This window comes from Canis lupus, chromosome 10 (assembly GCF_011100685.1).
Source record: "Canis lupus familiaris isolate Mischka breed German Shepherd chromosome 10, alternate assembly UU_Cfam_GSD_1.0, whole genome shotgun sequence".
NCBI classification, from domain to species: Eukaryota; Metazoa; Chordata; class Mammalia; order Carnivora; family Canidae; genus Canis; species Canis lupus.
The window spans coordinates 33,641,655-33,785,833 of record NC_049231.1 but is presented as its reverse complement, the minus strand read 5'-3'; the positions used below and the strand labels follow the sequence as shown (position 1 = coordinate 33,785,833).

Here is a 144,179-nt window from a genome sequence, read left to right as displayed (position 1 = left end):
TTTTTCTATGTTATTTCCTTAATAATTTCCTTTCTCTCGTCTCCTCTGTTGTATCTTTTTGGACCTCCTTTTAGTAGACCATTGAACCTCCGGGACTGATAGAATTAGTTCATCTTTTCTTTCTTATTTTCTATCTCTTTGACTTTTTATATTCTAGAAGATTCTAGATTCTGGAAGATATCCCCAACTTTAATTTCCAACCCTTCTACTATCTTTTCATTCCAACTATTACAATTTTAATTTCCAAGAGCTCTTTATATCTTATTTCTCTACATGTTATCTTTTATACTAACTTGTTCTTTTGTCATGGATACAAAAATTTCTTGTATTTCTCCGAATGTTTTAGTATAGTGTTTTTTATCTTAAAATTTATTTCTGCTCCCTGAAAATTAGATTGTTCTACTGAGTTCCTCTTGATTCTCAGAGGTCCAAATATCCTTATTTGCCTGTTCTTATTTAAGAATGAATGAAGATTATAATACTGATTAGATACTCACTGCATGCATGAACACAATTTGCCTTCCTGTAGGCTTTATAATATTTAGAGCCAATTTGTGCAATTAATTGAGAGAACTCTCCAAACATCAGGATACATAAGTCATTTCTTGTATGGGTTGGGTTTTCCAAACTCCTTTCTACCCCAACACCTTCACACATGTTTTTCTTTTATTGAAATATTCTCTTCTTCCCTCTGAAAATCTATTCAGTGCTTATGTATACTTCATTTAAGTCAAAGTGTTACTTCATCAGGGAAGCCTTTTCTAAGCCCTTGTAATAAACTCTTACAACATTTTGTAATTCTTGTTACCAGTATTTGTCCCAAATATAATTTGAAATATTATTTTATATAAATATCTATTTAATTCCTTCCCAAGGAGGCTATAAGCTTCCTGGGTGCAAAGCCCTTATCTCTGTTTGTTTTTTTTTAAATATTTTATTTATTTATTCATGAGAGACATACAAAGACAAGCAGAGACACAGGATGAGGGAGAAGTAGTCTCCCTGAGGGTAGCTTGATCCCAGGACCCCAGGATCACATCCTGAGCCAGAGGCAGATGCTCAAACGCTGAGCCACCCAGGCGTCCCACAGCCCTTATCTTTGCTGTTAACTATAGTGTCTCAAGCATCTAGCATTGTACCTGGCACATAATAGCTAGCTAGCAAATATGTGTTGAATAAGCAAATGAACACATAAATAAAAGTACTTTCCCATATCAACGTTCCCACCGTAATGGGGAAGAAAATGCTGGATAGCATAAAATCATCACTTGTCTTGAGACCACCAGAGAGCTAAGATTGCCAAGTTATTTAGTGAACTGCATTCCAAAAAGGGGCAGAGCCTTCTAAGGAGAGACAGGACACACGACCACCTCACTTTTGATGCAACATGGTAGAAAGTGGTAGCCACTGTCCAAGGGAATTAATCAGCTAAGATGTTAACGACTTCTTAAAGGCTAGTGTGGGCTAGCATACGAGTTTGGAGAAGTGAGGTGGCCAGACACAGAGGGAGATGGTGCTTGCTGTCAAGCTTTAGTCCACGGCCTCTGCTGTGGGCTCATAAGAAACATGAGAGGCAGGCCAGAGGCTGGCGAGCTCAGAAGTGGCAGGAGAGGACAGGCACAAAGCCTTGTTGCTTTCCCAGCTCTTTCTCCTCAGAAAGCAAAGCCTCAAGGTACCAAAGGATGAGCAGCAAATGTCTTATCTACAGGCCCAGACATAAATCCATTGCTCTGGGAATGGGTTGGAAGCAAACCCCTCTGCCATTGGGGAAAGAACAGGAAGCCCCGTCTAGTCCAGGAGGGTGAACTGGCAACAAGCTGAAATCTGGGACAACTGGAGGACAGTATATTGACTCTTAGGGCTTCAGTAACTAAGTGCCATAAACTGGGCAGCTTCAGGAACAGAAATATATTCTTTCATAGTTCTGGAAGCCAGAAGTCTGAAGTCAAGGTGCCTGCAGGGTTGGTTCCTTCCGGAGGCTGGGAGAGGGAATCTGTCCCACATCTCTCTCTCTCAGCTTCTGGTGGTTGCAGCAATCCTTGGAGTTCCTTGGCTTTTAGATACATCCCTCCAGCCTCCTCAGCCACAGGGCTTTCTTCCCTCTGCAGGTCTCTATGTCTCTGTATCTCCTTCTTCTTTCCTTATAAAGACACTAGTCATTGATTTTAGGACACCTCCGCCAAATTCAGTGTAGTCCCATCTTAACTAATTATATCTGCAAAGATTCTGTATCTCAATAAGGTCCCATCTGGAGGTTCCAAGTGGACATAAATTGTGGGGGACACTATTTGATCCAGTACAGAGGATTGGAAACTCTTCCTGCCCAAGATCAACCACGGACCTAAGTCGGAGTTTGGCTGCCACAGAATGGAGGCACAGGGATGCTGATAGGCCCTTCTCTCAAGGCCCAGGCATTTACAGCCTGAGAACAGCAAAGGCTGGGCCACGGTGGCAGAGAAATCCCTGCCTCTGCCAGAAGCGCAATACAGTGAAGGAGCAGCTCTGAGAAGGCCCAGGGTGTTATGGACTCAATGTCTGTGTCTCCCCAAAATTCCTATATCAAAGTCCTAAACCTGAGTGTGGCTATATCTGGAGGTGGGGCCTCTAAAGAAGTAGTTAAGGTTAAGTGAGGTCATAAGGGTGGGCTCCTGACCTGATAGGACTTGTTGGTGACCTTACAAGAAGAGACATCAGAGAGCTCTTGCACGCTCTCTTTCCAGCATGTTCACCAAGGAAAGACCACATAAACACACACAGAAAGGTGGCCACCTGAAAGCCAAGGAAGCAGTCTCACCAGATGCCTACCCTACCAGTGGCTTGATCTTGAGCTTCTGGATGCCAGACAGGTGAGAAAACCAATGATATTTAAGCCCCTGTCTATGGTACTGTTACGGTGGCCAGAGCAGACTGACACTCAGCCACTCCAGACATGGGGGTGCAGGCCTGCTGTGAACCAAGGTAGAGAGCAGGGATCAGAGGAAACCATGCAGGCTGGGCCCATGGCCAGCCTCAGGTAGCAGTTCTGCAGGGCAAATCTGAGCCTATGGCAGAGACAGTAGTTATAGCAACAAGAAAACCCAAACCCACTTGAACTCCCTCCTAGGTTGACCCAACCCTTTCACAAGAGGGGAAGAGGTGTGTCCTTTCTGGGTATAAATCCTAAATCCTGGCTGAGTGTTCCCAATGCCCACCAGCTAAATAATAAACCCGAGTGGCTCAGCGGTTTAGCACCGCCTTCAGCCCAGGGCCTGATCCTGGAGACCTGGGATCTAGTCCCGCATCGGGCTCCCTGCATGGAGCCTGCTTCTCCTTCTGCCTGTGCCTGTGCCGATCTCTCTCTCTCTCTCTCTCTCTCTCTCTCTGTCTCTCATGAATAAATAAATAAAATCTTTTTTTTTTTTTTTTTAAAGAACAAACAGAGTAACTTTCTTGGGTGGAGAGGAGCAAGGGGGTGGAGCGCAGGCGAGAAGGCACTTTGAACAGCTACCTCTGCTCGTCAGGGACTCTACTTCACTTTGGGTGAATCTCTCTTTTCCACATCAGGGCCAGCTTTGATGGCTCCCTCCTTAGCTGTCCCTTGAACACACTTTATGAGTCAAAGGAAAACCAGGAACCATTGGACCAAGGGCAACTGGGGATAAAACAGGGCCAAAAACATTTATGCCAGTCCTTTCCCTGGCATTCTTGATATATCTCCAGTTTACTCGAATCTCTTCAGATCCACAGCTTACCATGAACCATTCCACGCAGCCCTGCGTGAATTATGAGTGATTTATGGAGAGTACATAATAATCGCAAGTGCAGGCACTGGCTGGATAGCCGAGGCCTCACATCATGCAAAATTTTCCAAGGAATCCCGACTGCAAACACCCAGTTAGCCCAACAGGAGCTCCTCCTGTTTGCAGCACAGCAGGGAGCATGAGCTTCCTGTCTTGTGATCCCCTTCTCCAGCTCATTCACAAGGAGGCCTGGATTCCAGCTGCAGAGCATTAGCTACTTTTGGGTGGTTAACGTATACCCCCTAGACCTGCTTGGTTCCAAGTGATCCATGTCCCCTACCTGGATCACTCCTAGCTCTTCAGAGGTGATAGGACAGCACAGACTCTAGAGCCACCCCGCACAGGGTTCAAATCCCAGCCCTGCCACCTGACAAGCTTTGCAACTCTGGATAGGTCACTTAACTTCTCTATGGATTAATCCAACAGATTAAAATAGGGAGATAGAGACAGACATGCCTCAATTAGGGCACTGTGTGATACACAGTAAACCCTGTAAACTTTTACTAGCTACCATTACCACCTACACTTAAAACCTCTCCTCTCCTAAGTCCTGGTTCTTTACACCAAAGACTCTGAATCAGACCTCGAGACCTGCTCTACAAAGTGCCCCGAAACTCAGGAGCAGCATTCATTTCCCTTTTCTCCATGCCTCCTCCCCTCTGAGATGCTCTCTGCTGTCTTAAGTCTTCTGCCTCTTCCTCCAAACTGGGAGCTTCTGAAGGCAATTGACTTTAGAGAGCACTCAGTACTGTGCTTGGCAACGATGTCCCTCACCGACACAGGATGGGCAAGTGGGGAAATAGTGTTCATCAGATGCCTAAGAAGTGCTAGGCACTTAGCTCATTCTACTTATTCTGAAACATGTAATAATCATGTAAATTTTGTACTTATTAGAGATTCACTGATTAGCTGGTCTCTATAAGTGGTTTCTTACTGTGTATAACAAACACAGTGTGTAAATGGTTCAGAGTCTGACTGGAGGCAGACCATCCTGGCTCAGAGCCAAGCTCTACGCTGAGTGTGCACTTAGAGAAAGTCACCTACCTCTCTGTGTCTCCATTGCGATGACAATAGGTCAGTAAGGATTATAGAATGTGTATAGTTAATGCACATAAGGAACTCGTAACAATGACTGCAACACGGTGAGTGTTCCATAAATGTTAGCCATGTTGTACTTGGGTGTTTGAAATTTTTAATGAGGTCATCTCTATCCTGCAATAAAATTTTAATGAATAAGATGGATAGCTGACTAAAGTTCATGGGTCAAAAATTTCATAGGTCAGAGAAGAGAAGGAAGTAACAGAATAATCTACTGGTAGGTAGAACATGGGCCTTGGAAGAAAAAAACCAGGTTTCTAGGCCCCATCTTGCCACCTACTTCCTAGAATACTCAACCCAGTCTTTCATGGATTGTACGGGTGACCATAGCTCATACGCTTGGGACAATAGAACTGGGGAGGACACTGATCCGTTGTAAATAGTGTATGTTATTAAACTACATAAGTGACAGGAAATCAGAAAATCTCATTGTACCATGTTTCAAAATATGGATTTTAAATATCTTTAGAGAACTACAACTTCAAATATCATTCCAAGGCATGCCTGACAAGTTAACTGCTCTTCATTATAACAGAGCAAAGCACTGTCCCTAAATTCATGAATAAGACATATTTTTTCTATTATACTTTAATAGTTTGTAGAATGTTTCCCCTGAAAATTTGATCCCCCTTTCCATCTGTATCAGTTATCTATCATCATAATAATGCTGTGTAATACTTTTCTCCAAAACACGGTGGTTTTATTATTGCTTGTGAGTCTATGCATCAGCTGGGTGGTTCTTCTGGTCTTGGCTGGGACCACTCATGCATTTATAGTCAGCTGTGGATCAATTCTGCTGATCTTGGCAGGGCTCTCTCACGTTTGGTGGTTGACTGGCTGGTCTATGATGGCCTTGGCTAGGATGAATGGGCTCTCCTCCATGTGTTTCTCAATTTCCCCAATAGGCTAACTCAGACTTGTTCACATGCCAGTGGATGGTTCAAAAGAGAGAGCAAAAGTGTTTAAGTCCTCTTGAGACCTGGGCTTGGAAGTGGAACTGTGACCCCCTAAGCATTCTATTGGCCAAAGGAAGTTCCATGGACATCCCAGATACAAGGCTCCACATCCTGATGAGAGAAGCTGCAAAGTAACCTTGCAAACCAGGGGCATGGCTACAGGAAGGTTGAGAAATCAAGGCCATATGGAGGCCTTGAGCCTCCATTTTGTGTTCAGTTTTTTAACTTCCTTCTTCGAGTGAGTTTCTCTCTTGGGGCTAATGTGCTATGCAAGATTGATCCAGTCTCCTTAACATCTGTCTCCCTTCCCCATGAAGGAAGGATATGTCTAAGGCTCTCTTAAATAAGAGACAGTTCATTATCTTCAGAGTGAAACACAGAACAAGTGTTTCTATATTTACAAAAGTGAAACAGTCTTCTTGTGGAGCCACCATTCAAAGAACAGAAAGACAGCAATCTGACAGGTCAGGTAAATGTTCTTTGGCGGTGTGGCCATGTGTCTCATGAGTATAGAGAAAGGACAAGAGAGGAAGGTCAGTCTCACAAACTGCACTCACACCCCAGTCCTGTGAAATACCCTTCCTCTGTCCCTCCGTCACTGTCCTTCTCACGTTGCCCAATGAGGCCTGCTCACTTGTCTTCTCCCCCCCATGGTCTTGTCTGCTTAGAAGGCACTGAATGTTTCTTACTCACTGCTATGACCAAGGGCCTAGAAAAGTAGATACTCATGTAACTGAATGAACGGATGAATAAATGAATGAATGAATGAATGAATGAATGAATGACAATTGATTCAGAATCAGAAGAATGAACAGGATTTGGCCATGGAGATGAAAGAAGAGTCTCCCTCTGCCTGTGTCTCTGCCTCTCTCTCTCTCTCTGTGACTATCATAAAATAAATTAAAAAAAAAAAAAAGGGATCCCTGGGTGGCGCAGCGGTTTGGCACCTGCCTTTGGCCCAGGGCACGATCCTGGAGACCTGGGATCGAATCCCACGTCGGGCTCCGGTGCATGGAGCCTGCTTCTCCCTCTGCCTGTGTCTCTGCCTCTCTCTCTCTCTCTGTGACTATCATAAAATAAATTAAAAAAAAAAAAAAAAGAAAGAAGAGCACTTCAGGCAACAGAAAGAGCTTGTATGAAGCCAGAGTTCTGAAAGCACGGGCTATGTTATGAGGGACACACGTTAGGGTGCTTACAGCACAGGGGCCCACGGAGAGGCTGGAAAGGGGGGCCATTTCCTTATTTTAGAGACAAGACCATTATCCTTATTTTAAAGATAAGGAACCTGATGCTCAGAAGAGTAAGAAACTTTCCCAAGGCCACACAGCAATGAAGTGTCAGAACTGTGATGTGAACCCAGGCACCTGGAGCCAGGACTTGTGCTCTAACTCTCATGTTGCCTTATCACCTATCATTCAGTGCACGTACAAACCAAGGCAAAGAATACCAATCTCTTAAACAGTGTCAGGTATCCAGAGAGCTTAGTAGCATGCTTACTGATTTTGTGCTTGTTGTTGTTAGCTATGATATGGGGGTATTAATTTAGGCATTTACTTATATAAATCAAACTTTATATAAATACTTATTTACTTTTTAAAAGATTTATTTTTTTCATTTGAAAGAAAGGAGGAAGGAGAGACAGAGGTAGAAAATCTTTAAACAGACTCCCCACTGAGCGAGGAGCCAGATGTGGGGCTCAATCCCAGGACTCTGAGATCATGACCTGAGTTGAAACCAAGAGTCAGACGCTCAACCAGCTGAGCCACCCAGGTGCCCCCTACATAAATATTTGTATAAACGTCAAGGTTTATATATACATATAAGTTATACATATCACTAATTTATAGGATTATTACGAAGCACCAGCAAGGTAACGTATGCAAGGTATCTAGCATGATGCCTGGAACTCTAGAATGATCCCAAAGTTACTTCTTTTCCATGTCTTAGAATTTCTTCTTCTTCTTCTTAACCTCTGTATTCATTTGGTAGATTACCAACAGTCCCTTCAAGGCAATCTAGGCTTTTTTCTAACATGAGCCTCAAAATCCTTCCAGCCTCTACCCATTTCCCAGTTTCGAAGCCACTACCAGTCTGTGTTTATCACAGTAGCACCCTACTTCTCAATACCAACATCTGTGTTGTTGGCTCAGGCGCTGTAACAAAACACCATTGACTGAGGGTTAGACAGGAGACAGGGATTTTCACACACTTCTGGAGCTAGAAGTCTGCAATCAAGGTGTCCACAGGTTGGTTTCTCCTGAGGCCTCTCCCCTGGGCTTGCAGATGGCCAGCTTCTCCCTCTGTCCTTGCACCGTCTTTCCTCTGTCTCTGTATCCTAATCTCCTCTTCTTATATGGTCACCTTATTGGATTAGGGCCATCCGTATGACCTCATATTAGTGAACTCTTCAAAGGCCTTATCTCCAAATATGTCACATCCTGAGGTCAGGACTTCAATGCATGAATCAGGAGAGACACAATTCAGTACCTAAATCCCTCCTATCAGGATTGTCCAGGAGAGAGATGACCAGATCCTAAAGCAAGAGAATAGAGAGAATTCTTAATAGACACAGAACATTCTTCTAATGACTTCTAGTAGCCCCCAAAACCTCTCTTTCCTAAATGCCTAAACTATTCCACTCAGTAGAGGGGAAAAAAAAAAATCTGAGTCAGACCAGTTCTTTGGCTTTGTGTCTAGAAATGAATGACCCTGGGATTTTTTGAGAGCATTATTCGTTTTTCACTGGTGTTGGCATCATGAGGACAGAAGCTGAAAGAAACATTATGAGTTTGGAACAAAGTGAAAAATGAAACAGAAATGGATAAAAGTAAAAAATAACCTATTTCTACCCCACAAAGCCATCAATGGACTCAAGAACTTCCAGCCTAGGCGTGGCCTGCCCCATCCCAAGAAAGGAAGATCCCGGACACCTCAGCAGAGTGGCAAGTTACAGGGAAGAGGTTCTGGAGCAATCTGTGCATCTGTGCTTAAGGTGGAGACTGATGAAGAAATCTTCTTCTAAAGGACATTTTTTTTCATGGGAAAATAGATTGTGGTCTTGACAGAACTGCCTGTGCCTCAGGAGAAAGTGGCCTTTGCAACCTGAGGACAGCAGGTAGCAAATGGCCGGGAAGAGATGGTGCTCATCCGGTTGTCCTGAGGGAGATCAAGGGTGAAATGGAAGCACTGAGGACAGGCTGAGCAATCTATCCTTCTAAGGAGGCTTCCCCAGTGCCAGTCCAAGGCTGGGTGCTCCAGTGGAGGGTGCAGGGAGACACCCCACTAGTGTGAGCGTTCCATAAGACAGGAGGGGCTGATGAGTAGAATCTAGGGAGAGGGTGGCAAGGTGTCTACCATGTGGACATCAGCTCAGGCACCACTTCACGTGGAGGGAAATCTCCAGCTGCTTTCAAAACATCACTGATGTAGCTGGAAGAACACTAGAATGGGAATCAGAAGCCTGAGGATAGGGTCTTGAACCTTCCCTCTACTACCTGAGTGATTCTAGACACATTTCTTGCTTCTTCTGAGCCCCAGTATCCTCATTTAGGAGATGAGAATGGTTTTTCATAGTGTACCCCCTCACAGGGTTGTAGAATTAAATCAAATGAGGTACATGAAATCTTGTTCAGTTCCAGGATGACAAAGAAACCAGTTGGGCCTTGGAATCAGTCAGACCTGAGCTCAGATGTGGCTTTAGACCTTGGGTGATCCTGGGCTGACTCTTAGGTTCAGTTTCCTCCTTCATTTACTCATTTATTCAATAAATACGTTACAAGCCCCAACTATAGGCCAGGTACCAAATGACTGCAAAAGACCTAGAGTTCTCACCTTCACAGAACTTTCTCATCTGTAGAAAGAAAAAATGAATTCTCTGCCTATGATTCAAATAAGAGTAAGTATTTGTAGAGCTCAACCTACTATAGCTGATTTGGAAATCTCTACAACATTAATTCCACCTTCTTTTGCCCTACAAGAGCATTATCATCATTCATCTGTTGATGAAGGCCTTTTAAGAAAAAAAAAAACTGAATATGATTACCCAAAGAGGCTGGTTTCACAAAATAATAATTGGTTTGAGCATAAACACATCCTGCTGTGGCACACTATATCAACTGATGGATGATCTAGAGGTTTCTTTTAATTGAAGTAAAATTAATCAGAGCAACTAACCTGAGTCCACTCAACATAATGTAATTCTTTTTGGAGATGGAGATGGTATTTTCATTATTGGGCATCTGGAAGCATGTGCCTCAGCATTGAAGCCAAAGATCCATCCTTCCTTTCTGCCTTGCTCTCTTTCTCTTTATTCCTTTCTCAACATACACCCCCAGGCACATAAGCATGTGCACACACATGTACACATGCACACACATGCGGGCACATGTACACACACATGGACACACATGGACACACACACATAATTCCCAGGAGGCCAGTATCCTCTTCAGAAGACAACATGCCATTTTCAGAAATAGTCTTTTTTTTTCTCTTCTAATAAATGTTTACAGGATGAAGAAACAGGTGAATGGATGAGTTAGCTCTTAAGGGCCAAGAACCAGCTCTGAAATATGCTTTTGGAAAGAAACAAAAGCGTAAATAAATATGAGCAATGCTGCATTCTCTAATCTCCATCAGAGTCACAGGGCACAAGGCTTCTGAACTCTCTGAGAAGTCCCTAGAAAGAAACCTTTTTCTTTCTTTTCTGGTGATGTGCTTATTATCATTTAAGCCTGAAGGTTGTTTGTTTTTTTTTTTTTCCTTTTTAGCTTCATTGAGACATAACTGACATATAACATGGTTTAAGTTCACAGTATACTGTTTTGAGAAACCCATCTGACGTTGTTAGTCCAGAGATGTCCAGACTCACTTGACCAAGGGTGGCTCGTTTTCTGTGTGTCGTGAATGTAATTCCACAGAGCCTACTGTGCTGAGAGCAGCGGTCCGGGGAGGACCTTGCTAGCTGGCTAGGTGGGAGCCAAGCTGCGCTCCCTGGACACCAGCGGGCACTTGGCAGTATGCAATGCTGTTGCTTCTGATGATAAAGCTTGCCCTGCCCCTCTCTGCAGCTAATGCAGGCCAGTTCCAGCCGGGCCAGCTCTGAAAACTTGGCTCTATTATAAGGACAAAGGAGGTCTCAGTAAGCTCAGGGCCAGGGATCCAACGGGACCACAGAAAGTACTTGAACCAGGGAGTGGAAGGTCCCAGGATCCTCTCAGTTTCCCATTCCTTCTCTTCTCCTTATATCAACCTCGTTCCTTCTGTTTCTATGCTTCCTCTTGCTCCTCCAGCTCACAGAGCAGATGGAAGCTCTTCATCGCCAAGTCTACAGCCCTACCTCAGCACCAAGGGTTCAGGCCTGCCCCAGCCCGCTCCCTCTGTAGTCATGGGGCTGGGTCACATTTTATAAAGTGGCTGCTGGATTGCTTTCCCCTCAGGAGAGGGACAGAGCTAGAGGCTGCTGGGTAGCTGCTTAACACGCCCACCATACTCTCTCACACACTTTGCCCACCTGTGCTCCTAAATCCCTGGCCATGCGTTAGGATCACTTTGGGATTAGATATTCTCAAAATATTTGTCTGGGATCCCCAGAAGAGATGCCAATACTGTATGTCTAGAAAGGGACACATAAATCTGTATATTGTAAAAGCTCCTCTGATTTTGCCAGCATACTGCTCTAGAAACATCCATGTACTGTTGTGCCTTGGATATTTATACCATCCAGAGTTCTTAATCTTTGTTTCTCATTGTCCTCCCACCTGGGTGCCCCTCTGACATTTCTCAACCAATCGAAATACTTCTCATTTCTTGAGGCCTGGTTTAGATGGACCCAGTCCAGGAAGTTTCTCTGATTCTAACTACCAGTTGAAGTCAGTGCTCATTCCTTTGCTCTTCTACTGTGTTTTGTTGTAATTCATTAGAAATTAATCTTTATCTCCCACTATATTGGAAGCTACAGAAGGCAAAAGGCCAGCTATTTTTAATAATGTCTTTCTGATTGTAAGTAGTACATACTTCTGTAAAATTTAGAAAATTCAGATGACTGGGGGGAAAAAAAGAAAGAAGAAAATCCATCATTCCTCAAATCAGAAATAGCCATAGTTTATGTTTGGATATTTTCTCTTTAGTCTTTTTTCAATGGGTTGTATATGTATTTTTTTTTTCACAATCAGAGTCATATATAATCTTCTACCCTGCTTTTCTTCTGTTGACTTCACATTGAAAATATTTCCTTATGTTGTTGTTTCTTCAAAAGCATTATGCGAATAGCTTGTGTAACATCCTGCTGCAAAATGTACGACTTTATTGACTCATTTCCTAATTGTTGGACATTTGTATTATCTTTTATTTTTGCTCTTAAAAACAGCAAAGTGTGCTAGATACTTTTCATTTGTCTCTGCAGAGCCACTGTTCACCCTGGGCCCATATGGACTTTGTCAAAGGGCTCCTTTGCCTTTGCCTTTGCTTGGACTCAGAATGGGAGGTGCCAAAAAGAGACCAGCAGCTGGGAGGAGGATGGGGATGGGCCATTTGTTCCCCTGATTGGTCCCCCTCCAAGGAATATTTCCCTCCAAGTTCCAGAAAGCCTTCACTCCCTACTTTTTTCTTGGCCATCAGCTGGCATCCATGAATTTCCCTGGCTGGCTCGACAGTCCTGCTCTGTCCCTTGTCATCTGTCTACACGCTGTCCAAACTTTGTAGGTTGCTGTCTTTTTGTTCATTTCGCTCTTTAAATTAAACTGTTTTCCAATCACTCAGTTTGAGTGTGCTGTCTCCTGACAAGATCCTGACAGATACACATGGCAGTTGACATTTTGTATCTAATTCTTTGACTACATTCAATTTTCCTCCTAGAGTTTATAGATAAATTCTTAAAAGTGGATCAAGGAATAGATGAATATTTATGGCACTTAATTTATACTGTCACATTGCTTTCCCCAAATCAATTATGCCAAATTAGGCTCCTCCAAGGAGTGCTTGAGAACACTAAAAATTACCATTTTGAACCTTCACGCTTTAACCTGCATTTCACTGATAACCAGAGAAGATGAATTTTTTTCACATATTTCAGTTCTTCTTTTATGAATGACCAGGCCTAATTTCACCCCCTATCCCTCATTAATATTTATATCTACCTACCTAGAATAACAATCATAAAAATCATAAAAATTTGCAAATAGTATTATTGCTATTGCCAATTTGGGCAACCAGATGAAAGGCTGGACAAGCGAGACCAAAGACAAGCTACAAAAAAGGAAAGAAAAAGACTAGCATCTGTTACATAAGATTGCTTGAGGACCATATGCTTTTTCAGTCTATGGAGTAATAATTGTATTACAAAAATAGTATCTAATGTTATTGAATTCCTATTGTTTGCCAAGTGCTCTGCTGAGTGATTTACATTAGTTAGTCTATCAAACCCTTAGTACACACTCTGATTAGTATGTTCAATAACCACTGAACCATTTCTGGACAAGATTTCCAAAGCTCAACCCCACCCCAAGTTTTATACGCACTAGGAACTCAGTCTTTCTTTCCAAAATAGTTCTTAAGTAATGAAACGTGAGCTCCGTCGTGATACAGCCAGTGGTCGCTGCCGCATCCCTAACCTGTGCTTCCAAAGTTAGGCAAAAATGGAAATGCTGCGATTCTACTAGCCAGACACACTGTTCCTGGATATTCTCGGTTCCCTTTTATAAACACTGGGGGCTTGGACAGTTTGCACAAACATCCGATAACATTTGCAACTTTGCTGCTTAGAGCCAAGTGTTTGAGATTCGTCTGTTGGAGAGAAGAGATTTTTAGAAAACAGCCACGTAGAAGTTACTTTGAACTTATCTGTACAAGTTCTATTTTAGAATGAAGTGAAGAAATTTCCAGGGCAAAATGTGGCCAGTTTCGAGGGCCGGAAGCCAGCCTCTCCTGAGATAAGCCACACCGCCAGGCAGGCCTGTGGCCCCTGTCATTTTGATCGTGTTCTTCCTCTGAGTTCTCCCCTTCTAGACCGACCCCCCACATTTTCCACACCTTGGTATTTTCCATTCTTAGAATATCAGGCTCACTTTCCTTATTTTACACTCCTTTCTTTTTCCGCTTGGAGGGACAGTAGCAAGCATGCTGTCAGTTCTCTCCAGGGTTTGATCTGGCAGGGAAAAAAAGTGGTAGTTTTGCAGAAGAACCAAATGCTATTTCGGAGCTCTGTGGCTTTGTGCAGATTTTTATTTCTGTAAAAGGTTGTGTTTTATGTATTATAGTCTTAAATTTCTGCTCGTTGCAGCGGACAGCCAAACCTCAGTTTTAATTTCATATTACTTTGGCTGGTAACGATTAGTCTGGAGGATGAAACAGCACTCAGAGACAATTCTCCCTCCCATCGCTGCTCATATTGACCCTGTTCATTTTCAGAAAGAGCTAAAATCTTTAAAGTAAAATGAAAGAGAAGGAAGAAAAGAAAGGTCCCAGTGCCCCAGTCCCAGCTGATACCAGCATCAGTCCATGGGTGTGGTCATCCAGATGTCAGCTCCTGCAGATGTGCAACCTTATCCGTCCCAAGGCAGACCCACCTGTGCTGTATAAGGGAATGTGATGTATGTGAGGTCAGGCTGCTCAACTTTAAGTCACATCGTTAAGAAAAGATGCTGTAGCTTCAGCCACTGGGTGTTCTAAAGCCCAGCTCCTCATCCCTATCAGGTCTGCAGATCACTCAGGCTTTGGATTCCCAGAGGAAGGGGAAGAGACCATTTGTCCAAGGAAACGTCTGTAATACATGTTAAGTGGCCCGTGAGAGAGCCCTCTCATTTATTGGCTGAAACATGAAACGGAAAACATGTGCAGCTAGCACAGGGCCCCCACAGACTCTTGCTTCTTCCCAGGAAATGGAGTGATGAAGGATGGAGCAAACACGTGAATTCAGGCAGCCCACATGCCTGGGTGTTTCACAATGCAAAAAGCATCTGTTGGGTGGAAATCCTGGGCATTGGGATTGGAATTTATAGAGACAGATTGACTTCTAGTCTCTAGCTGGGATTCCGTTCCCGTCGCTATGGGAATAGATTTTTCCATGAAGCAAGAAGGAAACATTCCTCATTCAATTATGTGTTTATTGATGTACTTGATGCTCATTTGCCGAATGCCAATGTCTGTGTTAGGGGCGGGATCCCTAAAGATGAGTAAAGCATGGACATTACCTTCAAGGAACTCACTAAAGGGAAGAGAAATATGGTTAAAGGAGAGTTTATACACAGAAAAGTCAGTGTGACTAGGAAAATGTACATGAGGATTCGAGAGGAAACTGAGGGTGTCGCCATCTGTAAACCATAATAGTTACTGCTTTGGGCCATCAAAGATCCAATTTCCCTTCCTCCTGATAACATTAAAAACAAATTTGTATTTGGATATTCATCTCACTCACACCCACTAGCTGCACTCCCAGCCCAAGAGTGGACCCTGATTAGCTGAATCCAACCACCACATCCCATGGCTCTATGAGGAGAATCTGGCTCAGGGCATGTAATCTAATTTAAGTGGGTGTGATTCAGGAAGGAGTATACTGTGGGCTTCTGGGAGAAAAGTCCAACTGCTCTTTTAAGAGAACTTCTGTGGAAGCCAGCCCTCTCTCTGCTGGATGGCCATGGCCTCTAGGAGCTTGTTGTTCATGAGAGTGTAGCTTTGGAATGGAGAAGACCCCACAGAAGGTAGAGAAGAAATGACAGGCAATGAGGTTTAATGCCCAGGCTGCAAATATTATTGAAAGCCGATCCTACCACCTATAGCTTCTCAGTTCAATGCACTGTTAAGTCCCTTTATTATTGTAACCACTATGGGTCAAGTTTTTTGCCCCCAAAGATCAAGAGTGTTTCAAAAAAGGAGTAGGAATTTATGTATGGAAGTAGGAAGTTATGTATGTTAATAACAATAGCCAACAGCTATTGAGAACTTACTCATACGCCAAGTACTCTGCTAAACATTTTATATGTCTGATTTTATTTAATGCCTCACAGTGCTCCTAGGAGACAGATTATTTTTACCCCCATTTTACAGATTCATGAATAAGGTTTAGAAAGATTAAATGACTCACTCAAGGGCAGAAGGAATATCATGAATATTGGTAGGAGGTCAAATCAAATGACAACTGAAACACATCCATTGGATTGAGCAACATCTAAGTGCACTGGAGGCTGTAGGTAAAAGGTTTCAGGCAAATTCTGAGAGAAAGAGCCAAGATGAGGTGGATAAAGGTATGAATAAGAGCTAATGAAATGGAGACATCGGAGTGGATAACATTTTGAACATGAACAACAAATTAGTACCATCACAAATGCCACGTCTACCTGAAAGTATACACGAAGACCATGTTTCCATCCCAAATATTTGTATTCCTGGCTAAGAGATGTAAGGTCTGAGTCACAGATGGCAAATATATGGTGTGAGTGCCATTACATCTCTCATGCAAGTCCCTGGCAGGCGTCATTAATCTATTAGAGCATTCCTTCCCACTGAGTCCAGATATAGCCTCTGAGTCTTTGTCAGTGATGTTTCTTTCAGTTGCCACAACTGAATTAACTGGTTGGCATGTAAGCTAAAATCTACCTATGATCTGAAGTCATTCCAACCAGAAAATAAGCTGAGATTCCTCCTCCTGTTGCATGTTTTTTTTTTAAAGTTTTATTTATTTATTCATGAAAGAGAGAGGCAGAGAGACAGAGACACAGGCAGAGGGAGAAGCAGTCTCCCTGGAGGGAGCCCAATGCAGGACTTGATCCCAGGACCCTAGGATCATGACCTGAGCCACTCAGGTGTCCTCTGTTACATGCTTTTAAGAGATACCTAGTCACTTGCTCTTGCTCTTCTCCTTCCCTGTCTCTAAATGAGAACCAGTTTTTAAATCCAACAATAGACCAAAACTCTCACGAAACAAGTAGGCAAAGAGCATAAGAGGGACTGGCCTAGCACTTGCCTCTTGGAAGCTATATAAACTACAAGAAAAGCAGGTAGGGCAGACAGGAGAGGAACTGCGGTAAGTTTTGCGAAACAGAACCAATCATGAAGAAAAAAAGATGAAAAGTATAGATAAGAGAATATGTGAGAAAAAACACAGTTAAGAAGGCCAAGGCATGTTTAATTGAAGTCCCACCAGGGGAAAAGGAATGGAACAAGACAGATGCGATATTTGGAGAACTTGCGGCTGAGAACTTTCCAAAATGATGAAATATCAATATACAGATTCAAGAAGCTCAAACAAATTCAATGTATGAGTCAAAAAAAGAAATCTAGACACATCATAATAAAAGGTCAGAAATACAATTGGAAAAAAAAAAGATTACCTCCAAAGAATCAACAGTTAGACGAGCAGCCAACTCCTTGATAGCAACGATGAAAACCAGAGCACAGTGGGTGATGATAACCTCAAAGGAACTGGATAAGCTCAACTGGAACTGAAAGAAAATAATGGTCAGCCAAGAATTCTCAACATTGCAAGATCATCCATAAAGCCATTTCACACCTAAACTGAGAGTTTGAACCAACAAACTTGCATTACTAAAAATACTCTAAAATGTATTATTCAGACAGGGGAATGATGATCCCATAAGGAAAGTTACAGATGCAGGAAATTGAAGAGCCACAAAAGTAATAAAAATGTGAGTAAATCTAAGTGAATATTTACATTCATGACTAAGTGAATACAAAGGAAAAATAATAACATCTCATGAGATTTAAAATATATTTTTAGAGGGATCCCTGGGTGGCGCAGCGGTTTGGCGCCTGCCTTTGGCCCAGGGCGCGATCCTGGAGACCCGGGATCGAATCCCACATCGGGCTCCCTGTGCATGGAGCCTGCTTCTCCCTCTGCCTGTGTCTCTGCGCCTCTCTCTCTGTGACTATCATAAATAAATAAAAATTAAAAAAAAAAAAAAATAAAATAAAATATATTTTTAGAGATAATTAAAGAACAGTAGCATATAGGTTGAGAAGAAGTAAATGGAGTTAAAGAATCTAAATTCTTTGCATTGTTTAGAAGAAAGGTGACATATAGATTAAGGGGTAGTTTTTAGTCATTAAGGACACAACTTGCACGAAGAAAAAAATATCATTGAAAAGGCAAAGGTTATTTGTGAAGTTATTAGTTGTGGTTGACTCTGAATTGTAGGGTTATATGCAGTTGTTTGGGGTTTTGCTTCTTTATAATGTTTTGTAGTTTCCAATTTTCTACAACAAGTGCATAATACTTTAATAAGCAGAAAGCAATAAAATATTGAAAATACAAAGTGCCATCTACTGTGTAAGAAAATAACATAATTCTATCACCTACTAAGGACATAGTAAAAGACTTCCCCACTCTAAGAGGCATGTTAGGCTTCATGACTAACGAGCTTGTTCCATGCTAAAATTCCAATGTGGTGGAACAGGGAACCCGTTCCACCATTCAAATTCCACTTTGAGGAGTAAGAACATTGGCATACATGATTAGTAGACGAGATCAGACGATTTCACCTCCCATCTGAAAGCGGAACCTGCACTCTGATGCTTTTCACATTCTTTCCCAACTTGATGCGGCCATGAGGACCAGAAGCTTCAATTCTGCAAGTGTCCCAACCTGAGGACGGAGGGCCCAGGAAGCCAGACCCAGAACCATCCATCACTGGAAGTGGGGGCTCAATTCCTACATTGGGGGCTGGAAGTGACCACTGCTGAGGGGCAGTTGTGGGGCCAAGATGGCTGTGGGGAGCACTTGCATTTAGCTCCCGTGTTTTAAACATGGCAGAAACCTATACATTATTCTGATGTTCCAGACTGTTCCTGTGGTGTTCACCACCAGGTTTCTTGGCAGAAATCAGCCATCTTATCTTATGCCATGACATAAGTTGTATTGAGCAGGATCTTGTCAACCAAACCAGGAACTTTGGACAAGATTACTCTAAGAGCACATGACAATGAGCTCCTTGCAATGAAGACTGTGATAAAGATTTGTGTGACAGATGTGCCTCATATGAGATCTGGGGCATAGCCAACTACTGTGGCAACAGCCCTGCCAGCAACATAGTTATGGGACAGGAGAGAGCCGTGGCCTCAGGCATGCACATCCCACGTCCGCCATATGTTCTGCCATGGAAAAATAATGGAAATGCATGGATAACTGAATATCAACCTCATGGGATGCCTGACTCCAGAAGACTCTTGCTTCTTCCTGCTACCAGTGGGCTCTTCATTTTCCACACAATCTCAGATAAACTGACTTTCAAAAGGAGAAGGAGGAGATGAAGTGCTCCAGCTTGGGGACTTGTAGTTTGCTTCTTTCCCACTGGATCCACCTGGAAAGATGTGTGGCATTAAGGTTAACCTCCCCCCATACCTCATCGCTCCCAGATATCTTGGATATCTGGCCCCACAGTCAATGCTCTGTGTGATCTTGGGGAAATTCACATAGGCCAGTGCCTTAGTTTCTGACTATGTAAGGGAATAGGAAGTAGGACAGGGCTGTAAGTGATAACGCCTCTGAAGAATGTCGGGGAACTCCCTAACACTTTGCATAGCTCTGAGATACTCAATGTGAGCAGGGGTCAAACTCCACCAAAGGTCAGTCAAATGGACATTTGGCAAGTGACCTGGGGTGGAAGGGGTGGGAAGCAGAGTGGTGGCCTAAACTTTCCACACTTTCCGCAAAGATGGATGGGAGCAGATGTGGCTCTGGCTCCCAGAAAAGGAGCCCCATCTAGTGTACTCACATCCTGAGGATTTGCCCAGCCTGTTCAGCAGAGGCCATTGGAGCTTTGGTGTGATGTTAAGAGCCAAATCCTAAGTACCTTGAGCCTTCTCCAATTCTACAGTACTGGGAAAACATCTTGTATTGCTGACCATGGGATGGCCTTCTACCCAAGAGGGATAGGCTCTGCTGTTCCCAGCTTCTTTCCATGTGGATGTGGGCGTGATGTACTCCTTTAACAGCTCAGGCACCACAGATTCTGCTGTCCTCCGATGTTTAGTCAGAAGGGACCTTCAAGGTCATCCAGTGATGCTTGACCTCCTGTCCATCATCCTCAACAAATGGCCATGAGCTTTCTGTTTTAACACCTCCAGTAACAGGAAACTCACTCCCTAAATTGGCAGCCTGATTGCATATTTTGGGGGATTTGGGGGTTTTATTTTTCATGTCTCATGAGACTTTTTCCTTGTAATAAACTGAAACTTATCTTCTTATAGCTCTTTTCTTTCTGGTCTTGGGTAGAATGACCATATTATTTATTGTCCAAACCCAGATTTATGTTTGAGACTAAATAGAAGCACTGTTAATAATTATATCAGGACAATAGAGGTAAATTGGAACTCTCTTGGCAAAACAAAACTTAAGACTGTCCCAGTCTTAAGTTTACCCTAGGGTTTCCCCTTCCTTAAGAGTCACTCATATTTAAAAACACTTGAATTAATTCTGATCTTTTCTCCTCTAGAATGAGTAAAGGAGACTGATTTCTTTAGTGGAAAGATCATTGGGCTGAGAATAAGAAATAGCTATGACTTTTGGGGGCTACAATGAGAACGACTAGTTGTCTTGTAAGAACCAATGTTATGTCCTTATATCCCAGAAAAGAAAGCAATTTGTAACATTCTGAAATGTGAAAGGCCTGTCAGAAGGACATGAGATCAGCCACATGAATTGTGAAACATAAATTGTGGTTTTATTTGTTCTGCAGAAGTCTTAAAAAATTGCAAATTTGTCATGAGGCACTATAGCGTGGCAGCGGTGGATGCCAAATTCTGTCTGCAACTTGGGGCTGAGCTGGCTTCATCAGTATCTGGTGGGAAATGTATTATAAATCAGATTCCTGGGTCTCATCTCAGAATCTCCACAGGGGCCTGTAGCATTTGCATTCAGAAAAGCTCTGGAAGCAATTCTAATGATGAACCAAGTTTGAGACCCACCCGCAAAATGGTCAAGAGCACCAACTTTGGTTCCATACGTTCATTTACTCCACAAATATTTATCGAATACCTACTATATGTCAGACACATATAGTAAAACAGCAGTAGAAAAACAAAACAGCAGTAGACAAAAAAATAAACAAAGCATAGAAGTCAAACAGATTTGTGGTCAAGGGCTAGTCTGATATTACTATGTGACTCGACTTTCCAATGCCTCAGTTTCCACCTCTTTGAAATAATGATATTATCTACCCCATAGGGTTGCCATATTTAAATAAGGTAAGATGTGTAAAGTGCTTAGCCCAGTGGTCTACAGGGAGCACTGGTCTACAGGGAGCACTCCATAAATGTTAGCTGTGAAGACCACACCATATTGAGGGTGACACAATGATGTCAAGGATAATGATGATAAAGCCAGAAAAGGAAAACAAAGAAAGTTGATTAATTTCATCCCATGGTGATATGGAGAGACTGGCATCATGTCAGAGTTTTTGGTGGATCATGTAGCTACTTCTTATATGATGACTTTGGGTAGCCTTTCTTTATATCCTTTGGATCTCAAGTACAAAATGCAGGACATATTTATGATGATAAAGATTCATACATTTAAGACATGTCTTATAAGCCCCAATTCACTTAAACATGCCTGTAGAACCAGTGTCCAGGGTCTGGCTTCCTTTTGGACCATTCTAGTGGCTGATGTTCATCTTGACATGAGGCCCCAGGCTTAAACATATCACTCCAGGCATGATCTGAACTCAAAAATGTACAATAAAAAAAAAAAAAAAAAAAAAAAAAAAAAAAAAAAAAAAAAAAACAAAAATGTACAATAAGAGAAATAACAGGGAGATAAAAATGGAGCTGAGTTATCACTGCCGTCATTCTGGTTCTTGTATGTAGGTAAGCTTCAGATTGGACTCATGTCTCTAATAATTGAGGTAAGTAGTGGCTCAGGAAGAAGATGCATGGGGGTGGGGTACAGAATAAGACCACCAGGGAGTGAAGCAGGGCCATGGAGGCAGAGGAGGCTGAGAAGCTGCCTATTTTTGCAAGCAACAGCTTTCACTCCTCCAAGGAGGTCAGCAGAGATTGTAATGAGAACATCTTGGCCAAATCCATGATTCACTGTCCAAAACTGGGTTGGGCCCCTCTCACTGGGAGAATTTCACAGTTTTTCACATTATTCCCAAACCCCACTCCTCTGTTTAAGGGTGTCACTCAGGGTTTATTACAGAAAGGGTCCAAAGGCCTCCATTCATATATCCTAGGGGGCCAGAGGCTTGGGAAGAGTAGCAGTGGTGATGGGGGCAGCCGGGAGCAGGGATAAAGGGCAGTTCTGGGAGAGATTAGTAGAAAAGCTCCTACGAGGGAAAGCTCAGCCCTCTCTGTTCACACAACCTTGGTTCAGAGCCCTGAAGAGAAGCAAACACTGAAATGCAATGAAAGAATAAGAAGTTGGAAGAAATGCAGCTGCTAAAAGGCCACTGGCTGGCCACGGTACTGCCACACACAGCTGCACAATCTGGGCATTGCATAATTCCAGACAGTGCCATTCACACAGATCAGGGATGGGTGACATTTTCTGCCAAAATAATAAATAATTTGGCCTTGTGAGCCATTTAACCTCTGTCACAACTATTCAGCTTTGCTGTTACAGTTAAGGTAGTTTGATAAAATACAGGACATCATGCATGTTTATGGGAAAGTAGCCATAGACAAAACAGAAATGAATGGCATGGCTGTGCTCCAGCGAAACTTTCTTTATAAAAAGCAAGCAGTGGGGCAACTTTGATGATGATGTGAGTGGTAGCCCCTGGGATTTTGTAATGCAGCAGTCTTTGCCCACAGCAGTACCAACAACATAGCCCAGTTTTCAAATGGCATGGCAAAGCAGAGAGGCAGCTTTTAAACATGCCTGACTATAACCCCCACCGTAAGATCCACATTTCATACCACAATTGAGCTTCATAAAGCCACACTTAACCTCACTTAGGGTGATAGGCTCTAAGGTAGTGTATATTCTATTACATTCTATTTAATATTTTAAAAAATTGGCAGCAACCAATACAAGGAATTTCACAGTCTTTGGGTGGGCCCCAACTCCTAGGTTGCTAGACTTGGAGCCAAAAGATATGTGTTTCAGTCTCAGATCTAACTCTTACCAGCAGTTTGTCCTTAGGAGAACCTCACTTCAGAATTTGTATCTGCAAATGGGTATTATAATTACTTCAGAGTAACTTTATAGGAGAAACATGAAATAATTCAGTTCCTTGGGGTGGTGTAGTGACTACTGGTGGTTCCTGGGGTAGTTTTAAGTAGTGCACAGGTGTACGTTGTAGGTACTTACACTATTCTTTATGAAAATATGCAAAGATCAAATGCATAATGTTACCTGTGACACAGAGCTTCCTTTCAAAATACATTTATTTGGGCGGCCCTGGTGGCTCAGCAGTTTAGCGCCGCCTTCAGCCCAGGGCGTGATCCTGGAGACCGGAAATGGAGTCCCACATCGGGTTCCCTGCATGGAGTCTGCTTCTTCCTCTGCCTGTGTCTCTGCCTCTATCTCTCTCTCTGTGTCTCTTGTGAATAAATAAATAAAATCTTTTAAAAAAAATTTAAAAATACATTTATTTCAAAATGTTATTTTTATTAATTCATTTGTATTATTTATATTTAAATAAATGTCTTTAGATTAGGTTTTAAAATGTTAAGCAAATCATCATACAAGTTGTATGTGAATGTGGTGGAATTTGTGCAGATGGGGACTATGTGAAGTCTAGGAGGTATGGAGATGATGCATTAGCAAGTACAATCTAAAAGATGGCAGATGTGACATGCTGATCCCTTAGAGACCTGAGCTCAGTGTCTGAGTCATGGCTGACTCCCCAGAATTGGGTTGGCTCACAATAGGTGCTCAATAAGTTCTTACAATGGGTGGATGATGAATGGATGATGGGTGGATGGATGGGTGGAAGGACGGATGGATGGATAGATGGATGGATGGGTCGATGATGGATGGATGGGTGGGTAGATGAATGGATAGATGGATGGGTAGATGATGGATAGGTGGGTGAATGGATGGATGGATGGATGATGGATGGATAGTGGGTGGATGGATGATGGATGGGGAAATGAATGAAATAATCAGACCCCAACCTTTTGGAGTCATCATGATTTAGAGTTACAAAGGATGAGGCATGGTGTCAAAGGTGTCAGTGACTTCAGAGCCTGGGGGCGGGAAGGGGAAGCAGACATTCTTCCTCTGAGATGTCATCTGGATGCCCAAACCCTCCACACTGCCACAGTTAGCAACTGAGCAATGGAAACACTAGGCTAAGACAGGAAACACTAAGCTGAGGCCAGCTGTTTTGCCCAATCAAAATGTCATCCCTGGACCTAGGCACTGGCAGCAAATACCTAGTGAGCACAAATGGAAATAGCTAGAGCTATAAATGTTTGGAAATGCTGACTCTTGTAAGTCTGAACTTCTAGCCATTTGATGATGAGAAAGGCATCTTTCAGATACAGCCTACAGGTGCAGAGGGCACTAGGGACCAACAGCAGCTTAACGTCTAAAGAAAAGATAAGGAACACAAGTCCCTACACAGGTAGGAGCTCCCCTCACAAGCCAAAATCCAAAAGAGGGCATTTCTGTTGGCCTTTGGCAGAAGGGAGATGGTTAACTCATGCATCCAAGGACATCCTGTATAATTCAAACATCCTCTTTTTTTTTTTTTTTTTTTTTTTTTTTTGTGGCAAAATGCTTTAAAAGACATCATGGGCTCAACTTACTTTTGCAATCCTGGACAGTCCCTTCTGCTTTCACCTACCAGTTTCATGCTGTGAGATTTAAAGTGACACCATTTCCACCTCTTCCCTCATTTCAGCACATGAAAAGAACCTAAGGGAACATATATACAGGAAGTGCAGTCTTCCCCGGGCAGAGTGACTCTAGAACTACGGCTAAGGCCCAGGTCTGCATACAAGTCCTGAGTCCCTACCTGCTGACTTGTTCTCTCCACCTCTTTGTGGGTCAGTTTCCACCTCCGTTGAGTGGGACTAACATCCATTGGGCTGTTGTGAGGATTAAATGAGTTAATAAAGGCAAAGCATTTAGAAACATTCCTGGCACACAGCAAGCACTCATTAATGTTACCTATTACACCCTGTTCTTATCCTGTACCAGAAACATTCACTTTGAGAATATCACTTAAGCCTGGAAAATTAGGAATTATTCCAAGTTTTGAGAGTATCTCACTAAAGATCAAAGGTTAAGTGATTTAGCAAAGCCTAGCACAGAGGCAGGGCACGAATCAGGTTTGATACTAAACTCCTAGTCTTCCCATCTTTCCTACCATCTCACGCTGCTGCGCTAACCTAATTAAGCAATGAAAAACCATTTCCTTAAAGCGTTAATGCTACTTGGTTTATATTTTCAGTTTTTCAATCTAATAATAGAATTGTTAGATTCTATTATTGTTTTTTTAAAAATTGTTAATTTAAATTGTTTTTTGTCTAATGGGGAATATATGTGAACAAATGCATGTGTGTGCATGTGAGTGTATGTTTGTGTGTGTGTTGGGTTGAGAAGAGATGCCAAAATCTGACTCAAATGACCTTGAAGGCAAACCTGATTTCATCTTTCTTCTGTGACACTCAGTGGTAAGGGCATATGGAGGACACATCATCCACAGTGGCTCCTAGTCCCCTGGGAAGACCAGAAGGCTGAGGCTACTAAGGGATGGCTAGGAAAATGGGAGCCTGCCTTTGGTTCCAACTCCTTCCAGGACTTATCGTGAGCATAAGACATCTTCCCTTCCGAGGGACTACAGCATAGAGAATTAATAGGCAGAGATGAAGGAGAAAAGGAAAGAGCTTTGAGGGAGGTTTTCTCCACAGCCTGTGATTTTCCCTGAAAAAGGAAATGGGACAGAAGCATGAGCAAGGGGAGGTGAGAGGAGCCTAAAGGAAAGTAGAAGAGGTTGTCTTTTAGTTTTGTTGACTGTATCCTTTGCTGTGCAAAAGCTTCTTATCTTGATGAAGTCCCAATAGTTCATTTTTGCTTTTGTTTCTTTTGCCTTCGTGGATGTATCTTGCAAGAAGTTGCTGTGGCTGAGTTCAGAAAGGGTGTTGCCTGTGTTCTCCTCTAGGATTTTGATGGAATCTTGTCTCACATTTAGATCTTTCATCCATTTTGAGTTTATCTTTGTGTATGGTGAAAGAGAGTGGTCTAGTTTCATTCTTCTGCATGTGGATGTCCAATTTTCCCAGCACCATCTATTGAAGAGACTGTCTTTCTTCCAATGGATAGTCTTTCCTCTTTTATCAAATATTAGTTGACCATAAAGTTGAGGGCCCACGTGTGGATTCTCTATTCTGTTCCATTGATCTATGTGTCTGTTTTTGTGCCAGTATCACACTGTCTTGATGACCACAGCTTTGTAGTACAACCTGAAATCTGGCATTGTGATGCCCCCAGATATGGTTTTCTTTTTTAAAATTCCCCTGGCTATTCGGGGTCTTTTCTGATTCCACACAAATCTTAAAATAATTTGTTCTAACTCTCTGAAGAAAGTCCATGGTATTTTGATAGGGATTGCATTAAACGTGTAAATTGCCCTGGGTAACATTGACATTTTCACAATATTAATTCTGCCAATCCATGAGCATGGAATATTTTTCCATCTCTTTGTGTCTTCCTCAATTTCTTTCAGAAGTGTTCTATAGTTTTTAGGGTATAGACCCTTTACCTCTTTGGTTAGGTTTATTCCTAGGTATCTTATGCTTTTGGGTGCAATTGTAAATGAGATTGACTCCTTAATTTCTCTTTCTTCCGTCTCATTGTTAGTGTATAGAAATGCCACTGACTTCTGGGCATTGAATTTGTATCCTGTCACACTTCATCAAGATAAGAAGCTTTTGCACAGCAAAGGATACAGTCAACAAAACTAAAAGACAACCTACAGAATGGGAGAAGATATTTGCAAATGACATATCAGATAAAGGGCTAGTTTCCAAGATCTATAAAAACTTATTAAACTCAACAGCAAAGAAACAAACAATCCAATCATGAAATGGGCAAAAGACATGAACAGAAATCTCACAGAGGAAGACATAGACATGGCCAACAAGCACAGGAGAAAATGCTCCGCATCACTGGCCATCAGGGAAATACAAATCAAAACCACAATGAGATACCACCTCACACCAGTGAGAATGGGGAAAATTAATAAGGCAGGAAACCACAAATGTTGGAGAGGATGCGGAGAAAAGGGAACCCTCTTGCACTGTAGGTGGGAATGTGAACTGGTGCAGCCACTCTGGAAAACTGTGTGGAGGTTCCTCAAAGAGTTAAAAATAGATCTGCCCTACGACCCAGCAATTGCACTGCTGGGGATTTACCCCAAAGATATAGATGCAATGAAACGCCGGGACACCTGCACCCCGATGTTTCTAGCAGCAATGGCCACAATAGCCAAACTGTGGAAGGAGCCTCGGTGTCCATCGAAAGATGAATGGATAAAGAAGATGTGGTTTATGTATACAATGGAATATTCCTCAGCCATTAGAAATGACAAATACCCACCATTTGCTTCAACGTGGATGGAACTGGAAGGTATTATGCTGAGTGAAATAAGTCAATCGGAGAAGGACAAACATTATATGGTCTCATTCATTTGGGGAATACAAATAATAGTGAAAGGGAATAGAGGGGAAGGGAGAAGAAATGGGTAGGAAATAGCAGAAAGGGAGACAGAACATGGAAGACTCCTAACTCTGGGAAACGAACTAGGGATGGTGGAAGGGGAGGAGGGCGGGGGGTGGCGGTGACTGGGTGGCGGGCACTGAGGGGGGCACTTGACGGGATGAACACTGGGTGTTATTCTGTATGTTGGCAAATTGAACACCAATAAAAAATAAATTTATTATTAAAAAAAAGAAAGGAAAGTAGGAGAGGACAGCCCAAATGGGAGAAAGAAATGCCAGGAGACTTCAAGGGCCATTTACTAAGGAAGGAAAGAATGCTGCCTCAGTCTTCAGACCCTCCATGGGTCTTTCTTAGAAAAACAGCCTACAGAGTAAAATGTCAGCTGTGGTCCCCAGGGCTCCCCCGAGAGCTGATGGCATGTTCATGCAGCTCTGTGTGGGTTCATTCAGTCACCCAATAAACCCACGTTGAGCAGGGACTGTGGACTGTGGACTGGGAGCTGGGAACGGTGTGGGGCTCTGGGGATCACTCAGTGCTGGAAGGAAACCATGTCCCTGCTATCATGAACCTACTGTCCGATGGGGAAGACAAACAGTACACAGAAAGCCAGGCATGCTGATAAATAAGGAAAGGAACAGAGTATGAGCAGAGAGAGTAACAGGGCGTCCCTTCGGGGAGAACGCCTTGTGGGGAGCAGATAGAGAGAACTGGGGTGGAAGGAATCTTGTGTGTGGCTGGGCAGAGGAGAAAGCTGCTGTCAGGGCAGTTAGCCTAAAGTGCCCTAACGAGGGAGGGTGCAGCAAGGTGGGATCATTCAAGGGCAGGAGGGCCTGGCAGGATTTGGATTTTATTCTGAGGGTCTGTGGAAGTCACTTTGGGCCTCTGTCTTTGTACCTGAGAGGGCTTTCTTCCCAGCAATGTGAAAGATATACATTTTGAAAGCTTTAGCTTAAGGTAATATCTTTGTATTGTCTACACTTGGGGGATGGCTGGGGATCAAGGGTCATGCTTAGCACAAACATTTTTCTCTTAAGAGAGGCTCACAGTCTCAGCTGACATCAAGCCACTGGGAGCTTTGTCAACATACGGATGGATGCCGGGGCTCCACCCTAGGCCTCCCACATCAGAATCCCTGGGGGTGGGGTGGGGATGTCAAGGTCCAGATGATCCTGCTGCCTGGTCAGGGTGGAAACACCCCTGCCTTACAGAGTTCCAACTTACAACTTTAGCCTCAGAAAACTCCGGTCACACCAAAGACCACATCAAAGATGGTCCCCAAAGAATGGTTTTCCCTTTGTTGATAATGACTCAACCAAAGCATTTCTCCCCTGCCCCATTTACCTGCCTCGGGGTTCTTAGGAAAGTAAACCTGTCCATTTGTCAATATTTACTCTGTCTGCTGCCCTCAACGGAAGAAGGGAAAACTGTTTTCACTGTCAAACTAGTGTTTATACAAAGGATTTGTAAGCTTTCTCAGAGCTATGGAAAATCAATCACCCTCAGTTAACCTGTGCCCTTAATGAGGTGGTAGCTTTTCTCACAGTCCTATTCATCAGGGATGACAGTACATGGTTTGTCAACCAGTGGGAACTCAGGTTGAAAAGGATTTTGCCCAGAATCCCGGGGAGACAGATGCTCGAAGAGTAGCCCAATCTGAGAGGGCGAAGCCAGCCTTGATGATTCTGGAGGACAGCACTGGTGGGGCTCCATCTGGGATCCATTCGGAAGAGACTAGCAAATGCCAGGACTCTTGTAAGAAGCCAACACTCTGTGACACTCAGACAGCTTACCAGCCCATTATGTTTGCTCCAGTCAATGGTACGCCCAGCATTGCCTCCAAGGCAGGACTCTGCTCCTTTGAGTCAAAACCAGGCATGCGTTCCTGAGAGGTGGCTGTGTTGAGCTCCCGGGGAATGCAGTGCTTGTAGTTGGAACAGTAGCTGAAGCCAGCTTCAATCGGGCTACAGGAGACTCAGTCCAAGCCATGCGGTTCTGGACATCCAGGCCACCTGGGACAGACACACTGAAAAGCCATTTGCTGAGCTCAGAAGGAAAAACAAATGGATCACTGCCTTTGTCATTCAGAAGAGCCCTTGGGTTTCATGGGTCAGTCAAGGGACAAAAAGCAGACATATCTGAGAAAGCTTCACGGGCCATATACACTGCACCAGAAGTACAGCCCAGATGTGATGCTCTGACTCCCACTATGAGCCCAGTACTGAGCCAGACATGGAGAAGTAGACCAAGGCTCTAAACTATCGGGCAACTAACTCAGAGTCCATGCATTGCAACCTTTGGAGGGGTGCAAACTCCTCACAAGAAGAACAGAAGAATCTGAGTGAAGCCAGCTCTCCGTGGGGAAGTGGGGAGTGGAGGGAGAGAGATCCTTTACTGTATGCCTGACCACATGCCTGCAAGAGCTTTACGAATTTTAACTTAGTGAATTCTCCCAACTTAACACCGAGTTAAGTCTCACTATCTTTATTTTTTTAAATTTCTTTTTATTGGAGTTCAATTTGCCAACATATAGCATAATACCCAGTGCTCATCCTGTCAAGTGCCCCCCTCAGTGCCCGTCACCCAGTCACCCCCACCCCCCACTCACCTCCCTTTCCACCACCCCTTGTTCATTTCCGAGTTGGGAGTCTCTCATGTTCTGTCTCCCTCTCTGATATTTCCCACTCATTTTCTCTCCTTTCCCTTTATTCCCTTTCACTAATTTTTATATTCTCCAAATGAATGAAACCATATAATGTTTGTCCTTCTCTGATTGACTTACTTCACTCAGCATAATAACCTCCAGGTCCATCCACGTTCGAAGCAAATGGTGGGTATTTGTCATTTCTAATAGCTGAGTAATATTCCATTGTATACATAGACCACATCTTCTTTATCCATTCATCTTTCGATGGACTACCTGAGGCTCCTTCCACAGTTTGGCTATTGTGGCCATTGCTGCTAGAAACATCGGGGTGCAGGTGTCCCGGTGTTTCATTGCATCTGTATCTTTGGGGTAAATCCCCAGCAGTGCAATTGCTGGGTCGTAGGGTAGCTCTATTTTTAACTCTTTGAGGAACCTCCACACAGTTTTCCAGAGTGGCTGCACCAGTTCACATTCCCACCAACAGTGTAAGAGGGTTCCCCTTTCTCCACATCCTCTCCAACATTTGTGGTTTCCTGCCTTGTTAATTTTCCCCATTCTCACTGGTGTGAGGTGGTGTCTCATTGTGGTTTTGATTTGTATTTCCCTGATGGCAGGTGATGCGGAGCATTTTCTCATGTGCTTGCTGGCCATGTCTGTGTCTTCCTCTGTGAGATTTCTGTCCATTTCATGATTGGATTGTTTGTTTCTTTGCTGTTGAGTTTAATAAGTTCTTTATAGATCTTGGAAACTAGCCCTTTATCTGATACTTCATTTGCAAATATCTTCTCCCGTTCTGCAGGTTGTCTTTAAGTTTTGTTGACTATTTTGCTGTGCAGAAGCTTCTTCTCTTGATAAAGTCCCCTTCTTATCTTGATGAAGTCCCTCATTATCTTTAAAATAGGGATATACTAGGACTCACCCTGAGGATTTCCCTTCTATAGAATCTCAATAAAATAGTTTCTGGGATGCGCTTAGAATAGACCTAGCATGTAGTAAGTGCTCAATAAGTGTTACCTGCTTATTATTCTTATTACTACCTTTACTATCCCCATTTTACGATGAGCAAACTGAGGCTTGGAGAGGTTATGGCATGAGCCTGAGGAAAAATGGGCAGTGAACAACTGCCAGCGTCAAAAGCTAGGCCTTCCTGGCTCTAGAAACTGAGGTCTCCTTTGCCAGTCTATAAAGGCCTGTTCTGTACAAACTGTGTGGTGTGAGGACCTTGCTTCTTCCTGTAGAAAAGTCTGTGGGCCTGTGTGGGAGCCACTCTTGGCACCTCAGCTATGTGGGACTGCTGTCCCTTCGCTCTTGCCATCTGCCTCCCACATGGAGTTAGCCACACTCCGCAAGGCGTCCCAATCTGTCCTGATTTCTGGAAACAGGTAGCAGTGCTCTGGGCATCAGCATGTCCCAGTCCCTGTTCTCCAGGCCACTGTCGGCTGTCTGTGGTGGAAGACTCTACATGCCCTGTCCTGGAGGCCCTCTGCTTGGAGATGCAAGGGAGCAGAGATGCCCATACTCCTGAAACTTGGGCTGTCTCCCTTCCTAAGCCTACTGAGCTGGCACCTGACTGGGCCCTGCAGGGAGGTGGAGTGGCCCTTACTCTGAGAAGTCCTTTTAGGAAGGGATCTGCTGCAGCTGCTTATCACTCAGACCCCTGACAGTGCAAAGCTGCTGTATTAGTTCTCTTGCTGCTGTAACAAACTGCCACAAACTTAGTGGCTTCCAACAACACACATCACTCTTGACAGTTCTAGAGGCCAGAAGTCCAACATCCTGGTATCTTATAGGGCAGGGCTGGTTCCTCTAGAGACAACAGGGGAGATTCCATTTCTGGCCTCTCCTAGCTTCTAGAGGTGGCCTGCATTCCTTGGCTCATGGCCACATCATTCTAGTCTACCTCCATCATCACATCCCCTCTGACTGACCCTCCTGCCTCCCTCTTATAAGGATACTTGTGATTACATTAGACCCACACCAATAATCTAGAATAATCTCTCCATCTCAAGATCCTTAACTTTATCACATCTGCAAAGTCCCTCTTACCATGAAAGGTAACATCCACAAGATTCTGAGTATTAGAATGTGGACATTGCTGGGGACCATTATTCAGTCCATGGAGGTTGGGCTCCTGGGCCTTCTTCACTTACTCTTTCAGCAAGCTTGTACTGCACTGCACTCCAGCCAGACCCAGGCACTGCTTCCATGCCTTAGCAATAGCTGGACCCGTTTCATGAGTGCCCCCATGTTTATTAGCTTCTTGGGGGTATGAGTTACACTGTATTTGGCTCTGTCCCCAATTCCCCACCCATAACAATTGCTAACATTTATTATATGCCAGGCTCCATCTTGAGCACCATAAAAGCATGATTAATGTTAATGCTGTCAACAACTCTATGGCTAGGTACTATTATCTTACCATAGCTAGGGAAGCCAAGAGGTTTCTCATCTTGCCCAAGTCACGCAGCTGGTGAGTAAGGGCCATGACGACAGCCTGACTCCTGGGTCCTGCTCATAACCACTGTCCCACCTGGCATTCCAAATAGTAGCTCTCAACAAACACCTACTGACAGGTGGAAGAGGCAAACAGAGGCATTGAGAACTGCATATTCAGGGGATTTAAGTCTTCAGTGTCATGTGTAAGTGGACCTTTCATTAAAAAGAGTGAGGAAGGAAGGGACCATTGGTTCTAGGGTTGACACCAAGCACATACCTCATGGTCTGGGGGAGGCTGGAGCCTCAGAGGCTGCCAGAACCAGATCAGACATATTCAGTTAAAAGCTGTAACCCAACTCCTGGGCTCCCCATGAGGAAAGGCACCTGTCCGTTTTTGCTGACTAGCATATCTCTCAGGTTTAAGGCAGTTTCTTCCTAGCATAGATGTTTGAGTGATGCATTTTGAATCATGACATGACACAGAATGGAAGATGAAAGTCTGGAGTGACTTAGTCTGTTCGCCTGGCAAGCAGGGCCTGAGGTGGCAGGTCCATGTGAAGTAAGCCATTGCACTGGGGCCACCTCTGAGCAGAGGGGTGAAGGGAAGGGCAATGAGGCAGGCAAGGAGGAGCATTAATTTTCTGTTGCTGTGTTACAAATTACCCCAAACTCAGTGGCTTAAAACAACAAACACATGGTTTCTGTGTTAAGCCACAGGGGTGGCTTAACTAGGTAGTTCTGGCACAAGACCTCTCAGAGTTTTCTTCATGTCATAGGCTGGGGCTCTAAGATTTCCAGGCTTACCTATGAATCTGTTGTCAGGAGACCTCAGTTCCTGGCCACAGGGGCCTGTTCGTGGGGCTGCTCACATGTCATGGCAGCCAGCTTCCCCTAGAGTCAGTGATCTGAAAGAGAAAGGTAAAGTATAGTAGTAACTTGCTCGGGCTGCCACAACAACAGACCACAGACCAAGTGGCTTCAAAAATTCATTTCTTATAGTTCTGGGGGCTGGAAGGCCAAGATGAAAGTGTCTGCAGGGTTTGTTTCTCCTGAGGCCTCTCTTCTTGGCTTGCAAGACAGCCACCTTCTAGCTGTGTCTTCACATGGTTTTCTCTGTACACACATCCCTGGTGTCTCTTCCTCCTCTTACAAGGACACTGGTCCTATTGGATCAGAGCCCACCCTAATGGCCTCATTTTTCATTTAATTATTCCTCAAAGACCCTCTCTCCAAATCCAGCCACATTCTGAGGTACTGGGGGGCCCAGCTCTGATATGTGAATTTCTTGGGGGGGGGGTGGATAGGGACACAGTTCCACCAATAACAGACAACCCAAGGAGGAAGCCATAGTTTTTTATAACCTAATCTTGAGAGTGACGTTCCATGACTTCTACTGAATTCTGTTTTCTAGAAGCAGGTATTCAGTCCCATCCACACTCAAATAGAGGAGGATGAAATTCTGTCTGCTGAGGGGAGGAATACTAGAGAATCTGTTGATTCTTTAAAATCAATACAGAGGGAGAGCCAAGAGCAGGATGCATTATTGAATTAGCACAAGCTAAGTGTAACTGGCTCTTGGCTACTGTGGGACCATCCTCTGAGGATGTGTAAATTGAGTCTCAGGACCATCTGTGGCAAGAGAAATGGAGAACTGATTCACCAGCTTCCATTTTCAGTTGGTTAGAGCCCCTCACCAGGGGCATTATCTGCCTGGACTCCAGGTTGCCTGAGCAAGGCATCCAATGGTGTCAACAGGGAAGCCCAGGCTGGAGGTGAGAGGTTTGTGCATGGGCCAAGCCTGGGCATCAGGCTGCACCTACAGGAAGCAGGTCAGGACCTACCTGTCAGAACCTCAAAGAGCTGACAACCATGTGGTACTGGGACAAGATAGAGAGGTCAGAAGGACCTGAAGTGGTACATAGCAGGCTATGACATGAATCTGATATCAATCAATAGCTCACTTACTATTAAATCTTATTATTAAAAATATTTGCCACCAAATTTAAAATTTTTGATCTTAGAGTGTAACCGAGAAAATCCTCAGCACTCTGCTCTCCAGCTGCCACTATGGTGACTGCTTGAGACCTTTGCAATGGTGGTAGGAGAGGAGCATGGCTCCTTCTGGCTGGTCGTAGCAGTGGAGAGGCTCCGTGTGGGTGTCACACCTGGGAGCTGTCCTCTTCTGCTAGGGACTAATCAAAGCGAAGCCCCTGCTCCCTCAGAGCTACAGTGGACTTACATAAAGTCGCTTTTGTTAACACTTTGACCCACCGGAACAAAGTGTAGTTTGAGTATTATGCTGTTCTTCTCCATGTTCTTTTCTTCCTTTTTTGTATATTCTTCATGTGTGGGTTGGAGAGGATTTATCATAGATGTTGCTTAACATGAATTTGGAGATATTTCCCCGCTGAGGAGGCAAAATTGGCATTGCCCTTTAAAAAAAAAAAAAAAAAAAAAAAAACAAAACAAAACAAAAAACTCATCCTCACAAGAAGTGAAGCATTCTAAACAAAACTTCTTCTCCTAAGACTCATGGCCTAAATGGGAAAGAAATCTCAAAAAATGAAATCTGATTCTTAAAGGCTAAGTATTGGGACAAATACTAGGATACCAAGTAATGCTACAAACATCTGCACTCTAACCTCATCTGTTAGCTTGATTATTCTGTCATATATTATTATTCAAACTTTATAAACATTTGTTAGCTCAAAAAAGCAATTAGCTGTTTTAAAATTTATCTAGCGAACCATTCCCTTTACAATATCTATATTAGCATTGCATGGTTTCTACTATTTGAAACATCTGATAACTTTTATATTTAAAATTAATAGTTTTAATTGCTTCATTAATTATTACAGTATTTTGCAATAACAAGTACTTGAGTTGCTCTAGCAAACTGATGGAACTTCAATGTATGAAGTACAGAAGAAGAATCTTCACTCCAGGATATACTTAGCTTGTGGTCCTCTATTTGAAAATACATATTCAGGAATGAACAATAATTTCAAGTGACATGCTTCTATTCCACTGGGTAGACATGCTGTAACTTGCAGGGTCACAAGAGCATAGATCATGCAGACAACCCGATGCAAGAGACTATGCTAACACAGGTACTCAGTGATTGGTGATTTTCTAAAGGCAAAGCCAAACCCATGGAGGCTAAATGCAGGGGCTGGTGGGCTGAAGAAATAAGTAGCACATGTAAAGTTGTATTGAAATGATCTCATTGCCCATCCAACGCAAACCAAACTGTGAGCCTGATGAGGGCCAGGTTTGTGTCCAATGTGGACAAAAGTGATTTGATATCTCTACTTCCTAGCACAGGGCCTATCTATCATACAGTTGATGGGATCAAACTGATGGCACCCATAAAAGGCTTCCTGAGGTTGGCTGCATTCTCTGGGCAACAGCAGCTTCACACTTTCCTAAAGCCACATCCTTAGGCTTAGAACTCTGCTTCCAGGCCCTGCCTCTGTCTTCTGCTGGGCACAGCTGACCCAACCATGCCACGGCCCAGGTTGTGCCTCATCAAAAGCAGAGTATCTTTGCCATAAAATCAGAAAGGAATGTAGTGTCTAGAGATAGAACCAAAGAGATATATAGAGAGATATATAATATCTAGAATACAGATATACCTATAGATATATGATATCTATATCTATATCTATGACTGTAAGTCGAGAGAGAGAGAGAGAGAGAATGGAGAAGTGTGAGAGAGAGGGAGACTAAAGATCTGGCTCAGGTGATTATGGAGGCAAAGGAGTCCCAAGATGTGCAGCAAGTTGGAGACCTAGGAGAGCTGTGGGTGTACTTCCAGTCCAAGTCCCAAAGCCTAAGGGCCAGAAGAGCTGAAGGTGTAAACTCCAACCTGAGTCCAGGGGCAGGAGAAGACTGATGTCTCAGCTCAAAGACAGGCAGTAAGAATGAATTCTCAGCCTTTTTGTGCTATTTAAGCCTTCAACAGACTGGATAAAGCACCCACATTGAACAGGCAATCTGCTTGACTCAGTCTACCTATTCAAATGTTAATTTCATCCAAAAACACCCTGGGGACCACTGTCCCACCTGGCATCCCAAATAGTAGCTGCACTCTCTGGGGACACTCTCTGAATAATAGTTAACCAAATATCTGAGCATCCCACAGTCCAGTCACATTGACACATAAAATTAACCATCACAGGAATCAAGCTGCCTGTGTAGCTCCCAGGAAGTCTGGAAATCCTATAAAATCCTAAAAGTATGGGAAGAACATACGTTTTGGCACCCAGTCGAGTGAATTTGAACCCTACTCTACCACTTAAAGCTGTGTGACCAAAACCAAATTATTTCTCATCTGTAAAATGGACACAACACTATACATTTTGCAGGGCGAATTTCAGGAGTCATTGAAATGTTATATTATCAAGTGCCTATCTCATCACCTGATGCATCACCTGACGCTCCCTTTTACCAAGAACACCTCTGCACTGGCCTTCTTAACAACTTTTTTGTCCAAGCCTGAACAATTTCATAGTTGCATGCAGATTCCTCATGACCTATAAGGTCCTCAAGCCCCAAACCTGGCCAGGAGCTCTAGCACCCCTTTTGTGAACCCCTAGAGCCTTCTATCTAACATAGAGTTCAGTGGACACCTGTGTCTCAGTATCATTTTTATTTTTTTCAGTCTGATCGAGTTCTATGAAGGAGGCAGCTATATCTCAGAGGAATTCTCTCCTCTTTTCCTGACCCCCCAAAACACACTCGCAACACAGGACTTGGCACACAGAAGTCTCTTAGCGAAGACTGAACTGAATCCAAATATAAAACTGATCGTGAGAAGACAGTGATTTCTTTTAATAAAGGAGAATTCCTTTATCCTTACTCCTAACATGCTCAAGGAATCCACCTATCTCATAGGTCTGAGCACTGGAGTGAGGGCCCAAGTGAGTCATATATTACACAGCCAACCCATGTGGACTGTCCAAAGGCCACATAGTGCCCACCTGGAACCTGGGTGTCTCACAGGCATCGTGAAAGTATACTGGAAAATTCTAGACACAAAAATTCCGGATGTAAATCCCTGCTGCCATTTTCTGTATTATTTTAGCAAATGAATGAAACTCTGTTGCTCATTTATGACAGGAGAGTAAGAATGCCCACATCATAGGGTCGTATAAGGATTTAATAAAATAATATGCAAGTATAGTAGGAGCAGCATAGCATAGCATAGCTGGGACTCAGAGGTCAGGTTCAAATCTCAGCTTCTCTGCTTACCTGCTGTGTGATGCCAAAATAAGTTGCTTATTTTCTTGTGCTTCAGTGTCCTAATCTGTAAAATAGAGATTATAATAGCACCTAGCTTTTGGGTGCTAGTTGTAACATTGAACGAGATAATACATGTAAAGTGCTTAGAACAGACGAGCATGGAACAGGGTAAAGCTTGATAAATAGTAGCTATTATTACAGAAAGGGCCAGCTTGGTCCCTGGCATTTCATGGGCACCCAGTAAATGGCAGCTACTGTTAGTTAAATGGGTGGTCAGTTGAGGAAAACAGGAAACCCATTAAAAACAGCAGGAACAAGAGCTGTATCCTGAGCAGAAGCTGAACTTTGCAACTAAGGAAATGTTCTGGAGGCAAAGCCGACATCTTGCCCCATCATCATTATTAATGCACATGCACCACATATTCTGCAGTTGCGGGGAGAGCAGACACAACAAACTTTGTACCCTGAAAGTATTAAAAAAAAAAAAAAACTATGTCTGGTTCTGGTCTCCCAAATGAATGAAACCTTGAACCTTTCCACATTAGCAGAATCCCCTAGCAAAAACAACTGTGTTCCTAATTTTTTCAATGTTGATAGCTGAAGATATGTCACAACCTTTCTGCATATGATAATCATGCAAGAATGCTGCTTTTTCCCCACCATGAACAGACTGACGCATACTTGGTGACCTTGATGATCTTGTGGTTTTGTTCTTTAAATACCTTTGTGTTTCGTATTTGGAAAGCCAGTTCTAGTGAAGCCTGACTCCTTTCCTTTGTTGTAAGTCAACTTCTTTTCTTTACTAAACTTATGTCTCTAAGTCTTCCAAAGACAGTTATTAAGCTAAGGGTAGCTAGTTTATTATTTGCCATTTCCTTCTGAAGTTGCTGACCATGATGCCACCCATGGATGAAGCTTTTATTAAAGAGTCTGTGGCCAGGATGTGAGTGTTGGAAGGAGCATAATGGGGCAAGGTAAGAAGATCCACGTTGATACATCTGGCCCCAGATGAAATGGATTATCTGGTTCACCTGTTACGTAATGTGGATGCACTTGTTAGATCACAAGAAGCTACACAAAAGCTGTGTTAATTAAGATGAAAGATAACTCCATCTGAACTTCAAATCATGGAACATGATTTACTTATTCAGAGTGGCTATGTCAGTTTGCATTCCCACCAACAGTGCAGGAGGATTCCCCTTTCTCCTCATCCTCACCAACACCTGTTGTTTCTTATATTGATTTTAGCCATCCTGACATGTGTGAGGTGATATCCCGTTGTTGTTTTGATTTGTATTTCTCTGATGATAAGCATCTTTTCATGTGTCTGTTGGCCATCTGTATATTCTCTTTGGAGGTGTCTTTTTTTCCTCAAAGTTTAAAAGAGAACTACCACATGATTCAGCAATTGCACTACTAGATACTTACTCAAATATAAAATACTAATTCAAAAGGATATATGCACCCCTATGTTTATAGCAGCATTATTTATGATAGCCGAATTATACTAGCAACTCAAGTGTCCATCAACCAATGAATGGGTAAAGAAGATGTGATTTACACACACACACACCCACACACACACACACTGGAATATTACTCAGCCATCAAAAAGAATGAAATCTTGCTATTCGCAATGACATGGATGGAGCTAGAGGGTATAATGCTAAGCAAAATAAGACAATTATGATATGGTTTCACTCATACATTGAATTTAAGAAACAAAACAAATGAACAAAAGGAAAAAGAGGGAGGCATACATTCAAGTATTTGCAAATAAAGATATATAAACTATATCAAATACTAACATTTATATTGATTTAAAGTCATATATAAGATATCTTATTAAAATGTATTGTAATATTTGCAAATCATAATGTTGATGTGGTCTAATATTGATTTTAATAGAATGCAACACAATAATTAAATATTAGTATTAAGTATATTAATATATAAGGTGATATATTTATAAATACTATATAAAGAAATATATTCTTATAATTTTTAACATAAGCTGGGTCAACAAAGTTAATTTGAAGCATTTCTGATTGTGATTTGGAGCAATCCTTAGGGGTTTTACTTTCATGATTACATAGAATGGTTTGCAATATGTGTAGATATAATTTGAACACCAGCTAGATACTTTGAAAGTGCTCCAGGGTATTTGAAAATAGTTTCCTCTCTTGGTAACTTAAATGTTACCCATAACATTTGTATTAGTTCATCCAAGCTGCTATAACAGAATACTGTGGACTGGCTTGCTTATAAACAACAGAATTTTATTTCTCACAGCTCTAGAGGCTGGACATGCAAGACTACAGTGCTGGTCTGGTGAGAGCCCACTTCCTGGTTTACTAGGCTTCTTTTCTCAGTGTCCTCATGTGGTAAAGGGAGAACTCTGGTTACTTCAACCCCTTATAAGGCACTAACCCCATTCACAAGAACTCCACCCTCATGAACTAACCACCTCCCAAAGGCTACATTTCCTAATACCATTACCTTGGGAATTAAGTCTCAACAGATGAATTGGTGGGAAATGGCGGGGGAGGGGGGGCACAAATAGTCTATAGTAGGATTCCCATACAAAACTGAATTTTAACCAAGGCCCTGATTGAATTATTACAAAGACCAAATTTTGTAGAGCAAAAACACTGTTAGCTGACATTTATTGAGAGATTTCCCTGTGCTTGGCCCTGTGCTAAATGCTTAATCTGCATTATGGCATTGAATTTTTATTTTACATTTCCCTCTGAGATAGTGTAACTGGGACTCCCTTCAATTTTTGTTGAGGAATATACTCTGCCCAAGATGAAGCAAACTGTACAGGACTGGATGAGTATTTGAGCCCAAATATTTCAGACTCTTGAATCTGGAGCTCTTACTATGCCATTTCTCGTGGTCTGTTTTACTCTATTCATCCCCTCACTTATCTAGTAAACATATGGTCTTTGAGTCACACTGTAATGGGGAACTGTTCAAAGTGCCGAAGAAAATGAGACAGAGAAGCCACCCTTGTAGAGCTTACATTGCTGGGTAGAGGTGATGGGAGACAGAAAAATATGCAGATAACAGAATACAGAGTGTGTCACATGGTGGTGAGGTGGCTGTGGAGAAAAAAAGGAAGCAACCAAGATGGACAGGGGATACTGGGGGAAGGAGTGGGCTGACCACTTTAAATTGGAGAAGCATACTTCCCTATTGAATGGACACCTGGGGGAGGCAAGGAGGTTACTTTACCTGTTCTGAAGGGAGTTGCATTTCAGGCAGGGACAACAGCAGGTGCAGATGTCCCAGGGTGGAGTCTGTAGGGCTGTTCTAGGAGGACCACAGAGGTCATCATGGGTGGAGCTGAGTGATCTGGGTCACTAGTCCTCTAAGTTCTGCCCTTGGACCAGCAGCATCGGCACCACCCAGGTCCTAGTTAGGAAAGTGCAAATTTTTAGGCTCCATTCCACACCTGCAGAAATAGAAACTCTGAGGTGGAACCAGCAGTGTATTGTGGTGTGTTTGGGAGGGGGGGGGACTTTTTATTTTGAAATAATAATATTTATGGAAAATTGTAAAGCTAGTACAGATATTTTCCTTATACTCTACTTTCCCTAATATTAACACCTTACATAACCAAGACTAACACTGGTACAATACTACTAACACACAAACTATATTTGGATTTTACTAGTGTTTGCAATCTTTGGTTTAACAAGTCCTCAAGGTGATGTCCACTAAAGTTTGAGGACCACTGATCTAGGGGGAAAGTAAAGGAGAGGAAGCCAGGGAAATTGGGGGAAGTCCAGACCTTGTAGGTTCTTACCGGCAATTGTAAAGCCTTTAGCTTTTTCTCTAGGTGAGATGGAAAGCTACTGGAGGGTTTTGAGCTTAAATGACATTTTCCTAATGTGGTCTAATGTGACCACCATATTTTAAAATTGGAAAGGCTTTTCCCTACCCCAACTCAATCCTTGCACTCTGATCCTCCTTCTCTTTGCTTTATTTCCTTACAGTCTTTGTTTCTTTCCCCTTATTTATTATGCTTATTTTATCATTATTTGTCTTATTCACTGATATATTCCCAGCACCTAGAACAGCTCCTGGCATTCAGCAAGGGCTCCACAAACATTTGGTGAATGAAGAAATGGCCTACAAAGAAAAAATAATACAGGGAAGGAGTGAACTGTTCTGACATTCATTTTGAATGAATAAGTACTGAGTAAAGAAAAAAACAATAAAAGGAGAGGGCAGAGAGGCAGAATGGGCAGGGAGAAGCAGGAATACCAGTTAAGAGACTTCTCCAATGACCCAGGAGAAAGAAGATGATGGGTTTTGTGTCTTACTTATATTAGTTGAACAGACATTAACATTACAGCCATCTGAAAAAAAAAAAAAAAACTGTTTAAGAAGAATTCTGGGAAGTAACTTTTGAAGATAAATCAACTTTGTATTTTAAGAATAAAAAATAAACTCCTGATATTTGGTTATTTAAAAAGAATTTCCTGTGCATGTGCAAAATACCCAGCTTTTATTCTCTATTAAGACATGCAAAGTCTATTATTACAGCCTTGATGTTTAACTTACCATCAAAAGGAGTAGGCCAGGATGGCCAGATCTCAAGTTCAAGGATGTTAAACACTATTCAAAATATGCCCCAGGCTTAAAGTGCTTTGTTTAATACTAAAGAACATGGTTCACAAAAGACATACTCTTTCTTCCAGAAATAGGAAGAGCATATGGGGGTCATTGACATAATATCCTGAAAGTAGTGTGGCATTCTAGAGGCAAAGAAAGCACATGAGGTCTAAAGTCTAGAGACTGACTTCCAAACCTAGTTCTGCCTTGTACTAGCTGTGGGACCTGGGATAAGTTACTCAACTGCTCTGGAAATCTATTCACCTAATCATCACTAATAATAGTGCCTGGCACTTTGCATGTGGATCGGGGTGGAGAGCTTTATGATTTTCATTTTAGCAAGGGAGGCTGCTATTGAGTTGCCAAATGCCTGTATCCCTAATTGGGAAGATAACAAGTCATTTTCCAGGAAATTGTTTTGTTTTTGGAAGACTCATTCAAAGGCCCCTTTTGGTTATGTGGATGTAGGATGAGAAGAGCCCCATTGCTCTGGAGGAAGGACTCAAGAGGACAGTTTCTTGGCTTAGAAAAGGCCACTCCTTCCCAGTCTCTTCCAATTTTGCATGAGGGCAAAGGGGACCACTGGGAGAGGGCTGAAGGGGCTAACTTCTTCTCTTTGTAGGTTCCATGACTAGAACCTCTCTGATGGGCGGAGGTGGACTTGACTGAGGTCAGCTGGCAGGAAAGGATCCTCTCAGGGGCTTGGGAAGGGGAAACAATACACATGTTTGTTATTATCATAGAGTAAACATCAATAATCACTAACATTCAAACTTCTTTGCAGTTAAGAAGGCATTGTCACATGTATTAACATCATCTTCACAAGAGCATGGTTTGGCCTGACTTCCCAGAATGAGGAAACTATGTCCCTCCTCCCAGTACACCTAGGAAAAATTCCCCTGGGATTCCATCCAAGAAATGCTCTAGCAGATATCCAGCATCTGCAGATTCAGATACTTGAATAGCAGCCTCTCCCCCGAACATCTTGCCCTTAAATCTTTTTTGAAATCTTTTTCTCCCCCTTTCATCACCAACCACTCATTCTCTCCCCTCAACTATAATTCTTGAGACCCATCAGTTCAACTTGTGTCTCACTCTTTCCCTAGCTTTTGGTGTCCTGGTCTACCTCCTGGCTTCTACTTTTATCTTTCCTCTTTAGCTTGATGATTGCATATTTACATCCTTCTGTGTTCCTCTCTGCCAACTCAACCTGGCCCTCAACACCTTCCTTGGTACATTGCCCCATAAGTTTCTCCCCATACTTCCAGTAATGGAACCTGGACAGCAAACTCCATCTGGTAGATGATGAACGACCCAGATCCATACAATCAACCCAACTGTGTCACCCCAATGTCATTCCAGCTTTCAGAACCTCCCACACCTGTACCTTTACTCTTTCCCCCACACCAGTTCATCTTTCACTTGTAAGAACATTAGTGACATCCCAGCCATGAAATGTGTTTATCAAAACAAGAAGTGTTTCATTCAGTAGAATAAGATTTCATCACATTTTTTCCCCTGGGTTGACAACCTGCCCCACCCCACAATCATGGCTAGAGTGGTTCTTTTTAAGGTGACTAGTGGGCAGCAGTATTAAGGCCATTCATCCTAACCTGAATCAGAACTGTTGGACCAATAAGACATGGCTGCAAAAAGGCCAGTGGGTAGCCTGAGCAAAAGAAATGGCCTCAGGGGGCTGGAATCTGCCAAACAGCTGACCAGTGAAATATAAATTGGCAACAAGGCCCAGTCCCCATTTCAAAGGGGAAATTAAAACCAGGCTTTCTGAGAGGGCAGGCCCTCATCAGAAGGGAGGTGATACCTGTAACCAAGGCAACGTGCAAACAACCAACTTTTCCTTTCTCCTCTTCTTCTCCCCAGTGGCCAACTTCCAAGCAGGCCTCCTACACTCATATATCTCAGAGAGAGGTGTCAAGAGAGGATGAAGACATCTTATCAGTCCCTGAGAAAATCCAAAAGGTTTAGGATGCTCCCACCAAAGAAAAGAAAATGAGATAAAGGAAAATAACTATAGATGCTTATATCAGCCAAGAGACTTATACAATAAACATAGAAACCATTTAAGTCTTCCCAGACTGAGGTCATGAAGATCCTCCTAGAAAGATTAGAAATTCAAAATAAAGTTAGATTAAAAATAGGTAGTCAAAAATATCGTACATTAAAAAAAAAAAAAAATATATATATATATATATATATATATATAGTACATTTATGTAGACCACTGCAGTGTGCAGAGTCATTTTACATACATTACTATCTTGTGAGGTAGATCACACTGTGTCCATTTGCACGGGGAGAAAATAAGGCCCAGGCTATTGAAGGGACTTGTCCAATGTCTGGCATATGGCCCAGAGCTTCCAACAGAGTCAATTTGCACTAAATACTTCTTACATGAATGAACACAGCTCATGTCAGAACTGATCTTGGGCTGAAAGTTTCTGAACCCCAGTTCAGCTTCTTGCTGTCCTGATCCATCCTAGCTGTATCGAATTCCCATAGGAGCTTTGTTCTTCTATCCAATGATTCAGTGAGTCCTCAGTGAGGTCCTATTCTGTGCCAGCCCCTGTAGTAAACACTGAATCCAGCAGTGAGGGAAGCTCAAGCCCTCACAGAGCTCTCCCCCAAGTGGTGGGGTAAGGGCAAGGGTTATACTGCAAGAAGAAAGACATAAAAGGGATCATTTCAGATTGTGACAAATGCTCTGAGGAAGCAAACAGAGTAAAGTGTTAGGGAATAACTAAGCAAAGGTGCATGTGGGAGTTATTAATGGGGCCCCACTGAAAGCTTGCTATTGAGCATTATGGCTCTACATATATAGACAGCAACGTCCTATTAATCTTCTCATATCTGTGAGTTTCAATTTAAGCATACTTTAAGAGAGCTTAGGCTACTGTTAAATACTAAACATTTGGGCAGAAATTTTTAATAAATATTGTGCACTTCACTGTTTTATTAAGCCATTGAGGCAGGTCTAGAGGGCTATCAGCTCTGCACTCAACATTCACATTGAATGGTGATTTGCTTATTTCCTTCTGTCTGTCAACTTTGTTTTATTTTCTTTCTTTTCTTTATTTCTTTTTTAGAGAGAGTGCATAAACGGGGATGAGGAGGGCAAAGAGAAAGAGAGAGAAAGAACCTTAAGCAGGCTCCATGCCCCCTGTAGAGCCCCATCCGGGGCTTGATCTCACAGCCCTAATATCACGACCTGAGCTGAAATAAAGAGTTGGACACTTAACCCTCTGAGCCATTCAGGCGCTCCATGTCAACTTTTGTTTCTTTTTTTTTTTTTTTAATTTTTTTATTTATTTATGATAGTCACAGAGAGAGAGAGAGAGGCAGAGACATAGGCAGAGGGAGAAGCAGGCTCCATGCACCGGGAGCCCGACGTGGGATTTCGATCCCGGGTCTCCAGGATCGCACCCTGGGCCAAAGGCAGGCGCCAAACCGCTGTGCCACCCAGGGATCCCTCAACTTTTGTTTCTTAGTGAAGTAGCTCAGTAGAGCTAGCCTCATATATCAAATCAGTTCTGAGCTATGACAAGGAACTAACTGCTAATGCATTAAAGTCAAAAGCCTTTGGTAAAACTGTTTTCAATTACTCCTGAGAAGGGAATGGAGGACAAACAGGAGAAGTGGCAGGAGTAAATCCTTTCCTCCTCGAGCAAATTACTCAAGAGCACACAACTAGTTAATAACAGAAACAAGACTATAACACAGCATCCACCAAGTTCAGGACTCTTTCTAATCTAGACCACAGGAATCTCTTCAGCCTTGCATGCATCCATAAAAAGAATTGTCCTAAATGATCTAACTTCTTTCTGACTTTACAACTCCATGATGGAGGACTTTTGCTTCCAGCCAAGATGGAGTAACAGGAACTGATTCACCTCCCGATCAGAAACAACTGAAATCATGAGACAAAATATATGAAGCAATGCTTTTCAAGACAATGGCCCTTAAGCAATGAAGACTAGATAGAAAACAAACAAGGTAGAGCCAGTAGTATTTTTAGCTTACTATCTTAAAAGAACTTCCAGGACTTGGGGCAGGGAGGGGAAACCCAGGTAGTGCTCAGGGAATTTCCTGAGCTGAAGACACAGAGCTAAGAATCCAGGGAGACCAAAGGGACCAGGACAGGGCAGAGTCCTGGAGAGGAAAGAGAACTGCAGAGATCTGCAGAAGGCTCTCCTTAAGTATACAGCAGACACCTGATTAGTAGAGACTTGTGGGAAAACTATATGAGGCCAGGAAAAAAACCACCAAAAAGGATTAGAGGAAACAGCATAGTGCACTCACACAAAGGAAGAAAGAGCATCTATTTGTGAGAGTCAAATTGGAAAGCTTCATAAATCACAGGGCATTGGGTGAAGTGTTTAGAAGGGTCTTGCTTCAGGACAGAGAGATAGCATAGTTAGTCCCAGACTAAATGTCACCCTGGTCCCATCTAATAAGCTTAAAAGGAGCATCTGAAAGGACAGTACTATTTTCAAGTAACTTAACTGTGTCCCAGGAAAAAGCCCAAGAATATTCATAAGAATATAAAAATATCCAACAACCAAGAAGGTAAAAAGTAACAATGTCTGGCATTCAATCAAAGATTAACAGATATGCAGAGGAAAAAAAATTTGATGCATAAGGAGAATCATCAATCAATTGATGCAGACTTAGAACTGACTGATGGTAGAGTTAGCAAATAACCTTAAGTGTTCTAATATGCATACAATTGAAGAACTGAAGGAGTCTGGATGGGGGAAATTAAGACAAAAATACAAGTATATTTGAAAAAATAATATCCCAAATGCTCTGAATTTGATGAAAAATATAAATCCACAGATCCAAGAAGTTCCATTAAATACCAGAACTATCTAAAGAATAGCTCAAGACACATCATAATGAAATTTAGAAAACATGAATGTAATAAAATATGAATATAAAAATGGCCAGGGATAAAATATGAAAAGTGACCAGGGTTGAAGATTTTTATATGCAGAGAAACAAAGAAAAGATTTATCAGATTTACAGATTTATCTTCAGAAAGAGTAAAGTGGGGATGCCTGAGTGGCTCAGCAGTTGAGCGTCTGCCTTTGGCTCAGGGCTTGATCCCAAGGTCCAGAGATGGAGTCCCACATCGGGCTCCCTGTGAGGAGCCTGCTTCTCCATCTGTCTGTCTCTGCCTCTCTCTCTATCTCTCATGAATAAATAAATAAATAACTTAAAAAAAATAAAATGAGAAGACAATAGAGCAACATACTTAAAATTTTTAAAGGGAAAAAAGGTATCAACCTAGAGTCTTTTCCCCACCACAAAAATCTTTCAAAAATGAAAATAAATACAATGAAATATTATTTGGCAAAAAAGAGGGAAAAGGACAAGATGGATGAGCCTTGAAAACATGCTATGTGTAAGAAGCCTGTTACAAAAGACTGTGTATTCTATAATGCATTTCTATGAAATGTCCAGAACAGGTAAATCTATAGAGACAAAAAGTAGATGAGTGGTTGCCAGGGGCTGAGAGGATCAAGGGGACAGTGGAATTGAGAGTGACCATGAATGGGTACAGGCTATTTCATGAGGTGATGAAAATATGCTCTAAAACTAGATTATAGTTATGGCTGCAGCATCATTCTGTGACTACACTCACCACCACTGAATTATATGCTTTAAATGAGTGAAGCGTGTAGTATGTGAATAATATCTCAGTAAAGATGTTTTTTAAAGGCAAAATAAGAACTTCTGAAGATACATAAAAAATGAAAGAATTCATCACAACAGAGCTACATTCCAACGAATGTTAAAGGAAATCCTTTTTCAGACAGAAGGAAAATAATACCAGAGGGAAATGTGGATGCCCACCAAGGAATGAACTACATTGTGAACAGTTTCCCATGTCAGTAGTCTTCTACAATTAAATATTTATCCATGGCACCATTTCCATCCTAAGGATTCACCATCATTAGTTAAACCTGGTGAGAGGGATCCCTGGGTGGCGCAGCGGTTTGGCGCCTGCCTTTGGCCCAGGGCGCGATCCTGGAGACCCTGGATCGAATCCCACGTCAGGCTCCCGGTGCGTGGAGCCTGCTTCTCCCTCTGCCTGTGTCTTTGCCTCTCTCTCTCTCTCTGTGACTATCATAAATAAATAAAAATTAAAAAAAAAAAAAAACCTAGTGAGAGAAGAGGGTCTGGGATCCAACACGGAGTGAGGAACTGACCTTACATAGAGGAAAGACATTTCTTCCTCTGTTACAGGAAGAAAGGATATGTGCAGATATCAGTATGTTACAAAGAACATTTTTTCTTCTTTTTTCCCCTTGGATCATAAGGTCGGAGGATGCAGGAGAATGGCATGCATGCATGCATGCATAAATAAATAAATAAATGTAGTCATACCTTCCATTCTAGAGCAAGGTTCAAAGAAAACACAGCAATAGTTTGTAAGAATTTTTGTGGGTAAATCTAACCTGGAGACTTAGAATCATGAATAAATGAAGTGTCCTGCTGAAGACTACAGAGAGAATGGGATTTGATGTAAGCAGTTATTTAGAAGAGTTCAAGCAGGTAAAACATCTCATTGTATCTAGGTGTTCACGTATCTTTAAGTGGAGGAGCTTAGCAGGCACCATCTTAACCAAGTGATTAAGGTTAGCATCACCAGTCATAAGATGTAGCAACATCACAAATCCCCAGAGAAAGGCACATTACTTCTTTGGTATTCTCATCAAAATGAATCCCACCTATCTAATTATGTGAAAACATCAGACAATCAAATTGAGAGAGAGTCTTAAAAAAATAACTATAGGTACTTTTCATAAATGTCAACATCATAAAAGACAAGGAAAAACTGAGAATCTATCATAGGCTAGGGGAGACTAAGGAGACATGACAACTAAATGCAGTATGGGATCCTGGATTTAATTCTAAAAGAGAATTCTGGAAAAATTGGTCAAATTTATGTTAGATTTGTATTTTAAGTTAATAGTTTTGTTTCAATGCTAATTTCTTGATTGTGGGCATTATAATATGGAAGTAAGGTGTTTATGTTAGGAAAAGTTGAATGAAGAATATACTGGAATTCTAATTCTTTTGCAACTTTTGTATAAATAAAAAATGATTGTTATATAAAAAGTTTTAAAAACTGCATTATTTACCAGGTAATCAGATGGTTGTTGAGCTCAATCACTTGGAATAGACCTAGAGTTCTAAGGTAAAATGAACAAGGCTCTGAGCACGAGGAAATTAGCCATCACCAAGCCCAAGCAATGATAATACAACCTTCCAGGTTGCTGTGGGACCTAAACTATATCACGGATGTAACACACTTAAGTTGGCCAAAGTGGGTTCTCAATAAATGGTAGATTATCTTCCCTAATGCAAGTAGTCCTTGCCCAAAAGATATCAAGGTCACAGTGCATCAAGAAGTGAAAACCTAGGGTTTTTTTTGCATTTCTTCCCCCTCAATCATTTTTTCCACAAATATTTAGTGAGCACTTACCAACAATTTCACTCCACTCAACCACCTTTATATGTGTTTGCAAGAAGTTTAAATTCCAGATCTTTTAAACTAAGACTCAGTAAACTTTTCCTGTAAAGGGACAGAGTAAATATTTTAGCCTTTTCAAGCCATATGGTCTCTGTCTTAACTATTCAACTCTGCTGTAGTAGCACAAAAATGCATGAGTAGATAGGATTGTGTTCCAGTAAAACTTTATTTATAAAAAAGAAAAAAGATGGTGGATCAAAGTTGGCCCATGGATTATAGATTGCCGACCTCTGTCTTAAAAATTCAAGAAATACATGAATATTTCCACCAGCCCAATATTGAAGAAGATAAGCTCATCCAAGATTCTTTTTTTTAATTGTTTTTTTTTTTTATTTATGATAGTCACACACACACACACACACACAGAGAGAGAGAGAGAGAGAGAGAGGCAGAGACACAGGCAGAGGGAGAAGCAGGCTCCATGCACCGGGAGTCCGACATGGGATTCGATCCTGGGTCTCCAGGATCGCGCCCTGGGCCAAAGGCAGGCGCTAAACCGCTGCACCACCCAGGGATCCCTCATCCAAGATTCTAAAATGAATTTCTCCAAAATAAAATAAAACTAGAAAATAATTTGGTTCTCAGACCAGGTCATACATAATGAACACTTGATTTGGAATTTTACATTTTCAGTTGAACATTTGCTTTAGAAGATTTCCTTTTTTTACATACAATAACATTTATGATGACTCAAGCTTTAAACTGTCAAACAAAGGCATGCATGCAACCAGAAGTTAGCCTCCAGAGGCCTCCCTGACCCTTGACTCTTTTTTGGACTGCAGTCAGCATCTGTGACTGGTCTTTGTTCTGAGATATCATGCTTTAAATACAGTTCAGTAAAGCCACAATTACAGATTCCAAATGAGCATTATCATCATTGCTTTTGAAAGAGGTTGTTTTAGAGAGTGTGGAATGGCCCTGGAAATGAAGACAGAAGGCAGCAAATAGCAAACTGGTGTCTACGTTGCCTTTACTCTGGGGAGGAGGGCCATTTCTGAAATCTGCCTGGATGACACGAGTTAGCCTGAGTTACCTGTCCAGAAGGAGTCTGAAATGTTCTTGCCTCAGGACACAATGGGACCAGCTTCCTGCTGTCCACACCATGATGTTCACAGTAGAAGCTTGAGTCTGTTGCTACCTCTGCCAGGTAGTCACAGCCTCTCTGAATCTCAGCTTCCTTCAAGCAAGTAATTTATCATGATCAAATTTTTACTTCACTTTGGACACCATGTATTTAATAGAAGAAACAACTTTCACTGTAGTGTGGGAATGTAATACAATTTTCCTAAGTATCTACCCCCAAGGCATATTCTAAGTATTAAGGCCCCACCCCATTTCCACAAAGCTTCCCAAATGTAAGGGAAGCTTTATTCTAAGGTATAAGTGCAACATTGGGTTTCCCAATGTAAGCTATTTAGCAAGATTTTAGTGACTCCATGGTGTATCAGTTAGGGATATATTTGGCTGCATTTCACAGAAAGCCAACTATCAGTAGCTTAAACAAAGAGAGTGGGTTTTTTGTTTTGTTTTGTTTTTTTGGTGTTTTGTTTTGTTGTCTTTTATGTGAGGCTTGAACTCACAACTTTAAGATCAAGATCTGAGCTGAGATCAAGAGTTGAATGTTCAACCCACTGAGCCACCCAGGTGCTCCAAGAGAGTATTGTTTTTATTTCATATGACAAGAATTCCAAGGTAGGGGTGCCTGGGTGGCTCAGTGATTGAGTGTCTGCCTTCAGCTCAGGTCATGATCCTGGGGTCCTAGGATTGAGTCCCGCATCTGGCTCCCCACAGGGAGCCTGCTTCTCCCTCTGCCTATGTCTCTGCCTCTCTCTCTCTCTCTCTCTCTCTCTCTCTCTCTCTCTGTCCATTATGAATAAATAAATAAAATCTTAAAAAAATAATTCCAAGGTAGCAGGTGACACAAGAAAATATACTTCAGTTTAGTGATATCATCATATCTAGGATCCTTCTTTCTTTCCTCTCAGATAGCCTTAAGTCTGTTGGCTTCTCACCTCAAGGTGACAATTTGGCTGCTATAGCTCCAGACAATACATCCATATTCCAAGTAGGAAGAATAAGGAGGACTAAAGAAAACTTCCTGAAATGGCTTTCTCCTTTTATCAGTAAAGGAAAAACTATTCTGGAGGCCTCCTAACAGACCCAATATCCCTGTACAGACTTCCTTTTGCATTCTGTTGGGCATTTATGAGCTCACAGCTATCCCTAGAAGTAGAAAAGCCAGGACAGTGAATGTGTTGGATGTCCAGCCACTATAATAAAGGTGGCAAGGAAGAAGAGGGTGGATAGGTGTCAGATTACTCAACTCAATTTGTCTTCCACAGCATATTATATGTATATATATTCTTGAATTTCTTTTTTTTGTGTTCTCCTATTTGTCAATCATAAAAGCATTTCTTTTATTATTGAAAAAGTAATTTTTAAAAGTTTATTGTTATGATAACTTGATTATTGTTGGAGGCATCACTTTAAACCCAATAAAAATGTTGGTGTCTAAATAAACATAGTTTCTAATCGCCCTTCCAATATACCCTCTATAGTAGGAGTTGGCAAACAGTGGCATAGGCCAAAGCAGCCCACCATAGGCAGTTCCAGGTTTTACTGGAACACAGCCACACTCATTCATTCGTTTTTATCTATGGCTGCCTTTGTGCTGCTATAGCAGAGTCGAGTAGTTATAATAAAGATCATGTGACCTGCACACCTTACAGTCTGGCCCTCTACAGCAAAGGTTTGCCAACCCTTGACAGATGGGATATGCCCTAGGAGAAGCTAGCTTATCCTGGAAAATTTTCAGACTCTTCTTGCATGTCTTCAGGACTGAATGCAATTTTTTTAAAAAATGAAAACAACATTCCTATATGGTCTTGCTGATACTAGCACTGGAAGCTACAGAAACTGATCTGGTCCTTGTGTCTACACTGGGCCACAGGTTTGCCTTTGTTTTAAATGAACTATTTCTAGTTTCCCATAAAAAATAAGCTATTATGTTAAAAATCACCTACTTGGAGAGGAGAATCATTTAACACGTTTCCAGTTCATTTGTATCTGATTTTTCAAAATGCCAAGTAATGAACTCATTGGCTCAGGGATCACCATCATAACTGAACCAATAACAAAGTCATCTTGCTTTTTATAGACTTCACAAACAAAAACATTTTAAGAAAAAGTATATCTTTTCTAAGTCAGGGAGAATAGGACATGTCCAGTGAAGCTACACAAAGCTCATTGGAAACTGATTCCCTCTCCCTATGTCTCCCCTGAAAGCAGGATGTATCCACTCTTCTTGAGGGCCATAATCCATCCTGACCGCCTCTGGGGCTTAATTAATGGCACCCTTCCCTAATAGAACAGTTAAGCTCTCTAATGTAACTGTGGCTGATCTCAAGTTCTGGCTTTGGACAAAAATCCAACAAACTTGGATATGAATCTTCAGAAAGCTGAGCTGCTTTAGCCAATGGCACAAGGTAAAAGCCCAGGAAAGACCCAGACACCCCTTGGCCTTCTCTAGTGCCTCCTGTCTGCCCTAGTTTCTGAGCTGCTGACCACATGGCAGGCTTTGCAATGGGTCAGCAGTTGTGGCCAGCTTGGCCCGCTGTCTGCTAATTACATAAGCTATACTTACCTAGAAAGTATGGGTGGTTTCTTATAAATCTGGCTGCTATGATTATAAATTTAATTCCTAAAAGTAGCCCAGAATGTGGGGTTTTCTCTTTTTTTACCCTAGCCCCTACCCTCCACCCAAAACAATACAAATGCATGCAGAACAACAACAATAACAACAACAATCCAGAAATGGATTAAAGAGGAAAGCAAATCCATTTTCTCTTTTGTTTTATACTTTGTGCTTGACATGTAGTAGCATCATGTCATCTGCCAAGCAGCTCAGCTGAGGTCATGCCTTATTTGGCTGATGAGGAAACAGGGAGGTCAAATGACTTGTGCAAGATTCCAAGGAGAAGTGGCTGGGCCAGGCTCCAGGGCAGGTCTATCCCATTCCAAAGGCCACCCTGGAACTATTAGATCATAAAAAGAAAGAGCCGGTCTATTTAGGGACAGATGGCAGAGCAGAAAGAGGGAAAGAACCTGGGTTCTGGACGAGATATTGAACAGTGAAGATTTGCCCACCTCCATGCTTCTTGTTAGACAAGGAAAACAGTGCCTGAGCCTGAAATTACTTTTAGTTGGATGTTCTACTATTTGTGGCTGAACGCATCCCAGACTGATGTCTGTGTGGGAGCAAATGGTTCCCTCCACTCACATTGCCCTGCACCTCACTCCTTCCTTAACAGATCTGGCAGTGTCTAGACTATTCCACACATCGTTAAGACACAGCTTAAAAGTCACCTCTTACCGGAATGTTGCTTGAAGCCTCTCACTCACAGTTAGGGTCCCCTGCTTGTGCCTCTGTCATACCTGGTATTTTTTTTTTTTCATGCCTGGTATTTTGTCTGTCCCACCACACTATTCACTTTGAGTTGGAAGGACTGCTTTCTGATTTCTGATTTCATGCTTTCCCACAGACTCTAAACTTTCTGAGGACACACACCATCCTATATCCTTAATGCTAGGCACTGCAGTAGATGCCTAATAAATGTGGAAGAAAAGAGAGAGGGAAAAAGATGGACAGGGAAGGAGGGAAAGAAGAAGGAAGGACTGAAGGAAGGGAGAGGGGAAGGAAAACACTAACTCTTTGAAACGGGTATGTCCAGTATTTGTTTGTGATTAAGAGCATGGGCCCTGGAATCTGACTCCCCAGAGTTTAGGTATCTACTCTACTACTTACCTAAACCTCTCCAGGTTTAGGTATCTGCTCTACTACTTACAGTGCTATGATTTTGGCAAGTTGTGTAATCTAAGTGATCATATAATTTAATACAAAACTTTTGAGCATGGAAGGTGATAGAAGGTTAAACTCAACAAGAAGCTGGGATAACATATTTAAGTGCGGACAGTGTCAGCAGTCCAGGACAGGTGGTCTTCTTCTGTTTAAACTCCTTGGAGCTCAATTGCTTCATCTATAAAATGATGGCAATGGTACCTGTTTTATAGGATTGTTTTAAGGATTGAGTTAAACACTATAGGTAGAGCTTTCAAAGCAATGCTTGGGACTTATTAAGTATTCTATAATGTTAGCCACCCTATTATTGAAGATGTGAAAGCTGAGGATCAGAAAGGTTAAGTCAGTTTCCCAAGAACACTCAGCTGGCGAGTAACATGTCACCCCCAAGTGACCAGATTCTAAGCTGAGTGATCTCCCCAGGACAACTCAGCCTCTTCTAGACTAATCAAAGCACTCTCTCTGTTTAGCCTGTAGCCAACACTGACTAAGGCCAGGGTGGGGGACTGTCCACGTCCTGGCAGCAAAGGCAAGGGGTAAGGGGCAGGCAGGGACCATGATAGGATGCCTTCCCCATGCAGCAGCTTCAGAGTTCCTCCTACCCCCAGCCAGATGTTCTTTGTCCCCCAAGAGATCAGCACAAGAAGAAGGGGAATTAGTCACCAAATTCCCCACCAGCCCAGGTTGCTGTCACCAATCCTCCTCTTCTTCCAACCCAGCCCATCTCCCTGGCCCCCATCACATCACTGCTGAGGCATTTGGCTTGAACAGGCTTTGCTGCTGCAGGTTGCTGATAAGACACAACCTAAAAGCTTCTAGGCATCCAACACCATTATACTGGTCTGATGATATGTGCTTGGACCCTTCTTTGCTGCACAGAAGTTTTGGCTTTCATGTAATCAGAGCTTACTTATCCCCTCTCTCCCCTGGATCACAAACTCTGCAAGAATCAGGAGAGTATCAAGAGTCTCACAAATGCTTAGTGATGACTGGGGGATATTTGTCTCTTGGGAGTTAAGAAAAGGAGCTTTGGATTCAGAGTTGAATTTGCCTTCTGACTCCATCACTCAAGAGCTGCATAACCTGCAGAAGCAGCCTCTCCTAGCTTCAATTTCTAATCTAGAAATTATGCTGGTGGTAACAGTAACCACCTTGCAGAGTCATGATGAAGGATAGAATTGATGCCAATCGAGTCCTTAGCCAGGGATGTAGGAAGTGCTCCAATACATTTTAGTTATTATTGTTATTTTCATCATTCTCACTGGGTCAATGGAAATTATTTCCTAATATCAAATTAACCTTCTATCTCTGTGCAGCCAGCCTGTATGCCCATGCCCTGAGCCCGGAAAGGTAGTTGTACTGAATCCGTAAAAAAGAGCCAAGAGCCCCAGAGTGCATAACTATGATGGCCTGAAGCTGAAGTAGATCAGAAATACCTTAAGACTATGCAGGATCCAGGGCTGGCTACCTCAATCCTTTTTGACTAATCAGGTCTGATTTATCCAATTCTCTTGTTCTCAACAGTGTCTCAATCGCTTACAAGGCTACTCATCACTTTGGTCAAGGAGTAACTCAATTTAACCCTCAACACCTGGAGTGAACACTTTCAATGCTACGCCCAGATTCACTCACATCTGTTTTTACTGGTTTTGTACATCTATCCAAAGCTTCTGTATGCTTACTTCTAATAGCTTTTATTTACAATTTTCTTTAGAGAAATACTCTGGAGCCAATGAGCCAAACTGTCTGAATGTGCAGAGAGCCAGAAGCTTTCAAGGAATCCTACAGCCAATGGCCACTGGTTGGAGTAGGAAAGCTCAGCAACCTGGCCTTGAGGCAGGAGGAACTCTCAAGATGTAATTTATTCTCCAGAGCTCCCTGCAGGAGCAGGTTAGAACCTGAAACTGTGCCTGAAATTGTACCCTAGATCGACTTTGTCTTCTCCAACCTGCTCTCCTTGTCCTTTTCCAGTTTCTCCTGGGAGTATATTCTTGATAAGTTCCTTGTTATTACAGAAATTGCCACCTCAGGATCTGCTTCTGCAGAACCTGTCCCGAGACAACCAGATGAAGGTTACTCCTTGAGACTGTGCATCTTTCAGCAGCCTAGTACTCACCCTCCCTACCCTGGCAGTCTCATAAGGGCAGCCAACCTGGACCCCTCTTCTCTTCCTGACTTGCTCCAGCTCCACCCTCTTCTCTTATGATCCTTTACATGTGGATCTATCTTTTCTTTCTGATTAGAAAAAGAGTGATGGTCACGTGCCAAACAATCAAAAAAGTCAGAATCCAAACCAGATCCGTCTGATTTCACATTCTTAACCACTTAAGTTTCAGCTTTGTGGCTCCTCTCTGGGATCCTGATTTGAGAATGTCTTCCAAAGACTCTTAATTTGGGTTCACCTCGTGGAACATCCCCAACTCAAATTCTTTTAAGCCTTTCTATTTCCACATTCTGACATTTTAGAACATAAAGCCTGGCCCTGGCCCATCCAATGTCCTAAAATGGAAGATGTGATATCTTTGAACTTCATTCACTCATGCACACAGTCTAGAAAATTTACTGAATGCATTCACTATCTCAGGCTCTATTTGAAACACTAGAGATACCTGATTACTGGATTATGGAAGGAAGGGATGGATATGGAAAGCTATTACTCTCTTTCTGGTTTTAATTTCTTTAATGCTTTTTCCCAAACTCCACCAAGAGTTAAAAATGGTATAACATAAAAAATAATGGGCTTTGTGGATGGGAGGGAGAACCTGAGCTTAAAAATACTCCAAGCAAAATATTGGCTATGTGATATTGGATAGATTCTTGTAAGGTGACTCTTCGGCAATGGTTCTAAACCTGGATACAACCAGGATTTATTTGGCTATATCTGCAGACAGTTTTTGGTTGTCACAGCTGAGGGATGGGTGAAAGCCAGAGGTGCAGTGAAACATCCTGCAATGCACAGGACAGTCCCCCACAGCCGAAAACTATTTGGCCCCAAATATCAATAGTGCTGAGGTTGAGAAACTCTGCTTTATAACAGTTCCAAACCCACAAGGCTGATGTAGAAACAAATGAACAACTTGCTCCTACTAAGTGTGAACCCCCCTTTTCCCTTCCTCCTTCTGTAGCACAGAATACTAATGTACCCTCAGATCTGGGATTTTGCCGGGAAGCATGAGGCCTAACTCTCTACCTCCCTCACTCCCACCTCAGCCCAAGAGAATTGGCTTAAATTCACAAAACAACTTTTCTCACTTCAAAGGAGGTATTCTGTTCTCTTTTGCAGTGACAGAGATTAAATAGGTGCTTATCATTCTAGCATATGTTGGGAGGCTAAGGGCTTTTTTCTTGTTTTAAGGAAATGGAAGCCACAAAAAAGATCATATAGCAGGCATAATGGCAACCAGATTTCGTCCTGTGCTTTACTATAAAAGCCAAGCTGTAGGCACTTGCCTACATAAAAATGCCTGTGGGGTTGAACCCAGGTATGCTGGATTAAGGGCCTCTGGGGCCAATTCTGCTTTACTCTCTCCTAAAGCTATGACATTCTTAGCAAATTCCACTTCCTATTGCATAATTAATTACAACTTGCCCCAACTAGGAAACAACGGACATGGAATCAGCCATTCTTGATTAGAGTCTCTGCTGCGTCTACTTGTTACTGTCTAACATGGTAGCCACTAGCAACAAATGGTTATTTAAATCTGTTAGTAAAATGCTTAAAAAATTAAAAATTCAGTTCCCTCCATCATACTAGCCACATCTCAGGTGCTCAATAGCCTTTGTGGCTAGTGACTACCATATGAGATAATGTAGAATATTCCAGAAAATCATAGAAAGTTGGGCCGTACTGCACAAGGGATGTTGCATGAAGCTATTTCCTTGGGCCCTTGTTTCTTCGATAGCAAAATGGGGACCATATTTCTTGTCCCTTTTCCAGAACTGTTGAGAAGGTAAACCAATGGAGTATGTAAAATATAAAACAGTATACAAATGTAAAGACTGTGATAAGAGTCCAGACATTTCTTTTACCAAAGATGGTCAGCCTTGCTTTATTGCCAAGAAACCAGAATGCTTCTGTCCAGGCAGTTTATTTCTTTTCTTTTTTGGGGGGAAGAGGGAGGCAGAAGGGAGAGAGAGAATCTTAAGCAGGCTCTACACCCAGCACAGAGCCCAATGTGGGGCTTGGACTCACAACCCTGGGATTATGACCTGAGCTGAAATCAAGAGTCAGTGAAATCAGACACTTAAATGTCTGAGCCACCTGGGCATCCCCAGGCCTATTATTTCTAAAATAATAAATAATCACTCAGAGTGACTAACTTTAAGGTGAGCAAGTTTTGTGGATATATTCCCCCTTCCTTCATAACTAAAGTCTTTCCTATGTATAAAGCAAATCCACTGGTCCATTCAAAGAGTTTTTCAGGTCACAAATCTTTCCTTTGCCTACTTAGGAAGGTTTCACTACTGGTTTTTTAACTTTTCCTCCCAAAAACTCATCCCAGCTTCTCCATCCATAATGGGGAATTCAAGAAAATACAGTTTCTGGGCATGAGGGAATCTTTGAATTTTTCTTCTTTGAGATCAACAAAGCCTTCCAAATCAAATAGGAAGAATAATTCACATTAAGCCCTAAGTAGTCTTTGGTGTTTGCTCTGCTGTCAGCTTGGACACACTCCACCAAAAGAGTAGTTCTCTGTTTTTACTTAGGCTTGTCCTGATCTGTTGTAAGTCATAATTTGATGAAAGCATTAAAAAGCAGTAAGAGCATGCATGTCAAGTAATTGGCTAAATTATGTCTGAGAGGGCTCAGAGCATGCCAATGGGGCAGCTCAGGCAATCTAGAAGGTACCATTGGAGCCTGGAAGGTTGAGCTATTCCCAGGCCCATCAGACGTCCTTGTGTTTTCCTAACAGTAGTAATAAGCTTTGGCATTTGACTGGCACTCTTCATGCTCTTCAGGGTGAACATGCTTTATCAACATCCACTGTTTAGCTATTCCATCAATTATTCCTTATGCAAGGAAACACCACAGATCTGAAAAATGGAGTCCTAGGACCAGGTAGGCCACAAGGAAAACTTAGATGTTGCTTTGACACTCTTTGCATATCAGGACTATTCCAATGATCAAAGCAGACAAAAATTCTGTTTCTGTGGAGGCTATATTTTACTTAGGAGGGCAAGATGTGGAGGGGAAAAGCAGTAATGAATCAACAAATAAATACATGAAATGAGAAAAATACAAAGGGAAAAGAATGTTAAGGATGGAAGAAAGTTGAAATTTCACAAAGAATCATCAGGAAAGGCCTCACAAAGTGGCATCTTGGCAAGAACCTGAAGGAAATGAGGATGCAAGCCCCAGGAATATCAGTAGGTAGCAATCCTCTGGAAGAGGAAGCTGGCAAGTGCAAAGGCCCTGGAGCAGAGGTGTACCTGGTCCCTGTGAGAAAGAGTAGCAGATTAGAGAAGCCAAAGTATTATGAATGGTGGACAGTGAATATGGTTAGTTGGAGAAGAGGTCACAGAGGTGGCACAGGGCCAGATAACACATTGTCCTTCCATATTCTACCCTGTAAGACATGGGAACTCTATGGAGAGTTTTGAGCAGAGAAGTGAAACCAACTGACTTAAGTTACTAAAGAATCTTTCTGGAGACTATTGAGAATAAAGCGGGTGGGGGGAGACAATGCAAAGATAAAAGTATTTCTTGATCAACCTACCTCACAGAGTTTTCTCTGACCCCTGCTATCAACAGTTCACCATCCTTGTCTCTGGGACATGCAAACATTCATACCAAATCAGTGTTTTCTCCACCAGAGTGATCTCATAAACTGCAGAGAATTGGTTCATCTGGTTCATTCTTCATGTCCAATTCCACTTGCAGCCTGACAAAATTAAAGCTTATCATTGTTAGAAGGAACTCAGACAATTTCTTGGCTCAACTGTTCATTTTTCAAAATTATGAAATGGATCATACATACAGAAAAGTTTAAAGTACTCTTGTACTACTATTCAGTTAATAACAAGAAAATTACTGGTTCCTTGGGTATCACCTGTGTCCTTTCTCAGTCACATGCCTCTCCTTTCCCCCTTCACTCCCACCTGGAAGTAACTACCAACCCGCCTTCTGTGTTAATCATTCCCTAGCATTTACTTGTGGATCTCCACTTATGCACGAAGATCCAAACAATAGGGTTCATTTAGGAAAATGAGATAGCAGCACAAAGCTACACAAGAAAACAGGCTGAGCTGAGTCTCTAGGTCATGGTCTAGCTTCAGCTCCCCTGAGGTTTTACAAGAGCCCCTTCTGGGGAAGTCACTGGGTAAGGTCACAAGCAAGTCCTCAAAAACATAGAACTCACTTCAGGAACACTGGAACTTGTCTGACGGGACAGTAATGTGAGTCAAGAACCAGAAGTTACAGAAGGAACATAGGCTGGGTGAGTGGGCTATTCTGAATTTACATGGGCTAAGTCCAGCTCTCAAGGTCAGATCAAAGCAGAACATTCCTTACATAGATGAATGTTCTCAGCTTGTCTAAGCAGCAGTGTATGACGCAGAGAGCAAGAACTTCCGCAGTATATGGTTAAGAGAAACCAGGTATAGTTCAGAGTCCAGGACCAGACTCTCCAGAGTGTTCTACACTCAGGATATTCACAAGTTGGTATTGAGAGCACTCAGTTGGTCTGTCTCTCCTCAGATCTGCTGATTGCCCATCATGTGTGGGCACACCAGCTATCCTGGGATATCTCTTTACCGTGCTCCTGGGTATTCTCTTCACCTTTCTCCTCTTTAGGCTCTGCTCTGTGCTATTTCCATGCCTCTCTCATTCTTGATTTATTCTTTCATTTTGTTGAAGTATGTCCTCCAGTGGATTTTGAGAGTATTTTGAGACTCTAACTATTAGGAAATATAACTATTCAACCCTCAGTTATAATTAATTATTTGGCTAAATATATAAATGTTAGTTGGATATTATTTGCCTTTAGAATTTTTGAAGATAGTGCTATTGAAAAATCTGAAGCTGTTCTGATACCTGAACCTTAGTATATAATCTGGTTTTTTCTTTCCAGAAACTCACGGAATTTTTTTTGTCTTCAATAGTCAGAAACTTCATGATAAGCCTTTATGCAGATCATTTTCCCCCTATACAGCCCCCTGCACCAGGTGACAGCTCTTTTGATCGGTTAACCCATGTTGGTTGGTGTTGGGAAATTTTCTTAAATCATTTCATGGATTGTTTCCAGCCTTCCCTTTGGCTTTCTCAGATCTCTTTTTCTGGAATTTATTTTGGACCAGTCCTCTAATATTTTCCCAATTTCATTTCTATTTTTATTTCTTTGTCCTTTTGCTCAACTTTTTTTGTGATATTTCTTCAAATTAATCTTCCAATTCTATAAAGTTTTTTTATTTTTGTCCTGATGTTTTTAATTATCCAAAACTTGTTTTTTTTCTCTTTCTTTATTTTAGAGCATCTTTTTCTCATTTCATTCATGGACTATCTTATCTCTCTTAAGAACATTAATGAAAGATGTTTTGACATTTCATCATGTCCATGTTCCCTCTGTGTTGTATTTCCTTTGTTTATTTATCTGGTCTCTGTATTTCATGTTAGCGCCTCTCCTCACCTCTGGTAATCCTGCTTTCTTGTTATGAATGACAGTGAAAAACAAAAAAACTGATGAGAAGCTCTCAGTTGAGCAGCAGAGTTTGTCAGCATTGACTTTACCAGACTGCGTATTAGGAAACCCCCTTAATCAGTACCTTTTAGTTTGTTTTCTTGGCTAGAGGTTAGAGACCCCAGAGAATACTCTACTCATCTCTGGCCTGGAGAGGAAGATTCTGACAGTATTCTATGGTCAAAATGGGGAAGAGAAAGGTCTCCCCCTACCCCGGCTTGTGCTCTCTCTCTCCTTCTCTCTCTCTCTCTCTCTCTCTCTCTCTCTCTCTCTCTCTTTGGCTTGCTCTCTCTCTCTCAAGTAAATAAATAAAATATTAAAAAATAATAGGGAAGAGGGAGGGAACATCTCAGCATACAGCATGTGTTATATTAACAGTCACTTAAATCCCTTCTTTTTGATATAGTGTCTACACTTCATGCCTGGTATCCCTGAGTCCAATGGCCTCCAGTTTTGCCCCTCCATAAAATAAGCTTTCAGACTTGTAAACTGTGTAACCATGTAAGGTAAGTAAAACTAGCTATAGTAACAAATTTCCAAATCTTATAGCCTAACAAAATAAATTTACTTCTTAAACTTACAAAATCACAGCCTAGTGGCTTTAGAAAAGCACAAGTCAGCACAACACCTCTTCCTCCTCTATGACTTCTCCACAAGCAAAGTGAGCAGCCATCTTCTCCAGGAATCCCTGGCACTTCATTCATTGGACTTAGAAGATTCTGTGGTTCTTGCAGTAGACAATGATATTACTCCATTTTATATACCCAGCACCTAGCTAGAGTGATTAACTCATCCTGGATTCTCAGGGCTGTCCCAGTTTTAAAACTGAGAGACTTGTGTTTTGAGAATCGTCTCAGCCCTGGATAAACCAAGATGGTTAGTTACCTTACATTTGGCACAGCACCTATCACCTAGTGAGGCATAATCAACAAATGTTGAATAGAGGTGATTGTGTTGCAATTATTTGTTCATGTATCTATTCCCACTCCTGTGCCTGGCATATAGCATGTTTCCTACAATGTGTTTTAGAGAACCCTGGTTCCATATGATACCAACAAAGGTTAATATTATAGTTGATGCTGTTGGGTGTACCACCCACATCTCCTTTCCTGAGATGGTGCATCTATCCCTTCAATGATCTGACTGTTAGCAACTAACAAGTCATTGCTATGCCCTTTACAAAAGAAAGATTGCCCTTAGCCTGTGGGAGGCTACTTGCCTAGGGATTTCAGAGATTTTGCCCTCTTTTCCAAAGGGTCACTTTAAGGTAATAGCTGTCTAATACTGGCATAAAAAGTTCATCCCACTTTCTTCAAGATGAGACAACTCTGTAGTGTCATTCATGCTCTATAGCTCCCAATGGGATGTAGTTGAGGCTACACTTCAGCTGAACCCACATCTTTGCAAAGCTCCTTCTCTCATTTCCTTACAGATTTCTCCTGAGAGTTCCCTTAATAAATCACTTGGAAATAATCCCCATCTTAGACTCTGCTTCTAATAAGCTGAACATAAAAGAGTTATTATTTAAGTTATCCCAGGAAACTACCTCTAAGTATTCTGGAGTTGGATCACGCACTCATTGCAGCCAGAAATGAGATCCCCCACCTCTATTGGTCATTGGAGATTGATGGTCCTTGGCATGCTGTGGCACAGTAAATGCTTTCCCCTGAACTTGGATAGAATATAAGTTTAAGGAGATGCACTGACTGGTGCAATGTATCTGTACAAGGGAAAGTATGAGGGAAAATAGTCATTATAAAGATAGTGAAATTGGTAGTTGTTGGTGAGTGCCTTTAATATACTAAAGAAAGAGAACCTCATAGGTTCAGATTGATAACTCACAAACTCAAAGAAAGTGTGAAATTCAATAGGCTCCTTGACAATGTTTAAAGACACTCTCTTATCCCATAGCAGAGGGCCAATTGAACCAAAACTGGGCTCAAACCTAATTGTAAGAGTAGTAGAACTTCAAAGAAGGTTGACTTCTAGTTTTAAGTCTTCTAATACCAAAGTTAGGCTCTGATGAAGAAGCGGGATCCAGAGACTTGAGATGAGGATATCTGGGTAGACGTACTTAAGAATCTTGAACTACCAGTTTTCCTTGAACACTCTGAGCTTATAGAACTGGGCCAACACCCCCCGCCCTTGTTAGAAGACAGAGCCTCCTATCCCCACCCAGTCTTACTTGAAGATTGCACAAAGGCCTCAGATGAAACAGTTGTAGTAGAAGACAGTGCTTGCCCTTCTCAAGATCTGACTCTGTTTCCCTTCCTGGCCATAGTCCCATAATTAGGGTCAAATCTCAGCTTGACTTGACTGGGAAAGTCCTTGGCCTGCTAAAGCAGATAATAAACTCTACACCAACTGAAGAAGAAATGTAGATAAATGTGCCAGTAGGAATTGGGAGGGAGTGTCAGAGATGGACTGTGAAGGTATTAGATCAAGGAGAACAATATATAACATTGGATAAGAGAGAGTTTTACAGTATTAGGGTATTCTCTGTAATACAGGTCCCCAACAATTGTTGGAATACACTGACTGCTGTTAAAATACTGACCTGGGCACCAGTCTGATATGGACTGCTGAGATGGATATTGGAAACTTGGAAGAAATAACTACAGATATTAAATGAAGTTGATACTGAATCTACTGGGCAGATTGTGAAGGAAGAGACCAAAAAGCCCATGACAGTGGGCATTGCAGAGTAAGTCTACTGAAGAAGACCAGAGAATATTTTGGCTGTCCATGTTCCTTTGAAGAGCCCAGAGAACATTCTATTTACCAAGGTGATTGGGAGTATGTTGGTCAGGAGGTCACTAGCATTATTCAGAAGCTCAGCAATGCTTGTCCTCTGTAGCTGAGCTGATAGTACGAATTTCCCAGCAGCAATGGGTGGAAGAAGTCAATTGATGGTGTTTAACTTCAGAAATCATGTAAACAGAAGTACAGAAATGATCAGCAAGGTTGGAATGGCAGCCAGGGAGGCCTCACATTCAAGTATATACAGAGATAGCTAACATAACACTGTGTTTCTAAGGACAAGATAGATGTCAGCAACAAGAAATTAAACTAATTACTATGAGACTGATCAACTCTTATAATAGGTTCAGGTGTGTTTGTCATCCTCTAAGACAAGTGTCTCAAATGCTGACCAGGAAATTGACCAGGAAATCCTTTTTTTTTAAAGATCACCTCATGGGATTGGTATTTTGCAGAATGACAATGCTATACAGTTAATTGTTCAAAATATTTATGGAGTGAATGCATATATAAATGTATAAATGATTCCTTAGTACAACTTCATATAGGCATTTGACGTATCTCGGGATCCAAAGCACCAGTGAAATAGCTACATCTAGGAGAAAAAAATGAAGAAAATATTGATCTAGTAATGAAAGAATAAAGTTGCTAACAGACTGGCCAAACCACAAACTCAAATAGCTTAGAAGCAGTCAGCATTTGATATGTCAGCAACTCATTTACCCTTCCTCACCCCAGCAAAACTTACAAAGGCAGGACCTCAAGAAAAATGACTTTGGGGGGCAGCCCTGATAGCTCAGCGGTTTAGCTCCGCCTTCAGCCCAGGGCGTGATCCTGGAGACCTGGGATCGGGTCCCATGTTGGGCTCCCTGCATGGAGCCTGCTTCTCCCTCTGCCTTTCTCTCTCTTTCTATCTCTCTCTGTCTCTGTCTCTCTCTCTTTCTGTCTCTCATGAATAAATAAACAAAATCTTAAAAAAAAAAAAAGAAAAATGACTTTGGGGAAATTAATGGAACAATGTACAGTGAAGGAAAGAAAGTCAATAATGAAGTTGGTACAATTTAAACAGTCCAGGCCAAGACCACAAGGTAAAAAACTTAAATTACATTCTACACTGAAATGAGTCCATATGACTTATTTAGCATTCTAGAAGATAAAAAGTAATAAACAAATACTTCAAATGTATTATTTTTAGAGTTAAGTACTTCAGTGATTCAAAGTGGGGCACAATACAATCAACAGCACACTGTAAGCTTTGTTTCCTCTACCTGGCTGACTATATGGTTCTACCATTGGATTAACAGAAAGACTCCAACCATCATATGATTCCTTTCTTTTCCTTTTTTTTTTTTTTTTTTTAATTAGGCTCCACACCCAACATGGGGCTTGAACTCACAACCCTGAGGGTTAGAGTTGCATGCTCTACCAACTGGGCCAGCCAGATGCCCCTCCAACCATCATAAAAGGCAATTTTCCTTCAACTGGTAGATAAATTATAAGAAGGAATAAATCAACACTAGCATTAGCTCCAAAAGAAAGACATCCATTTTCCAACAGTGTATGTTTTCTGCCTCAGGCTTGTGCTGTTTAAACTCTTCAATCAGAGAAGGACAAACATTATATGGTCTCATTCATTTGGGGAATATAAATAATAGTGAAAGGAAATAGAGGGGAAGGGAGAAGAAATGGGTAGGAAATAGCAGAAAGGGAGACAGAACATGGAAGACTCCTAACTCTGGGAAACAAACTAGGGGTGGTGGAAAGGGAGGAGGGCGGGGGGCGGGGGTTACTGGGTGGTGGGCACTGAGGGGGGCACTTGATGGGATGAGCACTGGGTGTTATTCTGTATGTTGACAAATTGAACACCAATAAAAAATAATTTATTATTACAAAAATAAAAAGATAAAAATAAAAATAAAGGCAGCTCTTTTGGATTCCAAAAAAAAACAAAACAAAACAAAAAACCTCTTCAGGAACAATCTCTACTCTGTTCCTTTGAAAGATGTCTCTTCACTGTCCTCTTAATCTTACTTGTAGGACATCTTGACTCAACATTTGGAAGTACCAGTTGCTTCCTCTTCAGTCCCACTGTTACCCAAATGCAGACTTCATCTCATGCTCAGACTTTGCAATAGACTTAGTCCACCCAACCTAACTCTTTTGTTGTTGAACACTCACCAGGCATACCTCTCCTGACATTTTCCATTTAAAAACCACCACACTGTAGAGTGTGCCTATTCTACACAGCCCTAGCTCCTTGGCCATTTCTAAAGATCCATGTGAAAGGATCCAAGACATAGTGAGAATATTATGAATTTAAACCTCAGTTCTAATCTCAGGTTACTATTTGCTAGCTGAGTCTTCTTGGGAAAGTGACTTTTCCTGTTTGGGTCTTAGATAACTCATCTAAAAGTGAAAATAAATGTTCATGTTGTCAGACTTTGTGTGCATCCTGTAAGAATGTATGGAGAACATATTGCACAGTGGCTGGTATATGGTATGTACTTTATAGATAGCAGCTATTTAACACATATAAGCTGCCTCCCTCTTACCTTTTCCTCTCTTATCTATCCCCATTCTCTTGCATGAACCCTATTTTCCAGCCAGATTAGGCTACCCACAGAATATAGAATGTTGGGGGTTTAGTAAGATTTTAGATATTTTCTGGTCTAAGGATCCTTGGGATGGCGCAGCGGTTTGGCGCCTGCCTTTGGCCCGGGGCGCGATCCCGGAGACCGGGGATCGGGTCCCACGTCGGGCTCCCGGTGCATGGAGCCTGCTTCTCCCTCTGCCTGTGTCTCTGCCTCTCTCTCTCTCTCTCTCTCTCTGTGTGTGACTATCATAAATAAATAAAAGTTTACAAAAAAAAATTTAGATATTTTCTGGTCTAGAGATGGTACATACATTTCTTTCCCCATGTCAGCTTCACCTGTTTGTAGTGGCCACCTACAGAATTCAGAATCATTGCAACATACATATTTTTTTAATGCGTAAGTGATTAGTCCATGTCATGGGAGAAGGGAGTGACAGTAAATAAGTCAAATACATCTCACATCTTATCAAGACATTCACCCACACACACCCAGGCTATCACCACCATCATCACCTTTTTAGAATAGAAGTTTGGGAAACTTGCCTGGAAGCCACATTTGCATAAAAACTACCTTGATTATACTTAGATTACAAGGATACTTTCACATAACATAGAGGGGTGGTGCTGATGGTAAAGGGAGTTTAATCCCCCACCACCACCCTTAGGAGTTGAATATTGTACAACAATAAGAAGCAATGGATTCAGTATGCAAACAGCAATGTAAGTTATTTTTAAAATGTAGTGCTCAATGAGAAAAAAATGAGATATATATAATGTCCTTTACATAAATCAAAAATTCATGCACAAAACAACAAATATCACTACACACCTATCAGAATGGCTAATTTTCTTCTTTTAAACTGCAATATTAACTGCTGGTAAAGATACAAAGCAATAGAAATTCTCATTCACTACTGGTGGAAATTCAAAACGGTACAGCCATTTTGAAAGATAGTTTGGAAGTTTCTTATAAAACTAAATATAGTCTTACCATATGATCCTGTAATTGTACTCCTAGCTTATTGGTAGCAAACTGATTTCAGAATTTGCATCTACCCAAAGATCTTCACATGATTGTTTATAGCAGCCTTAATCATAATCAAAAACTGGAAGCAACCAAAATGTCCTTAATAGGTGAATGGATAAACAAACTGTATTCCATCTACGTAATGGAATAATATTGGGCTATTAAAAGGAATAAGCTATTGAGTCATACAAAGACATCAATGAATCTGAAATGCATATTGGTAAGTGAAAGAAGCCAGTCTGAATGGCTACATCCTGCATGATTCCATTTATATAACATTCTGGAAAAGGTAAAACTATAGAGGCAATAAACAGAAGTGACTGCAGGGTGTGGAGAAGGGTTAAATAAGGGAGAAGAGCAGAGTACATTTTTAAGGCAGTAAATCTACTTTATATGATACTGTGATGATAGAAATATGGCTCTATGCATTTGTCAAAACCTATGGCACTTCATAGCACAAAGAGTAAACCTTAATGTACACAATTTTTTTTTTTTTAAATCAGAAGGTCAGGGGATCCAGGATGAAATGCAGAGTATAGCAAAAAAAAAATTCTAAGTGTATTACAAGTATATGGAATAACCTCATTGACAGGGCTGAGGAAATAAGATCTAACCAAAGCAATTTTGAAAATTCATGGAGTCTGAAAGACTAAAGGCAAAAGGAACTGTACATGAGCACTGTGCCCTAACTGATAGTCATTTACCATGAAGATACAGGTTAACAACTCTGAAACATTGTGTTGGACTTGAACAGTTGAGTAAATGGGTGACTTCATACAGAAGAATTCCAAATAATTTATATGGGCACTCTGCCTTCAAGGAGTATGACTCCTTGCTCCCTATGTTGGAGGCCATACCTAGTGACTTTCTTCCAATGAGAACAGTATGGAAAGGAGGGCAAGGCAGAGGAGCCTGGAAGCTCCATCTCAGCAAGATGATCAAGAATGACATCAATAGTGAGAAGTCATGGTGACAGTAGAAACCCTGAATACGATGCAATAAAAAGAGCACTTTTACCCCGAAGGACACATTACCTTAGTCTCATCATGAGAAAAACATGAGGCAAATCACAATTGTGAGGCACATTCTACAAAATTCCTGACCAATGTTCCTCAAAGTAGTCAAGGTCCTCAAAAACAAAATCTGAGAAACTTGTCACAGCAAAGTAGAGCCTAAGGAGACATGGCTACTAAATGTAATGTGGCATCCTGGGTGGGATTCTAGAAGAGGAAGAAGACATTAGGGATCCCTGGGTGGCGCAGCGGTTTGGCGCCTGCCTTTGGCCCAGGGCGCGATCCTGGAGACCCGGGATCGAATCCCACGTCGGGCTCCCGGTGCATGGAGCCTGCTTCTCCTTCTGCCTATGTCTCTGCCTCTCTCTCTCTCTCTCTCTGTGTGACTATCATAAATAAATAAAAATTAAAAAAAAATAAAAGCTTTAAAAAAAAAAAAAAGGAAGAAGACATTAGGTAAAAACTAAGGGAATCTTAATAAAGCACAAGCTTTAGTTAATAATAATAAAGTCCTCTGAATAAATTAAAATCAAAATAGTTCTTTGTGTTTTCATGAATGTTGTCCCCATTTGTGGGTGGACAATTATGTCCCTTCTTGAGCATTGGCTCCTAACATGGGGATGCTGATGCAGCTGTTTGCCGCTTTTAATAGTATGCCCTTTAGTCAAATTATCAGGAACCTAACATGTCAAAAGCCTGTTGAAGCTAAAAGCAGAGTTTCAAAGGTCCCTTCTGGGGGGGAAACATTCTGTTTCTTGTGGAATATGAGATGATTTCTTCCCATAAGACCCACGAAGTCATGGACCACAGAATTAAAGGTAGAAATATCCCTCAAAATGAAAGAAGGACTTCAGGTGAGTATAAAGGTGAGAACTAAAAATAAAGGAGTAAAGCTCTCAAGACAAGGCCATTTTCTGAGTTCTCAGAATGGATATTCCAGTGGATTCAACTGAAGACTCAACTCTATTCAATTCTAGAAATTTCTACTGGGCATCCATCATGAACCAGATCCTATCTTCAGTCCTAGAGACACTAGGGGAGCATTTATAGGCTTAAAGCAAGGGACTTATTAGATCCCATTCACATTTTAGAAAGAGCACAGTGGGGAGTGGATTTGAATGGGGAAAGACAGAAGACATGGAGTCCAATAGAAAGGTCTAGGAAAAAAAAAAAAAAAAAAAAAAAAACAAAAAAAAAAAAAGAAAGGTCTAGGACATTCTTGAAAAAGTCCAGGCAAAATTCTGTGGTGCTCTGGATTGGGGGGGTGCTGATGGAGGTGGAAATGGACAGTTCTGAGAGATACTCAGGAGGAAGAAAAACCCAAACTTGGTGACTGGTTAAAAGACACATGTCCAGTGGGTTTACCTTTCTACGTGTGTGCCTGAACATCCATGATACACGGAGTCAGGGGTGTGGACTGGAAGTCGAACTACAAGATTGCCTCTTAGAAGCAAGTTCTATCCCAGCTGAGGATAAGAATTTTCCTTAAGTCCTCCTCATAAATCTGCACAGGAGAAAAACAAGAGCCCAGACAAGAAGATGCATGTCTAAGGTTAGAAGAAAAACATGTTTGGTCCTAATAGGGTTGTGGTGGAGGGAGGAAAGGGGAGGAATGTTCTGGAGCAGCCTGCCCTGAGGTGAGGACTGGTTTGTGAAGCTGCCAGCATCTGTAATGAGATGTTAATGGGGTTATCAACAATCACTGAAACAAAGGCAGGGTGTATGCTGGCAGCCAAGGAGCCCAAACCAGCCAAAATGTGTATGTGTGTATGTGTGTATGTGCACGTGCATGCACATGCAAGTATGTGCCCCAGAAGAAACACCAGGCTCTCTGTCTATAGATGTTGCAGAGAACAAATGGTCTTGGTAATTCAGCTGATGAACACCAATCACATAAGAGAGACACCTTTAAAGGAGGATTGGTGTTTCTCACTGGCACCACTCACATTGACAGCTTCATTTTTCTTTGGCCCCTGGCAGAAAGGGAATCTCTTTTATCCCAGAGAAGCTCTTTATAAGAATGAAATCACCCCAGCCCAACTAAACACACACAGTCACACATGCATATGATCCTGGCCAGAGGCCTTCTCTGCATTGAAGGCCTGTCCATTTCTTTTTTCCTCATCAATTCATATGTACACATCAGCACTTATATTTACTCACATTCCTCTCAAATGAACTATTCACATAAATGGTGCTTCTAGAATATGCTCTATAAATGTGTCTAGATCCAGATATTAAATGACGGAGGCTTGACGGCATCTCTTAGGAGGTACTTTGGCATTCTACCTTGTTTGACACCATTATAAGGGGTCCAAGAACCAATTCAATGTTCTGGGCTACCTGGAAATTATCTGATTTCTTCTGGAGATCTTGGTAGCAAAGAGTAAAAGCGTGAACTTTGCAACCAGGAGACTTGAGCTGAGTCCTGGCTTTCCCATTGACCTTGAGCCTGTGACTTAATACCTCTGTTTCAGGTTCTTCAAGAGCAATATGGGAATAATAACCATGAGTAGACACTACTAGTATCCCCATTTCACAGCTAGGGAAAGCTGAGACACAGAGAGCTTTAGTGACAACTAATAAATAGCACAGCTGGAATTTGAAACCAGGCAATCTGGTCTCTGCCTTGCATTGTCTACCACACTCAAGACAAAATTTCTTCTTTAACTTTCAGAACAACTCTGCTAATGGGAACTTGGGCAAGTAACTTAACTCCCTAAGTCTCTCACCTCAGGAGAAGATAGAGTTTTGTTATTTCAGGCTTCTTAAAGATCTTAGAGGGAATATCTGAGCAATGCCACTAATGGGATTAGCAGAGCATCTGAGCAGTTGTGAGCACGGTAATGGAGCCTATAGTCTGCAGTGCTAACACTAACAATAACCAAGTACACCAATTGTAATTATTTGTTTCAATGTTTATGAGTTCCTGCAACAACATGTTTCGTGAGGACAGAAATTTTCTCCTTCTTATTTGCTTCTGTACCCACAGCGTTTGGCAACCTAACACAGACCTAGATCATACTGTGCTTTTGATCATGAATACATGATGAATGAATAAATGACTTCAGTGCTGCCTCTCTCTTGAAGTGCTGTATGGTTAAATGAAATAATGTATGTCCAATGGCTAGCGTGATGTTTGGCTTGAGAATTCTACCCAATTAATATTATATCTCTCCCCTTTGCAACCAGAACACATTATCTGAGACACTTATTCTAGAATCACATGGTCCAGAGAGCAACAAACAAAATGTCTGGGCTTCTCTGAAGAACACTAACATGTGCCACTCGTTCTGCGCACAAGGGCTGAATTGGCACATGATCTGGGACCCACCTGGTGGACAGCACCACCACGCATCATGGAGAACCACGCTACAGGCACATTGAAAAATTCAAGAGCAGAAAAAGGAAGGCACTTGATGTACTGAATGATTAAAGCCACTAATTAGGTCTGTGCATGGTACAAATACAGGCAGCTCTTGCTTACTGGGCACCAGGGAAGGGTTTGGCAGGGATGAAGGAAACCACAGCCAATCCATCCATGAGCCAATGTGCTGCATCCATAAAGAGATGATTCAACTGAGTACACTTGGAGACAGAAATTGCCTCTGATGGTCAAAAAAATCCTAAATAGAAATAGTTGTTAAGAAACTAAATAGAAACATAATGGACAGTTGGGAAAAAAAAAAAAGTCCCTTCTCACTGAAAACTGCTCAGAAAATAGCTAAAGTCAAGGCAACAGGCAGGGCGAAAAACATGGACTTACACATCAGACTTCCCTACCAGTCTTGGCTCTGCCAAGTGAGGCCTGAGGCAAGTCAACTCACACCTCTGAGTTTCCGTTTCCTCGTCTGCAAAATAGAGAATATCCACTTCATAGAGGTATGAGAAGCTTAAATAAACAATCTCTATAAGGAGACTGGCGAGTGGTAGACCCAGGACCATCATCACCACCACCTCAAAGAAGCCATACTGATTAGATGACCCTGCACCACCTGGAATCAGGGCTTTGCTATCTTCTCTGTTAAGTGGGTTCTAGTGGCTGTCTCATTGTGTTGTGCTGTGAGTCACTGTCTATTAATATGACTTACCGAGGGCTTGTCACAGGACAAGTGGCAAATAAGGACCCAGGGATGGAAAGGACCTGCATCATCCTCAAATGAGATAAGCTACTCCAGAAGTAAGTGACAGGACACTGGCTGCTTTGGGGAGGAGGGACAGTGGGAAGAAGGGGTTGGCATGGCCAGAGGAAGCTGGGAGAAGGCAAAGAATGAAGGAAAGTGAGAAGAGGAAGAGCTCTGGGAGAGAGCTGAAGGCCAGCAGTGGCCCAAAGGTAGCCGAGTCACTGTTGCCTCACCCACTTCAGTCTTCAGTGTTTCTCTCCCAGGGCTGCCCATCCACGCCGAAGTGTGGAAGGCCCAGCAGAGGCAGAGGCAGCAGGCAACCAGAGGCAGGCTAATTCGTGACTGACAGCCCTGAGATGTCTCTGGAAGTGGAGAAGCAGATACAGCAGAAGGTGAGAAGTGAACCTAGGCTGGAGATGGGGCTGGTGGAACATGCACATAACAGGAGCCTGAGACCCTGCAGCCCCGCCTCCCCCACTCAGGTACCCAGGGCTTGAGACGGAGAGAGGGTCTCCCATGAAATGGACCAATCAGCCTCCAGACTCCCTTTTCTCTAACCCTTGAAATAATTTTCAGGCCTCAAGGATCTTAAAAATTACTATATATAAAAACAAACAAACAAAAACAATTACTATATATAATAAATGTCTACTATACAAGATGGTAATGGATCTGGTATGTGGTATATGGCAGGGGCAAGAGTGGCTTTAATCCCCTTACTTAAAACCAAGAACTACTTTCTAAACTAAACTTTACTCAGGAAAAAAGGCAATTACACTTAACTTACATTTCATAAAACTAATCTTTCTTTTTACAAATTTTTAAAACTTGTAAGGAGAACACAATATATTTCTGTTAAGCAGTTGGCTTAAGGCAAATGGGATTTAATTTTTCTATAGGTAGATCGATATAGTTAATCTAAATAAAGGTTGTAAATTAGTTTAATAAGTACCATTTGAAACATGAAAATAGATTGGTGCTGTTGAGCAGGAAAGCTGCAGAAATCATGAACCAAAGCAATATGAATAAAAATACAGCCTAAGACAAAGTACGGACTTTGAAAAAACATTTTCTTACGAATGTAAACAGGCTTAACTACAGGCCTAGCTGTTCCAAAATAATTACACACGGGTTTGTTTTTTGGTTTCTTTTAGGCCTGCGTGTGTGTACAAAATTTTATGTTGGAAACCAAAAATAAAATTTATCTTTGGAGTGTGATCTCCGTGTTACTTCTTTACTCCATAAATACTCAGTTACTGGTCAAACTTGTGATAAGCTCACGCAAATTTTATTTCCCGCTGAGGTGAGACCATTCCTGCCCTTGCTTTTGATGGATGTTAAACAAGGAACAGCTTGGTCACACACGCGGGAAGCTGAAGATTGCAGCAAATGGGGCCCTTGGTTTCCCACACAAAGCCAGGTACTTTCTTCACAGAAACCAGAACTTGGGAGGGATGGCTCAGGAAACCTTATCTTGAATGTATGATCTGCCCGCCATGGGTTCTTTCTCCTCTGTCAAAGTCAAGTTTTGGGGCTAAGCAGAAGATTCAGAAAAAGGGTCCCTCACTCGACAGGCATATGTGTTGAAAAAGGGAAAATACTGTTCAGTTTGGTCCTACAGATCTTCTAGATGGTTTATGTTAAGATTTGAGGCATGCTGATAACTTCTCTCTCATGCAAGCCCAAGTAGCACCGGATATGTGTCAAGGTTTCCTTTTGCAACAGGATTTTTCCCAAGAATCTCACCATTTGCAGTCAAAACATTCCTCCTCAGGCCCTGCTAAGACTTCCTCCCTCAGCCCATGTGATGAACACTGTCTTCTAGGTGGGCTAATTTCTGACCACTCTTTACCTTCAAAGGCCTCAAATCTGACTGAATGCTTTCTTGAAAGTATCCTTGCCACTCGCCTTTTGGCTCAAACACCTGTTGTGCCAAGCCACCAAATGTCTGTCTATGGAAACCAAGCCAAGTCACCAAATTTCTGTATGTAGAAATCTGCCATGGAGCCAACCAACCACGGATGGGTCACCAGCAGTACTGCCACCAACACAGCTCCTCCAAGACAGACTTTCTATTTCTAGATACAAAGACAAAATATTAAATACAGATGGGATTTTGCTTGTTTCAGGCAATTTTATTTGGTAGCAGTAAAAATTTCCCTGAATTTCATCATCATTTACAAATCTTGTAAATACTACATCATGACATTTATTGGTGAAATCTGTTGACTCATTAATTTGGACAGAGAAGCTATTGTTTTACCGTTTATTACACTAACCTCTTTATCATCACATGACATGTCATGGATGCACACAGACTAATTAAATGGGTTGAAAGTAGAAGCTTTTCCATTTTTCCTCCTATATATTACCCTACTGTCTTGCCCATTTTAATTTGACTAGCATTATTAGATTTTTACCAATTATGTGACTTTTCCCTTGGGGACAGTAGGTTCTGCTACTAAGTAACTTGCTCCCCAAACCTAAATGTGACCTTTTTAGCTAAGCACTTACCCTGTTTGTTTTGAGATTGCAATAGCTATTTAAAATTATCAGGACTTTTCCTTTCCAAAGGGCTGTGATTTGTAGCTAAAAGTCATATTTTCCTGAAGCTGTCATTGCATTTGTGGTTTGTTTGCCACAGACCCTGCACAGTGGGATAGGACAGCTAGATCACCAGCCATGTAAATCCATTGATGAGTAGCTTTCATGATAAAGAGACGCCTATTGTTTGCCGCTGGTTGCAGTAGGGCAGTGAACTCACTCAGAAAGTTGTCTTTCTTCATTAATAACCTTATCGGAATCATCCACACCTGTAGGACTAAAAAAGTTCAATGGAAAAGCAAACATGGAAGAAGAGCCAGGAAACACTAAAAAAGGGAAACGTCAGGGGGAACTAGCCCTACCAGATGTTGAAACATACTCTGAGGCCAGGATAATTAAAACAATGTAGGACGGACACAAGAATCAAATAATGGAATATAGTTGGAAACCCAGAAATAGATCCAAGTACATTTGGGAATCTAGTATGTGATAAAGGTAGTCTCTCAAATCATATATGCAAAAATTGACCCTTTAGTAAACAGTGCTGGACTACTGAGCAGTCAAAGGGTTGGTGTGAACAGAAGCAAGCAGATCAGAAGAAGCCCTCCATGGACCTGGGCAAAGTGGTTGTGCTAGCTGGTGCTGTATCTCCCTTACCAGCTGCTCAGAGAGAAAATGTACTTTGCAAAGTACCAGCTCCAGCATCACGGAACAGAGAGTATCAGCAGGTGGGTTGGAAACTGAGTTTAATGGCTTCCGAACATGTAAATACTGAGTAGTTATTTAATTAGCATGCACTATCCCATCACTGTATTGAGAGGAAGGTCACATGAAAGAATGCTAATCTTCACTTCTTTACTAGAAAGTCAAGATGACATTCAAAAATGACTAGTCAAGAATAGCAGTATAAACAACATTTAGCAAAACAATATGAAATGACAAAACAAAGGTAAGAAAGGGCCTTAGATGAAGAAGAGGTGAGACAGAGGACTAGCTTTTTAAATTAGAGACCTATATTTAACTTAGGTTTGTAAAAACTAAAATTAAATAAGCTCATGTGAGTAAGGAGTGAAAGAGTGGTGTGTGTAGTTTGGAAACATAAATTCAATATTATAAGGTAGTTTCATGTTTGGAAAGTAAAAGGGAAAACTATCATTCTGATAATATAGATAACACAGACTCCCCAAAACAAAAGTGGAAAACCCTTTTTTGTTGTTGAATCATATGAGATATGGACAAGAAATCAGATTGTGAGCCCCATGAGGGCAGATTGTGTGTCTGTTTTAGTCACCAATGATAGCCAGATTTTATGAACTCCTAGATGAAGTATTGAACAGAAGAGCTCCCAACAGAAAGCAGCCATGCACACCTGCATCAATTGCAAAAAATGTTGAGGGCTTACCAAGTGAAAATAACATCTGTCCTGCACCCACATTGCTGGTTTCATATGGGCAACCAGGTGGTTACAAGTCACATGGTTAGGGCTCAAAAATGGAAACAAAAATTGTAAAGGTGGAGAATATCACTTTGCCTAGGAGTGGCCAAAGGTGACCTTGAGGATTGAGGAGCCATGGTTGGTCTGAGTCTTGAAGGATGTCTAGGTGTTACCAGGTAAGGGAAACAGAGGAGAGCAGGAGAGGACACAGAGAGGTGACAAGTCTTGATAGAATCACTCGACAGTCAAATAAGTCTTGTGAGGATGGCGCAGAGGGTCTCAGGAGATGCTCAGCAGTGGGTGATGAGGCAGGAGAGGAAGGTAGACAGCCACCCCGAGTTCATTGGATCTTATTCCTTAGGCACTGGGGAGCAAGTACAGAAAGAATATCCCTTAGACTGATTTTTTTTTATGGATATATTTTTTTAAATTTTTATTTACTTATGATAGTCACACAGAGAGAGAAAGAGGCAGAGACACAGGCAGAGAGAGAAACAGGCTCCATGCACCGGGAGCCCGACGTGGGATTCGATCCCGGGTCTCCAGGATCGCACCCTGGGCCAAAGGCAGGCGCCAAACCGCTGTGCCACCCAGGGATCCCCCCTTAGACTGATTTTTAAAGAAGATCTTTCTGGTAGCAGTGTGAAAGAGGTACCCAGAGCAAAAGAAACCAACTCAAAGCAGCAGAAAGAACAATAAAAAAAGAGCTGATGTGTGCCCAGCTCTGTGCTCAGGCTTTGTCTGCATTGTCTCATTTAATTCTGCATTTTACTCCATGTGGTGGATATTTTTATCCCAATTGTACAGACAGAGATGCTGAGAAATGAGAGACTGGGCTTTTACTTAAGAAAAAAAAAAAAAAGAGTTCCCTCACCAGGAAACTTCTGATGCATTTTTTGTCTGGGCAGGAACCAATCAACACGTGGGGCTGGCCTGGTTCCAGCAGGTGTGATCACCTGGCATAACAGGAAGCATTTGGGCAGGATTGAGGGCAGTTCCTGACAAGTGCAGAATGACAGCTGTTGAGAGGGAAGTAGAGCTAATGCCTAAATATGGATATTAGAGAGAAGTTTAGGGACATGATGTCAGAAGACATCCAACCAGTCTCTTGACTTCCATTCCTCCCCCAAGTTTGTCCACTCCAGTTCTGGGTGATTTTACCACGCCATTGAGTTACTTATCACGCCTCCTCTCACTAAGGTACTATTTGTTGCCCCAGAATCACAGGTAGCACACTACCTGTTCAGCAAATGTTATTTTCTTTCACTCTTGCTCCTTTTCATTGGGGTTCCATTCTCTAGTCTGCATATAACCACACTCCTGCTTAATGGACTCATCATCCTTTGCTCTTTTCCAAACAAGTGTTTTCTCTCGATGTTAATAAGGGCTTCATCTATTCAGCCACTGGCCAAGTGAGTAGTCTCAATGCCATGGTCACTCCTCCTCTTCCCCTCCATATTGAGTCACTAAGTTCAATCTTGACCCTAGTTCCTGATGCTTTTCCAACTCTTGTCACCTTCTCATCTGACCACCTCTGACTTCCTTGGTCATTCAAAGAACCTTCTTAAGGTCGTCCAACCACCAATTTTGCCCATGCCAAAACTGCCCCTCTGTTACGGGTTGAATTGTATCAAAAATTGTGTGAACTGTGCCAAAAGATCTTGAAGTTCTAACCCCCATGACTTGTGAACATGACCTTATTTGGAAATAGGGTCGTTGCAGATGACCAAGTTTAAGATGAGGTCACCAGGGTGAGTCCTAATCTGCTTATGAAAAGAAGCAAACTGGACAGAGTCAGGCATGCCCACAGGGAGAATACCACGTAAGGAAGGTGGCAGAGAGAGGGGTGATTGTGTCTACAGGACAAGCAACATCAAAGGTTGCCAGTTAACACCAAATCCAGGGGAGAGGCACAGAACAGATTCTCCCCTGTAGTCCTCAGAAGGGACCAACCCTGCTGACACCTTGATCCCAAACTTGGAGACTCTGGGATTGTGAGATAAGTTTCTGTTGTCTAAGCCATCCAGTTTGCAGTGCTTTGTTACGGCAGCCCTTGCAAACTCATGCAGCTTCCAAGATGTTTTTGTAAATGCACATCTGATCACACCAATCTCTGCCTGAAGTCCTTCCACAAAAATTAAAAGCAGGTTCCATTTATTGTGCACCTACTGGAAACCAGGTGCTCCATCTCTATTGTATGTAATCCTACAACATCCTTTGAAAGAAGACATGACCATTCCCGATTTTGCAGTTGAAGAAAGTGATCTTCTAAAAAGCTGTATCTTGCCCAAGATCATATAGATAGCAAGCAGATAAAAGGAATTTTGACTTTTGGTCCTTTTGAGTCCCAAAGTTAAAGCAGCATTACATGTTTCACTAGAATAGGGCTTAGCAAGCTTGTTTTGTGAACAGCCAGAAAGTTAATATTTTAGGCTTTGCAGGGCATAAGGTCTCACTTGCAAATACTCAGTTCTGCCATTTAGCATGAAAACAGTCTTAGACAATATGTAAATTAATGGTCACAAATGTGGTCCAATAACACTTTATTTATAAAAACAAGCTGAGGGTCAGATTTGGCTGTCTTGCCATAGTCCGCCAACCACTGCCCTATAACATTGTCTTTAGGAAATAATCCATGCTCCTTGACAAGATAATTACTAATATTAATAGTGTGCTCTCTTTATGCCAGGATCTATTCATGTATTATTAACTTATTCAAATTCCCACTACTATTAGTATTTTAAAGGTTACAAACTTGCCAGGATCACACAAATAGTACAGAGCCAGGATAAGAAGTTGGGCAGCCAACCTCCAAAGCCCATGGTCTTCCCTACTGTCCCCAAAGGCCTTCACACCTCTTTCTGACCACATATCCCTCCACATTCCTCCACCCTCTGCATTCTTCCCTCACTGAGCACCCTGTACTTTTTCCAGCCACACCGCAGTGGAGAAGGGGAAATGAAGGAAGGAGACTCAGCTAGCCCCCCACTGGCTATGGACCAAAGGCCTGGCCTTCCTGGAGCCCTCACTATCAGTAGGGATGGGACGTGTGCAGAAGGAATGGTGCGCAGATCTTGGGGCCCTGAGGGGTTCTTGTGGCTATCCCGTGGAAGCTATCTCCTCCACCCAGTTGTTGTGAGAATCTAGAGATATGAAATACAGTAACCCAAGTAAAAGCACCAATGTGTTTGGCAAGTTGCCTCAACTTACTTTAAAGTCTCTTTTATTATTCAATAGCATCTCAGCTGGGGTTACAGCCACTCACTTCCCCCAAGTCTGCTCCCATCTTCTTCACTAACAGGACCCCAACTTTATTTGGAATGGCAGACTGAGGTAATCAAGGGATACAATTCCAGCCAATGACACATAACCAGAAGTCTGTTGGTGATAGCCAGGGAAGTTTTTTGTCCTTTTGATATAAGTTAAGTGTGTCTTCTTCTGGGCACTGGGTGGCCCAGTGGTTGAGGTCTGCCTCCAGCTCAGGTCATGATCCTGGGGTCCTGGGATCCAGTCCCACATCAGACTCCCTGCAGGGAGCCTGCTTCTCCCTCTACCTATGTCTCTGCCTCTCTCTGTGTGCCTCTCATGAATAAATAAATTTTTAAAATCTAATGAAAAAATGCATCTTCTTTCTAGGATGTAGTCAAAGAACAGCAAGTAGAGGAGTCATCTCTCAACCACAAGGATGAAGGCTTTACCAGAGCTGGTGGAGGAATGGTGCGCAGATCCTGGGGCCCTGACGGGATCATGTGGCTTCTGCACCCTACCTCACACTCCCCCCTTCCAAACATCATTGGTTATGGGAGGGAAATAACCCCTTCTTTGGTTAAGCCATTGTAGTTGGGTTTAACCCAACTTAATGCGGACTTAAACCCTCCTAACCAAAAGACCTGGTCAACACATGAAACATATCTTCAGCAAAAAACATGATTTCTAGAATGTACAAGGTGCTCAGTAAATGCCTAATGAATGAGTCATAATGAGTAAATGACTGCATTAATAATAGAAGGACAGAAGCCCTAGTTCATAGAGGTCAATGTCCCAGGAAAAAGTAGTATTTCCAGCAACGGCTCACTGGGCATTCTCTCAGTTGTCTGCACAAGTGTTCAGAGGTTGGTGCTGTCATTCCCACCTCAAAGATCAGGAACCAGAGCTCGAGGAGGTGAGGCTAACTTGTCCAAGGAGTCACAGCCAGTAAGCGGTGAGGCTAGGATTTGAATCCAGACCTGGGTGGTGTTGAAGCTTGTATTCCTTCTCCTAGCCAAGCTACTGTCACAATTCACTGACCACTGGACCCTCGGACCAAAGCTGATGGAAGATTAGAGAAACTTGGGGTGGAACCCAGCCCCATACCCACTGAACCATGTAAGTAAGCCTGGACTATTCTTGCCCTGTGTCTGTTTCCTCATTTGTAAAAAGGATAAAAATATATATCCCTTCCTCATGTTTGTCGTGTTAAATGTGACATGCACATATAAAGTGTGTAGCAGAGCACTAGTAAAGGCTCAAAGAGCAGTGCTCCTCGGCATCACCGTCATCAGTATGACCTCAGTATTCCATGTCCCGGTATAATCTGGGATGGGCCCTGAGTGGAAGGCTCTGGAGGACGTCCCGGTGAGTCGGAGCTTGCAGCTGTTGAAGCCTGTGTATTTTTCAGCTTTGCAGACCTGGTTGCGACTTCTCACTGCTCCTACCAACAACCCCTTTGAGCACAGATCCCCGCAGCCTTCAGAATCGCCTGTGAGGTCCCTCTCCCTAGCTTGAAGTTCTGATAATTCGCTGACTTCATTGTCATTCCCCGCTGAGGGAGCGTCCCTCGGAGCCTGAAGGCTCACTCCTTAATCCCACGCAGGTGTCAGACAATACCCGATGGGCGGTGAACACTGTGCTCCTGTCTGGCTTCCTGCCGGCCCCACCTCAGCACCGGGAGCAGCCGGGAGCTGGGCCCGAGATGCGGGGGCGGATTTGAGTCTGAGATGCTAATCTGCCAACCAAAGGTTTCACATCTGTCTTGGCACACACGCACAGGCCCACGGAATCTGCACAGTCGGTTGCAGCCCTGAGCAGGTGGGGTCCTTCCCCGGGCGTGGAATACAGGTAGGGCTACGTGCCTCTGCTGGCAGAGCCCGCATGGTAAAGCCCGCTGATGCCCTGGGCCACTCAACAGACTGTGTGGGAAAGAATGGACCAGAAAATTACTGTACAGAGCAGAGCCTTTGCAACTAGAGCTCTGCTTCAATGCCAGATCTTATGATTATTAGTTATGTGACTCTAAACTCATTGCTTAATCTCTCTTACAGGCCATTTTCTCATCTGCAAAGTGAGAAAAGTAGTAGGACCTATAGTTGTTCTGAATATTAAAAAAGACAATTTAATAAAGCTTTCATTACAGCCTTTGGGAACTTGTTAGTGCTTGATAATCATTAACGTCTAGTTTATGCACTGTGAAAAGCTTCTGTGTAACCCATTAAGAGCTGCTATGTGCTGTGGGAAGGATACTAGATTGTAGTTGTATTTTATATCTTTTATTGTTGTCTATAATGTCCTATAAAAGTGTTAAGATGAAAGGGCGTGGCATTGTTTTGTGATAAGAACATATCTAGTTTTTAAAATACAAGTTTTGTCAGAGCCTACTATCTACTCAGTGCTGTTGTTCTGAATGCATAACACCACGTGATATGGTTTCTGCTTTCAAAGGGCTTTCAATCTAATTGGGGACATGGCAAAAACAGAGATAAAACCTAACATAAAAAATGCAATGAGCCTAAAATAAGGTGTGTAGCTAAATATTAATGTGAGTGGCAGTGGTCATAATCCCTGGGATTATTCAAGAACAAACTATCCAGAAGGGGTGGAATGGATACCGAGGGTCTGGCTGGCCCTTTCTTTCTTTTTTTTTTTAATTTTTATTTATTTATGATAGTCACACACAGAGAGAGAGAGAGAGGCAGAGACATAGGCAGAGGGAGAAGCAGGCTCCATGCACCGGGAGCCCGACATGGGATTCGATCCCGGGTCTCCAGGATCGTGCCCTGGGCCAAAGGCAGGCGCCAAACCGCTGCACCACCCAGGGATCCCTGGCTGGCCCTTTCAATAGGCCTGAGATCACTAAAACTTGAAGTTGATAGGGGAAAGCAATAGGTAATCCTTACACTGAAGCTACTATGTTCCAGATACGAATCCAAGCACACTACATATGTTTTCACTTTAATCCACATGGTAACTCTAAGCAGTTGGTGCTACTATTATCCTCATTTTAAGGATGAACAAATGGGGTGCAGAGAAGAGAGGTAATTTACCTCGGGTCTCACAACCAGTAAGCAACAGAGCTGGGTTTCGAACTCAGATGGTCTTGTTCAAAAAGCTGCTCTTAACCACTATGATATACTTCCTTTCAGAAGGAAAGAAATCAGATTGTATTGGGTAGGTGTATAACAGCAGCTGCTGTAACAAACAACCCTAAATCTTTAGTAGCTGAACGTGACAGAAGTTTCTCACCTGCCACATAGCAGTTCGGTGCAGGCCTTCAGTGGTTCAGGGACTTAAGCTCCTTCCATCCTGTGACTCCCCAGTTCCCTAGGGCCATGGGGTCCTCTTCTAAATCTCTCCTGGAGAAAGCCTCTTCATACAGAGGGACTTACGACCAGCCTGGAAGTGGCATCCCTCATTTGTGTTCAGCCACACAGCCATTCCTAGCTGCAAGGGAATCCGTAAGGTATAGTCTGGCCAACTGTCCAGGAAGAACATGGGCACCAGTGAGCAGTCGCGATCTCTGCCACACAACGAAAGACCCAAAACATTCACCCAAGTGCAAAAAGAATAGAGAATAGAGAGACAGCTCCAAACACCAACCCCAAATATACAGCCATAGTGTCTAGTATCCAAACTGCTGTAAAACAGCATTAGTCCTAACCCTAGAAGAAGTCCAGAGATACCTGAATGACCAGTTGTGCAGATGGGACACAGCAAGTTGAAGCAGAGGACTCCAGGCAGTGACTAAGTGCTTAGGAACACCATAAGCAGAGGCTCTTCCTCCCCCGGCTCCTCTGAAAAGACAAAAACAAAAACAAAAGTTGACCAGATGCAGCAAGATCTCTGCCAGTGAGTCAGTGAGTTGAAGGGCCCCGTCTGGAGCTTGGCAGGACACCAGGACCCCGCCAAGATGCTTTAACCAGAGCATGGTCTGTAAGATGGCCGGATCCAGGGTGGGGCTCAGGTCTACAGGGGTGACCAGGACCCAGGCAGGAGGATTAAATAAGGCCTTGTGATTGAATCCCTCTAAGAGGTAGAGACAGGAAAGGGGTGAGCAGAGAAAGCAGAAAGAACTGTCACCCAGCATCTGCATGTGCTCAGCCAGAGATTGTCTTGACTCATTGTGGGTTCTGAGCAAAACAGCCCTGAGCAGTAGGACTAGACCTCCGACACCTTGAACTCAGAACAGCCAAGACTTCTCCCCATCCTGTATTCCATGTCCTGGTAAACTGCACCGCCATCCACCAAGCTACCAGAGTCAGAGTGTGGGTATCTTCACTGACTCTCCACTCAGGGGATCTGAATTCTCTCTCGTATATAGCCCCTCCTTCTCCCCGTCCCCCACATCCCTGCTGTAGTTCAGACACCCCCTTCCTGCCTGGACTAACAGATCTACAACTTTACTGCAACCTTCCCTCCTTTCTATGCAGTTAGTTCTCCAACAAATATTTATGGAGCTTTGAAGCAGATACGAGGCTATTTGCCTTCCCAATATCCTTTCTTACCTTCTTCCTTACCAACTGAATCCCAATGTGTTCTGGAAAGTAATATGCACAGTTAAAAAACAACAACAACAACAACAACAACAACTACCTTTCCCAGGCTTCCTTCCTTACAAGTAGAGGTAACTGTGTGACACAATTCTGGCCAATGAGAAGTAGGGAGCACTCTCTGGGAAGTGTTTCTTTCCTTGAATGGGGGAAAAATAAGTCTTCTACAAAAAATTCTTTTTTCATTTCCTTTGGCCCTTCCTCTCCTTCCTGCCTAGAAAATGGACATGATGCCCAGAGATATGCATTTTCTTACTCCCATGAGAAAGGATGCCATATGCAAGGTGGTGCAGCTGGAGGAGCCAGGACCCCGATGACTTTCTCAAGCACCTGTGCGCTCCCTGGTTTGCCTACTTCTGCACATTTGGTTGAGGGGAAGTATTAGCTTCCTATTGCTGCTGTAATAAATTACCATAACCTTAGTTACTTCAAACAGCAAATTTATTCTCATACAGTTCTGGAGAGAAGTCTAAAATTAGCTTCAGGGGGCTGAAGACAAGGTGTTGGCAGGGCGGGTTCCCTCTGTTAGCCTTTTCAGCTTCTATGGCCACTGGTGCTCCCCAGCTGGTGGTGGTGGCCAGAGCGCATGGCTACACACTGCCTCCTTCATTACCCTGTCTTCTCTCTTACTCCTGCTCCTCCCTCTTCAAGGACCCTTAGGAGTCTTTTAAGACATTGGGTCACATTGGAGTACATCAAGGACCTCAGGATAATTTGGGATAACCTTCCCATCTCAAGAACTTTAATTTCATCATATCTGCAAAGTTTCTTTTGCCATTTAAGGTAACACATTCACAGGTTCCAGGGATTAGTATGAAGACATCTTTGAGGTCCATTATTCATCCTACCACAGTGGGAGAAATAAACTCTTGTATAAACTATTTGACGATTGTCTGTTACTCACAGCTAAAGGCAATCCAAGCTGATAAGAGCACCTAGTGGGTCCCAGACACGAGGCTTGGTGCTGAAGATATTCCAGCGCTGAGTGCATCTCCCCAGCTGAGAGTCTATCCTGCTACGTTTGCAACTATTTGCTTATTTTGTGGCCTTGGGAGGCTATGAACTCCAGAAGGCAGGAAATGTGCGACTCATGCTTCTCTGTCATCCCAGCACCAACTCAGGGCCTGACACGTTGTGATACTCAGAAAACTTGGGTTGAACAAATGAACTAAGTAATTTGGTGATCACAGCTTGGCCAACAACTCCTAAATAACAGGACTGGGAGTTCATTCTAAGCATCACTGAATAGGAGTGTGGAGATAATTGACTAACACTCTGACCCAGCAGTTCCCAAAAGCAGTTCCATGGACCAGGTACTACACGAAAACAAAAGGAGTCAGTGATGGTGAGGCTGAAACAAGACCATTTAGAAAGCCCATATACGCCTGCCTCTTAAAGTTCCCAAACTGTGAGATGTTCCATAATGAAGAAACCTGTTTCATGCAGCATTTCCCAAGTTCATTTGGACATGCTATTCATTTCTCATGGAGTACTTACTGATCTCCCGTGGAGCTATAGTTCCATGAAACACTCTCTGGAAGACACTGCTGCACCCTTCCCGGGCCTGCCTTGGGAACTAGGACAGTCCAGGGCCCATGGGTGGGCTCAGCAGTGATTAGACTAAGCGAGTGCAGGGCTGTCTGGCTCAGGAGATGCCACTCTCAGGGAGGGCTTTGGGGTGAAGCTGGACCTCGTGGATGCTGGCATGTGTCCTGGGAGAGAGGAAGGTGAAGCATTCTCCACTTATTCCCACAGGCTGCCTGTTTCATTTTTAAATGGCCCAGGCACAGAGTCAGTGGACTCAGAGGAAGAGCATAAACAGGATCACCCAAAAGCATCTTTCTGGAGTGTCCCTGGCTGAGCAAACCCTGGTTATGGCCTGATCCCACACCAGCTGACCATTTGCCAGCTACCTCCAGCCGAATGTCAGCCAGACAGTGAAGACTTGATCCTGTCCCCACAGCAGCGACCTGGACAGGGGCTTCCTCTCCTTGGTCACGAGAAGCCATGTGACCTTCCAGCCCCTCTTCATCGTGATCCATCTGCGCTGAGGATTACTGTTCCTGCCTCCACTGAGCAGCTAGCATCTGCCTCCGTGTTCAGGGAACTTCAGTCCCAAACCTCTTCTGATCTCCTGCCTCGAGGCTTGGTATGCACCAGAGGACACGTGTCCTCAGAACGATGGGGCTGAACTTGATGTTGAAGATCCTCCATTCTGTGGTTTTCAAATTGAAATCTGCAGTTCAATTTGTTCAGTTTCGAATGGAGATCCAGGAGTTTAACTGGGGATACCAGGGGACCCACTCTTAAGGACACAGAGCAGCTTTTACCTTTTTCATATTAAACTCATTTCCAAGAATTTTCATTTATATTCCTTGCAAATAATTTTTTTAAAAATTTTGAACCACATTCTCTAGGTCAAGATCTTCGTGGTACACATGGAAAAACTAAGGCTCAGAGAGGGAGAGGGAGTGTCCAAGACTACAAAGCACATGAAAGGCACTTTTGGAAAGAGGATCCAGTCCCTTGTGTCTGTCACACTATGCAGTTCCTGACCAGAAGAGAGCATTGGACGCAAAATCTTCAGAAGACATTTCCCCCCAAAATTTCCAACCAGTTAATAGAAAATGTGATAGAAAACAGACTTCTAAAAGTAAATTTGGGTTACAATAAGAAGAATGCTTTTTAAAGGACATCCCCTAAGGACTCCATCTGGTTAGTTAATGACACTATCTTTCATCTGTTTTGAAGATTTCACTGGCTACAAAATGGACTTGGACATAGGGTTCTCCTTTTCTACCCCTGCCCTATCCACTCTCTCTTCTCTCCAGCTTCCTGGGCATTATTTAACACCATCACTCTAGCCATGGAGAACAAGCTTAGAGCAGAAATGCACACAAATATTTCAGAAGAATGAAGCATCCCCACACCCTACAAACACTAGATCTCAGCCCAATCTACTTTGTCATGACCCAGCCCCTCTCCCCAAGCCACTATCTCCAGCCCAGGACAAAGCAACAAAAAGGATTTTCTTTGCTTTTCAGAAGATATATCAAAAGAATAAGCATCTCCAGAAGTTTAAAGCACAGAAATCCTCACCCAGTTTGAGAATTTGTGTTAGAAAAGGCTATGTGAAATGTAAATAGATAACAGGACTCATCCACCAAGCTCAATGGAATGTGAGCTTTCTCCTGTACCTTCCCCACACCCTTTTCTTCTTGATGACTCTTTTATTTGGGGCACAAACTAACTACTTGCTTTCCGGAAATTATGCTCTCTGTGGGACTAGAATTACATGCATAATACAAAATGAAGAGCTAAAGCTCAGAGTGGTTAAGTAACTTGCCTAAGGTCACACAGCAAGTAAGTGGTAGAGCCCAGATCCAGATGCAGGTTTCAGACTCTAATGCTCATATTTTCTCCACTGGGGCCTTAGCCCCTATGACGTACTGACAACATGAGCTAACATTTATTGAAGAAGTATTGAAATAAACCCACTCCAACAAGGAACAGGAGTGGCCATTGGATTTTTAACCTACCTCTGTCCTCCAACTGAGACATCAAAAAAAGAATTGTCTCCTCTGGAACTTACAATTGAATTGCATCAAACTCATGGACCCAGATAACTAATTGATCATTTTTGCAATCCGACCCCTCTCATTTGGAAGACAGAGGTACGATCCTCCTTTATGGATGTTTCTTAGCATCATCACCTCCTATGCTCTTGGCAGGTCACAATAAAACTTGGCTATTGCTTGGACATTGCTGTCTGAATATTGGATGTGGACACTTCCCAGATATTATCTATGACAATCAGACACGTTGGATGTTTTAGGAGTTTCCAGACATGGCATTTGTTTTTTATCCGCATAAGTGGCCCTATGGTTACCATATATAAACCCCACAGATCTTCCCAAATGGCAAACATAGACCCTGTGTCACCAAAGCCCAGAGCTTTGGTATGAGCTTACACTTGCCATGGAATTGCTTTAATTTACGACTCTTTCAGAAAGGCCAACTTTCAAGTTGTAGGCCATGATCTCAGAGACAGGCATGCACCTTCCCTCAGTTTAATAGGTGGGTTTGGAGAATCCAAGATCCCAAAGATTGAACTGTCATCTGATTTTGTAGGCAAATATCTACTTAATCACTCTTCCATTGCCTGAGGAGAGAATCATAACCTATGTGTTCCAAAGGAATTTGGTTTCGCATTTGGCAGTAAATATCATTTGTTTCCAAACTGGGTGTGTTTTGGCATTTGACATATCACTTCAAATAGAGGAATAAGACAAAGGGTGGTTTTGTGCCAGAGCAGAATGGTGGACAAGCTGAGGATACTCAAAGTTCTCTCATTTAAAAACATACCTCCACCACCATGCCTTCATCACCAAAAAAAATGTTATTGCCATTAATGCCCAGGCCCTTTCCCTGGGATTGAAGCCCCCCTAGTGTGTCTACCAGTGAGGAGGATCTCTTGGGCTTCAGGACCCAGGGGAGCCAGTTGGAGGGCAAAGAGGTTTGTACAGAGACTTGAGGCCCAGCACAAGAGTTAAACAGAAGGATCAGAAGAGGAGAAGCAACTGTGTCTTCAGTGTTTCTCTAAGGCTAATCCTAGTAAAGAAATTGCTAGAACTCTGTTCCCCTACACAATCCCTCAAACATTTCTGAAGTCACTAGATCACTTTGGGTGTGCCCATGAACGAGTCCCCTTCACACTTCAGCTTCCGCTCTATCAGGAATGTTTCCCATCCCAGCCTCGGCTGCTCACAAATCCACCCTGGATATACTGATACCAGCATTATTGGCCCTGGTCCTCCAGCATTGTCAGAATCCCTTGAAATGACTCCTTCTACTTTCTTCTCCACCCTCATTCCCTGAGGACACAATTAGGAGCCTCTCAGTGCTGGGTGAGATGACAAAGACTCGCATATGGGCTGTACAAAACATCACCCACTGTCTTATGACAGTTCTATGGCCCCCAAAACAAACCTCTGCACCTCTACTCTTTACTGAAGGTGAATTCCAACCCAGAAGTTTTCTGATTCCCCATATAACCCACCCTATTGTCCTTCCACACTTAGCAGAATAATGTTTTAATGCAATCACTGTAGCAACCATCATGGTAGATTTTCCCCATATTAAGCCAGCCCTTATATTCCTGGTGTTTCTCCAAGACACATCAGCCTTGGGGCAAAATGGCACAGAGTTAATAGGCTGATTCCAGCCCCACCCCTGTTGCAAGATCTCAGATGTTCCCAAGAGTTCCCTCTTGCAAAGGGGCCACCTCCTCCATGCTCACAAAACTGCTTCACCCTTTTCCAATTACCAATACCAGGGAGCATATTGTGTGATAAGTCACTTTCACCTCCAATGACATCTTTAACTCCTGCTTCTGCATCCACTCAAGCTATCAATGCCCATGATGGCCATCAGAGTGGCTTACAAGTCACAATGTCAGCCATCAGAAAATCATGACCAAACTAGCAAGAATTTTTAGAGTTGCTAGTGATAGACACCCAAGTAAATATAAGTGCAAGAAGGAATTTGTTAGGTCCCATGACTGGGAAAAAATCAAGATGGTACCATATTTAGGAATCCCAGTCTCCCCTCCCCTACCCGTCTCCTCCACTCACTTGTATGCTGGCTTCATTCCCAAACAGGCTCCCTCCATGCCTTGGCAAAATTGGTCACTGTGACTGTTGGCTCCAAATTTACGGCTGTGCATAGCGGGAAGGAGAATCCAAGCTTTCTCGTTCAGAAGCTCCAGAACCTCTGATTGCCCCAGCTGGTAACTGCTTTCCCTGAACCATGCCCTGTGACCAAAGGAACACAAACTTCTGTGGACCAAGGTCAGAGGCCCACTCCTGTGTGGGAGAGTATTAGCTTCAACTGAACTAAATGGAAGAGGGTCCCCAGAGGAAAGAAAGATTTTTATCACCAAAATAAGGAGAAGTGTTCCGGAAAGTCTAAAGCAACAGAAACCCAAATAGACTTTATTCCAAGAAGTTAAAATATCTCTTAGCTCTTTTACGTTTGCTCAAGAACTGGGGTAAATAAAACCAGGCCTGCAAGCTCAGGAGTGAGAACCAGTGTGGCATTGAATCTGGACCTTAGTGTGGGAATCTGGGATCTGGAAAGGCAAGAGAAGCAAAGTAGGGACAGCTGTTGATTCCAACTCAGCCTGGCCAAGTCCCTTGCTCTTCGTGGGCCTCCTGAACAGATTGGCCTCACTCACTGTCCTTCACACTGAGCCCCTAAGCCCACCGAAGCTTCATTATTGCCCCAGGATCAAACCTCAGCATAAGGTATGAAAACCCTATCTCCATGCTGCTCTTTTCAAATGTGCCCAGATACAAACATGTTAGCAGTTGAAAAGCAGCTCCTGGCAAACATTAACGTAGGAACCATTAAGGTAGCTTGGGAATAAAGGCAACAGAGAGCTGAGAGATGGAAACAGGCTTCTGGCTACATCATTCGAGGCCTGATTCCCATCCCACCTGCAGACAGCACCTTCCATTACAAAAGCTATCCAGTTCCCCTTTCTGCGTACATCAAATTGGGTTGAATTTTCTATCACTTACAACCAAAAGAACCCTAAGCAAAAGAAACAGGGAGTGCCTTTCCTGAGCACTATCTTGAGTAATATGATGAACATTTGTGGTTTAGTGAGAACACTCAACAGATTAGAAATATCTGTCCTTGGTGTGAGTCCTGGTTGGGACAAGGAATGTTGGCACTGATGTCACATACTTGAGGAAATAAATAAATCCAAATCTATATGGCGCTAAATATCCTGTCTTTAGTTTCACAGATGCTGATCATTGATCAGACTCCAATCTCCATTTACCAGGGAAAAAAATGGGTTTAGAAACACATCCAACTTTCATTGCCTGGCACGAGATAATTGGCCAATTTTTATCCCACAGGATATCAGGGAAACTAGTGCAGTGAGATTTCATCTGATTTGTAAAGTAGTAGATCCCTGAACATTAATGTGCTGATCGGCTTTCAGAGAACCAACCAAGCGTCAAGCCAAAATGAGTCTTACAAGGGCTTCTATGAACCTGTTATTTTTCTGTTTAGTATTCAGTTTCATTTTAAGGATTAATTCTCTCAGTACAAGGTGAGCACTGGAACTGCATATGAATCTATGTACCCTATGAGCAGCTTTGTATTAAGCTAAATACCTGGAGCTTTCATGCATTTGTGAAACCCAAATCTCCCAAATGAACAACTGAGGTCTTACTTGCAGCTGAGAAGATAAAGCATTTTAAAGATAAAACTACTTCTTAGGGTTTTGAAGGCCTTGGACTTATTCACCTTTGAGATTGGGGTTTGGCTCACTTTTGGGGTGTGAAGAATCTGAACTAAATTTGTCTAACTGCAGAACCAGAGCCTCCTCACCTCTCTCCTGTCTAACATAGTTCCTGCAACAGACTAGAAAAACCACAAAAATATTTTTAGTTTTTTTCCTTCCTCTCTAAAAGAAATGATAAAGTTAAAAAAGGTCTATTCCCTATCAACCAGGCCAAACCCATATATTAGCCTTCAGAAAACTAAATTCAAACAACATGAGGAATTCATTAGTTCATGAAAGTGAATGGCCCAGGGATGAGTGAAACTTCAGACAAAGCTTGATCCAGCACCCACTTTCTGAGATCAAGACCTAATATCTTCCTGCCCATTTTTAAGCTTAATTTAATCTACTTACTTTGGTGTTGGCTCCATTCTCAAGCAATCTCTCCTGGGATCCCTGGGTGGCTCAGTGGTTTAGTGTCTGCCTTTGGCCCAGGGCGTGATCCTGGAGTCCCGGGATTTAGTCCTGCATCAGGCTCCCTACGTGGAGCCTGCTTCTCCCTCTCCCTGTGTTTCTGCCTCTCTCTCCCTCTCTTTCTGTGTCTCTCATGAATAAATAAATAAAATCTTTTTTTTAAAAAAAAAGTAGTCTCTCCCTTCATTGTGTCAAGATGATGAGCAATAGCTTTCAGAGCTACATGATTCTTTATTCAATCCAGCAGAAATAGAATCTGTATCTCAGAATCTCTAGCAGAAGTTGTAAGGTTCTTCTGATCGGACTGGCTTAGATCATAAGCCCATTTCTTTTTCTTTCCTTTTTTTTTAGGATGCTATTTATTTATTCATGAGAGACACAGAGAAAAAGACAGGCAGAAACAGAAGCAGTCTCCATGCAGGGAGCCTGATGTGGGACTCTATCCCAGGACTCCAGGATCACACCCTGGGCGGAAGGCAGGCGCTCAACCACTAAGCCACCCAGGCATCCCAATAAGCCCATTTCTGAACCAATCACGATGGGAAAGGAGGATGCAACATGCTTATTGGCCCAAGCCAGAGTTCATCCTTGGAGCTAGGAGAAATGTCAATCCTACCCAGACCACATGGCTGGAGAACTTGGGTTATAGTAGGTAGGAGGAATGGGTCATGCTGGATGGTAATCCCCAAACATCCATTACAGTGCTCATTTTACACATGAAGCAATAGAAAACTAGAGAGGTTTCTTGACTCGGAATCACACAATGAACTAAGTGGGAGAGAGAGAAAGTACACCCCAAACTCACTGTCCTAAAGAGCCTTGTGAAACTAACTCCCAACCAACACTGAACAAATGCCATTGTGTCTTTTCATACTTCCAAAGTTTCTTGGGGGGGGGGGGGGAGACAGAAACATTCTATAGGTATGTGAGGGAAAGTAAATTACCTGCAAGGCCCTACATTCCTTAGGAGCAAGATCCAGGATTTTCAAGAACAAACAGCAAAGAAAAGAAAAGTCCCAAGAACCCAGTGCATAGACTAAATGGGTCATCGCAGCCAGACAGAGCAACCCAGGGTGCCAGGCATGGGAAACAAAAGAGAAAGTACTGCTTGGGCCTGGGGCAGCCTCCAGACTTGAGGGAGAAGTCTGGGGGGTGGGGGGTGGGGGGGGCGGCAGGACTGCCTTTTCTCTGTTCCGAATCCTTTGCTAGGCCATTTGCATCTCATTGTGGTCCTGGATGATTTAAGGAGCCCAGTGAAAGCCCTTGGATGTGGTTAGGACGTTCATGCTCCAGTGATAAATAATGTGACCAATGTGTATGGCCTAGAGTCACTGCATTATCAAAGGGCTCCATGGAAACGCGGGAAATGCCAGGGCTTCTTTTCCTGCTTCTGCTTGTTTTCCTTCTTTATTTATTTAATCTACTTGATGAATTGATTTCTTGTCCCTTTCCAAGTGTTTAATACCATCCTAGGAACTGACACCCTTCCCGTTGTTGGCATGTGATCTCTTCAATCCTGCAGTTCCACCAGAGCTTTGATCAGCAGTCAGAGTTGAAAGAAGAGGATGAAGGAGACCAGGCCCCTTGCCCATCCCTCTCCCTCTGCCACCCTCTCCAGACACTTTTTTTTCTTTATCAAAAGAAATCTCCTGGTTGACTTCAAAGGCAGCTCTGTATCCAGAGAGATAATACTGGTAGGGAGTAGGGGAGGAAGGGGAGGGTGGAGAGGAAGGGGTGGGGTCTCTGGGTGGGAAGGGATGGGGGCAGCTGGAAACCAGCCCCCCGCTTCAGTGCAACTTGTCCTATGGGGCCGGGCCCAGTCAGGAAGACTCAGGCCTGCATTTGGCAAGGGGTGTGACAGTAAGAACTCAGAAATCTGGGCTTGTCTTTGCTGACAGGGAAGTCAGGTTTGGACAGGGCAGAAAGGAATGACTACTGGTTGTTTATGGCACAGCTTCTTAGACTGACCCCTATTTCTGCCTCCAAACTGGGGTTTGGAGTCTGCGTTCGGGTTCCAGCTCTGCACATTTCAGATGTGTTCAGTTGAGCAAGCTTTTTACCTCTCTAAGCCCCTCTGACTTCTCAATGCATCCCTTAAATGAGATTATTTCTCTTTCCCTTCCACTGCAGGCATGACAAGCCAACAGGATTGGGAAGGGCAAATTGAGCATGCCCTGATCAAGACTGGTCACCATTGGGACTGAGCACTTCCCCCTCCCCCTATGCAGGCAGGGAGATAAAGCAAGACAAGTTCAAAGGCCTTAAGTTTTCCAGGTCACAAGCTGTTGGGGATGGGGATGTGTGTGTGCAGGAATTGGGAGGAAGCAATTTGCCAAGGGACTATCACAAGGTACACATGGGTGAGGACAGAGGTGGCCCAAATATCAGAGCAGTGGCTTTCAGGTGCCACATTCAAATTTTCACCAACTCTTCTCCATCACTATGAACCAGATAAAAAGAGTGTCACCCAGCAATAGCAGAGGAATAGACCACCAGCTTCCCAGCTACTACCGGGAACCTAAGACAACATCAGGGGAAGGAGGAGACTCCTTAATAGAGAACACATGCCAAGGTCTATTTCCCTGGGTGTCTTCCTGCCCCACTAGAGCTAAAGCCATCTCTGTGGCCAAAGAGAACATTACTAGCATCCAGGATACAGGGGTCATAATCTTCTTGCCTCTTAACAGTTGTTAGGATCCTAGAAGTTAAAGTGTATGGAGGTCTCTGAGACAATGCACGGCAGAGTGCCTATTGCAGAGGTAGTAGCCTTTGTTGGTGTTTCAACCACATGTTATTTGCTTTGTTTAGATTATAAGTTCCATCAGCCCTTCCTCTTTTCAAGGTGGAAACACCAGAATGCAACACAGATTTCAAATGTTTTCCTCTCTCATTTTGTGTGGTGGCATTTTAGGCACTAAGGCTGATAATGTTTTCTTTTCCACCATCCCATCATCACAGAACTTCACTTTCTGACATCATAAAGCCCTCTGTGCCAGAACAACCAATTAGGCATCGATGGATGGAGGAGCCTGTAACTCAAAGGCTCTTTTTTTCCATTTGTCTTCCAAGAGCAGTGATGGTTGCTTTTCAGACCCACACAGACTCCATCTGTGTCAGACCCTCCAACAGAATGGTTACATACGTCTCTTTAGGGGCACCTTGCCCACTTTGTGGATTCAGTATTGTCTCAATCATGTTCCGGTTTCCTTTTGGCATTTGTCACACACCTGGAGCCTTTGTGTCCTCCCTCTATGCTGTCATCGTGTGGTTACTCAGCAATTGCCAACTGGTTTTTCATATTAACCCAAGAAAAACATCATTAGGAATGGTGAGCCTGTGGCCAAATTCATTGCTTAATGGTCTGCTAAGCCAAACAGGAATAAATTGGAGATATCTGAGCTGAAGGCCTCCCTAACAGCAAGGAACATGAAGCTGATTCCTTGAATGTGAAAAAATGGTAGAGTTGCCCTTGCTGCATTATAGAGAGTTTTCCCTAAAATCACTTAAAGAAATGTACCATTTCTCTCTAAGTCTTCCTGCAAATATGCTTTTTTCCTACAAGATAAAGTCATCATACTGTTGTTTTCATTAAAATTCCTATTCCCCATAGAACAGCTTCTTTGGTAACTGGTTCTACTTCTTCTTAATAGAGCTGCAAATTATGGAGAAAGGGGTTCAATGTCCTCTTCCTTAGGGCTGCTCTTTTTCCTTCTCCTACCATTCTACCTCTACTTCTCCAGCTGACCATCTTCCCACCACCAGCAACCCCTACCTCCACCACCTCCCCACATCTAGCTTCACTATCATACAATCCCATAGATACATAAGCAGAAAAACCAAGTCACCTACAGGGTAAAATTCAGACTGCCATCAAACATCTGAATAATATAAGACAGAAGATCCTAAATGTCAAGGAAATAGAGTGACCCCCAGAATTTTATATGTAAGAAAGTTGTCCTTCAAATTCAAAAGCAACAGTCCAGATAAAACATACCAGAGAGAGAGAGAGAGAGAAATAGCTTTTGAAAAAAAATTTATCAATCAAATCCAGCCAATGAAAAAAAAAAATAAATGAACATAAAGAACTCAGAAAAAGAAAAATCCAGTTTTAAAATGCTTTAAAAAGAATAGGTGGCAAACATTAACATATCATCAAAGTACAAAGTTCATGCTATCGAGATACAATAATTGCAATAAGGTGTAAAAAAATAAACAAAATGTAAAAATTATCAGGTAACTAATAAAGGTGAAGGATGAAAGTTCTAATTTCCAAGTGTGACATATTATGGAGTTTGTAGATTTGTCTACATTTAAAGCACATGTTCAAAAGGTCTAGCAACCCCAACTTGTCAGGTTTTCTATAATCGTATGCTTTTACCTTTGGTAGTCTCTTCCAAGAACTTATTCACTAGTTGTCAATAAATGTTTACATGTGGTTTTAGTGATTTCCTTATTTCCTTACTTCTGTGAAGTAGCAGATTATGTAATTTACTACTTTTTGTTTCTCAAGACACACATGAAATGTTCCTATTTTTTCTCTTCTTTTATCTGTAGATAGAAGGAGAGAGACGATGGAGCAGTTATTTCCATGGAGTAAGATTGGATGCCATCTTTAGGTTTCTTCTCTGTATTTTAATGTGTTGAGTGATTTATTTTCATCATTATCATGTAACATTCTACAAAATCTGTTATTCAAGTGCTGGACTGGAACAAAAAAAGAATTGCTGGTACCTTCTCCTACTTCTCAGACTCCTTTCTGACCAGCTAGCAGGGGCATGAGGGAATGAGCATGGTTGTCAGGGTGCGAAATGTCCTATCTGTGCATTATCTCCGGAATTATTTTCTATCTGCACCAAAATATGAATTTCCTAACAACTCAAGTTATCAACTCCCCCTTGGAAGCATCTATCAGTTCTGGAAAAATGAATGTCTAAAGTAAATTGCAGTAATCTAGAATGAACATAAATATTCAAAGATGGGGGCAGTGGAATGGTTTCCATTTCCTCACCTGGAATCCCCACCTTCTGAGTCAGCCATCCAGGGAACAAGGCAACAATAGGGACAAATACTTTGCAACCCCCTAAGGACCAAATCCTTTATTCATGAATTACCTGGGACCTTTAAGAAAAATACAATTTCTAGAGGAAGTCAATAAAAGTAAAAGAAAACTTGTTCTAGCCAAAATTCAATGACACTAAAGGTCTTTGGGCGGCACCATATTTGGGGCTCAGTAGAATGGAGTAAGTGGAGAGGGCTTTGCATCTGCTGTAGGGTGGTCACCTGTGTCACTTATGCCCCGATATTCTAGGCAATGGGCAAGGCAGAGTCTCAGGAGGAGCAATCAGAGCAACCATCCCAGAATAATTGACCATTCGGCACCACCAGAGAGTCCCACGTAGGAAAACAACTACTTGTATGTGCATTCATAGAGCGCTTTATGTCATTAAGTCTCATTCATCTTCCCAACGGCCTTATGAGGTCATCGATCTTATCTCCACTTTTTGCACAAGGAAGCAGAAGCTTAGATAGTTTAAGTCTAAGATCACTTAGCTACTTTTGGTGCCCCCAGGATTTAAAAATAGACTAATGATGAGCTGCTCAAATTTAAAGAGACAGGAGAATGAGTAAGGCAAAATCAGCTGAATAGAGAGCAGAATGGTGTCTCAGGTCTGATCATATAAGAGTTCAATCTGGGCAGCTGAGGCTCAGAGTCTGGAATTCTAAAAGGCAGCCACAGCTGACAGGGTTAAGGGCCATATCCTCTCCCAAATCTCCAGTTACACAGCCTGATGGGCCAGGAGAGATGCCCTATTCCTCAGGATGGCACTCTAACCAAGAGAGATGTCAGGGTTCTGCACCTGGGCCCAGCCCTGATGAGTCAGAGATCAAGGTGTTCACCTGATATAAAAGGCCTCTTGAATCTTCTGGAGGTGTGCCACCTTTTGAGTGGAATTCAACCCAGACCTGTTTTAAATAAAATTAAGCTTTATTCCAAAAGCATAAGACTAAGGTGGCCAGATGCTTTCATTAAGACAACGCCCAGTCTCCACAGTGAATTGCAGCCCTCAAAGTCCCATTATCCAAAGATGTTCTCTATGAATTTGCTATAGCATCATCTTTGTCCCCACAACCACAGCTGGGCATGGTGGAAATCAGCAGTCATTCCTGAGAAGACAAGTCTTGCTGGAGCCGAGCACTTTCCTCCTACTGAGGGAACATCCTTACTCCAAGGATGAAGTATTGCCATGGAGCTCTGTGCCACACAAGTCCAGGGGGAGCCATGCGCATAGACTGCCATGTAAATGGTGCCCCTTGGAGCTGTGCCATATGGTGATTCTCCCTTCTTGCTGACCTCCTCAATGCCAATTCCCACTCATCCTCCATGACTCAGCTCAAGTGTTCTCTCTGAATGCTTTCCTGGCCTCCCTGTCAGGTGGCAATAATAATAGTAATAATTATAACTAACATTTACTCTGTACTACATACCTGCCCAGCATTACACTAAGCACTTTCTATACAGTGTCACATTACATAATTACCAGTAAGTATCAGCTTCATTTTATAAATGACAAAACTGAGACTTTGAAAGCTTGTTACTAGCCCAAAGTTCCAGAACTAGTCACTAATCAAGTCAGGATTCAAAGGAAGGCATGCTGATGTTAGGGGCCAAGCACTCCCCTCCCACTGAACCAACCATGTTCTCTTTTGTGTTCACAGTGCCTGAGAATCTACTTCTTTCAAGGCACTTGTAATAAATCGATGTACCCACTTGTTTATGATTTGTGTCTCCCACTAGACCATGAGCTCCTTGATATGGGCTCCTGGTTATTCATCTTTATTCCCTGGGCATCCACTAAAGAGTTATAATGACCAAGATATGGAAGCAGCCCAGATGCCCATCGGTAGGAAAATGTATAAAGAATATGTGGTATGGGGCAGCCCCAGTGGCTCAGGGGTTTAGCGCTGCCTTCAGGCCAGGGTGTGATCCTGGAGTCCCGGGATCAAGTCCCACGTCAGGCTCCCTACATGGAGCCTGCTTCTCCCTCTGCCTGTGTCTCTGCCTCTCTCTCTGTGTCTCTCATGAATGAATAAATAAAATCTTAAAAAAAAAAAGATGTGGTATGTATATTTACATATTTACAGATATAAATATGTACATACAGTGGAATATTACTCAGCCATGAAAAAATTAGATCTTGCCATTTGCAACAGCGTGGATGGACCTGGAGGGTATTATGTTAAGTGAAATAAGTCAAAGACAGACAAATACCATATGATTTCACTTATATGTGGAGTCTAAAAACCAACATAAATTAACAAAGAAACAAGCCAAAAAAGCAGACTCTTAAATACAGAGAACAAACTGGTGGTGGTTGTCAGAGGGGAGGTGGATAATGGGAGGGATGAAATAGATAAGGGATTAAGAAGTAAAAACTTCCAGTTATAAAGTAAATAAATCATGGAAATGAAAAGTGGAGCATAAGGTATATAGCCAATAATACTGTAATAATGTTGTGTGGTGACAGTGGGTGACTAACTTATGATGAGCACCAAGAATGTATGCAGTTGTTAAATCAGTATGTTGAACACCCTGAACTAATATCACATTGCATATTAATTAATTATATTTCAGTTAAAAAAATAGGAGGTGATCATGGAATGTACAATCTTAATGTAGTGGGAATAAAAGGTCAAACACACATACCCAGAGTTGGAAGTCAATAAACAGTTGAAAGCACTCATGCAGATATGATTGATACCACTTGGCGTGGACCATCTCCATCTGCCTCCACTTCAGGCTCTGTGCCTCGGTTTGCTTGAACATAGAGCACAGGCTCTGATTCAAATGGAGACAGGGAGTAAGAGAAGACAGGGATGGGTATGAAGGAGGGCTCTTGACTCCATCTTGCCAAGTTAAATACTTAATGCAGGCAGGAAGCCTCAGCTGTTAGCTTTGAGGCCAGTGGAAGACTCAAGGGCACTTCAGTTTCTGAAGAATATCTTGGGCTGAGAGGAGACCCATTTCTATGCTGAACGGAGCTATGCAGCCATTTTTGTTCATTGTCGAAGGCCTCGACCTCAGAAACACTCTAATGAAATAATTTTATACCTTTATTAGCAATTAAACCCTCTTATATGAAAGCCCCAAATATAAATCTGATGAAAGATGAATGGTTATAGTTGAAGTGGGGGTCAGGGAAGTGGAGCACCCCTGTTCAGCATTCCCTTTGCATGCCACCACAGCAGCCACTGAAGCACCTATGTCCAACGCTTAGGACCTCATGGAATACAGCAGGGGCCCCACTTTAACACTGCTTTGGCCTAGTCCCTCCACCTTATAAATGAAAAAAGAGAAAACCAGAGAGAAGAGACTCATTCCAGTTACAGGGCGTACATGCTCCTTCCTCTTTGAATATGAAACTGGCCCAGGAAGGTCATCTTTGACATGTCTGTGCCCTGCTTCCATCCGCCCAGCAATGGGGAAGGGCAGGCTCTGATTCACCCACACTTTCCCCTGTCTCTTGGGAAACATGTTTCTGAAGCATTCCAAAGGGTGGTGGGAATCTTGAATTTCCATTGTTCCCCAACACAAGCCCTGTATTTCCTAGGCCTGCCATAACCAATCACCACAAACTGAAAACAACAGAAGTTTATTCTCTCACAGTTCAGGAGGGTAGATGTCTGGGTTGAGATGTCAAGACGTCTGCAGGGTTATTTCCTTCTGGAGGCTCAGAGGGAGAACAATTCGATGGCTATCTCCCACCTCCCAGTAGTTTCTGACAATCCTTGGTATTCTTTGGCTTGTTGACATATCACTCCAATCTCTGCCTCCATATTTTAAAATTTTTTAAATTTAAATTCAACTTAATTAACATACACATATTATTACTTTCAGAGGTAGAATTTAGTGACTCATCAGTTGCATACAACACCCAGTGGTCATTCCATCAAATACCTTCCTTAATGCCCATCATCCAGTTACCCCATCCCCCCCACCCACCTCCCTTCCAGCAACCTTCTGTTTGTTTCCCAGAGTTGAGTCTGTTATGGTTTGTCTCCCTCCATATGTACATGGTTTTCTCTGTGTGTCTCTCGGTGTCTGCTCCTTTTTTCATAAGGACACTAACCATCCTAAATCCAGGAAGATTTCATCTTGAGATCTTTAACAAGTTACATTTGTAAATACAGTACTTCCAAATATAGTCACATTCTGAGGTTCTGAGTGGACACGAATTTGGAGGGAACACTATTGAACCCATAGTAAGCCTTAGAGAACTCAAATCCATGACCTCAGTTTCACTGGCTAACATAAGGATCAGCCCCTCTAGCTGAACCAGCACAGTCCCTGCTAAAATTGCTCTTGACAACACAGACCCTTCAACTCCTGCATGCCCTGTCAAAGGTCCCAGCAGGTCCCACTTCCTGTGTCAGTAGAGATAATCCAGAGGAAAGCCTGGTGCCTCTAGATAATACAGGAGATTTTTCTTGCAAGAGGCTGGCCGGAGGTGCCTCCCCTACCCAGTGCTCCCTTGCTCCTCACTCAGCAATGAACTTGGGAAGGGGCTCTTCCTAGCTCTTTCTAAAGTCAATTCAAAAGTTGACAGTGCCTATAAACCAAGAGACAGAAGCTTATCAGTGACATTCCAAACTCTTGGAATCCTACTGTGCTTTCAGATCTGGATCCGAGAGCCAAAACTGAGAGTATCCTGGAACATCTTCAGCTTATGTCCAATCCACTTAAAAGACCACTTATCTGCAGACAAACCTGTAGGCCACGGTTGGAAGAATGTAGTTATTAGGTGATGCAATGGAAGTTTCAGTCAAGGCCCAAAAGAGGCTTCCAGAAACAAGACCTTGGCAAGAATTATGAACTGGAATGAGGCCAATTGCCATGAGATAGCGCCATAGCTCTAGATGGTGACAAGTCTGAACACACTGAAATTGAGATGACTCTGGTTTCTGTGTGCCTATTCACTACACTCTGGCTTTTTGTATCCAAGACTGGCTTCTTCCTGACAATGACTTGGACCAGGAATACATGCTTTCCCTCTTAGTTAGTCAGGACTTTGAGGATACAAACCATTCAACTGCAATAAGATCACAAGTTTTGGCATCAGGTAGACCTGAGTTTGTGTCCCAGCTCTGCCACTTAAGAATGATGTGACCTAACACAAATTACACTAAGCTAATAACAATACTATCTAATGAGATTGTTATAAATTAAATAATAAACTCATATAGGGTACTTAGCACAATGTTAGTACATAGCATGGAGCCAATGGAGATTAGCCATCATTATTGTTGCTATGGTTGCAATATCATAAGGAAAAGAAATTTACACCTACTGTCCCCTCCAATACATTATGCATGCAACAGTTGATGAAGATTTAATAATATCTCTTCTTTCTAATTATTCTCGCCCTGCCTTTCTTGTGACTGAACAAATAATATAAGTTGCTAATGCTTTCTGAGGGTTGTTTACTGCATGCCAGGTACCGTTCTAAGTTCTTCATTTTAACAACCATAGGAGGTAGGTACTATTATCATCTTCACTTTATAGGGGGAAAAAATGAGGCACAGAGAACTTATACACTGTCCAAGATCCAAGTTTAGTAATGGTAGAAGTGCAATTGGAACCAAGGCAGTCTGGCTCAAGAATCTGCAGGCTTAACCTTCCTGATGGAGGTTGGCTAACATTATTCTGTTTAGATTCACTTCTAGGGACCTCCAAGGACTGTCAGCAGGATCTGTTAATTGACAATTTAATCTGACAGACTCACCTGGATTCAAAACTGATTGATCCATTTGATTTAGGTTCAGAAAGTGCACACGAGTTGTCTAAAGTCCTACAATGAGTCTCTGACAGATCCCCAGGCAGCCCAACTAAGACCAGTGTTCCTTGCAAATTCAAAAGAGAGAAGCAGCCTGGATTGCAGTAGGCTCTTCCTGAATGTCTCTTGATTCCTGGGTTTAGGTGCCAGGTCTGGGTTATTCTGCATGCCTGCCTTGGGAACTGAGAATTCTGCATAGAGTCCCAGAGCAAAGCCCCGCCATAGGTACACATGCTGAGGACCGGCTATTACTCCCAGGAGACAGGATGGGAAGAGTTGGAGACTGAAGCTAGATCTCAGGACTCTAGGATGGAGATTCTTGGCCATGAAGGAGACGAAGGAGCACAGAGACCATTCCTAGTCCCTGTGGGATATCCCATGGCCGTCAAGACATTCACCCTAGCCATGGATGAGTTGAGATGGTAGATTCCACTCTAAGTTGGGAGAATGATGTTAAATAGTACATGGGGGTGGGGGTGGCACCACACAAACCTTCTCTAACCTCAGTACAGAAAGAATTTCTTCAAGCTTCTTTGGGAAAAGAGTATTACATGAAGAAAGGACAGGCTATTCTCTTGGAATCTACTGATAGAACTGAATTCCTGGGACCAGTTAAGGTGGGGACAGAAAATTTTTTCCATTTGGTAGCAGTTGATAGTATAACCTCAGTAAAAGTGCCACGGTCACTGAGTGTGTCTGAAGCAATGATAAGCAACAGCAGCAATAACAAAAAAGCTTTAATTCTTGACAAGAGAAATATGAGCCACCCCACTCTGCCTCTCTACCCTGCCAGAAGTAGAGGAAATAATTGAAGGGCTTAGGACACCAGTGGTTCTCATGAACAGAGGCTCTAAATCACAGACAGCTGTGAAAGACAGTCCTCAGGTCCTTGGAAAAAAGTCTGCATAGAGAAGAATATTATCTTTTGTAACTCTCTCAACAATAACAAAAGACTGTTATTATTATTATTACTTCCAATTGATAGATGAAGAAACCAGGACAGAAGGATTGTGTGGTAATCCACTTTCTTTTTGGCTTTCTGCCTGTGTGTACTGGGGGAAACAACAGGCCTCTTGGAAGGATTGGGAAGGGGCTTCTATCTGCCTTTCCATCTTTCATTTCCTTCCATCAAGGAGATGTACCCAATTAGGGAGCCCTGGGTACATGTCCTTCATTCCCTTCCTGGTTCTTGACTTTTCCAGAGTAACCTACTCCCACCCCCACTATTCCTCCTGTAATACACACACACACACACACACACACACACATACACACACACACACATTCTCTGCTTCTCCATCTAGTAAGCCAACTATTACCACAGGAGGAAACCTGCTTTGAACACCTGGGTAAGAGTCACCGACAGATGAATACAGATGTCTAGACTTCAGACGCCTGATTTTGCTGTCAGGTCCCATCAAGCTTTATTAGTAACAAAGCTGATGAATTAAGGCCTACTACTCCATTGGTACAGCTCCATGGCAAGGAGGGGGGCTGGGGGCACTTCAGAAACCCAAAGGCTATCCTGACAATAATAACTTGCCAGACAGCTAGGAGTTTTGCAGACACAAGACCTGAATCCAAAGGATGAACTTTTAATTGCTACTCTACATTGGAGGAAACTAAGGCCCAAGATGATGAGGCAGGAGTTACGATACAAAGGGCCTGTGGAATGTGGAATAAATTTGTATCTTACCACAAGGGCTGTAGGAAGCCATATTTCAGGCAAGGAAAGGAGACACCATCATTTGCCATAACCCTGTACCAGACCCCCACAGTGAAGAATTTGTGTTAGAATTTTCTTCCCAAAGAGAAAGTATTTGAGAAAACTATATGTGTTAACTGTCTTTGGAAACTATTCTTGACATGTGAGGCTGAGGAATGGAAGGGCTTGTTGTTGTTATTTGTTCTGAAAGAAAAAACATATCTGAGCAAGTAGGGGTTGTCTTGTCTCTGCTCAACTTCTTCATTCTTGAGAAGTCAGGCAAGTTGGTGTGGCAGCCCTGGAACGTGTGTGGTCCTCTCTGGCCTCTCAAATGAGTCCCATGGAGCCAGATTTCACTGGTACCTGCTGGTCTTCTGCCCTAAGCTCACAGTTTGATTCTCAACAGATTCCTCATCATCATTAGCAATTTCCTGTTCTCAGGATATACTGGCCACTTGACATGGTTAAACTCAAACAATTTCAAAACAAGCCTATGAGGTAAGTACTATTATAATTTCTACTTTACAAGTAAAGAAATTTAAGCAATCTAGTCAAGGTTAAGAAAGTAGGATTTGGCAGAGCAGAAACTTGAATCCCAGTATATTTGACGCCAGATTTCAAGCTCTTAACCACAAGACTCCCCTTTGCCACATAGCAGGGGTGCATAGTTGGTGTCAAGACTATCAAGAGCAATCCTGTGTGAAATGTTTGGGGTGTATTTGAGGAGGGGAATAGCTTTGATGGGACTAAAAATTAAATGCCCTGATGTAGGCGCATGTGGAGAACCAAAAGCTCATCAGTACCGATAGGATTGCACAGCAATGCTTAAGATAGAAAATGTCTTCATGAGCTTCAAATCCCGGGTCACTCAGAACAATGCGGAAACCTCTCCTTAGTAATCCATATGCAAAATAAATAAGTGAACAAACAAACATTTACATCTTTATCTTTAAGCATACTTCACACAACAGAAATAGGGGCAAATGGCGACTGCTTCATGCAATTCAGTGTTTATGGAGTGTGTATTATGTACTAGACACTGGACACAGAAATGAATCAGTTACAGCCATTGCCCTGACAAGGCCTATTGAGTACTTGGAAGGGCAGAAGTTTAGAACTAGCTACACCACCATGTCCAGATTGAATAGATGTGATATGAACACAGTGTCCATCAGAGCACAGAAACCTGATCAGTTTTTTTGTTGTTGTTGTTTAGAATTTAAGGAAGATTTCACAGGGGCAGGGATATTATGATTGAGCCTTGAAAGATGAGAAGAGTCAGAAAATAGGAAAGATATTCTGGAAAGGAAGATGGTTTGAAGACCAAAAGTATGAGCAGAGAAAGAGAGAGAGAGAGAGAGAGAGACCTGTGAGAAATATCATATGTCTGGAATGAAAAGGACAAATGGAAATTTTGCAAGGGATATAAGCAGGGGTCAGATCACAGAGTGCCTTGCCTACCAAAATAATGAGCATACACTTGATCCTGTGTATTTTGCAGTTCATTTGGAAGCAGTGAAAATCACCATTTGGCATACATTTTTGGAAACATGTACCAATGTTAAAGTGTAGGATAGACTGGAGGGTAGAGGCAAGAGGTAAGAGTAAAAGAACACTGAGGAGCCAATTTAATAGTCCAAATTATTGACAATAAGGGCCTCAGCCCCAGCAGTGGTAGGAAGAATGAAGAGAATTGGTACTGGACAGATCCGTCTGGAGTAGAATAGACAGTTTGCCGACTAATTGGACATGGAGGAAAAAGAGCAGGAAGGGAAGACCCTAAGGTGTCCAGTGTTTGTGAAAGGACAGAGAGTCAGTGATGTCCTGAATCAAGATGGGAAACTCAGGAGGAGGAGCAACAGTGGGGTGTGGGGAAGATAATGGATTCTGCTGGGGATATGTTGTGTTTGAAATATTGCCGAACAGATGCAAAATTGGAAAGCAGTTGGATGCAGAAGCCTGAATCTCTGAAGATAGAGATAGAAATGTGTGAATCATCATCATTTTGTGGTAATTGAGGGTCCCAGAGAAGACAGGAGGAACAGAAGGGGCAGAACCCTAGGGAGGAACTATTAGAGAAAGAGGCAAGAAAAGGAGATTAAGAAAGAATAGCCAAAGACAAACTGAGGTGATAGAGATGAAGGTGTTCCAAGTCTTGTGTCAAATGCCTCAGAGAGACTGAACGTTAATGTGCTACTGAGTCACTTGAAGAGCTTGTTAAAATGAAGATTTGGGCCCAGTAGGTAGGCCCTCCAAGTCCTCATATGTAACAAGTTTCCAGGTGATGTTCTTGATTCTGTCCACATTCGAATAGCGAGGAGGGAGAATGAAGACAGAGATAAAATCATAGAATTTAGCACTTAGGAGACCACTGGGGACCTTTGAGGGGTTTTAATAAAGTGGCAGTGGTTGAAGCTTTGGATGAAGAGTGGCAGGACACTGAGAAAGATCAAAGCAACGATGGAGCCAAGATATTTCAGAGGCTCAGCAAGGAGAAGACATGTAGGGCAGTGGCTGCACAGAAAGGCAAAGGCAGGAGCACAGAAATGTGGGCATGTTTGTAGGAAGGTGAGAGAGGCAGTGAAGAGGAAGTGGACATTCATTCTAGAAAAGGTGGGAAGGCACAGGCTTTGTCCTCTTACCTCCTTCCAACACACTCCTTCTAAGGCAAAAGGGAAGGAAGGTAGAGTTTTGAGGATGCAAGAAAGGGACTTTTATCACTAATATCTTTTATTTTCTCAAAGAAGTCAGAACTAAAATTATCTGCTGAAAACAAAGTAAACTGGTTTTGGAGGGCAGGAGACAACAGTAATGATTTGGGATCGCCCCTGCAGAGGGTGGCAAAAAGACATGATGCAGATAAGAAGATGTGAGATAAGATAGTGATTCTAAAAATGAAGTAATAATAAGAAAAACAATTCATAATAATCCTATTTGTATAATAATCCATTACATATAATATTATACTTATCATGTGAGAATCCATTTTGGGACCTCAGAATCCAGAGAATTTTAGAGTTGGAAGGGATTTATTCTCAAAACAGAACTACCAAAGCCATAAAATCAGCACTGCACAGGACTATGACATGTCCACCTTCATTCTGGGGGAATCTTTAACTGTTGTTGCTCCCAGCTCTGGGCATAGACCTCTTGGTCCTCACAGAATTTCCCTACACCTCCTCACCTCATCAAGCTTAATTTAGTTCCCAGTCACACCAATTTCAGCCTATTCTGCTATTTTATAACAGGCAAATCTTTCTTTGCAATCTTCCTTTTGGAAAAGATCTACAAATAGGGTGCCTGGGAGATGAAATTTTATTTATTTATTTATTTTTTTTTTTATTTTTTTAATAATAAATTTATTTTTATTGGTGTTCAATTTGCCAACATACAGAATAACACCCAGTGCTCATCCTGTCAAGTGTCCCCCTCAGTGCCCGTCACCCACTCACCCCCACCCCCCGCCCTCCTCCCCTTCCACCACCCCTAGTTCATTTCCCACAGTTAGGAGTCTTTATGTTCTGTCTCCCCTTCTGATATTTCCTACCCATTTCTTCTCCCTTGCCCTCTATTCCCTTTCACTATTATTTATATTCCTCAAATGAATGAGACCATACAATGTTTGTCCTTCTCCGATTGATTTATTTCACTCAGCATAATACCCTCCAGTTCCAACCACATTGAAGCAAATGGTGGGTATTTGCTGTTTCTAATGGCTGAGGAATATTCCATTGTATACATAGACCACATCTTCTTTATCCATTCATCTTTCGATGGACACCGAGGCTCCTTCCGCAGTTTCGCTATTGTGGACATTGCTGCTAGAAACATCGGGGTGCAGGTGTCCCGGCGTTTCACTGCATCTGTATCTTTGGGGTAAATCCCCAACAGTGCAATTGCTGGGGTTGTAGGGCAGATCTATTTTTAACTCTTTGAGGAACCTCCACACAGTTTTCCAGAGTGGCTGCTCCAGTTCACATTCCCACCAACAGTGCAAGAGGGTTCCCTTTTCTCCACATCCTCTCCAGCATTTGTTGTTTCCTGCCTTGTTAATTTTCCCCATTCTCACTGGTGTGAGGTGGTATCTCATTGTGGTTTTGATTTGTATTTCCCTGATGGCAAGTGATGCACAGCATTTTCTCATGTGAGTGTTGGCCATGTCTATGTCTTCCTCTGTGAGATTTCTGTTCATGTCTTTTGCCCATTTCATGATTGGATTGTTTCTTTGCTGTTGAGTTTAATAAGTTCTTTATAGATCTTGGAAACTAGCCCTTTATCTGATAAACACAAAATGGATGAAAGATCTAAATGTGAGACAAGATTCCATCAAAATCCTAGACGAGAACACAGGCAACACCCTTTTTGAACTCAGCCACAGTAACTTCTTGCAAGATACATCCATGAAGGCAAAAGAAACAAAAGCAAAAATGAACTATTGGGACTTCATCAAGATAAGAAGCTTTTGCACAGCAAAGGATACAGTCAACAAAACTAAAAGACAACCTACAGAATGGAGAAGATATTTGCAAATGACGTATCAGATAAATAGATGAAATTTTAAAAGTCACATCATCGTCTTCTCTATCAGGTGAAGAGAGCAAGTCACTTTGGAAGGGTTTATTAATGGGGCTTGGGGACATATTATTTAAGGGGCCTCCCTTTGTCTGTATAAGACCCAAAGGCTATCTCCCTGGCACTGAAGAAAAGCTGAAACAGAAGTGTTTATGGCTAATGTTTTCTATGGTTTACTGAAGCTTTGTGGTACTTCTGCTTCTCTTGGCACCAGAGCTCTGGAGAAGGTTTTGAACAAATTGTATAAAAAGCTCAGAGGTCTCCTAGGAAGAAAGGTCCTGAGACCTCCAGCTACTTTTTCATGAAATTCAAAGTTTAGGGACATGCTGGCATGGCCCTCACCAGGGAATGTTGGTAGGAAAGAGTCACCAAAACCCCACAAATCTCGAAGCTATCCAGAACCTGACCACTTCTCACCAGTTCTCATGTCCGCTATGACCACCCTGGCCTGACACCAGCCTCTGTCTTCTGGATTACTGAAATTGCCTTTTAATTGTTCTCCATGCTAAACCTCTGAACACCAATCCTCTATTTCCAAGATGGCAGCAAAGTGATGCCTTCCCAGCTTTAAAACCCAGGGCAGCCCTGGTCACTCCCTGGTTGATATCACTCAGAGAAAAGTCTGGAGTCCTTACAATAGCCTACAAGGCCCTTTATGAGCTGAACCCCATCAACTGTTTGATATCTCCTACTACCCCCTCCCTGTTCATTCACTCTGTTTGAGCCCACTGTTTCTTTGCTATTCCTCAGACAGGCCAGGCACCTCCAGACTCAGAGCCTTGGCGCCCTCTGTTCCCTCTGCCTGGAATGTTCTTCCCTCCACTGTGAAAATGGTTTACCCCCTCAACCTCCTTTTGAGGCCTTGAATCACAACCAACTACACTTGCAATCCTGTGTCGTCCTTCATTTCCACCTCCCTCCTCTCTGCTTTTATTTTTCTCCCCAACACTTCACATTCTCATGAATCCTTTGAGCCACTTACTTGGCTTATTGGGTATGCTCCCCACTGAATGTAAGCTCTTGGAAGTCAAAATTACTGCTTGTTTTGTTCTTTTTTTGTATTCTTAGTGCATAGGGCCTGGAGATCAGTAGGTACTTGATAAGTGTTACATCAGTGAATAAACACAGGACCAAAGTCCTCTATAGGGATCTAAAGCATGACCTGTGAGTCCAAATGCACGTAGGGGCTCAGCAGGCAGTGACTAGAAACATTATAAAAGATGGGAAGCAGGGTGCACTAGAGAGTCCCTAGCCATCAGCTCCAGCTGGTCATTGCTGGACAATGATGTAGGCAAAAGAGAGCCAGACCTTCACATCTCTTTTTAAGAGAAACCATAAATATTATTTTTATATAAAATGTCATGATTTTGTTTTTGATGACTAGGTGTCTAGCCTAAAAAGATCAAGGAAAATGGCCTGGCCCCATAGAGCATGTGGCTGAGGCCAGAAGTCCCTCCACACCTGGTCATCTTGCCTAAGTGAAAGTCTTCAGAATGACACATGAGCCCAAACAAGGGCCAAGGAGAAAGGAGGCAACAAGAGAGGTGTGCTTTGGCAAAGGTGGGTGTCTGGGGTGTTTAAATTCAAGAGAGTGCCAGAAAAGCTGCTTGCATGAGTTAGAACAGTCCATATTATTAACATGCCCTTTCTCTCCAAGTTGATTCAACCCAATACTGAATTAAATACCAGTAGGCTTTTTTTTTTTTTAAGATCTCAAAAAGCTGTTTCTAAAAAGCTTTCTAAAAAGAAAGCTTTCTAAAAAGCTTTCTACAGAAAGGCAAAGGAGCTAGAATACCCAAAAATAATTTTGAAGAAGAAGAAGAAAGGAAGAGATCCCACATTATCTGATATCAAGACTTACTACAAATTTATAGTAATCAGGACACGTGATATTGGTGAAAAATTAAACACATAAATCAATGGAATAGAATGAAGTATCCAGAAATAGACCAAGGCAGATATGATCAGTTGGTTTTCAGCAAAAAAAAAAAAACAAAACAAAAAACAAAAACAAACAAACAAACAAAAAAACCAGTCCAATAAAGAGAGGATAGTCCTTTTTAATAAATGATGCTGGAAAAATTGGACGTTCCTACACAAAAGAAAGTGGACCTCAATCCATACCTCATATTTTACTTTTAGAAATTTACTCAAAATGGATTATAGACTTAAAAACAAACTGTGAAACTCTAAAATTCTTAGAAGGAAATCTTTGTGATCTTGAGTTTGGCAGAGTTCTTAGAAATGACACCAAAGGCATAATTTATAAAAGGAAAAATGGATAAGATGGACTTGATCAAGATAAAACCTTTTACTCTCTGCAAGGCATTGTTTAAAGAATGAAAGAAAACCCAAAGATTAGGAGAAAAAAAATTGCAAATCAGACATCAAACAATGAACTTGGATCCAGAACATAGAAAGAATTCTCAAAACTCAACAACAAAACAAAAAGCTCAGAAAAAAAAAAAAATGGGCAAAAGATTTAAGCAGACATGTTATCAAAGAAGATATATATATATATATATATATATATATATATGCAGATGAAAAAGAAGCACATAAAAAAATGCTCAACATCATTAGTCATTGGAGGAGGGTAAATTAAAACCACAATGAGATACCAATACATATATATTAAAACAGTTAACTTTTTCTCTTAACTGCCAATATCAAGTACTGACAAGGAAGTAGAGCAAATACACCCCTCACCTATAACCTACTAGATGGCCTACTATTCCTACTGTGGGTAGGAATATTCAATGGTACAACCACTTCGGAAAATGGTTTGGCAGGCACTTGCTGTATGACACAATTTTACTCTTAGGCATTTACCCAAGAAAAATAAAATATATCTAATAAAATATATCTACACAAAAAACTTGCATGTGAATGCTCATAGTAATTTTCTTTATAATTGCCAGAAACTGGAAAGAACCCAAACATCTTTCAGCTGGAGAATGGATAAACAAATCTATACGCTGGATTACAATGAGCAATTGAAAGGAACTATTGATAAACACAACATAAATGAACTTCAAACACATTGTGCTAAGTGAAAGAAGAGTCTATATGATTTTATATAAAAGGTAAAACTATAGGGATGGACCAGATTAGGGGTTGCCAGGGGCAGGGGACAAAGGGGCAGGAGGAGAGAATTCTCCTTTACCTGAGTGTAGTGGTGACGTGATTCCATGACTCTGTGCATTTGCCAAAAAGTATAGAACTGAACACCTCCCCCAATTTTTATTGTATGTAGTAATAGTACCTACTATATATTCTGTAATAATAGTACCTATTCCACATCCTTACTTTATAATAACGGCACATACTTCATACCTACTCCATACTCAGAGGATGAAATAAGACACGTACCAGACTCACATCATTTGGGTGTTCATTTTGGTTTCTTAGTTTTAGGTGAAGACAAGCACTTAGCACAGGCCTGACACATAGCAAGCACTATGAAAAGCTTTACTTAACATCACCAGGAAGCAGCACTGTGCTGTGGTTAAAAGCGTGACTCACACACGAACTGAGACCATTTGTATCTCCATCCCAATTTGCCACTAATTAGCTAGTGGACCTTGGCAAATTACTTCATCCCAGTGGACCTTAATTGGTAAAATGAGGATAATCATGGTGCCCGCTTTCAAGGCATGGTAGGCAGAAGAATGGAGGGCCACATGCTTCCTCCTACACCTGTGAAGATGCTATCTTACAAAGGGAAAAGGGATTGAGTTTTTAGATGGAATTAAGTTTGCTAATCAATTGGCCTTCAGATAGGGAAATCATGCTGAATCATCCAGTGAGCCCAATGTAATCACAAGGCAGGAGGGAGACAGAGAAAAAAAGTCAGAGGGAGGTGTTGACTCTTGAAAAATGGTCACAGAGAGGCATCAGGCTAGCTTTCAGCACGGAGGAAGGGGCCAGGAGCCAAGGACTGTGGGTGATCCCATGTAGCTGAAGAAGGCAAAGGAAAGGAGTCTTCTCTGAAGCTCTAGGAAAGAATGCAGCCCTGCCTACACCTTAGTTTTAATGAGACCCTTGTTGGACTTCTGACCTCCAGAATACTTGTGTTATTTTAAGATATTAAGTTGTAATTTGCTGCAGCAGCCAAAGAAAACAAAGGTCAGTACATATAAAGTGCTTAAAAGAATTCTGGGCCTGAGATGCGAGGTCAATAACACACCCTCCCTTGATGATGAGGAGGAAATTGCTGATTATCACTCCCATTATCAGTTCCCCCACTTCTGTTCATGCCTGCACAAGTCACACCACTCAAAGCTACATCTCTGACACTGTTCTGGACGCTGGAGGCACAAAATGTGAAAGAAATACTCTGTGGCCCTCACTCTGTAGCCAGGAGTTCACAGTCTACAAGCTGTAAAGAAGTCATTTTGCTACAAAGTGGCGAGATTAACAAAGAAAAGAATCTAAGGGTGCAGGGCTCCTGCCCACTGTTCCAGAAGGTGTGCTGGCTGAGTGAGGATTAATCTGGCCTGGCTTTCCCAGAATGTGAAGCAAAAGAAAATATCTGTGGTTTTCTGATATGATGACTATTTGTGCTTCTCCTGTGGATTGGGCCTATGTGGGAGAGCTGGGGGAATCAGAACTCACAGCCAAAATGGAAACTTCAAGGCAAACTTTAAACCTGTTGTAGCAAGTGCCATTTAGAAAGGGCAGGAAGATTAAGAATGAGCCAGGAGACCATCATGGGACATCTTGTTTCAATTATTTACTTTGGAGCTCCACCGTACCATCTCCTCCCCCCAACGAGGCATAATCAATAAAGATAGAACATGTTAGGGATCCCTGGGTGGCACAGCGGTTTGGCGCCTGCCTTTGGCCCAGGGCGTGATCCTGGAGACCCGGGATCGAATCCCACGTCGGGCTCCCGGTGCATGGAGCCTGCTTCTCCCTCTGCCTGTGTCTCTGCGCCTCTCTCTCTCTCTCTCTGTGACTATCATAAATAAATAAAAATTAAAAAAAAAAAAAGAACATGTTAGGTGCTGACAGTGGTGTGGGCAGTAGACGATCAGAAGGAAAATAGATCAAATTGGGCTGGAGAGGCCACTCCACGCTTCATGATCTTGAGCTACCTTTGTAAGGAAGGATTGTCTAAGTGCACATGCTTATCTACACCTATGCACACTCTTGTATACACACATACACACCACCACCCTTGGTCCCCTCCAACTCTCCGACATTTACAGCCTTGTGGGGAGAAAAGGAGGAGCAAGGAGTAAAGGATGCCTTCCAGCTCCTTGTGGCCATTCATTCAACCAACATTGATTCATTAAGCATCTGCTTTGTCATGCCAGGAACTTTCTAGGTGCTAGAGACAGGTAAACAACACAGTGTCTGCGCATGAGGAGCTCTCTGTGTAGCAGGAAGGGCAAAGACAAAAGCTGGTGATCCCAACACCAAGCCACCAGAGGGAAAAGAGCAGCGAGCACCGGTACTACAGCAGCTCGGGATGAAAATGCCTCACAACCTGAAGGGGTCAGAGAAGCTCCCCAAGGAGGTGACCTTTGGCCTGGGCTTGGAGGCCCAGAGCTGCTGGACCATTGGCCGACCCAACCACAAGCAAAGGAGCCTGTGATTTAAAGAAAGCCGAGGTAGAACTAGGGGCTGGCCCTCTTCCCTTCCCTACATCCACCCAGAACTTCAGCCAGTAGTTCAGACCTTCCCATACTAATGGTGTCGATCACACCACACACAACTGACCTGGCTTGTTAACGTTGTGCCGCATGTAGCCAGCAGAGCACCCAACGTATGAGTAGACAAGGTGCAATACGCCTTGCTAACCACTCACAGATGCATGAGGCAGGGAGACAGAGAAAAGAGATCCATCTGGGGATGAACCCTCCTCACTCTGCCACCTGACGGTGGGAGGAGCTTGCCTTGACTGCGTTGCTTTCTGAGTCTCTGCTTCCTCATCTATAAAATGGGAAACATGGGAGTATTGTGAAGAGACAGCAAAATGGACACAGATGCAGATACTGTAAGAATTATGTATTAATATTCAGCAAATGTTAATTGAGAATATCCACGAGCCATTCTGGTAAGATCTGGAATTGCAGTTGTGGACAGACTAAATTCCTCGTCTCATTTCTGCCCCACGACTGTCTTCCTGAGGCCTGCCGTAGGAGAGCTAAGGACTCCAGGTTCCATCTACTTGCTAGAACACTAACAGAAGCTGAGTGATCACTGGGTGCCAGCCACTGCCTTTCTCACCTTGTGGTGAGTTCTGGGTGAAAGTCAGCTGCACCTTCCCAGGGCAGCAGTGGAGGCAGCCAGGAGCCCATCAAAGTGAAAGAGGATTGGGCAGGTGGCTCTGGTCCCAGCTCAGCTCCTGACCTGCCACCAAAGGTTGCCCAGTCTCCGGGCTTCAGTGTCCCCATCTGGCAGGGAGGAAGTCAGATGTGATGGTCTCTCTACAACACTTTCTCACTCTTGGAGCACAACAGAGCAGCCTCCATGTACCCACATCAGAGGAGGCAGAGACTCACTAGCCATGATGCCCTGTCCACAGGGGCTTCCAGTCTGATGGGGAAACTGGAACACACAGCACAAGACAATATGCGCTCGGTGCAAAGTGTGGAGGGGGTCTTGAAAGCTAGGTGTTGCCTTTGGGTTCAGAGAAGATCTCTACATAATGGATGGTCTGGGAGAGCTTCCAGCAAGAAGTGGACTCCAGATTCTATTTTGATCCTATGTTTAGGGCCTAGGGTCAGAGCAGTGGGGCATCAGGCAAATTCCCAACCACCAAACCATTTTCATTCATTTAACAAATGGTTGAGCATCTGTGTATGCTCCCCTTCTAGGAAAAGTAGAAAATTGTGTTGTCCCTCAGTATTCTGGAGAAATTCTAGGATCTCTCCTGTGGGAATCCCAATTTCAGTCCTATCGTGTTCCCATTTGGGTCTCAACAACCTGGCTTCTCTATCTGTGTAAAGGCTTCCCAACCCATGCAGTGTGCTTGCTGCTATCCTCATGTTCACTTCTGGGGATGCGGAGTGCCATTCTGTCCTGCTTCTTTGTTGGTCTCTCCCACTCTCTTTGCAGATACTGACATCTCTCATGCATGAGACACAGGTAAACCCTATGATCTAGCAGCAGGCTCAGGAGTCAACATACTTACACTGCAGACAGAGTTTAAGAAAATGTTCTCAAATGCTCACATTCACACATTCACCCTTACGTCCTCATGAGCTCTCTTTCAGAAAAAAAAAAAAAAATTAACTTGGGTCATTTATCATCTTCCTTTTTTTCCTAAAGGACATTTTTGGGATTTCAGTTGAGTTCCTGGAAGTTATCATACATGCCAGGAAAATCGGTGTGGTAAGAATTTAAGAAACAGGCAGTGAATAGATGCTTACATTGGAGAAACAGTTCTATCAGAAAGACTGGCAAAGCAGAGGCCCCAAAAGATGAGAGGAAGGGGGACGAGCCAAGAGTCACGTGGCCGGGGTTTTAGCTGAGGTTTTGGTGAAAAGCTGAGAACAGATATTGAAGAAGAGAGGGGCTTGGGGGCCACTCTGAGGTTGGAGAGACATTGAAAGTGATGGAAGTAGTCAAAGAAGATTTGAAAAATATTGCTGAGATTTATGAACTGGATCTTCTGTGATATTCTTGCCAGTCTGTAGAGGCTGACATAGCTTTTAAGAAATGTTGGTTGTTAAAGCAATGTTTCTTGGATGGTGATACCATGCATAAGCTAGGCCCCCACTTGATCTCTGGGTAACATGTATTTAGAGAATTAATTCATGGATGAGCAGTACCAGGTTGTCTCATGCATGGCACGGTTAGGTTATGTGGACCCTGATGCTTATTCTAAACAGTTGGGCAGTATTAATTGTGTTCTGCAGCAAATTTTTATGGGTTCCAGTCCTTACCAGCTGGGTCAGGCAAGCGGCTTAACTTGGCTGAGTCTCCATGTCATAATACCGATATCTGCTGGATAGGGTTAGCATGCAGATGACATGAATTAACCCATGCAAAGATCTTAGGGCAGGTAGTGAGGTACAGCAAGCACTTTATAAATGCTAATTCTTATTGTTTATGTGTGGTTGTCATTATTATCCTACCAGAGTCTACATAAACACAAGGCCCTGTAAGTTTGAGTTTCTTGCTCAGGGGCCAAGCCACAACTTTGCCCCCTGTGCCAACACTGACCATCCTTGTAGGCCTAGGTCAAACCTCATTCACGTCTGTGTCTTTTTCATTTTAATAATGAATTGTATCCAATGTATTCAAAATATCATTTTAACATGTAATTAACATAAAAATCATTAATGTGCTCTTTTACATTCTTTTTTATATATTAAGTCTCTGAAATCCAATTGGTATGTTATCCTTACATTTACTTCTAAGTGCCTTAGCAGTATTTTCTAAACCATAATTGGGGATGAGCCTTTCTGTCTGGTATTTACTGTTCATCCTGCTTCTGTGATGCAGCTGAAAGCTCCTTTAAGAGCACAGGAGTCATACTTGCTGGACTTCCTCGTCCTGGCCCCAGGCAGCCCAGATGAGCACATATTGAACTTGGAATGTTCTTTGGTTGAGTGGAATGGACAGGAGTTGGTGAATCATTTGGTGGACAGTTAGCTTTTTGGTTAACATACTTCTCATTGACCTCCAGCTCACCCTCATCTATCCTATTGTCCAACCCAAGAAACAACCAGACTCTATCATCTAGAAAGTTCTCAAATGCAGTGACAATGAGTGTTACATGCTTACAACTGTAGCTATGTTTCATCTCAAATGTCCTAGATTTGGTAGATACCACACAGACTTTCCTGTGTCTTTCAAAGCATCACAGTCAGCATGGTATATGAGAAAGGGCACAGGCTCTGGAGGTAGAAAGCATGTCCTTGAGTTTTCTCCCATCTCCTGGTTGTGATGATGGGCAGATCACTTACCAGCCCTGGGCCTTACATTTCCTGGCTCTAAAATGGGAATAATAAAATGCCTGCCACATGGATGTGTAAGTCAGACAAAAAGATATCATGTATGGGAAAGTTCTTTGAAATGGTAAATATACCACCATGGTTATTGTTCCTATTATCAAATAGAGGAATCCACAAGAGAGAGGGTGACTTACAGAAGAGGCACAGGCCACTGACCTTCCAGCTTGTGTTCAGCCTAATTAACATTCACCCAGAGAGATTTTGAAGCTGAGGAATGAAAGAGATGGAAGATGTGGGCATGTGGGTGGGAGAGGAACAGTTGGCGATGAAGAAAGAAATATCTAATCTTCTGATAATACGGAGGGCCGCGGCTTAAGAACACACAAGTAAACAGTGAAGCGTGGTGACCCAGGACCAGCTGGAGGACCTCCTGAACAAAAGCGGTTAACAATACTGCTTTCTTCTGCCCAGCTCACCACGGCCTGCTCCGGCCTGGGGTGGGTGAAAGGAGCCGGGGTCCTGCCTGGAGATCCAGCCTCACAGTCAAATGTCAGCTCATCAATACCAAGTGAGCAGAAAGGAACCCATAATGCTCAAGGCCCTTGTTTCTTTGTTTTTAATTAATTGGCCTTTTGTTCACCAGTCTGGGTCATAAAGGAATCTCTTCTGCAATCCTTTCAAAATCCAACACCCCCACATGTACCCACATTAGTGAAAACAGAATAAAATCTGTGGTTTTGGCTGACTGCCTTGGCCATGTGGTCAAATAGGACTTTGAAGGGCTCCTTTTCTTTTTCTTTCTTTTTTTTTCTTTTTCTTTTCTTTTCTTTCTTTCTTTTTTCTTTCTTTTTTTTTTTTTTTTTTTTGAAACAAGTGTTTATTGAGTGACTGCTATTCATTCAACAAACATGTAATGGGTGCCTACTACACTCCTGGCTCTGTGCTTGGCGTTAGGGACACAATGATGAATAAAACCCAAACTTGGAACTCAATATGCTCAGTAAAGAAGGTCAGACACTGACCCTGGTTAACACAGTACCTGGTAGAAAATGCTAGCTGCCACGAGAGACATCGAGGTGGGATGCCCTGTGAGCTCTGAGGAAGAAGAGAATACCTCCTTGGGCAGGAGCAGAGAAGGCTTTGTTTCACCATGGCATGTGAGTGCTGAAGTATTCAGGCGTGCATTCCCCCACATGTTTACCACGTTCAAATAATAGCAAACTGGCACAGAACAGCCGCTGGGTGTGCCAGGCACTGTTCTCAGCACTTTCCTGCTATAACTCACACAGTGATCTTTAACATGGGCCCTCTGATTATCTCCACTTTGCGAAAGCACATCTGAAGCCAAGCAGCCTGGCTCCAGAGCCCAAGCTCTTGACCTCAGTGCTATGTAGCCTCTGTGTACCAGACCCACCATTGCTGGAACAGTCTGCCTCTCCTACCTTGGCCCTCAGGAGCAGGGGACGTACTTTATCGATCTTCAGGTCCTCAGAGACCAGTACAGTTCCTGACATGAGGTGAGCCTTGGAAAAGAAAAGAGCTTCCTGGAGGTGCAGAACTGAACCTTTGCAGCCGGAGGCTGAGGTCCCCCTAGTAGATCTCATGGTAGGGACTGGCAGGTTGGAAGAGCAGGGAGCCCAGAGCAGAGGCTGGGCTTGGGGGGGAAGAGAAGACACAATCAGCTTGTTTGGTAAAGCCTTGCTTGTGGCTTTTTTTTCAGAGGCCAGGAATGAGGGCAGAGCTGGGATTTGGGAAGTGGAGGCCTGGAACCTTCATGACCCCATGCACATGCTGCTTCTACTCTGGGTGCAGACCTGCCCTCGGGTGCACTTTTGTGGCTCTGAGGGCAGAGTTTGGGCTTTAGATAATAATTGCATAGATTTGCTTAGTAAACACAGGGCAACCGTAGGATAATTACAGTTCTTACAGAGATGGGACTTGGTAATTACTTTCAGTGGCCCCAAAGTATTATTTAACACATATTCTGGTTTATAAGACAGAAATAATGATGAATTTGCTTGGTAATTACACAACACTTACCCACTACATATCCTGCCAGTAGCTGATACTTAGCCCATCATTAAGGGGCTAGCAGTTGCTTTGGTAAATAGTAAGTTCTTTTTATGATTGGTCTCCAGGCACATAAAGCATTATTAAAACACCATTAGTGACATTTCTCCAAAGAGTAAATACACAAGTCTGAGAGAGAAGTCAACTTTCCTTGAGCTAAATGCTTTATTTTTATATTTCTGACAGGAACAATAGAAAAGAATTAATTCTAACCTGAGCCTCTGCTCACTGTAGACATTCCCTTAATGAAACTGAGTTGATGAAGCAAATCCAACCCAGCTTAGGGGCTGGGAGGGGAGTCACCATTGCCTTCAATATGAAGATTGCTCTTTAAATCACCCAAATGGTTGTGCCGAGTGATGAGGAACCCCAGGTCTGGCACTGCAACCCCAGTGGTGGGCTGGGTCAGCACACTGAGAGCCAGGGAAACCACAGCCTTTTGATGCGTCCTGTTGGCACCATCCTCAAGGCTCCTCTTTGGAAGGGGCCTGAGAGGCTCGTAGGGTGCCTGGGACTTGGAAAGGGGGCACCCTTGTTCTCAGACCATTTGGGGTACACATGGAGAAAGAACATATGCACCCTGGGTATCAGACAAGGAAGATGCAAGTCCACGACTAGCCTCTTTGTCCTTGGAAAGGGCTGTTGGGAAAGACGCCTGACATACTTCATCTGAAAGGCAGTAATTTGGGGGGCTATGGCTCAGCAGTAACTGCCCTTGGCTCAGCCACTTGCATCAGAAGAAATCAACTCTCTGTAATCAATAGGGGGCTTAAACAGGGTGGTCAACCATTATGGCTGGTGGGCAGGATAGGGAGTGGGTCCTCTGGGGCAAACAGGGCCCTCATTACCATTCCATTCCAACCCATCCCATTTCTGGAGGGAACAATTCAACACCACGTATGAACTCAATTCCAGATCCTGACTGCCAAGGCAAGTGGCCAGTTCCAATGGTCTGTTTCTTCTGTAATGAACTCCAGGACTCTGACTTTGGCTTTGGAAGTGACTTCAGTTACCATGAAAGCCAGTGGGGAGTAGTTGGGAGAATCTTAGGGTTAAAGCCAGAAGACCCCGGTTCAGATCCTAGCTCGGCCCCTTGCTGGCTGAGCAATCTTTGGCAGGCACTTCTCTGAGCTTTGGTTTTAGTTTCTTTGGGTACAAAGCAATCTGCAAAGACTATAAACTCCATTAGGTCAGAAATCACACCTATTTTCTTCACCATTGAATTCCCTGGGCCCGGCCCCATGCTGAGCACTTTCTAAATCTATAACCAACATTTTTAATCAAGTAAGATTGGGGAAATGCATTATACAACAATTTACATGAATCTACCCATTTGCACTTAATGAAGAACAAAGAGAAAGAAATAAAAACAACTATTTAAGTAGTCCAGAAGATTCTACTTGACAATCCACTCAATGCACATGTGTCCCAAAATGATCTTAAAACCAAAGATGTGGAACGGCTCTTCCGTCTCTTTCTAGTTGTGAACAACTTGCTGCATTAAATGCATAAATGGTGTATTTTAATATTGCTCTTAGGGAATGGACTCCTGCTAAATAACAGGCAATATGTTACTGTCCCCAGCCACATAATTCACAAGTATTCCAGTATTCGGTTGAATCACAAAACCTTTTAAACTGTACTCTGTGGATGATTTATAGGAGTTTCCAGTGAAATTTTGATTACACCCAGTTTTTGCCTTAGACTTAACCTTGAAGTTTACCCCATAGCATTTGGATCATCTCACAGGGCTATTGTGAGTAAGCCAGCAATACAAGTATTGTGAACTAGAAACACCAGACAAAAATAGCTGTTATCCTGTTCTCTGCTCTCTTGGTATGGCTACTTTGCTCAGCCAATGTTAAGAGACTTGATTACAACCTACACCTCTTTGGTTTTCAGGCTTGCCATTTCTTGGCACCGGTATCACAATTTAACCCAACAAAAACTTGTCAAGTAATTATTAGGTGCTTGCAAAAGTGCTAGATACATAGGGTGGTATAAGAAAAATATAAGGCAGACAGCACTGACCACCAAGAGCTCAATAATTCACAAAGAGTATTTGGCTGACCCCAAATTATGGCAAATCTTGGCGTCCTATCTGAACCTGGAGGCAGCTACTAGGGAGCATGAGGCAGAGGGGCCCTCATACATACTGGCCCCTGTCTTTGTCACTAAGCCCCATTTCTTCCCTGTTCCAAACTATTAATTGTTGTAACTATTTTCCCCTGCTTCAAAGCTGCCTCATTTCTATTTGATTTCACTAGGTTTCAAACAAAGAAAGGAAATACAATGCAATTTCTAGCACTCATGTCCTACCTATATCTTACCCCATGCCTTCTTAACAAAGAAGGCCCTCTATCCCAGTGGGAGAAGCAGAGGAGGTACATATAATCTCATATTCAACTGTTAGAGTGCTATAGGGGCAAGAAAGGGGAATCTTATCTGGGATGAACTTGAGCTTGAGAAGCAAGCTATGGATTATGTATCTACTGATCTTTCCTCGTCCTACATGCATTCAACCCCATTCTCATAATAGAATCCTATTCTCCCCTGGGGAAAGACCTAAACTCTGGGAGTGAGCAAGGGACACAGGCCTAGACAAACAATAGGGATCACATCCCCTTGATTATAGTGATTAAGTTCATAAGTGAACATGAATGTGTCTCAAGGGGTCTAATCAGTCCCATCCTCAGGATAACTGGGAAAAATACAATCTCTTTCCAGGAAGGAGCTAATATGGTGACATAAAAGACTGGAGTCCATTCAGTGACTACCTGAAACTGGAGCCAATGTAAAAGAAAACAGAGTCTGGACCTGGAGAAACAGACAAAGACCAGATCCTGGAAAGATCATTTGAACCCCTGGATTCAGCTACACCTGTCTTTGAAGTCAAGTGGTTCTGAATTTTAAGTTACATTACTCATTAAATGTAGATTTTGGCTTTAAGGGAGTTGGACTGGGTTTCACTTAATTGTGGTGGAAAGAGTCCTACAAAATTTGTAGTCTTAAAATAGAGAGGCCATAGAGACATGGAGAATGACAGGAACAAAGACCTAGAGGAAGCAGGAGCATAGGCTTTGGGGCATCTCAGTCATATTCATCAAGAACCATACATAGAAGATAAATAAGGAGGAGTATATAATGAAAAATACTAAGTGATAGAAAGAGGCATTTGGACCTCCCTTGAACTTCTGAGAACTCAAATCCAGAGCCGAAAGTAGAAAAATACATACCTGGACCCAAAGGCATCTCATGAACTGGCTGGTCCAGTTACAGTCCTCATTCAGGGAAATCCCTTCCACATACCAGATGTTGCACATCTGTGGTTAGCACTGTTCCTTTAAAGAATAGCACAGATTCTTCCTCGGGCAAGCCACAATTTTCATTAGCTGTGGTCAGGAGGGAACCATGCTCCTTCAGACAAGTTTCAGCTGACAGACTGCTCTGGGGCACGTCTTTCAGGGAAGCTGATTCATCTTCTCTGTCGGCTGGCTGTGGGGGATGCACACCTGTGTCCTAGGATGACTTCAGAGAGAGGGGAGACAAAAGACCACGTTGGGCTCCAGCTGCCTCTGCAGACAGTCCTGCAGTGGAGCCATGCCCGGTGGGCAGGCCTCAGAGGGGCTGTTTATGTTCAGCTCCTGGGAACCCCCACTGGGGACTCTTCCTCTGAGTTCTGTTCCAGCCTACAGCTTGGGTCGGGGGAGACTGAGTGACATCTGGGCTTGATTTGATCCCCCACTTATCCACCTCTCAGCCATCCACATGCTACTCATTCTTCAACTATTGCAGAATGCAGGCTGTTCAAAGATGCTTTGATAGTGGAGCCCCAAACAGGGCTGGAGGGGCAGTCGCATCATGGCCACATTTAACTTAGAAGAATTCTGCTCGATGTGCTTGGTGAGAGGGCGAAAAGAGACCAAAAGAGAACAATGTATCACGGATGTGAGTGACTTGACCTTCTTCTATCCCACTCACAGGGCAGCTGCTCTGCAGTGACTTTGAGGGGGTCTATGTCATCTGTGGTCTCAGTATTCATAGACCGCTCATCACATAAAACCTTGCCTTGTTGAATATATTTGTCAAAATAAGCAGAGCCGGCTGCTGTAACGAACAATACTGAATCTTAGAGGCGTCACACAATAGAGGCGGATCGCTAACCCACTGTCACAGGGGACGGGTGTCTGGAGGTGTTCCTTAGTGACTGTTCTCTAAACAGTGATGCAAGGTCCAGCACCTTCCATCTGTGACATCCCCGTATTACACACTCCAGAAGGGGATGACAGCTGCTGCTGGTGGGACTCCCCAGAAGAAGGTTCTGAGATTGAGATTAGAATGCAGGATGTTTATCAGGGAAAGCTCCTGGGATCAACGCTTGTGGAAGGGAGACCAGGATGCAAGATTGGGCAGCGGGAGATGGTGAGCTGCAACCAAGAGGCTTCTGCGAACCCACTGAAAAATTCTGGAGCTGAGCGGCCTCTCAGAGCTGTTGTGAGTTGGGGCCAGATGGCTATGCTGTTAAATCTCTGTGTTATCAGTCAGTGAGTGCAGAGGAGGACCACCTTCCAGCAGCACTCCCAGCAACTGAGGAATTAAGTTGTCATTGCTAAAGGGAGAGCTGCGTAGTACATCGTAGCCACCACCATGAGAGGACTAGAGCAGAGGTCAGCAAACTTTTGGTAAATGGTTTTTTTCCCCAGAATTTTCCCCTTCCAATTTTGAAAACTTTAATTCCAGTATAGTTAACAGGCAGTGTTATATTAGTTTCAGGTGTACAATACAATGATTCAACACTTCCACACATCACCCAGTGCTCATCACAGCAAGTGCACCCCAGAATCCCCATCACCTGTTTCCCCCATCCCCCCACTTGCCTCCCGTCTGGTAACCAGCCGTTTGTTCTCTATACTTAAGAGTCTATTTCTTGGTTTCTCTTTTTCTCTTTCTTTCTCTTTATTGTTTCTTTTGTTAAATTCTACATACAAGTGAAATCATATGGTATTTGTCTTTCTCTGACTTATTTCACTTAGTATTATACTCTCTAGTTCCATGTGTGTCATTGAAAATGGCAAGATTTCATTTCTTTTTTGGCTGAATGGTATTCAGGTATATACACCACATCTTCTTTATCCATTTGTCTACTGACAGACACTTGGGCTGCTTCCATAATTCGGCTGTGGGAAATAATGCTGCTATAAACATAGGAAAGCATGTATCCCTCTGAATTAGTGTTTTTGTATTTGGGGGTAAATACCTAGTGGCATGGTTATTGGGTCATAGGGTGGTTTTATTCTTAACTTTTTGAGGAATCTCCATACTGTATCCACAGTGGCTGCACCAGCTTGCACTCCCACCTACAGTGCAAAAGGGCTCCTTTTTCTCCACACCCTTGTTAATACTTGTCATTTCTTGTGTTTTTTATTTTAGGCATTTTGACAGGTGTGCCATGATATCTCATTGTAGTTTTCATTTGCAATTGTCTGATGATGGCTGATTGGGAGCCTCTTTTCATGTGTCTGTTGGCCATCTGGATGTCTTCTTTGGAGAAATGTCTGTTCATTTCCTCTGCTCATTTTTTATCTGGATTTTTTGGGTTTGAGGTGTTGATGTGTATACGTTTTTTATATATTTTGGATACTAACTCTTTATCAGCTATATCATTTGCAACTATCACCTCCCATTCAGTAGGTTGCCTTTTAATTTTGTTGATTGTTTCCTTCACTGTACAGAAGATTTTTATTTTAGTGTTGTCTCAATAGTTTATTTTTGGTTTTATTTCCCTTGCCTCTGGAGACATATCTAGAAAAATGTTGCTATGGTCAATGGCAGAGACCATACTGCCTATGTTCTCTTCTAGGATTTTTATGGTTTCAAGTTTCATATTTAGGTGTTTAAATCATTTTGAATGTATTTTTGTGTATGGTTTAAGAAAGTGGTCCATTTTCATTCCTTTTCATGTGGCTGACCAGCTTTCCCAACACCATTTGTTGAAGAGACTTTTTCCCATTGGATATTCTTCCTTTTGGTATTTTAGGTTTTGCTGGCCATGTGGTCTCTATCACAACTACTTGTGTCTGCTGTTATAGCATGAAAGCAGCCAGAGGCAATGTGTAAACAAATGAGTGTGGCTATGTTTCAATAAAACTTTATTTACAAAAACAGGCAGCAGTCCAGATTGGCTCTGGGCCATAGTCTGCCAACGTCTAGGCTAGAGAACTACAGAAGTATGTAAGATCCAGCCCTTGTGATGGCATAGATCACTCTGTCCATATTCCATTGGCCAGAGCTCAGTCACGTGGCCCAATTTAACTGCAGAATGCTAGGAAATGGAGTCTTTCTGTGAGTCCCAGAAGAAAAGCAATGGAATTTGTGAGCATCCAGCCAGACTTTGCCACAGTGTGACGCTTATGTTGAAAGCCATTTTTTAAACATGATACAGTCCTAAAATATATTATATAGTTCTACATATCTATTACTAAGTAAAGTAGTATATGCTTAACTTCAAAGGAGACTTGGAAGATTTTCAAGAGTATTTTTCACAGTGTGTGAATTTTGTTCCATGCATTGACTTTGGAACCTAATCTCCATGTGAACTATGACTCCACATCAAGTGAAATCGTGAAGAGCAAAAGAGAGAGGAATCAGTCCTGGGTTTAGAGCTTAGAGCTGCTGTTAACCAGCCTCATTTCCTTCTTGATCCTCAGTGTCTCCTTTTCTAAAATGAGATGCTAATAGCGCCCACTCCATGTGGTTTTGGGGAGAATGAAAGTGATACAGTATAACTAAAGCACTTGGCACCCAGCACATAATAAGCACTCAACAAGTAGCAAAGACTGTCAATTCTTTATAGTCTATATACATAGCATAGGTGATCTAAGCCTGCTGGGGTGACCAGATGCCAGTTTCTGCATCTTTCCAAACCTCAATTACAGCCATAAAATAATCAGTTCCCTCAGCATGCAGGGTTGGGATGAGAATTTCTGTGACTCTTATAATTAAAAATAAATAGAAAATGGCAGTAATACTTACCTGACAGGGTTGTTGGGAAGATAAAGTTTATGTCAATAAAAATGCATGGAGGGCAGAAATATGCCAGGCAATTAGTAGGTTCTGGGGAAACAAACATGCTTAAGACATTTTGTTGGTTATCTACTGCCCCAGAGCTCAGTGATTTAAAACAACAGTTTTAGTGCCACAATTATGTGGGTTGATACTACTGTATCGCTAGTTCTTCGACTAGTTTCACTTGGACTCACTTACACAGCTGCAGTTACCTGGTGGCTTGGCTGTGCATTGTGCTCAGCAGAGACAACTGGAAGACTGTGTTCCATGAGCATGATCCTCTGCTGACACCACGATTGTTGACATCCCATTGGCCACATCAAGTCACATGGCATCAGGATGGAAGGGAAACACACCAAGGCATGGATACCAGGAGGAGGAATTCATCTGGGGCCATTATTGTAGCAATTTACCACAAATATTTTATACACTCTTAAGAAAGCTGCCACGAGGGACCCCTGAGTGGCTCACTCAATTAAGCGTCTGCCATCAGCTCAGGTTATGATGCCAGTGTCCTAGGACTGAGCCCCACATTGGCCTCCCTGCTTAGCAAGGAGTCTGCTTCTCTCTCTGCCCCTTCCCACTGCTCATGATCTCTCTCTCTCTCTCTCAAATAAATAAATAAAATCTTTAGAAAAAAAAGAGAGAGCTGCTACAAAGTGTCCATCTTTTTAAAATTATAATTATCTTTATTTTTTTAACATGATATATCCATTTTGCCACACTAGACTCATTGCTTTCCACCTTCCCTGATAGCCCCCAAGGAAGCATTGATAAAAGAACCATCTGGTGAGCTTGCATAAAATTGCCTAAGTCTGATTTTCCATCCAGAACATCAGGCATTATAACATCCATCTCACCATCAAATCACTCCCATTCAGATCCCACTGGCCAGAACCCAATCACATGGCCCCACTATAACTGCAAAGGAGGCTGGGTAATATGGTCTTCCTGGACTGAGAAATGGCTCAGCTCTCACAGAGATTCTTGATTGGTGTTATTTATGTCTTCACAGGGTCCCTCACACTCTGGGAAGTTCACAGTGGGGTCTTCCTTTACCTACTGGCATGTCTTGGCTGACAGTGTAGCAACTAGGGGGAGATGGTAGGATCTGTGGAGGTGGGACCATTGTTCAGGCCTAGAGTAGAATGAGTTCAGGAATACCCAGACATTATACCTTGGTTCTGAAGTCCTGGACATGAACCCCTCAAACAGACACTGAGTGGTACAGCCCTGTAGAGTTTGTCTCTACTTACCTTCTGGGAAAACAATGTAGAGAGAAAATTGGCCTTGCTGTTTTCCTCGAAGTTAGTATTTCATGGGTGGTTCTGCCTCAACACCAGGAATCAATTAGGACTTATCTCCTCCTACCATACAAAGGACAAGGCCTCTTAGGTTTGGGGACGTAGACCTAGGGATCTAGGTCTCCATCCCACATGGAGTCTCCCCTCCTCCTGCCTTCTACTTCTCTTGTCTCTCCTTGGTTCTACAGTTCTCTCTTTTTTAAGCCATTCCCTGTACAGTATCTCTGCTCTGCTTTCTCCTAGACATGACAACGCCCCCCCCCCTTAAAGAATGGGGGGTGAGTGTCTCACATAGTGATAGAATTGAGGGATATGAAGGAAGTCTTATGAATAAGACTCAGGGGACAGATGAAAAGATATTTAATTCAACAGAATTTGATAACGTAGGGCTCTTGATCCTGTTTCCTTGATGCACTACTCAAGGCCAGCTCCATAATTTGCAGGCCCCAGTGTAAAATAAAAATTTGGGATCCTGTTCAAAATGCAGGAAGAAAAGTTCCATCAAAGATACTAATGCATTTTTCTCTTCTTCCACAGAGTGTCTCTTACGACTTTTCATGGTATTTTTTTTTAAATAAATTTATTTATTTATTCATGATAGACACAGAGAGAGAGGCAGGCTCCATGCAGGGAGCCCAATGAGGGACCCGATCCCAGAACTCCAGGATCACGCCCTGGGCCGAAGGCAGACGTTCAACCACTGAGCCACCCAGGTGTCCCCCATGGTACTTTTAATTTGCTGTTTATTGTCATTCTAAGTAAAGAAAAATTAAAAATTTAAATTAGTAGCATGAGTTTTACCATTCACCTTTATACTGAGCAATGTCAGTTTTAAATGCAAATAGAAGAGCATTTAGCTCTTATGCAGAATCACCAAAAGTGCACAAGTCTTGTTTCATGGCTCTTACATGCATACATATTTCATTTTTACCAGAGCAGTAGAAATGCTGCACCAAACTAACTCAGTTGTTTTCATTTCTTAATTCACCAACATTCTACCCAAAATAATGAGTAAGGAAGGAACAAAAGGAAAAAGGAACTATGGGTTGTCTATGTTTCCCTTTCCTTCTATACCTACATTTTCAGCCTAAGTAAGGATACAGATGGGTTCCTTGTTTCTGCTTCTTAGAACACTATTACCTTCTTTCTGTGTTCTAAGAAAATTGTTTTAAATGGAGGTATGGCTTCTTGAGGTTGTCAGTAGCCCCACTTGGCCAATCATAGATGTAATATATCTACCTTATACTCACTTTGAGTCTCACTGAACTCCTTCACGTCATGAATCTACTAAAATCTGTGTCGGGGACATGACAACTACTATATGTGAATGGGCGGCAAGGAATGGCAGACATACATAGTGCGTGTCCTTCTACTTGCACACATGCTCAGTTGTCCAATCCAACTTCACTTTATTATGAAGAATTTCAAGATGGCAATAGCAGAGCATTAAACAAAGCACAGGGCCCATCCTTCTGAGCAAAGAGCCCTGCACATGCCCACGAAGCTGAAATAGGCAGCATTTGGAATTTTCACCAGCCCCTCCAGCTAAATGCATCCCAAACTGATGTCTTGATCTACACACTACAACTATCATCAAATATTCTCATCTTCTCCTCCCTAACTCAGTAAATGGTTCCACTGTCCACTGTTGGGCTAAAGTCACACACCTGGTAGACACCTCCTTCTCCCTCTCCCCCAACCCCACCCCTCTACCACATCCAATCCACTGCCAAATCCTGTTGCTTTTCACCTCCAAAATACTTGCCCAATCTGTCCATTTGTAGTTATCTCTGCTAGTCCTAGTGTAAACCACCATAAACCCTTGTCTGAACAACTGCAGTCACCTTTTAATTGGTCTCCCTCCTTCCATTCCTGCCCCTCATCCACATGGATCTCAGAGTGATCAACCTAAAATGTGAAAACTCCACTCAACCCTTGCTACTGAAATCCCTTCATTAACTGGCCCTTCTGACCCTTCAGATCTGAGCTCAAATGTTCCTTCCTCAGAAAGGCCTTCCTGTGCCCCCAAAACAAAGTAGTCCAGCCCCACATACCTCCCCCAATCTTCTCTCTCAGAGAGCCTATTCTTTCCCTTTGCCACGCTTATTACAATTTGAAACTATTTATTTGTGGCTGTTTCTTGAACCAGCATATAAACCGAAGGAGGACAAAGACTGTTTCATTCACCACCTATATACCCAGCAACTACCATAGTGCTTGGTCCTTGGTGGGTGCTCAAACTTTTTTAAGGGATGAATGAATGGATTCATGAGGTGAAGGAGAAGGAAGAGTCTAGGCTAACTCCCAGGTCTCTGGCTAAAGAGGACAGGGAGCCAGTGGTGGCAGACAGAAGAAGGAGCAGTTCTAAGGGGAAAATAATTAACTTGGAAAGAGAATGATATAGGTGAAATTGCTTTATAAGCTACAGATATTATAAATGTGCAATGATAAGTAACAGAAGCCAACTCTAGTTGGTGTAAAGTAAGGTGAGTGCACTTTAAGAGCAAATAGGATACTAGAAATAATTATGCTTGGATAATAGGCATAAAACAAGACTGGCCAACCAATAGGACATATGGTCATTCTAAGAATAGATTATAAAGACATAAAGACATGAGGCTATGTCACGGGGCCCAAGAGCAGGGCCCACCACTGCCCTGCTTTGGCCAAGTGCTAACCCCTTGGTTCTCTCTTCTAGGACCAGGGTGCAGAAGACCACTTCACAGACATGGTTTGCAGGTAGTACATGAAGCTGGGCAGATATTCATCTAAAAGAAATCAATCACAAGATACTAAGGTATTCTAACTCAGCTGCTGACAAGTCCTGACAATGCATCAAATTAAGTGGTGGTCAAATGTTTTCAAGGGAAAGGTAGTCAGGGAAGAATTCCTAGAAGAGGCAATCCTTGATTGTCAGACTTTGCACAGAGGCAGAGGAATGGAAAAGTGTTTCAGGAGAAAGGAACAGCATGAAAAAAGGCCAGGTGGCAGGAAAAATGAAGTTAAATTGGTCATTCTCATTTGTCCTTTGATTTTCCCCCACCACCACAACCATTTAGGTCATAGTTACTTATTGTGAAGTCATTTTTCTGGTAACACTTTGTTTGAGGATATAAAACCTTGCTCCCCATCATCATCCTGCTCTGTGTGGGTAAGCAGCTGACTGTAACTGGCTTCGTCTGTGGGGTCCAGGGTACTGGGCCTGGGACTGATGAATTAATGAAGCCATTTTATGAGAAGCTGATGAGACCATTTACAAAGATGTCTATAACAGAGTTTTTCCAATCATGCACTAGTAGATCAACCAGTTCCTTTTTTTTTTTTTAGTAATATAAAATATAGTAGAGAGAACCTATCAGAATTAATTGCAAAAGTAAGGGTAAATACTGCTCTGTAAAACTTTTGTTTCAGTCACATTTACATGGGTGTGTGGATCATGGTCAAAAATATTTAAGAACATTCCCTAAGTCAGAGTCTTTTTATTAACATCTACTCCCAAGGAAATGGCTTTGGGAGAAAAGTAAGCTGGAGGTCTATGATGGCAACTGGATGCTTTCCTAAAATTGGAAAAGCAGATAGAAGAGAATCCTCCAGCTTTTGGATGTTGCATTCTAAAAAGGAGCCAGAGATGTATGTCATGCTAAATTATAAAGTGCTTCTCTTACCTTCCTTTCCTTCTCATTCCTACCCTCCTTCTAGCCATTAATAGATCCATCCATATGGAGCAGACACAACAGAGACAGCACGGGCTGCTGGGCGGTACTGACGCATGGAGCGGACAAGAATTTGCTTCTCATCAACCTCAACTGTGGATTCCTCTGATGGGCTATTCTTGGAGATGCCTTAACAGTGACTTTAACTGTCTCTCTAAGATACGAAATGACCAAACCTCCCTCCCATCCGTAAACAGATTAGCCCTAATCTTCAAACAGCCACGCTAAGCATTCGGGTTCACCAGGTAGCTCAGGGGAAGCCAGCCCCTGATAAGCAAGCTAAGCAAATTCCCAGGGTTTCAGCTCTCCAGTCAAGATCCTAAAAGCCAATGGACTCTGCTATATTCTTCTCCACCCATGGAGCACTGTGGCTCGGGTCACCGCACAGGCCACTGAACCAATGCCCAGTTGGCCCGTGAGCCACGCCTTGATCACTTCACTGTGGGAGGTCAGTTTCCTTTTTCCCTAAGAATCCAACATTGAATTTCCCAGTCCGTCTTTTCTCATTACATAAGCCAGCTGTTTCCTGCAACCGCCTGCTGGGATGAGAGCACTGGGCCGGGAGATCTGGCCCCCGGACTGGTCTCCAGCACTCTCCAGCCACAGACTGGCCTCTTGGAGATCCACTTCTTCATCTGCAAAATGGGAGTGCCCTCCCTGGCCTTCCTACGGGGCTGTGGCGACGACCCAGTGACATGATTGCCACGCTGCTCCCCTCCGTGAGCATAGGGTGGTGGTGGTATGTTACAGGGCACAGCTCGTGGCTGCAGCCTGGGGGTGCCCGGGTGGGGGTGCCTGGGTGGGGGTGAGAGAGGCCGAGCTGGTGCTCACACCAAGTGCTGACCCAGTGATACGTCCATTGTCCTTGGCCCTTGGCCCACCCACAACTTTCTCAGCAATCTCGCCGCTGCCGCACCTTAAAACCACCCAGCAAGAAGAGGGGAAACTATTTCTCTCCGTGAAGCCCTCAGGTCCTCCCTCCGAAACCAGAGCTTTGGGGAGAGCAGGCAAGTGAGCGGTGACTCAGTGTTTAGTCTATGGCGTTCCGGGTGCACACGGCCTCCGGCGGCTGCAGCCGAACCCCCGCGGCTCGGAGGAATCTGTGTGGGCACCAAGTGCACTCGCGGGGCAGACGAGCCCAGGGCAGCAGAGGCTGAGGAGACGCACTGGTCCAGAAAGAGGGAGGACAGAAAGGTTTCAAAGGCAGCCCTGAGTGGGCAAGCTGGGGTCAGGCAGGGATGGGCTGGGGTCACCCGGATGGCCATCCAGGCGGAGGCTTCTGGAGCCAATGAGGCGGTTTGGTGGTCAGAGAGCTGCTTTCCCCAACGGCTCCCTGGCTGCGAGTGTAAACAGCGAGCAGGCTCGTCAGGGCCTTGTGCGTGACTGAAGCAGAGGAAGCGGGGCTGGCCCACCTCACGCTTCTGGTCAGACCCCCCACCTCGAGCCCTGGGAGCAGCCAGGGATGATGCCCCCACATCTCAGCCGCTCAGACGTGGAAAATATAACATGGGAAACATCTGCTCCTCTTCATGGGAGTAAAGTGGCCTCTGTGTGCGCTGCTGTTTCCTCCTTGGGCCTCCTCTCTCCCTTCTCTCTTTCTTCCTGACTTTTGTAAACATAAAATGCGGTGCCACGGCCTGGCCTGCAAACCAAATCCCAAAGATATCTGGGTGGGTTGGACCTGAGGGTCATTTGCTACCACGAAGCCCGGCCTGCCAGGGGGAGACATGTCTGTGAAGAGGGGGAGGGAAGGCCCAGGAGACAGGGAGCACGTCGGAGGTGTGAAAGGAATCCCTGGAATGGGGGACAAGCTAGACTCGCACCTTGGAGATGTCACCACCTTCTCAGCCCATGTGCTTAGTGAGAGCTGAGGAAGCTTTGCTTTGTCCCGTCCTTACACGGAAACCCCCTCGGCCCCAGGCCATGCCTTCCACCTGCACCTTATTTCATCCAAAGCTTACTGCCAGGACTCAGCAAGTCATAAATAACAGTAAAATACAGAATATCCACTGGATGTTAAATAGTTCAATAAATCAGGCTAACTAGACTCCTTCCTGCTCTCACTGAAGGGACCAGTCACAGCAAAAGCAGCTGTTCCCTGCTGGCCACTAGCCACTCACGCCATGCATCTGGACCAATAATCAGATCAAATGTGAGCGCCCATAATTATTTCCTTCTAATGTGATTGCAAAAAGTCCAGCTACTCTCTTGGGCTTGGCCTTTTATCACCCAGCCTCCCATTTCCGAGTCATGGGAGACCAGACATGCTCCTACTGATGACAGGAGCGTCTTCTGAGGAGTGTCCTGCTGACTCAGAGGCTGAAATGTGAAAAGAGAGCGGTGACCTGAACAAAGAGGTCACTCGCTTGCTCATCTAGATGTGGGGTGCTATGACCAGGGATAAAGTAGTCTTTGTGCCATAGCAAGACGGAAGATGCTCAGTCCCCTTCCTTCATTTTATCACGGCCTGTAGTTTAGGTTTTATCTGTATTTTATATGTATCACTATAAGATAAGCTCCCTGAGGGCAGAGACCTTGACTTCTAGGGTTGATTGCTCACTGCTGTGTTCCAGTATCCAGGACATGCCTGACACATAGTAGGTGTTCAGTGACTATTCATTCAATGGAAGAATGATTGAATGAATCTCTCTGATCAGATTGGATCATGAATGACATGTGAAATGTCTAACTGTACCCACACAATGGGCATAGACACACATGCACACCCACACTAGGGGTAGTGAGGTTTTCTGAGTATGATAATAATACTATTAATTCAGATAATAATGACTAAAAGTCAAGCTTTTCTGTGCCAGGAAAAGCTGTTGATGGTCCTAGGAAACCCCTAAATGTAAATGCTTGTTCTAAGCATTTACAGGCATTGACTCAACCAATAATGTCTTGTCCTAATTGTAAAGCTGATAGAACTTTTAAAGAGCTTAAGTGACTTGGCAAAGTCAAGACTTAGTTAAGAGCAGAGACAGGCCTTAAAGTCAGGTCCAGATGCCTATAAAGTCCCTGCTTCTTAACCATGATACTTGCTCAAAGTCATCATTTCAGAAAAACACAATTAGGTGATTATTATTTGACTTCTCATGGGTATCTTATCTCCATCATTAAATTAGAACTTCCTCAAGTTAGGGACTAAATCGTATGTCTTTATTATGTTCCAAGCAAAACCTACTATGACCTGGACATAGTAGATGCACAATGTATGTCTATTCAATTAATTAATTATTATAACCATTGAGTATATAACAAAAGAGAAATAAACCACAGAAGATATTCAAAGAAAGAAAGAAATGATAAGACAGTAATGTCAAAATGGCCTTACCTGGCTGGAAACCTCTGCTGGGTAGGGCGGAGTTTTATTCCTCTTTATATTTTCAGTTGTTTCACAAAATTCTTGGTATCATGTTTGATGCATGAATTAAGAAAAACTGGTTCACAACCTGGAGCCTCACAGAGTAATAGAATTGAATAGCCTCGAGGGGTGTTTTATCTAGACTTCTGAAGGCTTAATGGATAAGTACCTAGGATAATGTCTAGCATACAAAAAATACTAAAAAACTCATTGAATAAATCAGAAATGGTCTCATAGTACTTGGCATGGTATCTGACATTCAGTAACTAGTTACCAAAATGTATGATTAAATGATTTTTGCTGGTCTAATAAAAATAGTTTCCATTTACCTCGCCAGGCACATTTTTGCAGTTATTATCTCATTTAATCTTCACATCAACTCTATGGAGCAATAATAATTTAGGAAATTAAGGGAATGGCCTGGGAAAACAGACCTTCCCAATTCTTGTCTGGCCTTGCCAGATATCTTATCTGTAAGATAGGTAAGGAAGCTGAGGCTCAGAAAGATTAAGTAATTGCCTAAGGTCCCACAGATATAAGGGGTGGATATAGGAATTGAATTGTTTGACTCCTAAAGTTTAGCCATGATTCTTGTCAGCTCCTTCTGGCAGAGGCACTGTGTCCTGATATCATGATGGTCCTAGGAAACCCCTAAACCCTTTATCCTAGAAAGAACTTCAGGTACATGGCAGTGGGGTAGGTGGCACCCGGCCTTCTGACATCCCCAGTGTCCCACAGCCAGAATCCTCCATGCTCTCCTAACCTGGCAGTGACAACTTCAAAGCATGGGAAAGAACACAAAACGATTGAGGACTCTTGGTCCAATGAGGTGTCCAGTATCCAAGTTCTTTACTTTCATTATGCAATTCAGGTCTCTTGAAAGCATATGAAGTAGATACTGATTCTATTCCCATTTTATGGAGGAAGATACTGAGGCTTGGGGAGGTTGAGATACATGTCCAAGTTCACACAGCTGGTAAGGGGCAGAGCTGGGTTTGAACTCAGGTCAACTGGCTTCCCAAGCTCTTGACCACCATGACTGCCTTATTTACATTTACAGTATTTAGAAACTACCAGTTAAGATATTACTATTTTTTTAAGATATTACTATTGATATAATAATTACAATCGTGGCAACCATGTAGTTATTATTTTCAAGGCATTGTTCTGAAAGTGCATTCTTTATTTGATCCCTCTGCTAGTGCCAAGGAATGAGGACAGTAGCCATATTTTACTGACAAGAAACTGAGGCTAATGTAGGGAAGTAGCTGGTAGAACCAGGAACTGAACCCAGGCCTGGATAATTCTAACAGTTGAATAACTCCAGCCCCCTCCTGGTATCCACATCCTTACTCCTTAAACTTTCTGGCATTCCTATTTTGACTTTGCTCTTGCCCTTGAGGTTGTACTACACACCTCATCAGCTCTGTATGTACTATATTATGTTTTACTGGGGAACTACAGTCAGGACAATCATAGGGAAATACAAAGGCTTGATGTTGATCCCTCTACTCTCTACCCTCTACTGCACCTATCAGCCCTGGTTTTCTGCCTTTTTCCACACAATTATCAGGGCTACACTCTCACAAGGTCTTGAAAGTAGATGGTTGTTGGAAGGATGCTCCTGCTCTATGAGAGTATATCTGGTTAGAAAAAGTGTGATGTGGGGCATAGTTTCATTAACGAGCAGAATGGCTTCATCAAGGAGAATCTCTCTGAACATTCCCGTAACCAAACACTAAGCAACAGAAAGAAAAGTAAATATATGTGCAGATGCTAAGTGGAATCCCCTTTAATATGTAGGTTTAGGCCCTTTCAAATTATGTTATAAAAACCTATAAAAACCTGTTGGAAAATGAATAATTCAAAGAGATGCCTCTGGGTGTTTTCCAGAAATAAGCATGCTGTGTTGTTATCATTAGAATCAACATTGTCAGAGTGAGTCTTACACAGTAATTGAACTACCAAATGCTTCTGAGTATAACTTAAGCAATCAAGGAATGACGGTAACACCCCTTAACATCTGTATAAATTTATGGCGTGCAATATTTTTCCACATACATTGCATTGTTTTGTCCTTATCACAACCCATTGAGATCTATAGGATCTCTGTTTATTTTTTTAAAATTTTTAAAGATTTTACTTATTTATTTGAGAGAAAGAGCACACACAAGCTGCAGGGAGGGGCAGAGGGAGAAGGAAAAGCAGGCTTCCCACTGAGCAGGGAGCCTGATGTGGGGCTGGATCCCAGGACACTGGGTTCATTACCTGAACCAAAGGCAGATGCCTAACCACCCAGGTGCCCCAGGATTTTCATTTAGATAAAAAAAAAACTAAAGTTCAGATTTTAGGACTCCTGAATTCAAATCCACTGTTTTTTCTATTACTCTTAAATGTAGTAGTAGTAGTAATAATAATAATAATAGCAATAATGAAGGAAATTAAGGGAATGGTCTGAGAAAGGTGATATCACCCCCCACCTCCCTCACAGACACACACACACACAATTCTGTCTGGGTCTTGCCTGATATGTTGGCTTCTTGTATTTTACTAGGGATGGTGAAAAATAAGTTAAATAGATGTGATCCCTCCCTTCTGGATGATTATGTTTCAGTAAGGCAAAAGCGCTGCCCATCTAAAGAGTATACATTTATTCATTCATCAAATACAAGGACATATGGCTTTGCTGGAACACAAGAAGGTTTTGTGAAAATTATAGAAAAGTGCACCTCACCTTCTGAGGTGATGTGACCTCAGATAAAGGCACAACCACCAACCAGCACAGCCCTAGCCAGAATTTTAACCCCCTATTTGTCCCTCCAGCCTGACTCCTTTGTCCAGTGCACATATTTCACAACCAGAGGCAGAGACTCACACTCTAGAGGAGAAGACATCTATAAGTGGATCATTACAGTGATATAACCAATATCATAAGAGATTTGAAAAAGACACTACAGGAGTTAATTCCGCTCAGAATTTTACTCTAAACTATTGCTAAGGTTTGAGAGAGCCTGACTAGTGGTATCCTTTCCCTGCCTCTGAGCCAACTGAGAGATAAATTTTAGAAATAAGCTACTATCAGAGGATATGACTTTAGGTCTATGGATAAGTAGACTTCTTCATACTAAGCCCTAGAATGAAACCAGTTTACCCACCTGGTCAGTTGCAGGCAGTATCGGATTTTTACTGCATACAACCCCCCTAGACCCACACTGGGGCCTGGCCATGCCAAACTCAATTTTTGGAGAAGTCAAACAGAATGTGTGTTTCCTGAAAAGTGGATCATGTACCAGAGAAAGAGGGAAGTAAAGGTTGAGACTCTCATTCCCAGTTACCAATCCAAAATACGCAATTTCAAAACTTTGAAAGGCTGGAGTCTCCATGGAAAGAACAACCAGAAGTGGGGAAGAATTCCCCTCTACCCCACTCCCCATGTAACAAATATGATGACGTATTCATTCCTATTCCCAACACCACACCACGAGCAGGGACCATATCTGTTCCACTTTCCACTTTATCTCCATGGTACCTAGTAGGCACTCAATAAATATTTGTTAAAAAAATAATGATTTAAATGTTGACTGAAATGATCAGAAAAGGCTTCTAGAAAGGAAATAATGTTTAAGCTAAGCCTTAAAGAATCAGTAGCCAAGAAAAAGCAGAAATTAAGGGCAACTGCAAGCAGTTCAATGGGACAGTAGATTTTGTGAAAAGTGCAAGGTTGGAGGTGGCATGGGAGAAAGCACATCATAAAATGTCTTGTGTGCCAATCAAACAAATATTGGAATACAGAGAAAATTAAACAAGGATGAGCTGTGGATTCATGGAGTAACGTCTGGGTTCACACGACAGCAAGTTGTGACCTTACAGGTATGCCTCCTCCACACCTCCTATTCAAATGCCCAAAGAGATGCTCCAAAAGGTAAAAAAATCTTTAACAGGGTGAGCAAAAGATAAGGGAAAATTGTAAATCACATATCTTCTGGAAGTGATACATGCAGTGGGAAAATTGAGAAAAAGTAGAGCAAGGTAATCAGAAGTGCTGAGTTGTGGGACGGTAGGGGTGGGGCAGGCTACAGCTTTTGCCAGAGTGCTTAAGGCAGGCCTGCCTGTGGAGGCAGCATTTGAGGAAAGATTCAAAGGAACCGTGGAAATGAGGGGAAGTGTGCCAGGCAGAGGAAAAGCCAGTGCAAAAGGCCTCCACTGGGGGTGTACCTGGCCATTTCAGGAACCACATGAATTCCAAGGTGGTTTAGGTGGAATGGGCAAGAGGAGGTTGGGAGGAGATGAGGACAGGGGGTGAAAAGGGACCTCACCAAAAAGACACTTTGAAAAGCCTTTGACTTTCTCTGTAGGACTTTGGAATTTTAGGAGGTAAGGGGGTACATAACTGAGTCTATATAAAAGAGTCACTTGGGGTGCTGTATTGAGGCTAGACCATGGGGGTCCAGGATGGGAGCAGGGAAACAGCATAGGGGGCTATCACAGTAATCCAGCTCAGGGAAGGCAGTGGTTTAGACCACAGTGAAAGATGGGAGATGAACTTATTCTGGGCCTATTTTGAAGGGAAAGTCAGTATGATTTCCTGAGGGATTGCTTTAGGATGTGACAGAGGATCAATGATGATAACACCATTTGTGGCCTGAGCAACCAGAAGGAAGGAATTGCTATCAACTGCCTAAGTTTGGGAAGGCTTTGAGGGAGCAAGTTTAGGAGTCAAAAATGTTGAGTTTGAGAAATCCATCAAACATACAAGGGGAAATGTTGGGTATACAGTTGGATGTGTGAGTGCAGAGTTTGGGTGAGATGTCTCAGATGGAAATTTCAATCAGAGTTTTCAGCATATGAGTGGCATTTAAAACCATGAAGCTGGATGGAAGTATCAGGGGAATGAGTGTAACTGAGAAGAAGACCAAGTCCGATTCTTAGGGCTCTCCAGTAGCAGACGAGGGAACACAGAGGTAACAGAGAAGGAGCAGCCAGAGAGACAGTGGTACTCTAGAAGCCAAGGGTGGAAGCAAATTAAGGAGGAGAAAGTGATCAGCTGTGTAACATGCAGTTGATGGACAAGTAAGACAAAGGCTAAGAAGTGAGCCTTGGATATAGTCTCAGGTTAGGCATCGTGGACCCTGCCCACAGTACTTTCAGTGGAACACTAAGGCAGATCAGAGTGGGTTTAAGAGAAAGTGGGAGAAGAGGAGATAAAGACAAGGTATAGACAACTCTTTTGAAAGAATTTTCCTGCAAAGGGAAACACAGAATAGAAAGGCTTTGGGAAAGTAGAGTCATCAGTAGTTCATTTGTTTTTAAGATGGAAGAGAGAACACACATGCATGTTTGTGGGTTTGATCTAGCAAAAGAGCAAGATTGATAATGGAGGGGAGGGAGGGGAGAATCACTAGAAATATCATCAAGTGATTGGTTTTAGATTGCGTAGCGCATTTAGTGTAAGGACAGGGCAGGCAAAGAGGGTGGGGGTGGACCTGGGAACAGCATGGACAGCAGGGCAAGGAGGGCATAGAATAAAGGGTTGGGTGTGAATATAGTATGGTATTTATGAATAATCAGTGTATATATTTAAATTGAAAGCCCAAAACTATAATAAAAATAAGAATTATATGGTTTCACAAAAATATATGATAAAATATTAGTAGTGATGACAAGAAGCTGGCTCTCTAACTCCAGTTTAAAGTCGAAAAAAACCCTAGGATATAAGCGGTGAAGGGAGGCAGAAGATGAAAAGATAAAAAAAGAATCCTCATGGGGGCACCTGGTGGCTCAGTTGGTTAAGCATCTGCCTTCAGCTCAAGTCCTGATCTCAGGGTCGTGGGATTGAGCCCTGCATCGGGCTCCCTGCCCAGTGGGGAGTCTGCTTCTCCCGCTGCTCCTGCTCTCTTTCTCTCTCTCTCTCTCCCTCTCTCTCTCTCTGTCTCTGTCTCTATTTCTCTCAAATAAATAAATAAATCTTTTTTTAAAAGTCCCTATGGATTCAGGGATTAAAAGTAACTGGTCCTCAGCTCTGATAATTAGAGAGAGATTTCAAGCATATTATTATTTCAGAGGTAACAAAAATCTGTAGAATATAAAACAAGTATTTTAAATCTGAATGCCCTAGAAATCTGAGAGGTCTGATCACTCGTCCCTATAAGCCACATGGGACAGGCCACGGCCACACCCAGAATGAGGCCCCAGAGCTTAGAAGAGCTCCATGGGAGAAACAGAGGCTAGGTAGGAGAGTGGCCTACTTCACTTTTGTTTTTCCTTTCGGGGATATGAATCATTTGTGAGATTTGCAAATTTGAAGGCAAGCAGAAACTCCCACACATTCACTGGGTACAAAAGGACAGGTCTGTCACCTATAGCCATCATCATTGTCAGCAAGGATCATTCTCTTGGGGCACCCACTGAAGGCTGGCTGCAGGAAGGTCTCTGCTCCTTCTTAGAAGGAAGATGGGAAAAAGCCTGCATTCCTATTCTCTGCACTCTCAGAGAGCCCCACTCCACCCATCCTCCCTCCCCTTCTCCATCAGTCCTACCCCTCCCTACACACACACACACACACACACACACACAACAGCCCCACTCCTTCCCAACACACAAGCAGCTGTGTTCTCATGATTGAAATGATATGAGGTCTATTTATTTTGGTTAAGAAGAAAATGTTTATAATTCACAAAGTCAGTGAATGGTTTCCTAGCAACTTCTTGTATAACTATTGTGAAATAATATTCTCTTTCTCTCTCTCTCCTTCTCTCCCCCTTTCTCTTTCATATTCTCTTTCTGGCCACCAAGGATTTTTTTTTCTGTTTTAACTAACAAAACACATTGAAAATTTGATTAAAAATTGGGACTCTCTCTCTAGGAAATACATGTGAACACATACGTGTTCACTCACAATTCAACTGCAATATAGTCAATTCTATACATAACTCAAGAAGTTCCTAGAATTCCTGAAATGTACCCATGGAGCCCAGTTAATTACCCTGTCCTACACACAGATAATAAAAAATTCATTTCCGGGATCCCTGGGTGGCGCAGCGGTTTGGCGCCTGCCTTTGGCCCAGGGCGCGATCCTG

General features: G+C 42.7%; 2 long non-coding RNA genes across 2 annotated transcripts; both read left to right on the top strand.

Annotated features, from left to right (window-relative positions):
* The first annotated feature begins 81,627 nt into the window (after positions 1-81,627).
* LOC119873765 lies at positions 81,628-92,588 on the top strand. The gene is made up of 3 exons (XR_005365186.1): positions 81,628-81,710; positions 82,255-82,358; positions 91,456-92,588. It is a non-coding gene; the product is annotated as an uncharacterized LOC119873765 (long non-coding RNA).
* Positions 92,589-120,926: 28,338 nt separating this feature from the next.
* On the top strand, positions 120,927-135,786 carry LOC106559383. The gene is made up of 4 exons (XR_005365698.1): positions 120,927-121,104; positions 124,385-124,589; positions 132,725-132,823; positions 133,726-135,786. It is a non-coding gene; the product is annotated as an uncharacterized LOC106559383 (long non-coding RNA).
* The last annotated feature ends 8,393 nt before the right edge of the window (positions 135,787-144,179 follow it).